This window comes from Sturnus vulgaris, chromosome 17 (assembly GCF_052056855.1).
Source record: "Sturnus vulgaris isolate bStuVul1 chromosome 17, bStuVul1.hap1, whole genome shotgun sequence".
Taxonomy (NCBI): domain Eukaryota; kingdom Metazoa; phylum Chordata; class Aves; order Passeriformes; family Sturnidae; genus Sturnus; species Sturnus vulgaris.
Window position 1 is genome coordinate 5906655 of NC_142259.1, and position 141008 is coordinate 6047662.

Below are 141008 nucleotides of genomic sequence, written 5' to 3' on the forward strand. Positions count from 1 at the left end.
AATTCGTATCGTATATTTAAAGGGAGCCTCTTACTTTATATAACTCAGGACACATTGTCTCTTCTCGGAGAGAACGGGGGTGAAATCCTACACATTACTTTAAAAAAAAAAAAAAAAAGAAAGAAAGAAAACACGTTTTAAAATTACATCCATGTCAGCTCTAAAGAAAATTATCGCTGATGTCTTTTTGAGCTTGGAAATATAACTGTAGGATTCAGCTTTCCCCTCCCCCTCTGCCCCTCCACCCCCTCCCTTCCTAACAAAAAAAAAAAAAAAAAAAAAAAAAGAAAAAAAAAAAAGAAAAAGCAACAGAATATATAAAGCTCCTCTGATTAACAGTTTAGGTGCAGAACCCTATTTATAGGGTACACGTTCTCCTGTGCCGCCTCGATCCTCCAGCCCGGAGCGGTGCATTATTGATGCAGCTGCAAGTGCTCAAAGCTTAAACAATATTTTTTCCGAAAGCCCCAGCAGCCCGCCCGGGAGGAAGGTGGGGACGGGCTGGCGATGGAGTCCTGAATGTTACTCCTCCAGTTTCAAGGACATCTTGCTGATGAGGATTTGGTTAATGGAGGAGAACTTATGTCCTAGCGGTGACGTCATTGGGTCCCAATGTAATCCTCTTGTGCTGAACCCAATCAGCAGATGTGCTGAGAGCCGGGATGCGGAGAAGAAGCTCTAATCCCTTAGACTGGATGAGATCAGCTGAAACAGCCAGGACTAGACCCCAAACCCCTCTGCTAGGAAGATCAAGAGAAAAGGGATAAATTGAGAGAGACGCCTCATAACCCCTTTAAAGAGCTTCGGAGAAGAGAAGAGAAAGATGGGTGGTGCACCAAGTTCATCTTGCTTTTAAAGCCTAGCGGGAGCCTGGTTTTCACTCTGATGAGGTCCTTCAGCATTGTTCCAGGGCAGGAGGAGAAAAGAGGAAAAAAAAGAGAGAGAGAGAGAGAGAGAGAAAAGGGGGAGAAAAAAAAAAGAGAGAAAAGAAAAGTCTGAAATTCAAAGATAATGAGAGACTAGGCGCCTTTCTTATTCATCTCCAGCTTGCCTACACAAAAACAAGCGTCCTGAGCCACGGGAGGGCGTTTGCACTGGATCTGAGCGAGGAGCGGAGTTTGTGCCGCCGGAGCCGCCGGGCGCCGCGTCCACGAGTGGGTAAATCCGCTACGAGCGGGGCTCCGGCTCTGAGCGCGGGGTGCGGGCGACAGTGGCGGGGAGCGACCGGCTCTATCGCTGACTTGGAACAGCAGCAGGATTTTTTTCCTCCCCTTGTGCAAGCGACCTTAATGGGCTTGTGATTTTTTTTTTTTTCTTTAATCTTTTTTTTTTTTTTTTTCTTTTTAATTTTTGGGTTTTTTTGCTTTTGGACAAAAAAGAGGGGAGGAAGGGGAGGGGGTGAGAATTTTTCGGATGCGATATCTAGAGAGAGAAATCGTCCTAAATTCATAAGGCGACTCTAAGTCTGACGGCGATCAACGAAACCGGTGTAATTGCTTTACCCCCTTTTCAATCCCTCTCAATTTTTATTTTTTTTTATTTCTTTTTTGCATTGCTATTAATTTTTTTAAAATGAAGCGATTATTGTGCCAACCGCGGCGGAGCGGAGAGATGGGAAACGCATATTTAACCTCCGCCGGTTTCCCTTCAAGAGGAGAGAAATCGGCTCCTTTGCCTGGCCAGCAAAGACAAACACACGAGCGGGATTTTCATTTCGCGCTGGGGAGGGAGCGGGGGTCTCCCGCATCCCCCGCATCCTCCGCATCCCCCGCATCCCCCGCCGGCTGCCCGGGGCTCGGACGGCGGCGGCCCGGCGTGGAGGGGAGAGCCGCTCCCGCAGCCCCGGGACCGGGGGGGCTGTGCAGCATCTCCGGGCGCTTTGCCGCCGCTCCTGCCTACGTGCCGGGAAGCCCCGCACGGCTCCGGCAGGCGGAGGCTTGATGCGAGATGTCCTCGGCGCTATCGGCTCTGTTGTTATTACTATTATTATTATTATTATCATCATCATCACCACCACCAGCCACATTTTTCTCGCTGGTCGGGCCGGAGCTCGGGATGTGTCCGTCTGTCCGCCCCTCTGCCCCCGGGGCTGCTCCGCGCCCGGCGCTCCGCACCTGCCCGGGTGCGCTGCAGCGGTGCGGCTGCGAGGCGGGTCCGGGGGACGCTGCCGACTCCGGCAGGGCGAGGAGCGGGGGGAAAAGGGACGGCAGCGGCTCCCGGCCGCAAGGCAGCCCCTCCTCGCCGCCCTCCTCCGCTCCCCGCCGCCCCCGGCCCCGCCGCAGCCCCGCGGCCGCCCCGGCGGAGGGGGGCCCCGGGCGGCGGGGAGGGCGGCCGGCGGTCCCGGCGGGGTGGACCCTGCACTGACAGCCTCTCTCTCTCTTTCTCTCCCCCCCCCCGCTCTCTCCCGCAAGCCCCGCTCGCCGCCTGCCCTGCTCCGAGCGGGGACAGCCCGAGCCCCTCTCTGCGTGTTCACAGCGGACCTTGATTTAATGTCCATACAATTAAGGCACGCGGTGAATGCCAAGAGAGGAGCCTCACAGCTTCATTTTCATGGAAATTGGGGACATAAACCCTCTAATTACACTTAACAACAGCCACGGAGCGATCTATGGAGCATCCTCGGCCTTTTGACAAATAGGAGTAACAATGCGCCAGCGCCCGGCGGGGCAGCTGTCTCCTCGCATTAACGGGGGCACGGGGGGAGGCGGGGGGAGGCCCCGCTCCGGCCCCGCCGGGGCTTGCGGGGGCTCCCGGCGTACAAAGGGCAGGAGGAGCGGCAGGACAATGCGGGCAGAGCCGGGGGGGCCGCGGGCAGGGAGCGCTCCGAGGAGCGGGGCGTGGGCGGGGGGTGACCAGCGGCCCCTCGTTGCAGAGCGAGGGACCCCCCTCCCCTGCAAAGGGACACCCCCCTTCTTCTCAGCCTCCACAATGCCGTTCAGAAGCTCCCTGAAAAAGCATCCCTCTGGGGGATTTTAGGAAGGAGGGCGCTTTTTGCTTCATTTTTTTCAGTAGCTCTTTTTTGGTTTTATTTTTGCCGTTGCCCCTGCAATGCTCCTCCCTCGCGTGGGGGCTCGGCCATGTGGCTCCCGCCGCTCTGCGGAGCCGCAAGACAAGTCCAGGGTCCTGTCCTGCCCCTCTGAGCCCCTCTGCAACTCAACTATTCACAGAACTAAACGATGAGCCTTTTTTTTTTTCCAAAAGCAGGGCTGGCAAGGTGAGGGGCTGCAGTACTGCAGCCTCCCCAGTGCCACCTCCGGCCCTGTCACCGCAGCCTGCAGGGTGGCACACATCCCCTTTCGCAGTCTCCAGCGAGACTGCAGTAGCCCACACCGGTTCTCAGGTTAGGCTTTAGACCTCAATAAATCTCTGTTGTAAGACTCGTGTATTCAACTTCCTAAAGACATAGAGATCCCTAAGTTTGAGCTTCCTGAGGACTGTGCTTAGGAAAGGGAGGATTTGATTATTTGGCAGCAAAAAGCCATAGAGCTGGATTGACGGCATACACCCAACTCTTTGTGCCCCCTCCCTGCTTCATCTCTGCTCCACTTTTGTCAGCATTGCGTCTGTCCAAGGAACCCAGGCCATGGCTCCATCCTCCATCCCTGCAGTGCTTGTGTGGGACACACGACCTTGTCTGCAGTGGAAATGCCAGTGGCAGAGCACTCGCCTTGCTTAGGAGGGAGGGAAGGAAAACCTTCCTTCTGTGGGATTACTTGACTTCAAGTTGGCCTGTGAAAAGCAGGGACTTTCAGGTAGGTCTCCTGGGGGAAGCAGGGCAAGGGAAGAAGCAGAGGACACGGGCTGTGGAGGACAGGAGAGTGGTGTTGAGGCTGTTCTGCTGCAGAGGCATTGCACAACGGAGCAGTTGTGGATGGGTCATGTCTCCAAACCTGTCAGGAGACAGCAATGAGGAAGCACCTGATGCCCATAGGTCTCCATCGAGCAGTGCAGCCACCCATCCCTCTCCTGGACCTGATCCTGAGCATTGCTCCAGCGAGGCCAGGTACCCTGTAACTGCAGCAGCTCATGGGGCAAGGGGCTGTGAGGTGCAGGATGGCCCAGCTTCATCAGGAGAGGTCTAGGGGCACAGAGATCCTTAAAAGAGGCTGGATTTTACCCTCCTCTCTTTCCCAACAGATCAGCACAGGTATTGGAGACCTGCTTGCTCTCACATCCATCATGTACTGCAATGTCACAGGACACATTTTGACCTCATTTGCCCCCACCCTAAGCCAGGCTGTGCGGTGACTGGATTCACTGCTGTGGGAGGGAAACACCCCTGAGCTCTCCCATGCGACCCTGGGGGGCAGAGCTGCAGCCACAGGGCAGCTCTGCTCTTGAACAAGTTCTTGGCGCTTTGCAAAGCTGGTAGGGAGGAATAAGAACCCAAGTGCAGGGAGACAAATTCTGATAAACCTGAAGTTGACATTGAGAGAAGGGAGCGAGCCACTCCAAGGTAATCTGCAGTGCAGCAGGAAAGCTGCTGGCTTCCTCCAGGGCCACCAAGAGGCCAAGGACAGCTCTGAAGGAATGCAGGTAACTGGTGAGGGCTGTGTGGAGCCCAGTGGATCAGACTGGGCCTGGCCCCCAGATTGGGATTGAGAATCAAGATCATTGTGTCAAGATGGTGCAAATCAGATGCTTATCCTGGACCAGATCTCTCTCCAGGTTTGCCAGGGAGGGAGTTGCACAGATTCCTCAGCAAACAGAACTGCCTCAATTCCCAAATGTTCTCCCTCAGGCTTCCTGTGTGCTCCTTTCTTAGACAAGAGGGGAATTATTAAATGTGATCACTTAGCTGTAACCTCTTCTTTCACACAACACCCGCTCCTATGCTGCCCACACCTATTGCTCCAGAGTGCCTGTAGCCATCCCCATCCCTGCTCTGTGCAGAGGCTGCAGCACGGCCTGGGGGAGCACACAAACCCCACCAAGCTCTGGGGCCAGCACGCTGCAAGGAGCCCTGGCTGTGTCACCGATGTGACACCCAGAGAGGCAGCAGGAGCCACGTCGGAGCAGAGGGAATGCTGGCAGTGCAGCTGGCTGTGGTTTCGTGTTGCACCTTCAATGCTCCTACACTGACCCCTCTCTAGGTAAGTCAAGGCTCAGTCACCTGGGAGCAGAGAGTTGCTGCACAGAGTTATTGCACATTTATTGTTCTGTGTGCCCACAAACTGCTCTGCCCGGCCTTCTCCATCGCCTTTGCTGCTCAGTGTGGATTCACAGGTCCCTCGAGGATACGGTGCCACTTTAGTGCCAGCTCCTCAGCCGTGGCTGCTGATGATCCTGCAGTGATTCCTGGCTCAGCTCTGCTGTGGTTCAGCTGGAGGCACCTCCTCCAGGAAGTCACACATCCCACAGGCTGCTCAGCTGAAAAAAAGCCCCCAGAGCAACACCGTTAGTCACACAGCAAGGACAGCACTGCCACCGTCACCTCCAGCCACAGGCACCACCTCCTTGACATTCAGAAGGAGGACTTGTCCAAGATCAGACACACTCCTGTGCCAGTAACAGCTTTAGTCCAGTTCGCTGGTGTTAAAGCCTTGGACCTGCAACAATGGGTCTGGATCAGGCCATTCTATGACTGAGTCACCACAGAGGAGAAATCGTCATCTTATTTCCCCTGTACAGTCCCCACACTCAAGAGTGACACAGTTTCCTCCCCACAGGGAAAAACACGGCTGGAGCCAAGTTGGGGTGAGAAGGAAGCATTACCTTCCACCCTCTAAGCACCTCTTCCTTGTAGATGTACACAAAGCACAACTCTCCACATCCACATCACAACTGCTCAGGGAATGGCTTTGCACATGACAGGCTCATCCTGTACAAGTCCTGACATCAGACACTAAGGATAGGTTAAAAAATAAGTGTCTTTTCTCCCAAATCACCACAGGGCAGATGGAGCTGCCTCCTCAGCCCACTGTGTGTGCCGGGGGGGCCTTGGATTTGAGCTACATTAAGAAATACAGGCACCACTTGCAAATAGGATAAGGAGAAACCCACCTGGGCAGAGGTCTGACTTTTGATGGCATGAGGGTAAACCTAAGAAAGAAAGAGGGCAAGAGTGAAGTGCATAAAAGGCTGCTGCAAGGAGGGGGAAACAGAAAATTTCCACGGCTGTGTAGGAACAGGCCCAACCTGCAGCAAGAATGATTCAGGTAGTAGGAAAAGAACCTTCTGGTGGAAAGGATAGAGAAGCACTGGAACAGCCTGAGGAGGAGAAATTCCTGCCCAGGGAAGATACTGAGGAAGCACCTAACAGGAGTCCCAAGGTGACACTGATCCCTCCAGCCTTAAAGTGCCACAAGCAGAAGGTGCCCCCACACATCTATTTCTCCTGAAAATACAGCAGAGCCCACAAACATTTTCATGTCTTTTCCTAAACCCAGAGGGTTCATCTGTGTCTCCACAGAGGCCATAAAGGTGCCACTGCTCAAGTGACAACAAAAGAGTGCAGTGCCTTGTTGTCCTCACACAAAAACAAAGTTGAGACATCACAACAGAAGTGGTCAAATTCAAACATCTTTTTTTTCTAAAAAGATAGAAATGGGATGTATCTTCATCAGTCCTACAGAAATAATCCTATTTGGGATTACTTCCTCACATGGTTTGTCCCAAGCCAGCTCAAAACCAATTGAGAGCATTACCAAGGTATAATACCCTCAGGTGACATCCCACAGGGATTGCCATTTTCTGTCACCTCCTAATAGCTCCCTTCCATTTGACTGCACACCTTCCTGGGTACATTTGCAGAAACAGAGGAAAACATCGATAATCTGATGTGTGCAGGATTATATATAAATTATACAAGTGCATCTGAAAATACATATTTATTATATATATATATATATATATATATATATATATATATATATATAATGCAGCTGTCTCTCTGTCCAGAGGACTTACAAAGTCAGACAGGGAAGGATTCAAAGCTCTCACTCAAGGACCTTGAACCATGCCCTACCCTCATGGGAAGGGACAGGTGATTTCTTTAGGATTTCTTTAGGCTGTCAGGACAATTCACCTCACCGGCAGCACAACTTTCCCAGCTTGGGCTGCCCGAGTTTTGGCAGCAGAAAGTGAGGGACCCTCAGCACAGCATCCTCCCCTCCCTGCAGAGCCTGCCTGTATTTTACAGCAGCGTTCCTGTGTTATTTGTGGAGCTTCTCTCGGTCGGGGAGAGCGCAGGGATCGCTTTCACAACCTCCTAAGTATCCGCACCGTCAGCTGCCGCCCTGCCTGAGCAGGCAGCACCTCTTTAAACTTTCATCACCTTTAGCACAAAGGGAGCAGCAGGCAGAGCAGTTCCTGCAGAGCAGAGAAGACAAAAGGCGCACAGAGGCAGCGTGCCCCCTGCCAAGGGCCAGGTGCCCGCAGGATGGCACCGCTGTCGCCTCTCCTCGGGGACAGCAGGGACACCGTGCCCGGCCCTCCCGAGCGGCGTTTGTGACACCGAACCGCCGATGAATGATTCAGTATCCTGCACCCACACACGCCCGGAGCCACGAATTTGGTTTCAAGGCTGTGGCTTGAGTTAAATTTCATTGTGAATGGAGGAGGCAGCTCTGCCTCCTCCTGCCCGTCCAGCCCCGCTTCCTGCGAGGCCGGAGCCGACCGTCTGCTCTGGCATTTACGGAGACAGCACAAAGGCATCTTCTACTCTATTAAAGGGATCTTCTTCTGCGTTCTTTCACCCTCAGCATTTCAACCCACCGGTCCCGCGTGGCTTTGGCGCTCGGCTCATCCCGGGAGCCGCTCTGGCTGGGAGCCCAGCCCGGTACCCCCGTGCCTGCCGGGGCTGCTGGACCCCCCGCAGGCTGGGGAAGGGACAGGGAGCCCTGCTGGGGCTGGGAGCCGTGGCTGCTGCTGGGCACACGGTGGCACTCGCTCTCCATCCCAGCACAGGCTGCGGGGAGCGGCGGCCGGCGCAGGATGCAAAGCACGCCTTGGATTGCTCTGTCAGAAAATGAGTGTTCTGCTCCTTCCCTGCATCCCCTGGCCCCTCTCGGGATCTTCCAGGCACGGCCGAGCTGCTCCTGCCCCGGTGCTTTCTCTCACACGCAGCAGTTCTGGATGCCAGGGTTGCCACTTGCACGGGATGCTGGCCAAGGGCTCGTGTCTCAAACGACAAGGCTGGGAGCATGCAAGGAGCAGAGCCTTTCCTGCTGCTCTGCAAATGAGCACTGTGATAAACCAGACCCTCTGAAGGCATAAGGATGGGAGAAGGTTACAGTCTTCACCTAAAACCCACAGCTCTCCCTCCTTTCCCTCATTTCCACAGGCCTCTCAGCTGAGATCTACATGAACATGCTCCTTCTCCATCCCCAGAGGCAACACAAGCCTCCTCTTCCCCAGCCTTACCCCTCACAAGTTAACAGCCTCCAGGGAGAATGGATGCTCCTCAGCACTTCACTGCACAGTGGTAACATCCAGCCTTCCCCCACCTCATTCCATAAAATCCTCTGTCCCTTCCCATATGGAAATGCCAGCTGATTCAGAGAGGTTCGTGTTTTGTGCAAAGCAGTGATCAAAGGCTTGCTTGCAGCTGCTGAGCTTGATTTGAGCTATTGCACAACACAAGAAGCTGCCTCCTAGCCCACCTTACCCTCAACAGCATCTCCAAACGAGGAGTGGTATTGAAATGAGACTTACAGAAATCACCTAATATGATGTGTCAAATCTCTTGCATTCAGATGGGGGGAAAAAAAAGGCAGAAGCAAGGGAGAGGAGGAGGCGGTATATGCACATGAGAGAATTTGTCAGGAACTTGTACATCAGCTCATAGAGAGAGGACTTTTATCCCATGCTTGGAAATGAGAAATTTCCATTTTAGAGGGGTTACTTGTAGGGTGGCACCCTCATAAAAGACATCCCACAGGGTCCTGCAGCAGGAGAGGCTGTGCAGTGCCCATGCCAAGGCACAAGGATGCAGATCCAGAGGCAGCCAAATTGTAGGCTTGGAGCAAAAGGCACAAGGAGCTGATACCCGAGTGTCTGCAAATAAATTAAAGCAGGGAGGTGGAACTGGGAGGGAGCAAAGCAGCACTGCAAACTGGCCAGTGAAAGCAGGACAACATGGGGGCTCTTTTCCTGGGCTGCCTGGCATTTTCTGCTCTAAACTCTCCTGGAACAAACCCTTCCCACCCAAGGCTCCCCCTTTTCCCAGTGCAAGTGGCAGCCAGCAAAGCCAGACTGTCAAATACTGATGCAAAGCCTTACCACTGGAAAGCTGTCATTCACTCAGGTGCAGGCCCTAGAGACAGAAAAGCTTTTGGCATCGTTACAGGAAAAGATCTGGAAGTGCTGTAGGAAGTTACATCCCAATTAGCTTCACGTAAAGGTGGGGTAAGCATTACAAAGCATTTAAAAGATCAAATGCAAAAGCACAGCTTGAGTAATAGGGACCAAGGTGATTTCAGCAAGGAACAGTTGTGGTTAATCTGGAGGAATTCTTTGAGGCTGGAACTGCTGCAGCAGCCAAAGGGGAGGGAACAGCACAGCACAATTAGGTTTGCAGCATGCAGTGGACAGGGCTTTGCAAAAGAAGCTAATGACTGAGATGTGGAGTCCCAGAATAAGTGGATGTGCTGTGGCTTAATGCTCTGGAAATTGCCCAGAAACAAAGATGCAAGCAGGAAGGTATTAATGGAAGCCTTCTGTGTCAGAAGGGAATGATTCCAGGGATGCAGCAGTGCAGCCAGCTTGTCTGGAGCAGAACAAAAGGCAGTGAGGGAGCACAGAGCTTCCTAGGGCAAGGGGCTGCATTTCAGTCCTGAACATCATACTCCATGACCTCCCATACCCCAAATAAAAAATTCACTTTTTTTTTTTTTTAAATTAACAGAGCTGCTGGAATTTCGCTTTTTAATATTTTTTTCCATATTTTTTCCTGCTCTATCAGTCTTTGGTTTTTTTGGATTTGGGTTTGTTTTTTGTTTGGTTGGGTTTTTTTGTTTGCTTATATTTTTGGATTTATTTTTTTTTTTTTTAAATCAGGAACTACTTTCAGAACAAACTGTGCCAGCAGCACCCATAGGCCCCATCAACGTGGGGATGGAACAGTTGCATGGCTGTGATCACATCCTATACTTGGAAGGCCAAGCATGAGCTATGCCAGATGGTGCCAACTGGGAGTTACATTCCCCATATCCTTCCCTGCATTCTGCAAATCTGCAGAGAAATGGGAATGGCAGGTGAGGAGCAGAAAAGCCTCATTTTGTACCCTTTAGCTTTGGTAAGAGCTTTGCAATGCAAAAATCTGACACACATGAAAACACAAATTCCAAGCAAGTGGCACCTAAGAAGCATCTTAACTCCCAGGACTCAGCAACCTGGGAGCAGGGACTTAAGAGAATACTCCAGCATTGACTGGAGCTGAGTTTTTAGCTCCAGTCCTTGAATTCACTGCTTGGTTGTAATTCTCACAAGCCAGGTTGACTCTCATCTCGAGCTACATCCCTGCAAAGACCCCAGTCTGAGGGGTTCTCACCTTGTGGGAGTCACATCTGGAAGTCAGAGCTAAGCATGGAATAAGCTCAGGAAAAAACAAACCAAAGAGTAAAATATTCTTGGCTCCCGAAGCACTCAGCCCACAGGGAACAGAAACCCAGCCTGACCTGAGAGCAGCAGAGCACCCACAGGTTAAGGAATGTGTTTGCCAGAGGAGGATGCAAAGCACTGAGGGGTCAGCACGCTCATACAATTGACCACACACCAGTTTATTTCCACTTCTCCACTCAACAGAACTCTGGGAACAATTTACCAACTACATCACAGGAGCCCAGTGATCCACAGACACCTATACATTTAAACTAATTCAAAGGCATCCTAAATATTCAGCTGGGCCTATGGAAAGAGCCAGCGCCCTGCCCAGCTCTCCTAGGCTCATCTAACTGAGCTCTGCTGAGGCCTCTGAAATGGCAACGCTGTTAACTACAGCAGCAGCACCTAATTAGCACCATGGAGATGATCAGGATCTCTGCAGTTGGCTTCTTGGCATGAAGTTTGCTATTACATTTCCTCCAGCTTTGCTAATTCTGATCCTTTACCCTCCACTACCTGTGCTAACTGTGCAGCCTGGGGTGTAGATACAATCACTGAAATAAGGTATTTTGGGTTTTATAGTTAGAGTTCAATTAAAAATCAAAATATGGGCAGGATGGTAATAGGGAGGGGAGCAGCCCTCTGTGACAGAGAGCCTGTGCTGTAAGCCAGTGTTGCCACTAGAGAAAAGGTAACACGGAATCAAATCCTTGTCTTACCAGCACTTTTACACTGTAAAAGAATTGTAGAGCTCCCCAAACCCATTGCTTTTTTATTTATTGGCAAGTTCTTTCAGGAAGGAGAACCCACCCTTGCAGAATCCCTTTGTTGGGCTGGAACCACCCAGCGTGGGATGTGCTTTTACAGCATGGGCAGCTGGGCAGGCATCACACCAGACCAACTGTCTGACAAAAGCTGTGAAAAAGGGGGTGCTTTCCCTGGTTTGCATCTCTGAGAACAGTCTCTGATGTATGCTGAGCCTTCCAGACCTCCTCCCTCCTCTGCTATTTCATTTCATTGTTAATCATCCCACTTTCCTCTTTGTTAGCATCATTAATACCTTTAATGCATTCTTATAAAAAGCACAATGAGATTGCCAGCTAGTGGAAATCAGCAGCATCTGGGGCTGTGCCAATTCCCTTCAGCTCAGACACAGTGATAGTTACCACCTTCCCATTTGTGTGAAGAAAAAGCCATCACTATTTGTCCGTGCACGTCTCCTCTTGGAAGCAAATGCATGTATGTGTGTACATAAATGCAATATACACACTGATATACATAAAGCTATCATTTAGCAGAAAAATCACAGTGTTTATTCCAGAGTGTGATTTATTTGAGAAACTAATGGCTTACATGCAGAATGTTCTTATTCTACTGAGGATGAAAAGTGCCTTGGAGAATGAAGTCTGAGAAAGCTGCACAAGTAACTGCATTGGAAAGGATGACATTAGATCACAAAGAAAATCCATTTTAACTGTCCAGGACTCTGAGCCTGTGTTTGTACATTTCCTGTGGGCAGAGGTGTCAGAGTGGTACTGCCTATAAACTTCCTTTTCTCTGTGCTCTGATGGCTCCTGTAACTAATCTTTCCAACAGACTGAACGCTTGCTGCAGTCACCAGGCTCGAGATGCTTTGTGCCTCTGGACAAACCTCACCAGACTGACTAATGGCACAGCTGGGATCCTGGGCATAATTCAAACACCACCTTTAGTGCTCCATGAGCCACAACTGAGGGATGCTGCAGCAGCCACAAGCCTCCCAGGAAAGCCCATGTGGGCTCCTCACTGCAGGTGTGCTGGGGAGGCTGATGACAGCACACGCTGTGCACCACTTGTTTTCCCTCCCCTCCTCCTGCCTTTCCATTTGTCTTTAACATAACCACACCCTCACACTTTAAAAAGCAACAAAAATTGCCTGCAGAAGGGTTGTTTTCACATTTGCCACCTTCCCCCTTCCCTCTGCTCAGGTTTTCTCTTCCCTGGTCCCCTCTGTGCCTCCCTGCAGAAGCGAGCAGAGCTCTCTCATGCTCCACGTGTAGCACAGGCTTCTCACTGCTAATGACCTCCATGCTCTGAGTATTTCTGAGCAAAAACCTGCATCTGTTCATTGATTGAAAAAAAAAAAAAGCTTCACAAACGCTTGGTATATTTTTACTCACCCCCTTCATCACCTCAGTGGGCCACTGACCTTGTGGAGCATCAGCCCATCGGGAGGGGGTGAGAGGGAAAGGGGCTGTCGGTTCTCTGGAGTCCCAACACAGCTCACAGTCCCCAGAGCAGGTGACAATTTTTAATGTTTCTGAAGATGGTTGTGCCTCACAACCCACTCTGATTTCACCAGGAGGCTTTTGGAATTCAACAAGAGCAACTTCTGTACAATTTGTGATCTGCAGGTTCACATCCTTGCTTGTGTTTATTATTTAAAATAAACTCTAATGGATAAATACTTTTTAAAAATCTGTCTAAAGATCACTCTATCTGCTGGTCTTTTATTAATACCCTCCTTTTCATCTTCTACTATCATGTTCTTTGAAATAACTGAATTAGCAACTTGCAGTGTTTTCCCATCCTCAGCAAGGTCAGTAAGTTCAGGAAAAATCTGAAATTATACCTGGCTCATAAAATTACTCCTCTTCCCCACCTACTATTTTACTCACAACGGGGAGATTACATTTCCCACGAGGGCTCATTAGTGCTGCTCTTTCCTCAGCATCAGGAAATCTTTCAGAGTTGTCTTTACTCCCAGTTGATAAAAATTGCTCTTTATTTCTTCTCCCAGCTCACTGACCACGACTCCCTTGTTCTGAAGTGGCATTTTTGGAAAGACAAAGATTTTAGACCAAAAAACCCCACCATGCTTCTAACCTCGATGCTGCTGTCGAGTTCTGCAAATCAAGCATTCAGCCAGGGCACACTGAAAGATTGTTTTTTAAGAGACTAACAGGTTAAAAACTAGGAATTCTTGTTCCTTGTCAGAGCAAACAAGGAATTACTGCAGTTACAATGTTTTAGTTGCAATTTCTCTTTTACAGAGGTCAAATATATAAAACTGGAGAACACAAAGCAATGTCTCTTGCTTTCATTTTTGAAATGCTGCACACCAGCGATACAACATGCAGCTACACCTCCATAATTGGTTCTTTTGTTCCAAATTTCTGGTAATTGATCTAGCATTAGTAAAAAAAGCATGGATCCCTGAACACTGTGAAATAGGCTAGCTCAGGAAAGCAGGTACTACATATGAAAACCAGGGCATAACAACACTGAATTTGGTGTGATTGAGTGTCTGACCATCCAACTGCTGCCAACAGCTCAATTTCAGTACACCACAATTGAGTATTTTGATTCAAAGGGAGATCTCAAAGTGACACAGCATGAGGACTGAAAAGGATAAAATATGAGAAAAATCTCAACAATTTGCCGGTGGCTTAAGAAATAAAACCTTCTTTGATACCTCAGAATCGAATACTGTCCCAGAAATGGGGTCCTAACCAGAACTGCTCCCTCCTGACACCTCATGCTCAGCCTTTCTGGCTCCAACCCCTGCTCTCTGCTCTACCTTACAGCACCTGTGGGAAAGTACAAAATATTTTCTTTAAGGATTAAACCTGCACTCTTTAAACAAATGGTTCAAAAATCCTCCTTGATGGCACAGTTTTGTTACAGTCTTATCCTGCACCCACCTTCCAGCCTTTGTCCTGCCCAAATCCTGAGCAGCAGAGCTGGGAAGGATCTCAGAGCACCTTTCAGAGAGGATTATCTTGAGTCAAAGATTGGAACAGAGGTCTAGAAACTTCACAGATAGTTGCATTTAATAAATGTGGATTTTTATGCCAGGTAACAAACGTCACCGATATATTTATGAAATACAGGCCAAAACATCAAAGCACCTTCTCTTTTCACCAAAGTGTTTTCAAGGGCTCTGGATAATCAGCTTTTTTACAAGTGGCCAAAAGCCTCTGCTGACAGTTTTTGATGCTACAAGCAGGAGCTTTTTGCAGACCTCTGAGGAGTTCTTCCCCCAACAAATCAGACTATTTGCACTCACATGAAAGTATACTGTCGATATTTTACAAATTTGTATGAAACAGATCTGTATTAGAAAAGGATTTTCATGCACACCAACAGACTAAGAAAGCTGAACAATCTCCATAAATCCCCAGACCTTCCAAAATTCATTATTTCCTGAATAGACTGATTATCCACAAAGGGGGTAAAGAAGAAGCCATTCTCCACCAGTAAGTTTAACTCTAACCTTAGTAAATCTGAGCCCACTGCAGTCTTGAATTAAGAAGTGACTCTCCCTCCAGGTGTAGACAATGATCTGCTTTGCTACTTCTGAGTCTAATGACTCCCAGCTCCCCAAAGTTTTATCAGAACTGACTAAATACTATTTCAGCAAAGTGCCTTCAGCTGCAAGAACCTGAACATTCCATTTCTCTGCCACCAAGTGCTTTCAGCTGCAATGTGTTGTCACAAGAGAGCAGCAGTAGCAGGAACAGTTCCTACTACATCAGTGGTCTCTAACTCAGGAAGGTTTGGAGAACACAACTTCCAGGGAAATGCTGAGCTATCCTAGAGCCTGAAATGTTATCAAGAATCAAATTGCTCAAGTTACAATTTGCAGACCCACAGAGCAAGGCATAGGAAACAAAGTAGATATAAATAATGAAAAAAGCCCCCTAATAATATCTGTATAAATCAATGTATTCTTTACTGATCAAAATTACTTTCTTCCTATTCTCACATCCAGATGGTGAGGGGGGAAAGATATTTAAGGAGGTTGTTAGCAATATGTATTACTGCCCAAGGCACTACATTAATAATCTAAAAATACCTGGAGAATGTATATTTGATAAAACAAGTATTTACTCCTCTTTCCCACTGTCTTCATTATTGAAACCATAGCAAAACACCAGATCCTACTGATCTAACAGCAGTTGGACGTTAGAAATGCATTTGGTGAAGACTTTACTGTCTGTCTGTTGTCATGGTAACATCCCAGGTAAAAATAATTTCTTGAATAACTTATAAACAGACAGATGGCATAAAACCTCCTACGCTCTCCAAGTTGAAGGATATTCAGTAAGACAGTGTTGATGCCAGTTCCATGAAGTCCTGCATGTTGAAGAAGGCACACCTCCAAGGTCTTGCTCATGCTGGCAGAAACTCACCTCAGAATGTGAACAAAAGGGAGATCAGGGATGCTACAGGAAGCAAAATGAGGAGACACAAGTCAAGTCAGCACTCCTGTGTGTAGCATTTCCCAAAGGATTACAAAGGTGCCCTGAAATGATGATCCTACATAAAACAAGGAAATTAATCCCACATTGTACCCGGGAACAAAAGCTGTTCTTGGAATTGCTGGAGCCCTGCCCTGCTCATGCTCTGACAGGGAAATGAGAAACATCCCTGACTGCCACCACACTGCACGTGCAAAGCAGTGCAACCTGAAAGCTTTTGTTAATCAGCACAAGCTTTCTGAAGACAGGAAAGCTTAATTGATAATGTTCATACCCAAGACATTTCCCTTCACCTTCACATTAGGTCAAAGCACCAAGAGATGTGAGCTGGGAAGCTCACAGTGGGAATGATGTCAGCTGTGGAACAGTCCATCGGGCTGAACCATGTTTCTTGTGAAATCCAAAATCTCCCCCTGCCAAGTCACACCCCAATTAAGTCATTTCAACATTCTGACTCAACTCCCTTAATTCTAAAAATAGGCTGATCAAGAGCTGTTCCTTCTCAAAGGAGCTGTGGACAAGGCAGGCTCCAGCCAAGGCAGCGATCACAGCCCCAGCTACACTCGCTCTGTTCTTGGGCAGGATCACAAATTCCAATTAAAAACCTGCACATTCCCAAAAATAGCGAACAGCTTTCTCCTGAAATGAGCAGATGCTGAGCACTGTTGTCAGCAAGAGCCAGAGCTTTTTCCAAGGGAAACAGATTGTTCAACATAAAGAATTCAAAGTAGCTGAGACACCAGGAAAAGGAGCATTACATCAAAACACACTTCCCTCCATCAGATGTTTGTGCTTAGTTTTGCATTTATCTGCTATTTTAACTAAATTTCCCTTACTCCTCTCAGCTTCTCTCAATTGGTGCAGAAACCAGAAAAGGGCAGTAACATTACATCAGTTAGTTTTCTTTTGATAGTTTTGCACTATCTCTGCCTACAAGTTTTTTATGGCTATATTTATTGGAATTTCCATCTTCTCTGGCCAAATAAAATCCCTCATTAGTAAAGAAAAGCAAACCACTTACCCATTGCTCTGTAGTGCACTGTGGCCAGTCTAATGCTTAGAAATAAATACTGCTCCCTTTTTCACTGAGATCTCACTAATACCCGTTGAGTAAATTCATAAACACCTTTAAGTTCTTCAAATAAATATATTTTGTGAAGAAACACATCTTTGAATATCAACAGCGGTGTAAAGGGTGAAATTAAAAAAAAAAAAAAGTAGAATTTAAAATTTTTCATCCTCTATTTCCATCTCCCAAAAATGAGAAGTAAAAAATGAGTCTGGCCTTATGAGCACAATGTGATATGGAAGACAATTTTGAATTTCTGCCTGCCTGTTTCTGCCCTCACATCTCAGTGTAGGTATAACTTCATTGTTTTCTCTACAAGCTCAAGTCACTCCCAGTGACAAACATAATCTCCATAAAGATTTAATTATTCAGTACTATTACTTTTGGTGTGACTACCTGCAAATAGGTTTTTTCCCCCCTCATGATGCATATTCAGTTTCAGAGCAGTGCAATGTGCTGCCATCACCAACCAGTAACTGAATCAGAGAAATAATTTAACTTTTTAATCAGCATTTGGTGCTACCAGCTCCATTTGGCTTAAAAGTGAAAGGCAGCAGCATTAGTGTCACACTCAAAAGCCAGAATCATCAAGCAAAGCAACTCATTTAGGGAATGAGTTTAAGGACCAAGTCCAAAAGCACACAGGAACATTCCTTTAGAACTATTACTTGGACTAAATAAAGAATAAGCAAGACTTGTGATATGAAGTTATTCTTCAAGAGACACTGGAAGAATGTTTCTTCCCCCTCACAGTGAAATGTGAACTCTGCGAAACACATAAAGTGAGTCATCCCTTGGAATTGCAGTGGCAGGGGATTGAAAATCAGGCCCAGCAGCCAGCACTGCAGTTATCCGAGCACCCAGTGTGCTTGTGATGAACAGGATTATTTTACCCACTGCTAAATCTTCTCCCACCTCTCACAGGGCTGTACAACACCGCAGTGTCAGTAACAAATCTCTCCCCACTGAAGCTGTTTTCTGTTGCCCACAGCGCCAGACAGCTGAAACACACCATCACTTCAATACAGTCAAACCAGTTTCAGCTGAAGGCTCCCAATTATTTATTTATTTATTTATTTATTTAAAACATTTACCTTAAGTCTATTGGTTTATCACAGTAAGGAGTGTTTAGATCTGAAAAAAAAAAGTACTGAAGTCGTGTAACTAACTTTTCTCTTGAGGGTCCAGATGTAGCAGTTCTTTTTGGCTCTAGAATCACCCATGGAAGTGTTCTGACATAACAACTGAAACTAACAGCAGGTGCTTTTACTGGATGGCAACATGTTTATAAAATGCAGAATTGCTTTCATAAGTCAGTTAAAAAAAAGATATCAAAGCAAATTACTACAGTTAGAGCCGGGAAAGAAACTGGTCAGAGCATTACTGAATTTGGGAATTCTTTTCTCACACTGGTGACCCAAGGCTGTGCTGCTGCCTCCTCAAAGATGCAGCACAACTTCCAGTGCTCTCCCCAGCTTCTCCACGTACAAGGAGAAAGGGAAGCACAAGTGACAGCCACTGCACATGGATGCAGGTCCTCCGAGGAATGGGAATAGTCAAAGCAGCTTAAACATCCTCTGCAGAGTCCTGAGAAACCATTCAACACCTGAGTTGCTCAATCAAATCACTTCTCAAGTCAGATTTAATTGAGGAGTCTGCATAAAGGGTGATTTGAACACAGGAAGACAACTGAATGTAGGGAAAAAATGAAAATGACATCAAGCTTGCTAAATATGTATTGTTTATTAAGGCTTGTATTCTCCTAGAGGAAAAAGTTAATCTGATGCTGTCCATTACTCCTTACAGGCAGTAACAGTCCAGAGACAGAGTTATACGTTCTAAATACAAGTCTAAATGATACAGATTAAACTTTATTTAAATTGGAGGTCCTTTTGGAGTAAATAGTATTCAGAAGATACTTGCTTTCTAATATAGTAAAAGATCCTCTACAATAAACACGTGCAGATTCAGTGTGCTAGAGCAGCGGACATGAGCACCATTTCCATGCTTAACTGGAACTCCAGTTGGTGACAGGTTCTCCGACGGTCCCCTCACTCCACAAAAACATGACAGCAAATTCAATTTCTTAAAACAGGTTTTTTTACTCATCCAACAGAAAAAAAAAATTAGACATACACACTGTCAATTTTAAACATCTGAGGCATAATCCATCATATTATCCGTACTATTAGTTCCTACGTTAAAGCTCAGCATTATTGGTATAAAAACTTTAAATGGCATTAGGATTTGGGGGGGTTGGGAGAGAGTAATGAAGGGAAGGATTAAAAATGATCTGCAATTAACTAATAACACCTGAAAGCTGAAACAGGTTTAAACACATTGTTTAAAACCCCAGCAATGTCGATAGCATCACATTATTATTTAATTAAGCTACAAAAACCGTAAAGCAGAATTATGGCTGAGAGAAAGCATCTCGCTCACCCCCGGCAGGATATGGAATAACAGATGCACACTGAAGCACTGGTTAACAGAATGTGAAAGGGAAATATTTTCCAGAGAAACAATTCCACTGACAATTTGATTTTCTACTAGACAGAAAAAACCAACATGGCGCATCAGCAGTTTTAAAAGAGTAATTGTACAGATAAATAAAGAGGCAGAGCAGCTGCACAAAGTGATCAGAAATTTAGGGGCTTTTTCATTTTAAAATTCTGAAGTGCAGTATCTTAGGAGGGTTTTTTTAAAATGACAAAAAAAAAATATCAATGCATGGTTTCTTACTTGTGCCATGAAAAAAAGGGACTTGGGGGGAGGATAAAGGAAGATTTGTCATGTATTCTCCATAATCTCTATATCTGGCTAGGAACATAATTCGTGCCAAAATAAAGTCTTTGGGAAGCACTGACACTTTAGTATGCTCATGTATAGGTCCACATTAGGTTAATATAACTGTTTACCAACTTAAAAAAATAAAAACAGACACACTTTTATTAATGATTTCTACAGAATTTTACATAGAAAAAAAGATACAAATTAATGCAGATCCACTTGGGCAAAAATAAACTACAATGTACTTAAAGATGCAACAACTTAATTTCCCCTGCACGAGAAGATATATTGGAGCTGAAAGCTTTAGTTTGTCCTGATGCCAGGATACAGCACCAGCTATACTTAATTTTGTTTCTCATAGTCGAATTTAATATCAGTTCTAGTATATATCAAACTGTATATGGTTATTCTTATTGTTTGTTTCGATTCTGACGTTCCTGCAAAGAGAAAAAAGTTAAGATTTTAGTCAAAGGAACAAGCAAAGAGTTCTTAGTAGTTTAACAGCTCTAATGTGATCCCAGATAATTATACACTTTAAACAATGCTGCTACATTTTATAAATACATTGTTCATACTCAACAAACCCAAGGACTTGATAACTTAATGTTTTTAAGTGCAGCCTGAAGTGGAACATCTGGATGCATACCTGCAGTCACTTCAAACCAAGGTCACAGAGAGAGAAAGGTATGAAATATCAACACTCCTAAGGAGAAATAGGATCTGCAATATTCTACTTTCTGGATTATTTTAGCTACTGCAGTAGCAGCACAACCAATACACGAGCAGAAAGCAGATGGCAGATTAGTGAACTCCACAGAACTGGTCTAATTTTGAAGCACTCAAATGACTTTGGAGTTTAGTCACATTCAGTAAGAGCAGGGATTTGAGCTGCCGAGAAATTCTGTCCCTAATTCTTCCTATCGGTTCAACTATTCTGGGAAGCACTGGGATATACTTGGGGGGTAAGAGATAGAAACAGTCTTAGGCAGAAGAAAAGTTTTGTACTTCTACCTAGTCTGATAAAACCCAGCACAGCTGGACTGAAGAACCCAAGGGTGTCCCAAAGTGCTCCAGCACAGCAGCTGGGAGGGTCTTTGAGGCTTTTTCCAAAATTTCTGCTAACCACAAATACTGAAGGCAGATAAAATCACCTAAGGGATACAGCTGGGGGCTGCCTGCAGGTGAGCTCCAGGTCAGTGAGCCTGTGCTCTGCCAGCAGCACAGGGCTGCCACAGAGCCCTGGGCAGTGCCCAGCAGAACAGGGCACTTCTTCACTCAGGCCTTCGGGAGCCCCACAAGTGCAGGACAGAAGCAGGCTGCTGTGCCTCAGCCCTGTGCATCCCCCAGCTCAGGCACCCTGCACACCGAACAGAAAGGGCTCAGCCTTCCACTCCTGCTGCTTACACTGCAGAACTGGCATGGAAAGACTCCACTCTGTACTTAAATGCATCAATCTGGCAGCAGATCCTATTCCAAAGGAAACTGTGAACTAGCCCAAGCACCTCCAACAGCCAACCCCTGAACTAACACCTTCAGATTTTGTTTTGTGGACTCATTCTGTATAAAGTTCAGCTCAGAACTGTTTCTGTTGTGATGTAAAGCTTATTTGCAAATATACCAACCATTGTAAATGTAAGACTGCATTTGTTGCTTCAGCTGGTCACAGCATAAAAATCAAAAGAGATTTTTAAAAACTGAATCTATGATTTCTGCCTCCAGGCAGAGTATTAATATTTCAATTTTCATAATAAAATTAAGTCAACAAAGTCCAAAATGAATTATTAATCTATACTTTAAGACAGAAGTAAGAGATAGCAAAGTTGTTTTACCAAACCAACAAAACAGGCTGTATAAAGTGGTAGAATTTATGATAACAATTTATATTCCTCCTGTCTTTTAAATCTTGACTATGATGAATTATCAGCAAAAGCCATTTCTTAATGGCAGAGTATCAGAACATTACATATTGTTCTTAACAAAAGGAGCTTATGTCTGCCTGGCACTTCAAACAAAAGGTGGTTGCAAAGTATTTAGAACTGAATCATAACTCCATTTTCAGGCTTCCAAAAAAAAAAAAGGAATTGTTTCATCCTGTTTCCAACTTCATTTCCAAGGTGGCACATCCCCTTTACAGCCCTACCAGGTTCATGAGCCCACTCTTTTCCATTGCCACCTCATGTAACTTACTTTTAGTTTTCTGTGTAGTCATCCACTGACCTCCCTAATTCCACTTTATTTAGAAATGGAAGCTTTCCATTCTCACGGGCTAGCCCCACGTAAAAAGAGACAGGCCAGCACCTGAGACCTCCACCTGAAGTGCCCATGGCATTCAGAAACTCAGCTCAGACTGTAATTCAGTAAAATGTGCTCTTTACTGAGCAAGTTCCCAAGCAGTTCCTCCTACCTTGCTTTTTGCTTTCTCCCTTGGGGGCTAATCTGAGTCTTCCTCTTTACAAATGTCTGAAACCACATAAACTGATGCAACAATTCTTCGTGCTCTTGAGCATGGCTGCTTTTTAGAAGCTCTAACTCTCAAATTCTCTTCCTTACTGCTACTTAGCACTACTGCAAGCAAGAACAAACAGTTTTGTGAGCAGCTAACAAAGCTGTGCTCGTTTTGGTTCTGAAGATCCGGAGCCTTCAGCTTCTCTTCTCCAGTGGAATACTCCTGATATGTCACAGGAGAGCTGCAGCTGCACACGTCTCCTTCAGGACACTAATCTGTATGCACAGTCTTCAGACACAGGGAAAATAGGTTTCCACAAAACTTGCAGAGATTTCCATCTTGGAGACACTCAGCCCTGTCAAACTTCTTTTCTCTTCACCTCAGGCTAAAGTAGCTTCAACTTTGCTACTAAACTTGGTAAAAGTCAGTGGGATCAAAGCATTCATCTTCAGACACAAAAATATAAATGTTTTCTTTATCTCAGGAACACATTATTAATCTTAAAATATGCTTTTTAATTAGAGCTTTGGAGGAAGGACAATATTCCATCCTTTTAAGTTCTGTGACTGTGTTCACAGAAAGCTCATCACTGAAAGGAATCACACAGCACTAGGAGAAAATGAGTATTTCCAGGTGCCAATATGCACCAGCCAACACTTTTCCGTATTTAATCACCTAAAGCAGAACTGGTAATCTTGGTGATTCAGGAGCTTTCTAAGACTCTGCAGCTCTGCCAAAACAAACCAAGGTGTAGAGCTGAGTGCCTTGTCCACGTCAGAGGTGACAGCACAGCAGCCCAGTACAGGAGCTGGGACCATCTGCTCTGGTGCAGATCTGGGAGCACGAGCTGCTGACAGCTCATCTGTCACTTGTAAAGTACCAAGATCGGCAACAAGTTTGTCTTTAAAAGCTTTTAAGCTTTAGAAGACAACTTTGTTAACGCCCTGATGGCATGCTTTTAGGGAATATTAATAATTAATGCCACATTATATTCTCTTTTTTTAAAAGCACCTCTATCACAAGTTTTCAGAGTTTCAGAGTTCAAGTTTTACAGTTTTCAGAGCATGAGCTTTGATGACAGAAGTAGCTCTTTGTGGGCACTGTAGCAGCTCTGGAACTGACTGAAAAAGGCTGTGAGGGTCAGGTGAGAATTCATGCCATACTCACTGTTTTGCTATTTCATTCCAGACCCCAATACCCTTCTATTACTCCCCTTCCAGGTTCTGTGTCACCAGACTGGGTTTAAGTATTTTGGTGTGGCAAATCAAAAGCTGGACTTAAATCCCAGCATGACCAAATCCTCTCGTAATTCAGGAAGGATACCTTCTTTCAGCAATGCTGCAAAGTGATGAATCTTTGGCACTTGAAAGAATTTCATCCAGCACTAAATCTGCCAAAGCCTCACTGGATGATTTGGCACTGACACTGAGGCTCCTGTATCAGTTAAACTCAGCAGCACAAGCTGGAGCTGGCTCTGCACACAGCAGCCATGGAAATGCTGGTTAGCAACAAACTGGAACCACCTAAAGAGCTGAAATGCCAGTGGCTTGCCCTGCATAGATGGCATTATTATTCTCTACTAAATATTTGTGTATAAATGAAATTGTATCATTTAAGCTCTCCATGTACAGCTTTTTAAGAACTGTGTCCCTTTGTAATCACAAGAGCAGTGAAATGGAAGCACAAAATTTCAATGACTTTACAGCTAAACAAGAGTATAATGAATTAAACCCAGCAATCTGAAAAATCAATTAAGATGGCACATATACAGACAACTATCTAAAAAATGTCAATTAGGTCGTAAGATACTTTAACTGGCAATAAGTTCCTTCAAAAATTAATGCCATAGGAAGATGAACTTTGTTAACTAGAAGGTATGAACTTCAACAGCACAAACTTCTTAACAATTAGAACTTTAGGTATGTGTGTATCTTGTAAAAAAACAAACTCCTCTAGTAATCAGCTGGACTTCTAAAATTCATTTTGTCAGTGAAGGGGGAAAATAGTGACTTTCCTTTCTTAAGTCTTATAGAATTAACCCGACAAGCAGCATCTTATTTTTCATTCCTTCATTGCTGCTCTGCTTTAGCTCTCTAGCACTATTACCTTCCTTGGTGTACTTTGGTGTCCCATTTTCTAAGCTATTCAGAGGAATCTAAGAAATATTAAATTAGACTTCACAGTTTATTTTATGAATGTGTAATATAAGCCAGAGCCTCTGTTGAAAATGAGGAAAGAAAACGCATTATTTTGAAGAACTGATCCTGTAATAAATAAAGCAGTGACCATTTTTGAGCAGATAGTGGGAATTCGTTATATTTATTAAATCAACCCAAAATGAGATCAGCTCAATAGTCAAACACCAGCCCCCTGAGATCCTACAAAGCACAGGCATTTTAGTGTTTGTGCCACCATTGGGACTTGCTCAGGCCAGGGAGTTATCTGTGCAAGAGCAGATCTGTTATCACCCTCCCTGTGCTCTCCCTTCAACACGCACAGCAGAGCACAGGACACGGAATGGAAAACCCAAAGCAATCACACTCTGCTACACCACAAACACCGGACAGAGGAACCCAGGCTGCCTCACTTTGTCAAGACCCTGTCCTACATAAGGGAACACCTCTCCAAGATACAGGCTGCATTAAATATTGAATTGCTAATTATCTACTGAAGGAATTAAATGTGCAAGTAAAGCCCTTCAGGTTTTACCTTGGGGAACCCCACAGGGAGTACACAAGAAAAACTTGCAATTTTAAGCTGTCCTCCCCTGCTGTGCTGAGGTCAGCTATGCACATCTATCATGGCCAGGAAAAGTTCAGCCACGAATTTTAAAGATACTGAACTTTTCTCACATAATTTAAGGGTACAATCTATGAAGACTGTTTAAAGCAATTTTATCTACACTTTTAAATGGCAATAAAAATTTTAAAATGGCAATTTTAAAATTTAAGCTGCAGAAACATGGATTAAGTCTTTGCTTTAAAAATATCTTAAAACAAGTGTGTGCTACCCTAAACTAAACCAGCCTGTCAAACAAATGCTGTATTTGCAATGCTATACAAAAAAAAAAATCAAGGAAACATTATCAACACCAAGCAAATTTTAAGTGTTACTTCAGTAGCAACTACACATCCTGACACCTATTAGCTGGTCAGGTCATTACTTCTAGACTGCCTAATTAGAGAAAGGCATTCTTGACACGGAGATCATGGGATGGAGAGGGACAGAGATGCCTTGTGACAGACTTAGGGCCATGAAAATGTATGCAAAGTTTTACTACACTCTCCCAGTTACTGCCCAGACTTCCCTCACTACATCTTCACTCAAAACTTCAAGAATTAGTAGACAGATTAAACCTGGGAACTGAAAACTTTTATTTATCCAAATAATACATGTGACTTCAGGAGCATAAATGTACTCTTTCTAGCACTATTCCAGCAATATTATGCAACTCTTTCTTTTCCAGAGAGATAAACTGAATAAACAAAATCAGGTTTCTTATTCTTAAAGGTGATGTACAAATTTCAAATACCAATGCAGGTATCAATTTTGATAGCCCAGTTCCAGTCAAACAGTTTTAAAACACCTCATATTTAAGGCAAAAAACTTAAGTGACAAACACTGGCAGAACCCAATTCTGAAACAGAAACTATTTTCTATTAACCGCTTTAAGATAAAAAAATAAATCAAACTCCAATAAACTGGACATAAAGTCCTTTACCCGTATTACTGCTTAGCTTTCTGCTTTGAAACTTATTGACTTGTGAACTGTCACAGAGAAATATGCATCAGATTTGTGTTGTCAAACACACAAGAAACCATTAAGTTGAGATGTATTAAAAACATTTTGAATTCCTACTTACATTTTTCCACCATAGCAGCCTTCACATTTCACTTTCCCCATATCTGTGTATAAAATAAATTTTTTAATAAGTTTACCTTCCGCACCACCTCCTCCTCTTCCTGGCGCTTTTCATAATGAGAAAAGTCATCAAAGATGGAGGTCGTGTGCTTGTAAGTAGCAATAATTTTAAGCACTTGTTTTGCTTTTTCTAAGGGCACCTCCTGTGTATCACGGGAGTTTGTAACAGGTTTGTTGTCATTGTTCTCCAGCCTGATGTGTCTCAGTTGGTTGTTGGGCACATCCTTCACAAAGATCCACTTGACATCAAATTTCCCCTTCCACTTGTCCTGAGACCAGACACCTGCACTGGTGCCATAGTCCACAGGTGATTTCATCTCTGCTACTCCACAGAAGTGTCCACTGCCATTGACACTGAACAGCAAGTACACGGGGCCCTTGCTGTTCATGGAGCGAAAAGCGCTGTCCAGGCGTTTGTTGCCGTGTTCCGTACTACACCAAATGGAATATTTAATGGAACGATGAATATCATCCTCGGAATAGCTCTTTATTATGAACACACGTCCATTTTTAAGGTTCCATTCGAAATCTTTAGGGTTATAGCTGTGAGCAGCTTTCAGTTTTTCAAGGACAGGATGGGACTCACTGCTGGGAACGGGGTTGGGCTGGGTGCTGCCAGCTGAGTTGGTGTCGTTCCCAGTTCCTCCACTTTGGCCAAAAGCTGCATTTCTGTTGCGAGGAGCTACCCAGCGGTTTTGGGGCGGCTGCTGAGGGGTCTGATACTGTGGCTGAGTCAATGGAGGAGGCTGAGCTGGAACAGGCTGAACAATTGGTTGCTGTGGCTGTGGAACAGACTGAGGAGAAGGTATCTGTTGGGGAGCAGGAACTTTTGCCACAGGACCCTTATTGTCCCAAGTACCTATGTCCATATTATGCTTTATAGGGGGAGGAGGCAATGCTCCCCCGATTACAGGTCCAGATTTTGTTTTCATTTTAGGCTGTGGTTTCGCAGGCTTGCTGGCAATAGCAGCCCAAGAGGTTGGTTTAGATACTGGCAAGTTTACATTAGATCCACCATTCCCAGAGAGGGCACCTGTCATCCCAGCACTGTTAACAACAGAACCTACTGTTTTCACCGCAGAAGTTGTAACATCTCCACCAATCTTAAGTCCAACCATTCCCTGCTCAATACTGTTCATTCCAGGAGCTTTATTTAATGTATCATTATGAAATCCTGTTTGTCCATCCACAATGGTACCCCCCAGGGAACTGGGTGGGTAGCTGTAACTGCTCCCATAAGCTGAGCTTTGTGTCTGCTGTCCTTGGGATCCGCTTGTTCCCCAAGCTGAGAAGGCAGGATTTTCAGGGAAAAAGTTAAACCGGTGTTGATAGATATTATTTCCCAGACCCCCAGGCTGTCCAAAAACGGCATCGTGCATAAAATGATGATCCCCATTACTGAGCTGTCCATAGGTGGTGAGATAAGGGATAGGAGGATCTCCTCCTGTAGACCATGGTGCTTCACTGAGAGAATAGGGGAACCCAATAGATGGTGGATAATAACTGGACAGATAAGGATCAGTCATTGATGGATAGCTACTGTTCTGTTAAAGAGAAAAAACAGTCACCAGATAAATAAACCCTTCGTTTATAAATAGCCACAACACCAAACAGAAAAGAACACCAGAGACAAGGTAATGTAATTTCTAATGACAGATCTTAGTTCACACTCCAAGAAGGATTCAGGTCTAAAATGAAGTATCTGAGCATTTACAATACTCCAGCACTAGGGGCTCACATTGAGGTTAGTATCTGAGATTTTGAAACCATGTAATCTTACTTACACTACTAAGGTTATTTAGTAGCCAACACGCCAAATTATTGCAAGGAACATACCTAACTATATTTTGTAGCTCACAGAACTAAGGATATTTAGCATTTCTAGATAGCTACATGGAAGAAGCTTTAGATTAAATTACCTCAATATGATAATACATACACGGTTACAATCCTCATTACAGAATTGTTTTGAGGGACCAACAGTCTCCAACAAAAAACCCACACCTCGAGCAGTAGAACATCCATAGGCTACTTCTGACACACGTGCCAAGTTTGCCACAGGTAAGAGATACAAACTGATACTACAGGGCCTGGTGCATCCCAGACAAATCCATGCCAAGATGGCACATGACACAGACCATCCCAGCTCTTGGAGAAAGGCCCTTTCCAGCCTTTTGCATAAGTCTTTTCCTCCCTCAGGAATAAAGTTACAACTGTGCAGGAGTGTTCCTGACTGTCCTTCCAAACAGGACATCTCTCCCACTCGTGAAATAAGAGACCAAACATTTATAATCCATCAGACTCCTTCTGAAGTTTCCTCCCCTTCAACTGTTTCTTAGACCAAGCTGAGAAGCTTTTCCTCTCACTAACACTTTGCTGGCACCTGATTTTGAAGCATTTAATTTGATTCTTATATTCAACAATGCAAAAGAACAAAGCCAGGATGTCCTAAAGTGGGTTTTACTCCTCTTCAAATCAACCTGAAGCACATATATTGGAGACCTTCCAAAATGACACTCCAACCATAATTACCAGAGAGGGGGTGGGAAGGTCAACATCTCCTGTTAATGAGTCAAACAGCAGCTCGCCTTTCCTTACTCACAAAGACTATTTTAAGAAGAGGAACTCTTCTTTCAAACTGCTAGGTTTCAAACTCGAAAAGAAAAATGTATCTGCAAAATTAGGAAAACTATACAAGAACTTCAGCCATTTGTCCAAAAATCTGATTATTTCTCAGCTTTCTAAAAAAAAAAAAAAAAAAAAAGAAAAAAAAAGAAAAAAAAAGAAAAATCCCCTCCTTGATGAGGATAAGCCTAATATCCAACTGATACAGAATCTTTTTTACTGCTCATTTTTCAATGACCTGTTTTCCATGACACCCCAAAGCCAAAGTAATTCAATATCCTTATGTTTCATATCCAGAATGATACCACAATATGCCTTCAAGACTTCCATACAATACTGCAAACACATCAGAGATTGAAACAGCCTAAATCCAGCGTTACTGATTCAAAATAAATTATCTCTGCCACTGTTCAAGCAGCCTTTATTCACACATCAATTCTATCACTAAGAAGAGGTACAGGAATCACCTCCCTATGATATGACCCTCTAAAACAGTTTTCTGAGCCTCCCAAGCTAAAGTAAACAATATTTAGCATTAAAAAACCATTTTTCTGAAAGGCTTGCACACTGCTGAGTGTTGTATTTTTAAATGTTAATTTAAGAAAAAATTAAAAACAAATGCAGATGAAAGGGAGGAGATATAAATAGATCTCTGAGATAATTATACTCATATATTCTACAAGTTTAGAATCTAAGAGCAAGAGAAATCTACAAGTTTAGAAGCTCAGCATGGAGAAAAGCAAGTGTTTTGTCTCAGAAATATTTAGGCTAAAGGATTTTAGACAATTCCTGCAGCTGTCATCTCTTCACACAGCTTGTAAAGTCTCCTCAAGGATTCTAACAAGATTAAAGGAAACTTTCAGCAGCCATCCTTACCAAACATTCAATCTATTTTGACTGGCTTTATGCCAGAGTGTGTAAAAGAAACCCTGACAGAAGTTCTTCCCTGCAACAGCAGAATGTTTATTTCAATAAACTTATCCTTGACCTTTCTGCACCCTTTTGTATCTTTTTTATTAAAAACCCCCAAACAAAACCAACTCAACCATTCTGTTAATTTGGAAAGAATCTCCTTTCCCCCAAGATATGCTACTTGCTGGTGATTCCCTGTTCCATAGGAATGATCTTTTGGTTCTGAATGACTTTACAGGAGGATGCTTTTCTTGCTGAGTGTAAATCTGTATATGCAGAGTCTACTTGACTCAGTTCCCTCTGCTCTTAAAAGTACTGTTAATACAGCAATACTAACCTACATTTGATTTTTGATGCCAAATGCATTATTGTGTCAGCTGGGACTTTAATTTCTAAAGTTTTTTTTTTTTTAATAACCAGTTGGTTTCAAATCTTTTTTTTTTAATTATCTGTACTTTACAGTAATTTTCAAGGGCTGAATAAATCTGACTGTATAACTGGATAATAAGGCTTTGTTCAGCATCATGGTTGTCTTCAGTACAAAATCTCACAGTCCTAATTAATGCCACTGTCACTTTCCACTTAAAATTGTAAGAGGACCTACACAATTGTTTCTTGTGCCATGCCAATTCTTCACTGCAGCATAAATAAATTGGTCAATGGAGCTACACTTTCATAAAGAAAACTTTTATTTTAATTATGGAAATTCTAATAGCTGTAGCAATTTTTCTATTTAATCCTAATAACTGGGCTTGTTGACAGCAAAGACAAATTTCCTAGAATAAAACTATAATAGATGGGTCTATTTTTTCTATATGAACATTCAGTATATTTCACAGTTTAAAGTAATTAAAAATTACATAAAAATGTGACAAAACACAATTTTAAAAAAAATCAGAGGGAGGTGAAAACCCCAATTTCTTTTATACTCAATTTTGCATTAAAAAATAAGATTTTACTTCCTTCTTCCCCATCAAAGGCTCTTCTACCTTCCACAGCCCATTAACTCCAAAAGAAGGAATTTCCTCCCATTAAATTACTGTAAGTCTGGAGAACATATCTATGCTACAAGCAAGCTCAGTGATGTCATCAATATTAACACTGGCATCTGACAGCTTCAGGCTGAATTATAAATTTCCTTTTTAAGATGTAACACTTAGTCTTCCCATCATATACCTCTGGTAAGTGTTTCTGAAATAGTTTTTTCATATTTGTGAATGAAAACTTTTTGCTTCTCCAGTTTCTATACATTTTGTTCCCCTTAAAGATTTGAATGTGAAGTCAAAAATTACTTCAGAGTATATTTTCAATTATAATGGTATTTCACTCATGGATGTTGATTTAATGTACATTATAATGAGAGTTTACATTACAGTTCCTTAATCTTAAGTAACACATCTTTAACTCTTAAAATATATCAGAGGACATGAAAGAACAGCATTTGCTGAAGTGAACTCTACAAAGTACCTAGAGAGCATCCAACCCAAATCTCAACGACATCAATTTCTAGGATTACATAAATAATAGAAATCCAAAGAGCCCGAAAACAGAATTTTCAGACTCCCACAAGCAAGTGGCCTATCAGAGAACTGTAAGATGAGTCTGGCACAGTCCAGCCACATCAATAACCTGCAAGGGAAGGAGGAATCAGCTCCAGCTCCTTGGAGCATTAACTTCATTCTCACTTGTGGCCATCTGGAGATGCAGAGTAATATTAGCTTTAAGAACACAAATGCTGGTTGTATCAACAAGTAACAAAATATGCTGTCATTTCTTTTTCCATTTCTATTTAAGGCATTTGCTCCCTCCACACAATCCTATGAATGGAGTGCCAACAGCATGCCTAAGGAAAAAAAAAAAAAAAAAAAAACTAAGTTAAAAATACACTAACCTGATTTGACTGCCCAGAAAGGTAAGGTTCAAAATCGTTGTCGTGAACTGTGTCCTTCTGATGTAATGAACCATTTTGTACTACAAAAAAAAGGGTTACAGCACATTATAACACCAGCAGCATTGCAGGAATGATGTTCCACACTATCCTACTTTTAGGAAAAGCCATATTTCTTCTGCAAACCAGGCAGACTCATAAAAAGACAAAGAGATGACATTTCCCACCCCCCCAGATAGTTTGTCTTTATATTACTGCTTATAAAACAAAGTTTGAGTAAATTAAAAAAAAATCAGCAATTAAAAATTCTACAGCTGAGAGTGAGTAAACAACTCTTGTGAATTAACTCCAAACAAAAAATCATTATTGAGAACAATTTTGTGAAAAAAGATTGGGAAACAACATCTATTGTTCTGGCCCATAATTAGAACACACAAACTCACAGTTCTCCCAGCGTGTGTTATTCACTGCTTAAGCTGGCTAAAATAAGATGAGGTGAAGTTACATTTAATTATGAAATGAAGACTGCTAAGTGCTTTGGTATCCTGATATTTTCAGGAAAACTTAAGTTTCAACATTCTCATCTGTAAAATAAAGATATCTGCCATAAAATCCTACTTCAGCACAAAAGAATGTCTGATAAGCATTCGAAACCCATTACTGAATGATATACAAACCCAAAATGGCCATTGGGCCCCTTCAAATGATTTCCTGTTTGCTTTAAATTTGAAAAAACAAGGTCAAATACACGGTGTGATAGCTGCTGTATCTACCTTTTTCACAGAACAGCTGACCTAAATATAATACTACACCAAATAAAGTGTTTAGCACAAACAAACTTGGGAATTTAGCAGAATACTTCTGCAAAGTTTGTCAAGGGGAGTAGAGGTAAAAGAGTGTTTATAAACACAGAGAATGTTTCTTCAACTAGAGCTTCTTCAGTGCAGTTTAGATGTATTAAAAAGCATTTATGAGCTAGCTATTATTACTTTCTAAGTCTTAACAGTTACATACCTGTTAGCAATCACAGTAGGAATGAAGGTATTTTTAGATGATTTGTAAGTTTAATTTCAAATGAAGCAGAAGAATTATAAAAACGCCTATTATCTCATCAGAAGTTAGCCATCTTTAAGTTCCCTAAATTACTGAGTTTATGGGCTTAAGTAAATATTTCAGCAGAGATATTTACAGCAGAGCAGCAACACAACTGCATGCACAGAGCATGCAAAAGTAGGTATAAATACATATATTGTATAGAGATATCCTTGTGACTTTATGTAGCAACCTGCTTCATCTTAAACGAGAATTATTTAGTATCAGCACAGTCCTTCCCACTGCAAATCCAGCAGCACTAGGTGGGATGCAGGCAGCTCGGATGAATGGCAGTCGATGTTATTTTTGAAACAAAGCACACATTCCCTCATTCCCAGATGTCTTCCAGAGTAACAGCGGTACATTTCTGCTCACCTACAGGTACCTGTGCAACTGATCTGTTACAGTAACAATTTAAGCGACGAGATCGCAGCATGATTTCTCACCTTTATTATCCTGTCCTTTCGGTCTCTGGGAAGCCACAGCACGTGATGATGAAAAAAAAAAGGGAAATAAAAAAGTTAATTTTAGGAAAACGCTTATATTGTCATAGGCACTGCAAATCCCGCAGCTTCTGAGGACGGGGAAGAGACTTATAAAAATGGCCAGCAGCATCTGAAGGTTTGTTTGGACCAGGGCTGGGGCAGCGTGCTCCACGTACCACTCACTCAGCACCGGCCTTCCTGAGAAATGGCCCCGGCGAGGAGGCGGGAACGTGCTGTGCCCACGGGGGAAGTTCAGGAGAACGATGGAAGTCTAAAGCAGCCGAGGGGGAGAAGAAAAGCCTCGCGGGGCCTGCCAGCCGCAGGCCCGGGAATCCCCCCGCCCACGGGCCGCCTCGCCACTCACTCACCTGAGGGTCAACGCTTGTGGCAGACATAATTCATGCACAGGGCCGCCGTGGTTCAGCAGAGAGCGCCGGGGGACGAGGCAGGGCCGCTCGGCGCGGCGCGGAGCTCCGGGGCCTGGCGGAGGGGCGGCGGCGGCGCCTCCTCTCCCCTCAGGCGGCGGCCGGGCGGGGAAGGGGCCGGGGCCGAGGGGGAGGGAAAGGGGCCGCCTGGCGCCTCCTCGGGGCGCCTCCTCAGGGGACGGCGGTGCAGGTGGCGGCGGCGGCGCGGCTCAGCCGTCGCGCTGCCGGTACCGGTGCCGGCCCGGTCTCTCACATGCCCGCGGGCCGGGCCTGGGGCCGCAGCGAGCGGGGCAGCGGCGGCCGCCGACTCCAATGGCGGCGGGCGCCGGGCTGCGGTGACGTCAGCGCCGAGCGCGCGCGGGGCGCGCCGGGAGCGCACGGGGCGGGGAGCGGGGAAAGGCGCGCGGGGCGGCGGCGCCTCGTGCGCGTGCGCGGGAGCGCTGAGGGGAGCGAGGGGAGAGCGGGGAATGAGGGGAGGAGTGAGGGGAATGAGGGGAGGAATGAGGGGTGCGAGGGGTATGAGGGACATGAGGGGCCGCATGGCGGACACGGCATCGCCCTGCGTCCCGCTGCGGGGCGCTCAGGCTGCTCGGCCTGCGGAACGGGAGCCTGAGGGCACGGCTCGTCGATGTGTGCGACTTTCTCGGGAGGAAAGAGTTTTTCGCCCAGAGGGTGATCGGGTACTAGAATGGAGTCCCCAGCGATGTGGTCACAGCACCGAGCCTGGCAGAGCTTAAGATGTGTTTGGACAACGATTCATGGTGGGATTCTTGGGTGTCCTGTGCAGCGCCAGGAGTTGGACTCGATAATCCTTGTGCGTATCTTCCAGCTTAGAATATTCTCTGTTTCTGTCCCTTTTGTGTTCCTCCCTCAGCCTTTGCGAGGACTCTTTGCCCACAGGCTCGGCCGTGCAAGTTCACAGGCTCACTGAATCACTGAGATAGAATCACTAAACTGAGGTGGAAGGGACCCAGGATCACCGAATCCATTAGGTTGGAAAGGACATCTGAGACCATCAAGTCCAACCTGTGACCCAGCAGCCCTGGTCAGCTACACCAGGGCACTGAGTGCCACGGCCAGTCCTTCCTTCAGCACCTCCAGTGACTCCACCCATTCCAATGTCTAATCACTCTTTCTGTTAAGGAATTCCTCTTAATGTCCAGCCTGAGCTTCCCAGGTGCAGCTTAAGACTGTTGTCTCCTATTGACAGCAAGGATCATCAAAGCCAACTCCTGTCCTGGCACAAGACACTTCCAACAATCCCATCTTGTGTCTGAGAGCATCATCTGAAACTCCTTGAGCTTCGCCAGGCTCGGTGCCATGATCACTTCCCTGGGGAGCCTGTTCTAGTTCACCCAAGTGCTTTGGGAGCCCCGCTTTCCCTCACACCACTTGGACACCCTGGCAGAGGATCACAGCCAGTCCGACCACTGGCAGCAGCCACCCTCAACATGGATTTTTATCAGATTAATTCTTTTTCCCCCCCTTCCAGCAGTTTTGCAGAACCTGGGTGGAGTTGTGGGCAGTTTAGCTCAGTTTTTGTTGATTTCAGCAGGGTCAAGGTATAAGTCCCACAAGTTACAAAGTCTTGTAACATTTCCATGCTTAATTTTGGGGGTAAAAGTGGCAAAATCCGGTCCGTGTGGAATACACTAAACAACAAATTATGCTTGGCTTTAGACACAGTTAAAACCAGAATCTTCTCTGTGTTTACATATTTGGAAACTGCTATTTGAGTTTGTACTTACCATTCTAATAAAATATCTGAAGTGAAGAGTCTACTTTTGTCCTTTTTCTCATCAGACATGCAGAGATAAAGAAGAAGGAGTGGTGCTTTAGTCCTCAACACCTGCACATGCTTTGGGTTCTCTGAATTAGGTAGCAAGTAATAATTGGTGTTTTCCTAGAATCCTAGAATGATTTGGGTTGGAAGACACCTCAGAGATCATCTTGTTCCAATCGCTGCTGTGGGCAGGGACACCTCCCACTAGACCAGGTTGCTCCAAGCTCTGTGCAGCCCAGCCTGTTCCAATTCTCTTTGCCTTTGGTGAAATTATGGAGCAAGCCAGTAAATCCCTGCTGTGGGCAGTCCCTGAGTGAGCTGGAAAGTCTGTCCAAAGAACAGAGCTTCAAAAAACAGGAGAAAACAGAAGTGATCAGCATGGCTGGAGAGAGGAAGGTGTGTGGAAGGAGAAGGGAAAGGCTGGATGCCTGGGTGATGGGCACTGCTCTGAAGTCCATGTGATTGTGTATGTTCACATCTCGATATAGAAACGATGTGACTATGAATCATCCTCGCCAGGAGAGCATGTGGGCAGAATGTTAGAGTTCTCTGTGCTTCAGCATCCCAACGTACAGGGGGCTGCTCTTAGGCTGTACCTGTTCTTTTAGACCCAAAGGCAGCATGTCACAGAGATACATGCATGGACACTTCTAAGTCTTTGTGGCAATCTTTTTTTTTCTGTTGCATTTGGAAAATCTGATTTTTTTTTTCTTCCTGGTAATGCTAAGAATGATCTTGTCTATCCATTGAGAAGTGCAGAAGTGCATAGTCTTTTAGAAATAAAACCAGTAAGATGAAGTCTCAGTTGAAAGATATGGATAAAGCAATATTCATATTTTTATATATAACTTAGGATATTCTCTGAGTGTAACATTGTAACCCAGGGGGAAACATGGGATTTTTTTTTTGTCTTAGTTAAATTAAATATGTTCTTCTAATTTAAGAAAAAGTCGTACTTATCTTTTTCTTCCTTTGCTAACACTCTGAAATCTCAGAAGAGTTCATGTGTGAGCTACAGCATACTTTTGTTGGTGTTTTTATTATTTGTTTTTAATTTAGGTTTTACAGGAATTTTATGCACCCTCTCTGTTATGAGCATGGAAGAAATTCAAATATTGCCATAATGGAATCATTTCCCTCCTGCACCCTACAGCACTGCAGAACGTTCCCAAACCAAGGATCCAGCATCCACTTCCATCATTTTAGGGTGAAAAATTAAAGCAGACACACAGAGAAATTGTATCTGTTATCTTCTCCTGTTTCTCATGTCACTGACACATTGTTTGTGAAAACATGAGGAGGGAAATCATATGCAGAGAGTGTGGCCTGTGAACAGATCCCATCTGACATCAGCATCACACATGCTGTTCCCTGCAAAACAACTTCCTTGGAAAGCTGTGGCAAGGAGCTCAACAGAGCAACGGCTGAGCACAGGCAATCTCCCCTGGCTCCTTCTTGATCTTCATCCTTGGCAGCTCCTTCTTGCTGCTGTCCTGGGCTTTCCAGTAAATTGTAAAAGGTCAGTCTGTCTTAGGTTACTTTGTCGTGCATTTTTCCCTTCAGCTCTTTGCAGTGACTTCAGGTTGCTCTGTTGTCTTTCTTCCTTGTCTTTCAATCTTGCTATTGATGATTGATACAGGGGCAAAATAAACTCATTTCAAGCCAATTTGCATGGAGAAAAGCAGATGATTGCAGTGTGAATACCTCAAGAATAGATCTTTCTGCCTGTTGCCCAAGCAATATTCAGGCAGCCAGGCACATTCTCTGCAATAAAAACACAGTCCAAACTATAGCAGATTTTAATTGGAAAATCAGATGTTCTAAGATTCTTGGTGTCTGATTTTTTGCCAATTATAAAGTAGGATGAGCTCCATTAGAATCACAACAATGCCTGACAAATCCTTATTTACAGGTAATTTAGTGGCTGAATGGTGGAACTGTGGCCACAAGTTAGTTGAGCTGTTAGTTTTACATGGGAATAATTTGGAGTTGCAGTGCCACTCAGTTTACATGAGGCTCCAGGTCTTCTGTTCCTGTACCTCCTGGCTTGGAGCAGGTAAAGGGAATAGAGCCCAAATGTGAGGTTCCTCCATGTCAGAATCAGAGGAATTGGGAAATTATCAGAGTCGGTCAGAGGGAGAGGAAGAAGCACAATTCATTTTTGGGGAAACCTACCAGATGCTACTTAGGAAGAAAAAAAGCAAGGGAATATAATTTATATTTTCCATACATACTGTAGGAATGTACTTAGCCCTACAGTTCTCTCCTCAAATTTTAATTTGTATTCCCAATCCCTGTGCTGCTGCTCAGGCCTCTGAGCACTCTGCATGCTCTTTGGATCATTGGATTGTTGATCTGCTGAAAACTGAAAATAGTTCATTCAGTTTGCAGCAGCAGTGAATTTTTACAGATTTTTTTCAAGTATTCAGAATCTTATGGCTAACAAAAAAAAAAAAAGACAAATAATGGATGGGGTTTGGGGTTGTTCATTATTTCCTTTTTTTTCCCCCTCACGATTATTGGGTTCACTAGCAAGGGCAAGAAGGGCTAGAAAACTGAATGAAGAGAAAAAATGATCCTTGAAAAAGAAACGCACATTTTTCATCTCCAAAATACATTTAAAAAAATAAGAGAGAGATATTTTCTACAAACACTTTCTTTTGAAAAGAAGTGAACAGTGGTCAACCCACTCCTCAAGAACAGAAATATTTTTTACAATAGGCTGGACACTGAAACCATAAAGTTTTTTAGATTTAAAGGCCAGTTCCTCTACTGATTTTTTGAGTATCTGCTGTGCTTTGCAAATTTTCCTTTTCATATGTACTGTGTTCTGTTCTGTGGGCTGGGATATTAATAGGATTTGATTTGAAGCACTTTCATGAATCACGTTGCAAGCTACATTTAGCTATTCCTAACTATTACAATACCTAAAGTACTGAGGCAATCAAATGCCATGGTAGTGGGGGCCAGGGGAAAGAGGGCAGGAGATGAAAAGATTTGAATCCTTAGGAAATCACTTCACAAAACAGGTATTTGTTACTCACCTGTGTGTTTGTTCCAGCAGTCTCTATGTATAGTTTGTGCACTTTTTACAAGAGCATGCAGTGATAGGATAAGGGACAATGGCTTTAAATTAAAAGAGAAGAGGTTTAGGTTTGATATTAAGAGGAAGTTCTTTACTCAGAGGATGGTGATGCCCTGGCACAGGGTGCCCAGAGAAGCTGTGGCTGCCCCTGGATCCCTGGCAGTGTTCAAGGCCAGCTTGGACAGGGCTTGGAGCAGCCTGGGACAGTGGAAGGTGTCCCTGCCCAAGGCAGGGATGGAATGAGATGAGCTTTAAGATCCCTTCCAACCCAAACCATTCTGAGATTCTACGATTTACTTCATAGCAACGTTTCCCAGGCTTCCTGAATGAATTATTGTTAATGTGTGGAGAAATAAACCACTTATTATTATAAATGTTTTAATTTTTTTTTCACTATTATTGAAAACTCCACTGAGAGAAGTGCAGTGAGGAAGCTGTTGATAGGCAGAGAAGATCCCTGTAGATGTATAGCAGAACTTATTATAGGAAAAGAAAAACTTGAGCTGCATGAAACAGCAAAGTGAGAGTTCTGAGCCTTGCCCTGCCCTGAGGAAATGGCTTTGTGTTTGTCCCAGGGGTGACCAGTCACTTTTCAGTGTGTCTTGTCACTATTCACTGAGTTGGATCCTGCTTCCTGTCCACAGTGGATTTGTTTTATGGATGCTGTGGAGCTCTGTGTCAACATCCAACAGTGTGCTTTGGTCCCTCAGGGCTGCCCTGGGAGGCAGCTGAGCAGATGGGCTCTCTCAGGGGTGTTCCTGTGGCAGGAGCTCCCCAGAGAGCAGCAGTGCAGGTGCTGTGCTGCAGCCCCAGACCAGCAGCCCTGCAGTGGGAACAAGGGGGAGGACAACACACAAGGAAGAGGCAGCCAGAAGAGGAAAAGAGAGGCCCTAAATGGAGAAACAGCAGCAGTTATCTGTGCCTGTGTCTAGGGCTTTAGGTGTAATGATTTTATCTACTCTGCTTCAGGCTGCAAAGCAGTTATATCACAGGGTCTGATTGTTTTATTCTGGAAAATGGATCACATCTTAATAGTGGCTAACATCTGAACAAGTGGGAATGGGAACTGCCATAGATTTGCTCGATACCCAGTCCCTTTACACATCACTTGCAGTGGCAATCTATGGTGTCTCCTTTTGTGTTCCAGCTGCTTCATTTCTTCACCAATGCCAACTGATACCTTTTTTTCCGCCTGCTAGAAAAGCCTCTTTCCTCAGTAAACTCTTAATTTATTGATGAAAGCACAATACTCTTCCTCGAGCTACGCCTCAGAGAACAGCTTCAGCCCTTGCAGCTGTGGAGCACCTCGAGGGTAGAGATGCTGAATTCTGCTGGAGTTTTTCCAGGGCTCCAGTCACTTCAGTGCTTTCAAGCTCTTCATTATGCTGTCTCCAGATATACTCTGGCCCTTGGATTTATTGATTGTTTTCCTTCTGAATCAGGTTGATAATAGCAAGCAGATTTTTGATTAATTATGTTTATATTACTTTCTTCATCGAGTGTTTCCAATCACTGTCTAGTGATGGCACTGTTGATCATTATCACTGATCTGTCCTGGACTCCTGATTGATGTTTACTGATTCTCAAATTTGTTTATCTCTTGCTCATGACACTCCTCATTTTAAGAAGCATTCAGAAGTTCAGCAGGACATCTTAATGCTCTGAAAAGGAAACTGAAAATGTATGACTTGCTAAAAAAGATCAGTATAAGTTGCATATAACAGATTACTGAATATGTTATTTGCTTTCCAAATTTTGGTGTGCTAAAATGAAACCCTATCATTTATACATGGTGACTTGTTTTTACTTCCTCTCAGCATCACACTTGGTGTCATTTCATCATCTTCTGCTGCAGTCTCACTGGTCCTCCTTGGGGTGAAATGTTCCCCCCAAAACCACATGAGTGTATCCCCACAGATAATCAACCTTAAACCTGTCCTGAAGTTTTTATGATGGAAGAATGTTATGTATACAAGAAAGAAAAAAAAAACCCGAAACAAATACCACTGCCAGAAACAGACCAACGTTGTTAATTAACTGAGAATCTGGCTTTGAGCTCCTCTGAGATTTATACAGCTTTTCCCTCTTTAATCAGGCTGGGGCTTCCCCTAAAACAGGTGGAACTGTGCACACCTTTGAGAAGCCAGGTGTTAGAAGCAGTAGAAGATTATGTCATTGCTTGTAAAATTCTTCATAAAATCAGAATTATCAATCACTCCTATTGATTAACAGATGATTTTCTACAACCCATTAGCAGACCCCAAACAGCCTCTGTAGGAGAGATTTTGTTAATTCTGTCCCTTGGATTTTTAGGATGCATTCTTCAAAAATCAGCATAGACTTAGGAAGGACAGGATCCATGGAGTGGAAGATAATGTGCAATTATCTTTATATATATTTTTATTACAGAGAAATTCACTAAGGAGAAAGCTCCCCAGCACATTCTCTTGTTACAGGATTCTGTAAAAGTCATATAAAAGCAGTGCCCTCTACTGCTCAGGGGCTTTCATTAACGAGTATTTAATTAGCAAAAACCCAACACTGGTCTTTTTAATGAGCGTGATTATATGGGCTTGCCTGTGATAAAAAGGACTCTGGATCTTTTTATTAAACAAAAAATGTTAATTTATCATTTCTAAGAAACATGAACCACCCATGTTCTTATGTTTACATGGAGAAGTGATATTTCATCAAGAGTTCAGAAGAAGCTTTATACATCTTCTCAGGCAGTGCAAAAGGAAAACACATTTTCAAGTAACTGCACGTTTCAAAACTATCCTTAAAACCTTCCATTTTATGGAATTGTGACCACAGGAAGGCAAAGGAATAGGAGGATTTCAAGTTGTGAAGATGCAATTGTAGAAAAAGACTTGATTCCCAAAGTAAAGGCAATGCAATCTGTTCAGCCTGTCTGGAGAAAATTCTTGTTGCTATTTATCCGCTAACTTTACAGTACATTTTCTTAAGAAATGTAAGATGAAAAACACATGTGGAAACAAGCTGAAAAAGATGCAGAAATAACGTTAACAGAGTCACAGCAAAATAGGGAGGTGACAGCCATTATATCATAGGAGTCAGGATGTCACACCTGGCACTAGACTGGGTTTTAACAAGACCTGATATGCCCTGGAGAAAATTTGAGCATAATTGCATACCTTTGCCTTGTGACTCCGTTTTATAAAGTTGAAATTTGGACTCGTTAGCCAATAGAGAACTTCAGCCCATCCCAACCAATTGGGGGCAACTAAGCATTATAAATGGCCTCTGAGTCAGGGGAGGTTCCTGATTCCTTAGCAGTGTTTCTCCTTTGGGAGAGAGGCTCAGGAGAGAAGATTTTGGTGTGAAGTTTGTGGTGTTGAGAGAGTTTTAAGTCATGGAAGCCTTCTGGGATTTAGTTAGCATGTTTCAGGTAAATTTGGTTTTCTTAAAAAAAAGATAGTTTTATTTTTGTTGTGCTAATCGTTGGTATGAGCTGTAATGTTGCTTTGGCTTTGTATTGCTATGTAAGTAATGAGTTGTGGTAGAATATTGGTTTTTAGTGGTGTTATAGCTGTTTAAAATTTTGATTTGTTTGGGGGACTCTCATTAGCAGATAGACCTTCTACAGAGTATATCAGTATGTAGGTAAACCATAATGGGCTTCTTAATAAGCAAAAGATAAATATATTTGTTCTCCTATGTTGCACCTCTTATTGAAAAAAGTCTTATGTGGAAGAAATAATTTTCTTTGTGAAGACACAAAACAAAAGCTGTGAAGCTTGCTCTCAAGTGCTTTCTGGGTGGAGGAAGGCTGAGATAACCTGGCCATCATCTCTGTAAAATCCAACATTTGTTGTTGTTTAGGAGTTACGGTTTCTGCTTTGTTAAGGCTGAAGATGAGAGCAGCACTGATTGTGGAGCTGTGCCTGATGAACAAGCTTCTGTGTTCTGGGAGCAAAATCTGCTGTGAGGGCAAACAATCTGACTCTCCTCACTTTGCTTAGCTTGCAAATCCTGCTGGGCATCAGTGACTAATGGCTTCAGAGCTTTCTTTCTCCATGGCCTTTTCCTTATGCCAGTAACATAGTTCTTGAGTAACTTCTTTATTGTGTTAAATAAAGCACTGCTTCTGAAAGACTTTCAGAGCCTTTTCTTCCAGCCCTGATTTCTGTCCCTGTCATTATAGAAGGAAATTATGGTTGGTAATGAGCTTTCTCTTCCTTGCTACTTTTTATTATGTGAGGCATGTGGTAGAGTAAGTTTGATTTTGCTTTTAAAATCTCATTAAATGTGTAATACCTATGGAGGACAATTGTGGGTTTTGTGGCTAAAATGGCCTGTAAGCTTTTTTTCCCTCCCTAAATGTGCTGCAGCTCTTAATTGAGAGGTGGCTCTCCAGAGATGCTACTGGCCTGAGTTTTTTAAGCCTCCTCAGAATCTGCTGCAGAGTAGCTGCTTTATCTATGGTCTTCACTTGTTTGTATTTTACTGTGCACTGCTGTAGTTACCTGTTATTTTAATGTGCTGTACTAGCCTTGAAAAACTGTAGCTTTTAAAGGTGTGTATTTATATCTTTTTTTCCCCCCCTTGATTTAACATTTTCCTGTGTGATGTTTTGGGGTCTGTGTTCTAATAATTCTTATCCCTGATAACCAGTAAATAGGAAGTTGCACTTCCTTGGGTTGAACTCACCTGTTGAGTGGGGTGAGAAAGGGATTTTGAGGGCCCTTAATTTAAAAAAGTGGGGTTGATTGCACCTTTCACTTAGTCACATTGTGTAGGGGCTTCACTCCAAAAGAATTAAAATGTTCCTGGTTCTCAGTTGTGTCATTGTAGGGCCTTTTGAAAGTGTCTTTGCGAGCCATAGGGAAAGTGTTGGAAGCCTGGCTGAATTGCAGTTTAGCTTAATTGCTCAGGGAAGGGCTGTTATCTTTAGCAGGATAAGAGTTTGGAGAATCAGGCACTGGGTAACTTCTTTAACTTCACTCTTCCTCTTGCACAGGCAGAATGACAAAAACTACAAAATCCTTGATTTAAGGTCACCACCTCATAGAAACTGTACCTAATTATTTTAAGCTGTGGCTTGGAAAAGTTCTTTTATAGAGCTGTTTCTAGAAAATCACTGCTTAATAATCATGACAATAAAGACGTGAGAAATGTGATGTTTTGTGTGGTGTTTGGCTGTAAATGGGAGATCGAGACATTATTTGTTTGGGTGTGGCTGTTCTCTGTTTTGTTATGACATGCTTGGTTTGGAGAATAAAAAGCAGAGCTTTTTAAATGCTAGTTTAAAGGCTGAGCAAAATGGCTGAGGATTTATCTTGCAGATCAGATGCCCAAAGGTTGGCTTGGTTCAGCTTGGGAGCCAGCACAGGTTTTTCCATCTTTCCTGTAAATTGGCAGAGGGCCTTGGAAAGTGCTGGGCTCTTCCCATCAGACACCAAGTGAGGGCTCAGCAAAAGTTCAACGGCAAAGTACAGAAACACCAGATCTGTGACTGGGCTGCCATTCCCAAACAAGCTGGGCTTTGTTGTGAGCAGGAGCTTTCCGGAATGTGCATGGGGACCAGGAATAATAAGGGGGGTGAGTGCTGCCTGGTGCTGGGATGCAGCTGACAGCTCTGGGCTCCCCATCCTCTCTTGCAGAGCACAGCCATGGGGGATGCAGCAGGGCAGCCTGAGCCCAGGGCTGCTCGCTGGCAGCTCTTTGATTGCAGCATGAGGAGTGCAGCCAGGAGGATGAGGACGTTCCAGCAGTGGCCCCGCACTGCCCCTGTGTCTGCCCGGGACCTGGTGGAGGCTGGATTCTTCTATGTGGGCCCCAGGGATGAAGTGCAGTGTTTCTGCTGCGGTGGTGTCCTGAAGGACTGGAGACCTGGTGATTGCCCCATCATGGAGCACCGCAGTTTCTTCCCTTTCTGTCGATACCTCTGCGGCGAGGGCGTTGGGAACCAGGAGATGCTGTCCCTGCAGAACATCTTTGACACTGTGGATGGGCAGTTCCTGAGTGTCTTGCCAGGGATAGTCAGTGAGGACACAGCCCTGCCCAACGAGCCAGAGTACCCTGAGATGGTGACAGACGAGATGAGACTGTCTACATTTGAGAACTGGCCACAGAATTCCAGCGTGCATCCAGAGCAACTGGCTAGAGCAGGGTTCTTTTACACGGGTAGGTACTCTGGGGATATATCCTTAACTCTTATTCAAGTTAACTTTTGAAAGTTTCACTGCTTTATTGCTCCTACAAATACCTGTGTGTACATGTCTTGTAGTTAAAAACCACATCCTTCCTTCTGCCTGTGCTGTTTCTCTTGCTGCTTGTGCAGAATTAATTTCAACATTGAATTTCTGTTTGGGTACTGAGGGGTCCACTAGTAAATTCCTCCTTGTTAGCAGGAGAGGAAAAGGTGATGTGTTTTAAAGAGATGTTTTACTGACAGAAAAGTGTCTGCTTTAAGATCCATTGAGTATATTTATTCCTTGCACTTCTAAAAGGACTTGAGGAGCTTGCTTGGTGTGGCATGTTTTGGATAGGCTGTGTCTTGCACTGAAGCCTTTCTTCTCAAAACCCGAAATCAGAGTGACAGCTGTATGGAGTCAGCCCGTCTGGATGTTGCTGTGGCTTGTTTCTCTAAGGACTCTTCATTTGAAATACAGAAATTAGATACTTTTTTTTTTGTTGTGGAAAATTGGCAATACTTCTTGTAATCACATGCATGTGAATAGCAATATAATACTATCCTTTCCCTTTGAGAATTCTTTGCTGGTTAGGTAACAGGTTTGAAGAAATACTCATCCCTAAATTGACCAGTCAGAGGAAATATTTGCACTGTGGCAGATTGTGGTTAGTGAGCAAAGTGTGTTCACAGATATAACTAATTCCAGCTCTGCTCTAAAGGCAGGCAGGGGCATTGGCTGGGGGGATGTGCAGGGATGCTCAGCTGCTCCCATAGATGCTGCCTGTTAGCTTGTGACCCCCTTCTGGAATCATCTCAACCAGCTGCAGCTCTGGGAGCTCAGACTGAGTTCCTGCCCCTGTACAATGTGCACTGTTGGTCAATTGTCATGTGTTCATCTCTTCTGTCCAGAGCCTGCCTTTTGTGCTGAGTCTCAGCCCAGGTTCTCACCCAGGGTTAGTGTAGGGCATGTCGTGTCTCAGGTATCAAATAACCCCTTGATCTCCCTTTCAGGACAAGGAGATATGGTGAGGTGTTTTTACTGTGATGGAGGCGTGAGGAGCTGGTCCTTTGGAGATGATCCTTGGAGGGAACATGCCAAATGGTACCCTGAGTAAGTCAGTCTGTTTAACCAATACCTCTCCTAGCAAGGCTGAAATATAGGTCATGCATTTCACACTGGTACTTTTCTTTCACAGGATAGAAATATTTATATCCTCTCACCTTTAAAAGCAAAATAAAATGTTCATGCTCAGGTGGAATGGCACAGTTCAGACCTGAGATTCTCTACTTTGACCTAGAGCTCACTATCTAAGAGTTCAATTAAAATAGCTTTCTTTGGCATCAAAGAAGAACTTTCATTACTCCCACTCTGAGGTACAAGAAGAAATGTATTGTTAGTCTTGGGTTTCTGCAGCAGTTCTTGTTTCTTTCCTGTGAACTGCTCTCTCATAGTTCCTGTGGTCTGTTCTAAAACATGTTATAACTGAGCTCATCTTGGGCCAAAATGAAGACTGAATTAAGGGGGAGGGATCGTGATCCCCTTACTGTCAGCCTTTGTGCAGGAGGTGGGCAGGTGAAACACCTGATACCTTGGTTTTAAGGGATATAGAGCAGTTTGCTCATTGCCCATAGCACCCTTTGCTACTTGGGAGATCCTGTATTAATCCATTTAAACTTTTCTGCTCATAGGTGTGAATTTTTGCTGCACTCAAGGGGGAGAGAATTTGTCAGCAACGTCCAGGCAACCTTTTCTACCACCCTGCTGGCTCCAGTGAGTCATGAATATTTTGTGTAGTGGATTAGGTTTGGTAGATTGAGAGAATTTTGAACACATGCTTCTCTTTTCGTATCATTTTCAGAGACATTCCTGGGATCAGACTGAGCAAGACTCCTCTCCTTCCCAAGGTCAGTGCTGTAATTCCATGGTGTTTTATTTCTGGTGAACGTGGTGTAGCCTGAGTTCCACCAGCCCAGCTCAGCTGCTCTGCCCTCTGCAGACATGGTGTTTGAAATGTTTTGATATTCTAGAAGCTGTTTCACTTTGGTTTTAGAAATGGTCTCTAGCTAAAGAAACAAAATTACTTGTTCTTGTGACACCTCTTAGTCTAAGGCTAGAGACATTTAGCTAGTCTGGATAATCATGTGAGTTTTGAGTGCTTACCTAACTTACCTCTGGCTTTTGCATGTTCTTGCTGTTGATGTCTGTCTGTAAAGCCCTTCACTACAACACTTTAAATGTGCTTGATAAGAGAACAGTAGAGGGTCTAGATGTTCATGAAAATGTTGATCCTGGGGTTTATTCCTACTTATCAGTTGCTTCCAGAAATGTAAGTTGGTGAAATTTGGCTGCTATAAGCTTAAGCAAGACTTGAGCCTTTGAAGAGACTGCCAGCTGAATTTCCTACTTGTGTTGTTACTGATGAATGGTTGAGGTAGGAGAGGCTTCAATTGGGATGTTCCACTTGATGCTCATGAAAGCAGTTCTGAGGCTTCTGTTCTGGGATGTGAAAACACAGATAAGGATTCTGGACTGAAGCCAAACACAGGAGACTGTTCACTGATAAAGTGAAATAAACCATTCAAAGTAAGTGTCTGGGCTTTTACAAAATTGGCTTTGACTAACCTTCTTGTGAATTATGATTTGAAGTAAAATATAAATGTGGAATTTAATTTAGCTATATGGATAGCTTGAGGAGTGTTTTAAGATGTATTAATGCTATTTTAGGTAGAACACCTTCAAGGAATGGCATGCTTTTCCCCCAAAGCTCTGCCTTCTTGATAAAGTATCTGTTCACTGCTTTACAGATCCTCTCAGGGACTGGAAATTGCGGGCTCATCCTTCCAAGGAACAGAGTCTTATAGTGCAGAATGTCCTGCAGATGGGCTTTGACCCCACCTGGGTGGCAAACCTGGTAGAGAATAAATTTGCACTGACTGGGAATTTCTACCTGTCTGAGTCCGAGATGGTTTCAGACCTGCTGCAGTCAGGCTGTGGGGCCAGCAGCAGTGCAGGAGGAAGCAGAGGTAGGCCTGACTCCCAGCTGGGCTGGGGGGTGTTTAACCTCTTCCTCACTGCCCCTGAGGGTCTGCCTTCACTCTGCCCGGGCTGGAATTGAGAGGGGTGATGCCCCCATGCCTGCCTTTCCTTGGGTGGCTGAGCAATGAGGTTCTGGTTTAAAGAAACCTGGAGAAGCTGTGGTTACTGGGATGTCAGTGGCCGTGTCTGCCTGCACTGGGCTGTGCTGGGGATATCCTTGGTGTTTCCTGCTGCCCTCAGACCTGCAGTAACTGGCAGCTCCATGATGTGCAGGCTTGTGTACAAACTCGCAGCTGTTTCAGACAGAGGCGGTTGTCTGAAGCAAAGCTCCTAGGATGGATGATCAGTCCAAGCCTATTTAAAACTGGATCAATAACTTGATCAGAAATAGCCATAGTTCTTGTCTAGATAATATATATTTTCCTTAACTTGTCTTGTGATAGCTGTTTTGTGAAGTCTGTTTGCCAAGTGAAGTTTACTTGAAGATACAGTTCCAAAGCTGCTGCCTCCACAGTATGGTCTGCCATTTCTGTAGCTAACATGGAAAAAAAAATTCCACAAAACTGAATTTTTTTTTTTTAAATAGTATCACAGGAGCTGGAATGACCAGCTGATGTAATAGGTAAACCAACTTTGAGGAGAGAATGTGATGTGGGCAGACAGGCATTGGCAAGGAGGTGAACTTGCATAGCTACTGAAGCACCACAGAGAACATCAGCCACACCAGACTGAGTTAAGAAATTTTTAACAAAATGCTTCTGAGGTCCCAGGTTATTGCATCTTTTCACACAGCACTGTCAGAGGGATAAAGGAGGTGCCATGGAATGCCTTTTTTTTTTTTTTTTTTTTTTTTGTTATACAGGTGCTGTTCAGAGAGAGACTGGAACATCAAGACAAGAAATGCCATCTGTACAGCAAAAGGAATCAGGTACTCTGGGCTGGCAGTGGTGGGGAATTGAGCTAAAGCATAATTGGGAGGAGTTCTGGAATAACAGTATCAGCAGCCATTATATTAATTTATTTTTTTCATTTTGAAGGGGACTGTGTGCTAGTTTGAGTGGTACCTGAGCACAGGAACCCTTATTCAGTGCTCCTGTGAAGCAGCTGCCACAAAAAAATCCGGTTTATGGGGATAATTATGTGCCACATTAAATGCTGTTGATCTGTGTCTCTGCTCAGTCCAGCATGTGTAGATAAGCTGAATCTTGTGTAAATAAGCCATTCTACAATATCTGTAATTTTTCAGCTTAAATGAAACTTGCCTGAGAGGCACTTTTGCCACTTTTACAGTCTCTGAACAAAACAATGGGCAAGTTGCAGTGTGATTTCCTAAGATCTGGCACTCTGGAGCTGTGACAACACTAACAGTTTGGGCTTTTTTTTTTTTTTCTTTTGATAAAGATGGGTCTCAGCTGAGCACAGAAGAACAGCTCCGCCGCCTGCAGCAGGAGAGGATGTGCAAAGTGTGCATGGACAAAGATGTGTCTGTGGTGTTTGTCCCCTGTGGCCACCTGGTAGCTTGTGCAGAATGTGCCCTCAATTTGAGGCTGTGTCCCATCTGCAGAGCTGCCATCCAGGGCAGTGTGAGAGCTTTCATGTCCTGAGCCATGATGCACTCAAGGGGAGGGAGAAGTCCATACAACTCATTCGTAACTCAGCAGAGGGAGAAAATAAGTAAATAGTTTGCTGGAGCAATCTTATTTGCAGGGTAACCTGGCATAAATGTAAAAATTCACCAAATATGTCTCTCATGCACAGTATTTCTAGGAAGAACTGCTGGTTTGATCTACTCTTGCTTTAAGACTGCTCCAGGAAGACTCTGGATTTTTTTGCCCTCCAAAATGAGGCTTTTATTGACAGAGATTCTACTTCTCCACGTGTTTGTGTTCTCAAGTGAATCTTTGCTCTCTGTATTGAAATCAAAGACTGTTTTCAGCAGACTCTCTGGTTCTTTCTCACTCACTTAGCAGAGCAATCTCTAGACAACTGCTGGGGATTCCTTCAGGAAGTTTGATTGAAAATGGGAGTATTTTTTGTACAAAATGCATTCCATTGAGACTAGAATACTCAGCAGCAATGTGCTGTGGGGGAAGGAGAATCTACCTTTTTTCCCTTTTTGCTTTTTTCTCCTCTTGTTGAATTTTCAATAACCGATGAAATGCCTCAGTAATATTCAAATTTGCGTAACTAAGTGGAAAATGCTGGCCTGACTGTCCAAGCTCTCTGCTCTCAGCTGACCTCCCCAGGTGGAAGGCTCTTTGCTCAGGGTCACTGGATGGTCTCCTGGAAGCTTCTTATGGGGCTCTTCTCTGGCTGTTGGGTATTATCCTACTAGGAAACAGCTCTGGAAACACACCTTTATAGAACATCTGTTTGCTGGTTAAACTGGTGATTCTTTATTTAAAATGGGATATTCTATCATGTAGCCTAAAGGAGTTAGTTTTATCCACACTATCACTTGTTAAGGGAAGGCATATGTTTTTAAAAATAAACAGTTCTTTTTCATGGAATAAATTTTTTTTCTTTGTTTAACTTAGAGGTCTGAGTATCTGATTCTAGTAGAATTCCCCACTGGGGGAGGGGTGTGGTGGTGTCCTAAGATGTTGGAGTGACATCAGATTGTAAATCACATCTGTCCTTCAGTGCTACACGGGCAGGAGTAAGAAAAGCAACTGCTCTTACTATCCATTAGTTTCATTTGGAATTTACTAGACAGCACAGGGCTTGTAGAACCTTAGAATGGTTTGGTTGGAAGGGACTTTAAAGTTTGTCACATTCCATGCCCCATCCATGGGCAGGGACACCTTCCACTGTCCCAAGGTGCTCCAAGCCCTGTCCAACCTGGCCTTGGACACTGCCAGGGATCCAGGGTCAGCCACAGCTGCTCGGGGCACCCTGTGCCAGGGGCTCCCCACCTTCAGAGGGAGGAATTTGGCCCCTCAAGATCCTCTTAAACTGCAAAAGAAGGGGCAAGGAAGAAGGAGAATAAAGATCTGATACATGAAACTTCACAAATGCAGAATAATTCTGATCTGAACTCTGCAGAGTTTTGGTAAGTGGCTCTTCAGTGTATTTGTGGCTCTGGAATTGTTTCTGTTTGGTTCCAGCTCTTGTTACTCTAAACAGCTTAAGGGCTTGTCTAGGAGTAACTTTAGTGTGTTAATTGTGGATCCCATGGGAGGGCAGCTCTCTTCATCCCTGCCTTCAGAAGGGAATATTAGCACAGTGCTTGGCAAAGACGATAGAAATCACAACTTGAGTGGTTTAAACTCTGCAGCTCTTGGAGGAATTGGTTGTCTCTGCCAGGCAGCAGCTTTCCTAGGGAACAGAACCACCGTGCCAAATTAGCTGTTGTCTGGCTTCATGGTATCATTAGCTTTGTTTTGCCTCTATAAATACAGCAAAAACTTACAGTTTTAACAGATGTGCTAATGTGAGAAGGGAAAACACCAGCTCAGTGCTGGAACAGTGTTATTTCCTCTTAAACTCATCTCAGCGTGACTGGAACCTAAGCGAGGCTGGAAATGCACCAATTATTTCTAGGGCTTCTCCTATGGAACAGTGTGAAAAATGTGGTTTTTCCACACCAGGAAAAAGGAGGAGCTGGTTTTTTTTCCTGTGGGGGAATGTCCCTTGAGGAAGGGGTACCACGTTGTTCTGTGGTGAGGAGCATCTCCAGCGATGCCTGTCCCCAACAGAGGGCACTCCGAAACTGGAGAAGAGGGAAGGCACCACCTTCAGCTGCTCCTGGATCACCCTGGGGATGGGGTGGGGTGGAAGGGACGGGCAGTCCCTGCCCTCCCTGCAGGGTCACTGTGCCACCCTGTGGTGCTCAGAGTGGGTCTAGCACAAGCAGACCATGAGAGACTCAGGGCAGGAGGAGGAATGGCTCTGCTAATAAAACCTGGAGGAGATAATTACGTGTGTCATATGACCCTTGGTAGCTTTGTTTCTTCTCAGACTATTTTTTTTTTTCATTATGATTAATGGTAGCTCTTTATACTGCATATTGTAGACTTACCTGAATATGGGCTTGGTGTTTATTTTACTTCTATCAATTGGTGCTTTATGCTACAATGAACACAGGCAATTGAGTGGTAGTTCTGAAGTGACTCAGTCAATCACACTTTTATTTAATTGATCTTTACCAGTGTGTATTAAAGGCAAAGGGCAATGCTGTTAAGTGAATAGTTTGATGCCTTATCTCTTTAGAGTATTTGGTGTAAGTGGTTTTGATCAGTTTTATTGGTGAAAGTGGCATCAGAGCTTGGTCAGTTGGAGACGTGTAGTGTTAAAAACATGCAGACCTCAATTCCAAAACTTTCCTTCCTCTTACCATCTAGAGGAACTGCTTCCTGAAACTACCAGGGAAATGTTTCAGGTATTCAGAGCTGAATCTGTGCTTTTTCCATCATCTGTGCTGAATTTTGGTTGCTCCTAAACAAGGCTGACAAAGACTGCTGGTATCTGATTGATAATACTCTCTCTGAGGAAAAGAAATCATATTAAACCCAAAACGTGTGAAGTCAGTGCTTATTGAGAAAAGGAAAGATTAATTTTAAAAGCCACAAACAAATGAGATCTTTCATGGGAAAATCTCGTTGAATAGAGGATGTGCATTCTTCTTCTCCTTTTCGTTTTTCTGCCTCTCTGGGGAACATCAGGTGGGCAGACAGGAATGAGTGTGATCCAGAAAGAAAGTGAATAAAGGAGAGGTGGAGAAAGTGTTAACAGTGTGCACACTGCTGTGTGTGATCTCAAAATGGAGAGTAGCTTGTGTTTCACTGGCATTTTTTAACTTGGTAGTGACCAATATTACTAATAAGGGAGTGAGTTGTGTTTTGTCATGCAGAGCTGTCAGGGTTGAGCTCTTGTCTTTGAAGTATTAAACTAGGCTGAACCTAGTTGTCTGTTTTGCTCAGTCAGAAGCTGTGGCTTTTGGTGGCTAAAAGAAGGGAAAAAACACCCAACAGAAAACAACATTTTTACTTGCAGCTGCACCAGAGCAGAACTCGGGATGTTTGGGTATCTGGAATAGAAGTTGCACAGAAGCAAAAAATATTCTCTCAGTGCTTACACATTTGAGTTTATAAAAGAGGATTTTGCTTCCTGGGCCCTTTGGAATGAGACATAAAAAAGCTGTATCATTCTATCTTTGATTTAGCACATAATATTTTTATTTTTAATTCTTCCCTCACACTTCTCCCTAGCATGGCTTTGAGCTTGACCCTTCTGCAAAGCATTTCTCAAAAAATGCTAAGTAATCCCAAACAAATTAAGCAAGACAATAATGAATTACAACAGCACTTGAAGTACCAGCCCAAAAATGCCAGTGCTGGCTGACAACTGCTCCTCCTCTGCTTTTGACACTCAACATGCTGGGAGACACAGCTAATAAAACTGACTTGGTTTTGTTCTTTTTAATTAATTGCTGCAGCTCATTAATGCAACTTAATTACACTCACATTCCCCCTTCAGCCCTTTCCCTCCCCTCAAAAAGCCTGTCACATACAAAACTCTTCCATCAGGCAGTTACCATGGAATAGGTGTGGCTCCAGGTGAAGAAGGCAGGTGCAGCCCCACCTGTGATCCCTGAGCTGAGCCTTTTCCAGTGGCCTGCAGCAGGATTCAGCTACACCAGGGTTAATTCAATGGAGCTGGGCAGAGCCAGAGTAAGCTACAGCTGCTCCAAGAATGGCTTGGCTGGTTGGAACGGGGTGAAGCTGCATGCTGAGTGAAGTGGCTGGGCTAGATTTCAGCTGTTCAGCATTACAGGAGTTGGGGCACAGAGCACTGAACTCCAGGACAAATGCCTACTGCCATGGCTACAGAGAACGAGCAAGGGGGTGAAGAAGGGAAAAGTTCTTGTCTATAACTTAGAACCCAACAATGCCTAAGTAATTCAGGTGTAAAGAGCCCCCACCTCATTTTATGCAGGCAGGGAGGAGATGAAGTTGTGTTAGGGGATTTAGGCTCTGCTCAGAAAAAGGGGAGGAAACTAACTACAGAACACATGAAATGTCCCAGGGTGTTACACAGTGCTTCCTTCTTTCTGGATCCATGGTGCAAGGAAGCAGCTCCAACTTCACCTTGTAGCTCTTGAGAGAGGTGAACTTGTTCTGCCAGAGCTCTTTAGGCCTGTGCCATCTCTGGGCCAGTACCAGCAGACTGTGGTAGGAAAGGTTCATCAGGGCACTTGGAGAATTAAAAACCAACTGTGTGGCCATTCTTTGATGTACATTCATTGTGTTTGAAAAGGAGACAAGGAACAAAACAATGGAATGGAGTTCACCATCCTGCATTTCCTCTGCCAAAGATCCAGGCCCCAGGGGACTGTTTCCTGCAGCACCTTTGGTGGAGTGCAAGGCTTATCCATCCTCTGGCTCCTCTTCACTTACGCAGGCCTGGAAAAGGGGAAAAAGGTAAAGGCAGGGTGTGAGTGTAGAGCAAGTATTCAGTTGCTTTCTTTATGTAACAGAAATGGTGTGGAAATAGTGAGGAAAATTGTTTGTTTCCTCTTCTGGACTTTTAAATAAGATTGACTACAGATGAGGAATAGGATTGAGAAGTAATGTGGTTAAATAGTCTTCAAGCCTGGAAAGAATGCAATGCATATGTCAGACCTGAATATGCTGCAGTTAGGCTCAAGTGTTAGATCTATGGATCCTCAGCGTTTGGAGCTGCATAAAATTTGGTTAGGAACTTAAAAAGCTAAGGGTCATCTCTAGGATAAAGGAGCTGCTTGAAATTGCAGTGATGTGCTTTTTGTGTAGGTGCAGCAGGATAAGCAGATCTACTTTTGGAGCCAGCAGTAAAGGTGAGTGAATGCTTTTGGCTGAAACATCACCTCGTACACATGCAGCTTCAGGATGATCAAAAGAGTGCAAAATCATGGTGTTTGTTTGGGAAAAAGTCTACCTAGAAAGAGAAGCAGAAGTATTTTGTTTTGTGTTTTTTCTCTCCTAAGAACAAAGAGGGTTTTTTTACCTGTTTAAGTTTCCTTTGTAAATTATTCTGGTTGTCAAAGTTCAGAGACGATAGGTCAGAAAACAATTCTAAAGGAATTTTCATTCCCTTTCTCCTTACTCCAGCGTTTCAGGCTTGGATTCTGACTTTTTGACTTGATATTATTTGTGTGCTTGAACATATTGGTGTATTGAAGAACCCAATTGAAGCCAGTAAGGGATGATGGTTGTATGGGGACAAGTCCTTTAATGCTCACAGCTGCTTCGTGCCTGTGGCCAGCAGACAGTGCCCCACAAAAGATTGATCAGGGACCATTAAAGTGAGCAATTGCCAACTGGAGCCTCGGATCCCTCAATTTACCAATACCTCCTGTTGCTGCCCTGTCAATACTGAGGTCTCCATCTGATAAAAGTCACACCCTGTGTTAACACAGGGCCCTTTCCACTGATAGATCTGAGGAAAGTCCATAAAATCTGGCTTCACAACTCAAATTAAAGCTCTGAAGCCCCTATAATGTGATGAGGTGTGACCAGTGTTAGGGGCTGGAGCCTGACAAAGCTGCAGTTTACTGCTTGGTCTTACAAACACAGTCTTAAAAGGCAGGAAAACCTGGTGCTTGTCCTTGTACCTTTTAAATAAACAGAGGCACCTCCTGTCATCCAGCAGCTTCTTGATTTAGCACTACCCTGTGTACAAACTCACACTTTGAGGCTATTCTATAATTGAGATTGCACAGTGCTGCTTTCCTAAACAAATTTTGGGAGTGATGTCAGGAAACTGAAAGGATTCAGCAGGCAGGAGGTGCTGACAAATGCTCAGGATGCTCTGGGTACTTGGCAGGTGGTGCAGGGGCTTGGAGAGAACAGCTTGAGTGAGAAATGTCAAGGCTGGCTTGGCCAGCACTTCCACAATTACTGGTGCAAAAATGCTTTTTTGCCTCAAGTGATGAGAATTCTGTTAATACAAATGAACAAACAAGAAGAAAAGCAACCCAGAGCTGAGGTCCTGTGCTGTGCAGCACAAGGGGAGACTGGTGCCAGCAGGCACAACCTGAACTTGTGCTTCAGTTGAGGGAGGAGAAACAGTTCAAGCCTTTCTTCCCAAAAACTCACTGGAAATATTCTTTTAGCCTCGGGTGAGCAACTTTGTCTTTCCAGAAGTGATTTATTATCCTTTGGATAAGTGCTTTGACACAGAAACTTGGGAACTGAAGACTTAAACATGTCTTCTATCAAGAGTGCTAATATAGCATTGTTAAATAATTAGTGTGGTGCCTTGATTGGTTATCAGCAGTGAAATTAAGGGCAATTCTTTTGCTCAGTAAAACTTCCAGAACAATTTTTTTCATGATAATTTGAGCCTCTTTTACTTAAGGCTGTGACTTCAAACAGTAACTATCACAACCAAACTCCCCTGTAGCCAATGGAATGTGGAGCAAAAGCACTTGTGGAACCTGAAGCAGAAATAACTTTTATTTTTAGAATACCATTGTTACTGTGTGAGTATTCAAGGTGTGAATTTAGATGAGCACTCTTAAATCTTGCCTTGGTAAACAACAGTACAAAATGGTGGTTGATTGTTTTGCTGGCTTTTTTTTTTAAAGAGAAAAATAACACCTGACTTGAAAAATTTGTGAGGTTTTCCACTAACTGAAGGCTTGCAGCTGAGGCCAGGGAGATCATTATGATAAAGCTGGGACATAACTGGATTATGGTGTGGAAGTATCTATTATCAGTGACAGTCTGGGGAGGTGTTTCTTCCTCCTAGCAGGAGACAAAAGTATTTAAGAGCTTCTTCCAGGGCTGTGGCTGGAAGCTGAAGGCCAGAACTGGGGTGCACAGTTTGAATACTGAATTTAGTACCTCATGTCATTGTTCTGTGGGGGTCTCTAAAAACTCATAAATTCAGAGATATGAAGAAGAGAGACTAGAGAAAAATGCAGGTAAGGGCACAGTGGGAGGAAAGTGTGATCTCATCAGGGAAGGGTGGGTAAAACTGGAGGAATAGGGTAATTCCATTAGGGAATGAGGGAAAGTGATCCTGTTAAAGAAGTGTGGCAGCCCGGAAAATGCATCTGGCTGCAGCTAAGGAGGTGATGCCATCCTAAAATGGAAGTTCCTACTTGCAGTCAGCTCCAAGTGATCAGTTTTAGAATAAATTTGGTTTCATTCAGCACTTCTATCAACAAAAAGGAGTTCAAACTGGAAAGCCCATGTTCCTGATCCTTAGCTCTTCTGTAAACTTAAACTTCAAATAAATTGGGTATATTTGTTGTTTTGCATCTTCTTGAAGAGGATATATTAAAAAAAAATGCCTTCAAGTCCTCACTTCATGATTTTCACAGCAGGACAAGAGCATCTGGCAGTCAGTGCCCCAGCCTGCAACACTCCATGGCACCATAACCTGGGAATCAATTATCCCTTCCTCCCCTCACTCCCATTCACACACATGGAAAAAAGGCAACACGCTGAAATAAATAAACAAAAATTGCTATTTGGTGGCTGCTGAAATTTAGAGAGGGTCACATTATCTACAGCTCAGCAGCTGTTTTCACCTCCTGTTAGCCTGAAAGAAAGATTTTGTGCTGGCAGAAAATATCAACAGAGAGGTGATGGGCTAAAGAATGGGAGGGAGAAACAACAAAATTATCTCTGGGCTTGAGCAGTAGCTTCCCCTCTTACTGAGGCCCTGGAAGAAAGTTTCACATTGCTAACTTCTCTTCATACTACAGTCTCCCCATCCAGGAATCTTCACTTAGAAGTGATAGCTTCTTTCACAAGCAGAACTGGTCATTTTAAGAAAAAGCAGCAGCCCAAACCCTGTACTGTAAAAATTTGATGCTTCTTCAGCATGCTGCTGCATGCAGCCAGTAAATCAGGGAGCTGCTTAGAGCTGCACAGCTTCTGCAGACTATGAAAAATTCTACCCCACTGTGACAAAAAGAGAGAGAAATCAATATTTAATCTCCTGTAGTATCCCTTGTAATGACACTATAGAACCTCCAAAGTTACAGGGAATTCAGTGGCTTTGCAAAAATTACTTGTATTCCTGATCTTGTGCTGCAGTGACAAAGTGGGCAGTAAGTCCTTACGAAATTTAGAGGGACACATCTACCAATCTACCTCAGGGAAGTTTTTCTTCCCTCAGCCCCACTCTTTTCCGCCATCCTCACATCCTTCTTTTTGGCAGGACTCTGGTAACATTGCTCCTGAAAAACAGCCTCCCTCAGCAGCTGCTGTAAAAAACTTCCATGTGTTGAGCTGCCTCTTGCAGATCAATTTAAAGAATATAAAATCAGATCTCACTGGTGTTTGAAACAGACAGAACTGGCCTTTGTGTTTGAGAATCTCATCAAGAACCAGCTTTTAAGTGGACAGAGTGAAATTGTGATCTTGTGCCTTAGGGGTCAGAAATGGGAATTCAACAGTGGCCCTTCATTATTGCTATGAGAGAAGCTGCTGTGGACAACTCCCCTTTCTGCTCTCAGCTGAACTTTTGGGCTTCCCCACACGTGGAAGGCTCAGTTCTTGAAGGCAACGGAATTTTAAGTTATTCTGGAGCTGAGAAAGGGCAGTTTCACCCCTTCTGGTGTCCACTTGTTCATTATTTGCATGTCTGAAAAGCCTGTTGGAGAAATCAACTGGCAAGGAGGAAAAAACCCCAGAGCTGTGGTACCCTCGAGCCATGAAACCAAGAAGCACGTGGAGTCCCTTAGCACAGATGATACTTACAGGTATGTCTGCTTGAACAAAAGGTTGGTGGGTTTTTCATTGACATGGTAGAGAGGAAATGGATCAAATCCACCAATGAAATCAACTGAAAAAAAATCGAAACTCAAATAAACAAACAAACATGGCCAGAAAGTTGAAAGGAAATGAAAGAAAGGCTTGGTGCATGTCATGGCATAAACACAAAAAGCAGTGACAGAACAGAAAAGTGATTTTTTTCAGGGATGGATTTCTGGGATCTCCTGGGATGAGCAAGCATGCCAAAGAGGAGATTTCAGCTAACACAAAACTTAAAGCAGAGCTAACAAAAGGCTCTAGAAAAGCCTCCTTGGGTCTTGGCCTCCATGCTGTGACTGCACATGAGAGGAGCAGACAAAGCCAGAGGCGAGGGGAGGAAGCTGAGCCAATGCCAGGGCCGAGCTGGCAGCACAGCACTCCCTGTGAAGGTTACACAGCAAAGTGGGAATTTTCTTGCCCCACTTGTCTTTCCTGCAAGACGACAGCAGCTCTGGAAAACTGCAACCACCTCATTATCTCCAGCTCTGGTATTTTTTGCGTCCCCTCTGCCAACTCCATTTCTTTTAATTGTGCACGAATAGAACAATGCCTCCCTTCTCCAGGGTAACCCTGCAGGGAGAGCTCCAAGTGACAATTCCCTTAGTAACCAGGGAAGAGTTTTCCAAGGCTGTCTCTGTTCCCTGGACTTTAGGCCAAGCCTGCAGCACAGAGCTGGCCAGCACAGTCAGGGGTGTGAGGTGCTCTGATTTGTGACTGACCTTGCAGGCTTTGCAAAACCCTTTAAAACAGACCCAGTCTGGGTCATTTTTTGGTGCCAAGTAAGTACATTTTATATGGAAGTGTGAAAACCATCCTGTCCAACTGCCATTTCAAAATAACTGGAGAGTTTTATTAACTATTTCAGTGCCTATTTATTTTTCTTTCCTGAAGGTGGCACTATTATTTTAAATTTAAACTGAAGAGGTTTGAGGTTTTTTTTACTGATCAAATAATAGAAAAAATATTTACTAATATATTGAACGTAAAATAACCCAAACTTCTTAAAACATATTTAGAAACCTAAGGACAACAGATTCTGACAAATTCCATCTTGAGGGAGAGCTTCATGCTGATACTGCAATTTTGGGACAAATGACAGGTAATGGGTGAAATCTGTAGAGGTTCTAAAATTAATTGTGGGGATAATTCCCAAATAGTTTCAATGAAACTTTACCTTTTATCAGCCATTTTTGAAAGTGTTTGAGTATTCTAAGATCAAAACAGGCTGCCATTAAAAAAAACCAAAACAACAAGATATTAACTTTATTAGCTCAGTTGTGGAATGCCTAAACTGGGAAACTTTAAAGAACTGCAATGTTCACTAACTATTGAGTACTTGAACAAAAACAAGTCTTATCATCTGAACACGCAAGCATGAGGGCACTCAAAATCCAAGACACTTAAAAAAAAAATCTTAAGTGTGGTTCCTTGTGATTCAATACATTGCATTAGCACATCTAAAATATTCTTGCCCACAATTCAGCATTAGCAGGGCCCTACTGCTGTGTTTTCTCATGAAAATCACGTTAGCATGAGCTTCCTGATTAATGTGCCTCAGCACTTATAATTACTTCATGCTGCATATCAAAGCAACATTTAAAGGAAACCACAAATGGAAGAGAAAATTAAAACGCAGCTCAAATTTATTCAGGTCACTGGAAGGATCTACCCCTGTGAGTGTGAAATATTGATGGTTTGTCATTGTTAATTATTCAAGCTGGCATTTTAACTCCAAGCTGGGAAACTGGGAGGGAAAGTGAATTTGTTAGTGGGAAAAAAAATACATATCCTGAAATTACCAGCTCTGTGTTTCCTAGATAAAGCTTCCTTCTATGTTGTTGCCTCTCCTAACAGATCCCTACTATAAAAATGAGTTCTGTCAAGTTATTGCTTTACAATATTCAGCAGGGGCTCAGAACTGGAGCTATTTAGCTAATAGAAGAGCTACAGCCTAATTTAAAAAATATGACTATAATGTAGCACCTTCTCTAAGTGCACTGCCAAGCTCTAAAGAAATGATCAATAAAGCCAGGAGAATGAGTTCAGCAAGGAAGGAAGGAAGAAAAAAAACATAAGGACAAGGGAGATAAGTAATGCATCTCTCGCTCCTCTGAAAACACATTCTTCACATACTTTCAAATATTCAGTTCAAAGCTGTTGTTTTCCAGCTCTTCTCCGTGCCAGCTGCTCTTTAAAACAACAAAGCTACAAAGTCTAATCGATGCCTTAAAAGAATTGATATTTGGATGTAAAACCTTTGGATGAGATCCTTTGCTGGAGTAAACTGGCCTAGACCCAACACATTGCCAAACAAATCTAACTTTGCGTTTACTTTAACCCCATGCATCCATTTTTCTGTCTGTAAAATTATTGGTCTCAAAAGGTGTTTTAGAGGGACAAAGCAATCCAGGACCAGCTGGATACCTGCACAGGTCCCACCCAGCTGTGAGTCTTTACCCTGACACGTGTCTCAGTGACTGACTGTCACAGAAGAGATTTGTGTGCCCAACACGAGGGAGCTGGCTCCTTCCTCCTCGTAATTCAAACACAGCACTTCCTCTGCTCTTAAATTAAGTGGTCAGATTGGTTCTTGGCAAGAACTCTCATGATCTGCTTCATCCCCAGCTTGTGGCACATGAGACTCAGCAGGTCTCCCACTTGAGCCCTGGGCTGAAAGCTTTGTTGTAGGTGCTTTTAATCGCAGCAGTAATATTTCAGAACCATTATTGTCAGGCTATATGAGCTTGAGAACAGAAGCAGCTGCCCAGTTTCTCTAAGGCTTAGTCCAGCTGAGAAGCCAAAACCAAGCTCTTTTTGTGCTCTAAGTGTAGCAGAATTACAGCATTTAACACAGAGTGACACGGGGGAAAAACACTCTCACAGTAAAAACAGCTGATCCTTGAAGGGTAGTTAGTGCCATAACACAGAGATGGAAAGAAGTCTGATGGCAGCTCAGTCCTGACAGACAAACATCTGAGAGAGAAATAAAATTTACTAAAACCTTTGCCAAGGGATCTGTTGATAAATACTTACAGCTGTCTTCTTCTTCTGTAAAAACACTAACCACGTAACAGGCGTACACAAAGCCCACCAGCTGGAAAAGAGAGAGAATAAATCATTTTAGCATCAGCCAGTGTGAGCCTGGTCAGAACCCACTGGGCACAACTTCAACAGGCACTATTTAAACGCAGCTTGGCAGCATTTCTGTAACTGTGGAGCCAAGTCATATTTGCTGTAGGAGGGGGGGCAGGTGTGGGTGTCAGGGAAGGCACTGATGGAGCACACCCAAAGCTCCAGAAGGAAAACTTGTAAGACCATCCTCACCTTCAGAGTAGCACCTTCAGTTGCTTGAATGATTGGCAGGAACTTGTGCTGGCTTTGTTGAAACTGAAACCACTGTGCTAAGTCAACTCTCTGTAAGAAGTGATGGGGATACAGGAAAGGGCCTTGTGGCACAGACAAGAATGTACAGGACACACAGGTTTCAATGACAAGAACTCATCAGCTCAGCATTGCTGTCATTTGGGGTAAATTACCAATTAGAGGTGAGTAGCTTTTATGCAGGTGAAATAGAAAATTAGTTAACCATAAGAATGGTGCTGTATGGCAGAAATGTTCAGAGACACCAAAATCTTTAGTAACTTGGTAGTTCTAGAAGCTCTAAAGCATCAGAGCTGCCTCCTTCAGGCTCACTGTCAAGGTATCCCTCAGCCTAAAGAGAGAAACAAACTCCTGGTACTATGGGAGTTAAGCATTCCAGATGCAGCAGGGTCTTATTTTGCTTTGCCTTCTTCCTGTTAATCAAATATCCTCTCCATCCTTCATTTTACATCTTTACATAGCACCCCACTTAGCGAGATCTTGGTTGACAGTAACTCTGTTAGTAAAGCTATTGTGAGGCATAATTGTTTTCCACTGTGAACTCAATTCCTGGGAACAAGAGGCAGCCTGTAACACAGAGTGACTCACTCCAAGCAGAGACAGAATGATGCATGGGAGGGCTTGAAAAGTAGAGTCCATTCATTTTTAATATGACAGAAAAATACATCACACCCTAAAACAAAAGGCAAGATAATGAGATTTCTGCTGGGGAGTTTTACAACATTTGTGGTTTCTCCAGCTACCCCTGACAAAACACGCCTTGTTGGGAGGAAATGGAATGTTTTTGTAGCATCACTAAACCCTGCTTTTCCTTGGACATTTTTCTATAATCATCTGAAAGAGAAGGCAACTCGCTCCTTTCCTCTTGGGTGGGCCTTATGGGAGCACATCCCAGAACCTCAGTGGAGGAAGGACAGCTCTGGGGACCCCCTCATTCCTCTGCTGGGCTTTGCTGAAACCAAGGCTGCTCCCTGTGAGCTACAGGGAAACATAAATCCTCTGGCCACATGCAGTGGCAAATCTGATTGTACCTACAGTCTTTTAGAATTGTCTCAGAATAGAACTATTACTGTTTAAGGCAGACAAATCAAAACCAGAGTATTAAAGATTTTTCTTCTCTCCTATTGCTTGTACTGTAATACAATAAAATTTGGAAATGGTTGTGTTTTTTTCCTGAAGTTTGTGGCAGTTTTTGGGCAGGTCAGGGCAGCAAAGCCAGGGAGGGGGTCTGGAGCACAAGTTTGATGAGGAATGGCTGAGAGGGCTCTGGAGAAAAGGAGGCTGAGGAAGGACCTGAACGCTCCCTGTGACTCCCTGGAAGGAAGTTGTAGCCAGGTAAGAGTCGTTCTCTTCTCCCAAGAAACAAGCAGACAACAGGAAATGGCCAGGGAAGATTTAGATTGGATATTGGGGAATATTTCATCATTCAAAGGGTTATCCAGCCATGGCACAGGCTGCCCGGGGCAGTGGTGGAGTCACCATCCCCGGAGGGATTTAAAAGACGAGCAGATGTGGCACTTGGGGCCAGGTTTAGTGGTGGGCTTGGCGGTGCTGGGGGGCTCCATGGTCTCGTCCAGCTCCTCTCCCAAGCCAAGCCAAGCCAAGCCAAGGCACTGCGGGGCTCCGGGCCCGGGCTCTGGCCGTGGTGCTGAAGCCCCGGGGCTCATCCCGGCGCTGCGGGACCTGACCCAGATGCTCTCGGAAACACGAGAGTGCTTCCTGCACGTCCCAGCACTCCACGAGATGTCCAGCCACCCTTCTGCACGCCCTGATCTCCAGCATGAAGGCATTCGGACCCAAGTAACGAATTCAGTGTCCTCACACACATCCTCTGTACCTGCTGGAGCTTTTTCGTAGGTGTAAGATCCAGCCTCCTACATCAGGTCAAATCACACAACTTACACAAATACACAAATATCCAGGCAGGAAAGGTGTATCCTGAATACATATCCTGACTCCAAGGGAACTCTAGGATGGTTTTCTCCCTCCCCAGATTTGCCATCAGCTCTCACAGCAGGAACTTTGGGTTAACAGCCATGCAAAGTGGCAGCCCTAAATCCACTCACTGTTATTATACTCTATAAAACATGGACACAAATCTTATGTGGTACCTGTGTCAGGAAACTCCTGATAGAATTAACAATGAAAATGATTTACCTGCCCAGTTTATGAGCAGAGTCAGGAGCGATTATCAGCTGTACTGTCACAGCAAACCTGATAAAGCTCTGGACATTTTTCACGGTTCAGAACCACCAAGCAATGTGATTCACCTGGGAAGTTTGTTTTGCAGAGAAATTAATGCCCCATAACCCTCAACCATCATTCTGCTCACCCCATACATTTTTCACTTTATGACTAAGGTGACTTTTTCCATTCAGAAAAACAAACCAACCAATCAAAAACTAGTGAATTAAGTGAACTTCCCTAAATCTCTAATTCCAGCTCCATTAGAGTGGAGGGCTTTCTTTTTTGATTCCTTCCATCTCCTGGCTTTGTTTCAAAATCATCTGCTTAGTGTTTAAAATTTACTTTTTATTGACTTTATAATCCATTCCTTCTTTAGAAGAGTTTCAGAAATAAAAAACCTTGTTTATATAACTTCTTATTCAAAGGAGCTTTGTCTTATGATCTGGCCAAAAGAGGAGAGTTTCAATGGCAAAGGGGGAAGAGACGTACAACATAAATAGGAATTCCAATTTTTTTTTTGTGCTGACCTAAACTGTAATTAATACTCTAAAGGATTCACCCGTAATTAAATAACCTCAAATTAAATAATCTCAAGGATTAACTGAACTCAGGGGAATCCCCATGTCTCACCTTTGGAATAAATTATGAATGAAATGCAGCTAAGGAGGAGAAATGCTCATATTGTCCAGTCTTTCCACTGGAAGAGTCTGCAGGAGTGTGGAATGAGCAGAGTCCAAGAAACACCCGAAATTCCCTTCTGACTGCACCTTTAATAACGATGTGTTGAGCCCCCAGACATCACCCAGTTTATCAGCAATTAACACAGAACAGGAAGCCTCACAGAAAGCAACAATTTGGAATAATTTCACCCTTGCTCCATGTGTGCCATCCTGGCTGCTGATTTCAATACAAAGGAGGGGTTTAAGCTCTGTATCCCAGGGAAATACCAATAATTCTTGGATTTTTGCATCGGGGGAGGTGGAAGAGGAGGGAAAACGTCAGCGATGTAAAATGACACTAAGCCACTGCTCTAATTCCCCAAGGAATGTTCTAGGGCTTTAGCCTCTGCTGCTGTTTCTCTGCTTGTTCTGCATGTGCAGTACCAGCTTTCTCCAAGCTGCAGAAGGATCCGATTAAGCTTTTTATTGGGAACACATGTTGAGGGCAGGTGTGTTCTGTCAGCCTGGGAATGCACACGCTGCCCCACAAGAGAGGATGGAGCTGGGCTGCCCCAAGCACTCTGCAGGCAAACAGAGTGGGAAAGACAGGAAGAGACAAGTGTGCCCCAAGGGAATGGGGGAAACATATGTCTGAGCATCCCCCTGCCTCTCAGTGCTCTGAAGTTAACTTTTTAATAGAGAGGTGAAAACTGTTCATAAACAGCAGTGTTGAATGAAGGCAGTGGAGACAGGCAGAGTAAATTAGAGAAAAACCTGCAGAAAGGGACCAGCTGGCTGAAAGTGGGCAAAATACCAAAGCATGGGAAGGCAAATTTCAGGAGGTGTTACTGTTACTTGTGTAAGATCTTAGCTTCAGTCTACCTCTGTCCTACGGAAGATTCTCCAACTCTTCTGTCAATAGACAAACTTCCCACTGCTTTTCCACCACACAGAATAGGTGCAAAGTCTCTTCCTTCAGGGCAGATACGTTCTAGGTTTCACTTCTAATCAGAGCTAATGAATGGTGCACGCTGACATCAGTGCAAGAGGGGCAAATAAAGGGAAGTCAGTTATGAGAAAGCAAAAATTCAGCTTGTGAAAGAGCTATCGTCACCAGATAGCTAAAGAGAGACAATCAAAATCCTTTAATTCCTTGACCTTCTTTACTCTTTGGATGCAATTACAACCACTGAAAATCTACCTTCTGCCAAGAGCAAGGCATCTCTTGTGCACTGGTTCTCACATAACATCTGCTGTCAAGGCTTGCCTTGCTGCCTCCCTGGGAACCTTCCAACCTGTCAGTCTGAGTGAAAACAACAGACAGGCAGGCACTGAGTTCTGGCGGCTGGGAAGACATTTCCAATTTCTGCCCCATTCAGTGGAGCTTCAGGAAAAGCCCAACCCTCCCTACTCCCAGAAGTACCATATGGACAGCCCAGAGCTATGCCAGGTATTTCAGAACTGGGAATCACTCCTCTCCCTGCTGGCTGGCGAGTTGGGGACATGCAAGATGAATCCTTGCTAAGGCAAAAGCAAAGCAGATTCTTATCTTGACAAAGTAGTTGCTGCTGCATTTCCTACCTGGGCTGGTGGGATTATCTTTACAGTTCGTTTCTATACCAGGACAGACTTTTAGATGTTGCCACAATGAGCTTTTACCTCTGATGTGTTTTGTGCATTGAGAAAGATTTTCATACTGGGCCCTACAGCAACTTGTATCACGTGTGGTGACTAATATGCCCAAGTCTGATTGCATTCCAGATTAAAGGAATTGCTTTTGCCTTCAAGGAGTACAGACAAGCTCTGAGCAAAAGCAGACTGAGACCTTATGTATCCTCAAATGTATGCCCAGGAGCAGGATGATATAATCAGCAGGAGTCAAGCTGACAGCCAACACTGTGCTCACCATATGGATCCAGGTTTGCTTTCCATCTCCTTTGGCATGCAAGACTGAATTCAAGGAGCCTTGCCCCGAGTACACAACACTGCAGTACAGTCCTTCAGTGGTTTCAAAGAATTGGAACTTCCAAAAAAAAAAAAATAAAGTGCTCATAGTTGGGCACTGCATATTCAAACAGTGTGGATTTCACAGTGCTGTATCTGAGGTGAAAACCAAACCAAGCAGAACACACCCCCCATCCCACAACTTCTAAAAAACATTAGACAAAGCAAAACCAAACTACTTATAGCATATTTTTTCCTGTCCCTTGCCCTTCCTAACAGGGAACTGACTCTTCTGGTCTCAGACAAGGAGGGAACTAGGTCATGTCTCTTGCTGCATCCCCTGAGCCTTCAAGTTGCTGTTGTGTTTTTGTGCTATTGATCTGTGTCCCTGCCTGTCTGCAGCACTGTACCTGCCAGCACTCTGGGGACAGCTGCCCGTAATAAAACCTGCCTCAAAGCGAGATAAAGGGAACAGAAAAAGATACTGGCAGGGATCAAAGAGTTTGACCCTCAGAGAGTTAGAAGGGAGAGGACTGGCTGACTGCTTTCAGGCAAGGTCTGAGGGAGAAAGAAGATTTGCTTTTTGCCTGACCTCAAGGAAGAGGGGAAAAGCTCCATTCCTCTCACTACATGACAAAATTTCATGAGCATTTCAGAGCCAGCAGCAGTTACAGACCTGGGGCTTCAATACTCTGCTTTTATTACAGGACAAGTAGAAATTTAGTTCACTGCATAGCTCAGCCCAGATGGGTTTCTTGCCTGCAAGTATTTTAACCCCATTTTAGGTTTAGGAAAAAATTAATTGCACCTTAAATCTCAGGGAGAAAGAGAGAGAGAAAGTATTTACCTAAATCCTATTTTGTCTTATATTTCCTGCCTCTCTCCCCATCTGGCCCTTAGTGGTGTTTTGCAGATGCACAGAGATTATTGTCATATGCCTTTGGGGAAGAAGCAAAGGAAAAGCCACTGCCAGAGACAGAGTCCTATATATCAGGGTGATCACTTAGCCCAGGGCCACATGCCTAAGTCAGTAAGCTGCCAAAAAAAGATCTACTCCAAACAAACTCAGGACCATTTGCTGGCTCAACCTCTAGCCCAGGGCATAGTGGCTGTGCCAGCTCAGGAGTTCAGGAAGGATGCTAAGAGTGAGAAACCTCTGTGCTGTAAAAAGGGATATTATGACTGCAAAGTCTGCCCTTGTTTCACCCAGCTCAGGTACAGCACCTGTGAAATCCCTCTCTAAAAGACACCAGGCTGTATTCTCCTGGACACACAGGTTTGCCTTTCTCACACACAGGCATGGAAGCAGCTCACAGACAGATTCATGCAGATCATTTGCCTCAAAGGAGAACTGAGGGAGCATTAACAGCCAGCACACGTGCCAGGGAGCCCTTCCAGCTCAGGAAACAGGAGCTTCTGCCTCTGCCTCTTCTCTGTGACATGGCAAGAAAGGGGCCTGAGCCTTCCCCCTCCCTGCAGTTCACACAGACTATCCCAGCTAATAGGAAATGCAGGAGCAGCACAGTAGAAAGCTGTACCAAAAACGTGCAGAGAAGTACTTGGCACTCCAGAAACTTGAAAAATCTCTGTTATCCTTCAGCATTTAAACAGGGCAAGTCACCTTTCGTTTTTTAGCCAAAACTGAAAGCCAAAAAGTGAATGGTTCCCCAGTTCACGTTTGTAACTAAAGCTATTAACCCCAAAGTAACAACCCAAAGCAGATTAGAGATGTGGGCTGCAAAATGCAAGAGCACCACCCAAGTGAGTGGTACAATGGACATTTTGTTTCAGCTAATTTCACAGAAAAGTGAAAAACAATTAACAGTAAACATAAAGGACACTGCATTTTTGCAGAGTACTTTCAAAGGCCTGAAGAAGACTATGATGAGGAAAGAGTGGATGAAAACATTTAGTGAATATATCTTGGGTATCAGCAGAAGGAATATATGCTGCTTACTGCCTCCTAAAAGTTGATTTCATTTTGTGGAGATCCTTCACAACAAATGTGCAGGTATGTGCTCCACCACTCACCACTGAGCCATGGGGAGTAAGAGCAATTCTTCACAGAAACATGGAATTAAGGGTGGAAGAAGCCTTTTAAGATCAAGTCAATCATCAACCCAGCATCACCACCACGTTCATCACTAAACCATGTCCTCAAGTGCTATATCCACACATTGCCAGAACACTTCCACATATGGTGGCTCCACCACCTCCCTGAGCAGTCTTTCCCAGTGCATTACAACCCTTTCTGTGCAGAAATTGTCCATAGTATCCAAACTAAACCTCCCTGGTGTAATTTGATGCCATTTCCTCTAGTCCTGTCAAAACCTTTTCTTTGGACCCTCCTCCAGAAGGGTCTCTGTCCTTGTCAAAACATGAATTCCCACACCCCAACAGGAATTCAGAACCCTGGATGCACAGATGCATTACTTCAGGCATCAGGCTGCTGATACCCATTTCCAACTGTTTCAAGCTGCATTTTTTTGTAAAAGACAGAACAGGAGAACAATCAAACAAAACACACTTACAGAGGCTTCTGCAATCAAGCAATGCAAAAAAGTGGTGGAAAATACAGGCCAACCTCTATGCCTGGGGGAAAAAAAAACCAACCAAAACCAAAGAGCACGTGCAGAGGAATTGCTCCCCCTGAGCGAGGCACTCACCGCGATGAGGATCTGGAAGGAGCTGTGCATGACCTCGATGTAGCGATACTCCAGGGCACAGCCAATGACTGAGATGTAGGAATGGTTATCCAGCCCCTTGATGCCAGACATTGAGGCCTCCTTCCTCACACAGCCAGGGCCATTTTCACTCCACCAGGATTGGTGCCGGGAGATGTTGAATGTCAGGAGTTCGCTGTCCTAAAGGGAAAAGTTGAGAGATCTTTTTATCCCGAGAGTGTCAGACATGCTGTCAGATGGAGGCTGCATTAAATCGATGGAAAATTGAGTTCCTGAGATCCCCATTCCCCAGAAATGCTAGCACAGATCAAAGCACATTGGCTTGATAACCCTTCACAGAATCATGGAATGGTTTGGTTTGGAAGGGATTTTAAAGAACCTTCCACTATCCAAGCCCCTCCAGCCTGGCCTTGAACACCTCCAGGGATGGGGCAGCTTCTCTGGGCAACCTGTGCCAGGCCTCACCACCTCACAGGGAAGAATTTCCTCCTATTATCTATTTAATGTAAGCATATTCCCCAGGCAGGCTGCTGTGGTGATAACCATTCCTGAGGCAGCCCTGCAACAAATCTATTTTACCATCCTGTAGCACAGTTTGGATGCAGGCTGCAGACCCAGGAACATTTTGCTAGTGGTTTCTTCAGCCAGAAAAGAACCTTCAAGTTTTGGGTTTGGGAGATGAACCCTGTAACTCTAGAGGAAAAAGGTAAACAAGGCAGCACTAAGTGTCCTGCCAGGCTCTTCCCAGCATGGGAATCAACACAAGCAACTGAAAAATATGAACTTCATAACCCCAAAGTGAGTTTCAAAATCCAACAGATCTTCCTCTCTTCCTAGCTTTTAACACATCTGACAAGATCCTCTACAATTTTTACCTGTTTTCCTTCCACACTCTTCCCATCTGGTGCTTCTGCATCTCCTGTCAGCCCCAGGTCAGCCTACCCAGCTGAGCTGACCTCACAGTGCTGACTGCAGCTTCTTGTAAACACCTCCCCTGCCTCCCCTCACCTGAATTTCTTACGAACTTTACCTCGAGAGGCTTTTTGTTTTGCTCCCTTGTCTTTGCTAGGTAAATACTTTAAACCAGTTGAGGGCATTACAGAGTGAAATGCACACAAGGAGTGCAGGGCTTTGGTGTGCAGCCAGGTGCTTATTTTAAAATGACCACACTTTCCTCACACTTGGGAAAAGCGTGGTATTTATAGGAATATTCAGAAGAGTTTTGGGATTTTGAGCTTGCAGGACATGGCAAAGCCCTCCTGCAGGTAAAAGATAAACTCAGGAGTGGCTGAACAGCTGCAACCCTTCATGGATGGGTGCCAAGTGCTGGCTGCCCCTGAAGCCCTCTCAGGTCACTTTGATGCAGAACCAACCAATCCCTTTTGACCACAAAACAAGGCAAGGGGTTGGAAGTTTTATTGTGAAGAACAGATTAAAAGATTTGAAGGCAGAGAATCTGTATCTCTACAGAGAGGGATGAATGCTGGATCTACACATGTTGCCTACTCATTACTAAAGGTTTTAGCACCTATCAATTAACTATTCCACACTGCTCGTGTCAGGCTCCTACACAGCCCCAGGAGGAAAGCCATGGCTCCCAGAACAGCAGCAGAGTTTGGGGTATTCACACTTCCCAACATGGAAAACCTCACATGGCAGCTCCTTTGTGTCAGCTCCCTGTAGAGTCAAAAGGAAAAACAGATTCAGAGCAGCTTATCCAAGCTCCTGCTCCAAAATCACCCTCTGGAGAGAGGGCCTGTCTCCACAGCCAACACAGGAGCCAAGCCAGGCAGTCCTGCAGAAATAAAACATGGACACTGAAAAGCACATCCAGGGCCAAACTCGAGTCACAGGGCAGGAACCTGAACGCCAGCCAGAGAACCAGTGAACAGTCCCCAACTGCCCCACTTGTGTGGGGACCCTCCTTGCAGCCCAGACACCCCAAACCAGCCTGCAGAGCCCTTATTCAAATCTGCTGCAGGAAGCATGTGTTGAGAAATGTGGACAATTAAGTGAGAAGACAGCTGCCAAGCTCCTGACATAATCACCACAGCAGATGGCAAGTGCTTTACAGAGATGGAGGAGGGCACAGAGATGGAGCATGGCACCGGGGCAAAAACAGCCAGAACAGCACAGACAATGGGAAAAACTCCATTCACAGTTGGGAGTTTAGCCCTCTCCTGGGCTTCACCCCTCAGTGGCCCACATATAGCTCAGAAAGTCACCAAATCACAGCTTTTCTGCAAAGCTTGTTCTTTTCCCCCCAGGTTTGTGTGCTCTGAGGCTCATGGCTTTTCCCCAGCCAAAGCCAGGCCTCCAGTGCCTGAGCTCTTCTCCCTCTCACTGCTTTGGTTGGGGAGAGAAGCAATTATCTTTCTCAAAAAACAAAACAAACCCGAACAAAATGAAACCTCCAAAACAACCAAACCCCCCCACACCCCCTTCTGAAGTGAATTCCTGTTTCTTTGCCTGAGGCTCCCCCCCATTAGCACTGAACCAAAGCTGCTCCCCAGGGCACCACAGGATCTATTCTCAGCCTCAGTCTCCAGGGCTTCCCTCTCCCAGCTCACAGATGGTGCCTTCCCAAACCTTCTGCCTCACTGATGCAGACACACCCCTCAGTGTCCTCTCTGCTCCTTACAGAGGCACCAGTGTGCGTTTGGCAGAGTAAGAAACAGGCTGCTTTCCTTCTAGAATCTCCCTTTTTTCAGCCTTCAGAGATTTGGCTCTGGCTTAACTTTGCTGCAGAAGCTGAACTTGCTTGTGAATTCAGCCTGAAAAAGCAGAACAGGTGTGGCTGGAGGTGGGCAGGTGGAGGAACAGGAGGTCCTAACCAGCGCTCACTGCTTTTTGCCAACAATCACACTCCAGCTCTGAGCAAAAAAGAAAAAAAAATTAAAAAGTTATACATCAGTGAAGAGCAGATTGGAAAAACTGAGCACATTTGGATTCTAGAATTGCCACAATGCCTTGAACTCATGAGCCATCAATCTCACAGATGTAAAGTGAATAATGATTGCACACTGGGATCAGGGAATGTCTCTGTGTTAGCCACCCTCCTGAACCAGCACCTGCCTGGAGCACAAGGGCAGCACGACAAGAGGGTCTCAACTTGCAAAGCAGAGCTGTTCCTTTGCTGTGTCCCTGGACACCTGTGTGATGGGGCACAACAAGAAGAGCACTCAAGAAAATCCCTTAATTGACCTCCCGTTGCTCAGAGCTTGCTGAGAGACTACAAAAACAACTCCAGGATGTCTCCTGTGGTTTGCCAGCTTCGTTTGTGAGAATACACTTGGAGAGAAGTGAAACCATGAATTAGAACAGCACACAAAAATCAGGAGAAAAGAGCCAGTTTTAAGAAGGTTTAGGGAACAGCTGTTTCCCAAAAGCTTTCTGCAATGCATTTGAAATCTAAACACACTGAAATGCTCCCAGAAGTGGAATGTGGGTTGGGAGATGTGAATCGGCCCTGCTGCAGGGAGAGGGGTCTGTGTGTGCCTGGCCAGGGCTATCACTGCCTCTTCCACCTCCAGCCTGGAGCTCCTTGAAGGCCAGCCAAAAGAATCACAGCTCCCTCTGAAGTGCTGTAGCACCTGGCTGCCACCCGTTTGCCGCCAGGGTGAGAGGGAAGACAGAGCTCAAACTGCACACCTACATTTCCCAGAGCCTGCTCTCCCCAGCGTGTCCCACGGGAAACTCACACCTACCTCCAACACCCACGGAGCCAGCTGTGATCCTTTGCTAAAATAGCTTCCTGAAAGCTGCTCTCAAATTATTTTCTAAGGGACACTATCAGAGATGGTTTTATATCTTGTTGTTAACAGCCTTCTGAACTGCCTCCCCCAAATTTCCTTAATTATCAGGCAAAACCACACTAGGACAGCTCTGCAACAAACTGAACCTCGTTTGGGAGCTGCCAGAGCTTGACAGCAGAATCATTTTAAATCTTTTTAGATGGAAACATTGCTTAATAAAATAGGAAATATAATGTTCATCTTTCAGTCCTGCATCACCTTGAGACACAGAGAAACACTCTCAGTGTCTCTCCGTGGGCGTGCTGACAATGCCACAGCATTTAAAAGCCAAATCCCAGGCTTCCAAGTTCTAAATTTAGAAGGAGTTGAGGGACAGTTTTACATACTCATGAATTTATCCATCCTCCTGGTACTTTAACCAGGTACAAAGTCCTCCCAAGATGCCATCCAGATTCTCTGAAATACAAATAACCCCCATTTGACTCACAAGGGCTGCTTCCATTTCAACAAGAGATTTAGGCCACCATGGCTCTGGATTCAGATCAAAGCAGTGCATAAACAAGAGAGAATATAAAGGAAGGATAAAAAAAAAAAATTAGAAATCACCATTCAAGAAGAATAATTCCAGAGGGAAAAGACAAAGGAATAGATTGAAATACAGGATACCAGTTCCTCAAACCTCTCTGAACATTTCTCAAGTACATGATGAAGAGTCAGTCAGCATGGCAGCTGGACAGACATATGCTCATATGTCTTAGCAGCAGGATTTTAATAATTGACTCAGACTGAGGGGTTGCAGGAGGGATGCATTTCATGCTCGAGTAGACAGGGAGAAGCTTAACATATTATTGCAAACACAGCCTGGAAACTTCAGAGCTAGCTCCCAGCAATTCACCTACCCAAATGGCCAGATGGAGGGAAAAGAGGGAGATAGGACAGGAGGAGGAACAGCAACCTGGAAATTCGGCTGTGAGCCCCACCACAGAGCAGTGGCACAGCACTTGGAGCTGCAAGTGTGCTCAGGAGTACGAGCAGAGCAAGTCAGCAAAGCAATGCTGCCAAAAGCTGCTCAGAGACACATCAGCACCTCCCTGCCAGGGCTGAGAGGCAGCCCTGCAAATGCAGCTTGCTCCAGCACTCGCCTGCTCACTGGCAGAGCACTTCCAGGAAAGCTGGCATGGGCTGTGTGCTTGGGAGGGGCCCTTCCAGCAGCAAGGGAAATGCTTCCTTAGACACCTGTGCTGATCCACCTGTGTCTGGCCACCCAAGGAAGTTCTGCTGGGCCATATTTCACACTCTTACTCCTGCTAAGAAAAGATTCCAAGATCAAATATCCTGGCAGGATAGAAAGACAGAAATCAAGTCAGTTTAGCTCTTCCAAGAAGTAGGGAATAGATTCAGTGATCAGTAAATGTATTTTCCTTCCCCATAAAAAATTCAGTGTAACTAGTGATTGGTAGCTGGTTAGTAATTAGTTACAATTCTCCTGAGCAGGGCTGACCAGAACAGCATCCTCAGCCATTCCATGGCCAGGAATGGACATGCTGGAATAAGCTGGAGGATAAAGGAGCACTTCAAGAAATGTGAAAGACAGGAGGAAAGAGAGGGCGAGAAGTGGTGGCAAACAATGGAATGGAGGAAAGACACAGAGAACAATTCATTGGTAAGGGAAAGCAAACAGCCAAATTGCACCTACCAGCCCTTATTCCACTAATGAGCTAAAGTTTATAATTGAGAGATTGTCTCAACCCCTTTGCCAAATCACTCATGAGCTGACGTGGGACTGTGGGGTCCCTGGTTTCTGTTCATTAAATCAGCCAAGCACCCAAAGCCAGGGGGGCACACGAGCAACGCTCCTGTTCTTGTGAACAGCCTTCCCTGCTCCCATCCTGTATTCCTTCACCACTATGAAACCAGATCTAGGCAGCAGAGCACAAAGAATTGTTTGCAATGACTGCACATAACTGTTTCCTCATCTTTTCACTTCCCTGGGCTTTTCTTAAATCTGTTACATGGAAACACTTGAATCCTTTTTCTCCTTTCTCACCCCACCTGAATTATCACCTGTCTCAGTTGCACTGGGCTGTCATTACCAGGCACCAAGTTAACAAACTCCATTCTCTCGAGTTCCTTGCCCTTTCTGCATGCTCTCCCTGTAAATGAGCTGCTGACAGAGCCTGCCCTGGCAGGCTGCCCTTGTCAGAACACAGCAGGGTCAGTGCAGGGCTGGCAGCAATGCCACTCTCCCACTCCCCCAGGCTCACCAGGAATCACAGAGGAAACAACACCCTGAAGACCTGCAGAGCTCTCAGCCCCTTAAGGGACTTGCACAGGAGCACAGCCCTGTCCAAGCACTCCCCAGTGTGTTCCTGCTTAGCCTAGCAGTTAATGAGTTAGTGCTCATCAGAGCAGCTCCATCAGCCTCCCTCCACCAAAGCTCTTCTTCCAATATTTGCCATTTCCCTGCCTACTGCCAGGCTCATGATGAGCTTTGACATTGACTTCTCATCAGGACTAGAGGGCAGCCCCCTCCCCAGGGCCCTGGGGCACACAGAGGTATCTGCAGCCCTGCTGCCATCCACTCCTGGCTGACACTGCCCTGCCCTTGCCCAACACTTGCACAGCCAAGCCCAGATGTCCTTGTGGGGTCTGATCCCACGACTGAGATCAATAAACACCAGCTGGCTTTGGTCAGGTTTCCAGAGGTGCAGCAGGAAAGCCCAGCCTGTGAAGTGCCCTACAGAAACCTCAGCTCCAGCTTCAGGTACATCTTTTGGAAGCAAAGATTTGTTTTGCCACTACAAAGACACAAATTACTTCAGTGAAAGTGGAGGAGGATAGAAAGCAGCATCATTAGTTTTCCTTACAAAACAGCTTTTTAAAGTGAGAATACCTCATTAAGAACAGAGGCAAGGCTGTCAACTACTTTACAGCCAAACAAGCACAAACTCTCTCTTGGTTTTGCTGGTTGCCATTAAATGAACTAATTTCTCATCGCAGCCCAAGAGGAAAGTCCACCGAGTCAGTAACAGCTTACACTGCAGCCCAATTCTATAAAAAATCGCCCCAGTCACAAGTGTCACCCTGTAGGCTAAATAAAGCCACTCTGTGTGCTGGCTTGGCTAAAATGAGCCCCATCACAGAGCAAGGTTACCAGGTGAAGCTCCTCTGTGGCACAAAAAAAGGAATTTGTGGTGCTGTTTGAATCGCAGAACAGCAACCTGACGTGTTGCAGTGCAGGTTGGGATTAGCAAACACAAGTATCCAGCTGGCTGGAAGCAAACACTGGCTCTGAGAAGCTCCCAGAGCAGTTTATCAAGCCAACATTTTCTCTGCAGAAGGGAGCATTTAAACAGTTACATAAAATTCTTTTTTTTAAGTTGGTCGCAGGCAACATCGAGATCATCTCAGGCTGAGATTTCAGACTATGAATAATCACTGTTTTGGGCAAAAACTCCCTCAAAGTTTATGGAGATAATTGAGAGGGGAAATGAAGATGAATTGAGACATTAAGAAGTTAACATTTTCTTATCTGCAAAGGATTTAGGCTGCCACTCCTGACTTGCTGTAGGCCTGATAAAACCACAGGGCAATTCTAATTATGACTGCAACTCCAATGCATGACCTGGGAATTTAGGCCAGATGTGGAGTTGTCTGAAATGAACCTGCATCCCACAATCTCTCTGAGTCTGCTGTGCTACAGCAACACTCATAATTCATTGCTTGCAGCCCGGGCTTAATTTAGGGTCTGCCTCCCATTTTTATTATTTCTGACTCATCCCTCATTAGGCAGACAGCAATACTCAGCTAATCTAGTCTTCAAAGAGCTTTTCATATTAACTCACAACACCCTGGCCAGCAGCCATGAGTAACTACTACTGTACTTAAGAAGGAAGAATTAAGGCAGGGAAGCCACATCCCGAGGAGATGAGCCAGATCCCTCTGGGGAGGGATGTTCTCTGCTCAGCAGACAGGGGAGCCTCTCCCCAAAGTTACAGCAGGAAATATTTTGCCTGGTGTGGTAACAACCAGGTATTTATCCCTGCTGCTAAAGTGCAGCAAGTCTTCAGCAGGACTGGGAGGCACACAAATATCAAGAGCTGGTCAGGTGTAGAGTTCAGCCAAGTCTTGGGTTCAGGTCAACCCAGGCAGACCCTTCTGCAGCCCTTCCCTGGGACAGGCTGGCAGAAAAGCCACACTCAGGTGCTGCACAAAGGCCCTCCCCTCCATCACACACCTGCTTGCCAAGGTGGTCTCAGAGCCCAAGAGGATCAGCTGCAATCTGATCATCTCCTATCCCTCCTCAGCCTCCTCAGCATCACAGCTGGGATTGGCCCTCAAACCCCCTCTCCCCTCAGGATGGCTCTGCTGCCAGGCCTGCTCTCACCTCTGGAAATCAAATGCACTCTACCTGCTGGGAAGGCAGGGTTTATTCCAGCCACCACCTGCACCAACCAACCAAGAGCTCCAGAAATCAACAGTGGCTCCTCAGTTTCCCATAGAAGCAGCAGTATTCCCCATCCCTGATACAGCAGCCCTCTGCACAGGCAGGAGGGCAGGACCTGCTCCCACCCCTCACCTCCCCCGTGTCACCCTCCCCTCCCCACCCAGCTCCATCCCCTCTGCTGCAAAGCCTGGGCACTCACCTTTGAGAGCCCTCCCACTTCTAAGTAAAAGCAGATGATGAAGATGTTCCAGGTGACCCAGACTGCAGTCCAGATGGCATACTGGGAAGGAATGGGGTTGGGGAGAGAGAAGCAATAAACATTAGGAAGTCACTGGAATTACTGTGTATATATATTTATATTTATATTGATGTATGCATGCTCTAGCTGGGGGCAGTGGAATGCCCTGAGTCAGCACTGAAATCCTTTTGCTCTTCCTCTGTTTTCCATATTCAGATGCTCTCTCGCCTGATAAGACACACAGGGGCAGGAGGCTGGAGGGATGTCAGAGTTTCTGTGCTGCATTTGTCCAGTCCCTCACCCTCCCTCTCTGCTGGGCAGCATTTGGGCAGGGCTGCCTTAGCACCACTAGGAATGACCTGAAACCTTCCTAGCTTGGCACAAGCACGGCTGAACAGTGGATTCCTGCTAGAACAGCGTGCAGGGCTCGTGCCTGACCTCCCAGGGGCTTTGCTCTGTCCCTCAGCAGTGCCACATGCCCTGAGCACAGGCTGGGCCGGGCTCTGGGTGCTGGCAGCCCAAGGTGTCACTCACCACCACGATGTAGCGAGGTCTGTACTGGATGGTGCCGAAGAGCCCCAGGATGACGATGATGATGTGCAGGAAGTTGGCGAGGATAGGAGCCCACTGGTAGCCCAGGAAGTCGAACACTTGCCTCTCTAATGCAGCAAGCTGGAAGGGAGGAGGACAAGGAGAGTTACAGCTTCTGCACCCGCAGTGTTTGTTCTCAGGGTTCTGACACGCTCCCTGAGCAAATCCCTGTGGCAGCTGAAGGTGGGACTCCGTTCCCAAAGCAATTTGCTGCCTGTGAACCAGGTCAGTAGGACACAAGGCTTGTTTACACATTCCCCTTCCCCTCTGCTCCCATCCCAGCTCCTCTGCTGGCAGAGCTCCAGGGCTGTGTGGGGCATTCCCCTGTGGCGAGCACTTCGGGGCTGTGGCAGAGGACAGAGGGGAGCAGAGGGATGGTAACGTCTTAAATGCTGAACGTGAAATACATTCACAAAGAAGCCAGTGTAACTTTCTGGAGCTCATTTGTCAGAGCCTTCAGCATCACTCCATCACTCCTGACACCTCCTATGTTTCTGCTCTCCAGCACACATCCATCAAAGTGAGGGAGAGAAGGAAACTCTCTCCACCTTCGCCCCTCAGAAAATGCTGCCACCAGTAAGGAAATTCTGCCAGCACATCAGTTTTCCAGGACAGGCTGTGCTCCTCTCCAGCACTAATAACACGGTTCAAGGCTAGCACTGTGTTCTAGACATAAAACTCCATTCCTGTTGGAGTGCTGGGGTTGATTTTCAAACCGTATCTGCATAAAGATATGCTTTTTACTTGTAGCCATCATCTGAGTATCAGAGAACATCTGGTCCCCTGGCCCTGAGTCTCTGTGCAGCTGAAAGAGCACAGTGGGCAGGCAACTGCCTGCTGGTCTTTGCACGCCCATAGCCTTTAAATGATCTATCTATAGGAGAAATCATAGGTGTAGGGGGCAAAGCTGTTAATGCAGGTTTTTCTCCTGTGCCCAGCCTTGTATAGAGAAATTTTCTCTTTTTTTGTTTTTATTAACACAGCAAACCCCTCCACGGATCTGTGTCTTCCCTGTCAGTAGAAGACTTGAAAGTATGTTTAATTATCACAGTAGGCCACTGGGATTGCATTATGACATTTCTTATTTATTTCTGGATAAAGAAATCATTACAGTTTACTATCGACAGTCAACATTAATTTAACTCCTAATCAGGCATTAACCATGGGTAATCCTGGTCTGCTGTGTGTAATCAGCTATGTGACACCTTTTCCTGGCTGGGATCTAAGCACCAAGGCTTCTGTGATGGCTTAAAGCCTTTAAGGATGTGAGTGGCTGCAGGTTCCTCTCAAGCCCCATGATGAGAGGAGCCACATCTATTACATGGTCATTATTCCTCCTTCTTCCTGGCTCAGTGGGGAAATTGCCTTCACACCTCTCTTGGGCTAGGAAGGTATTGCAATTCCCACACTACTTTGAAAGTTCAAAAAAAAAAAATCTGTATTTCAAAGAAATCTGTGGTTAAGGGCAATCAGGCAGGGAGGGGGTAGGCAGCTTTCCCTCTACAGTATTTTATTCCCAAGTAAAGAGGGACAGAGAATGGGGGAGGAATGGAGGAAGACACCAAATCTCTCTCTTCTGCCAAATAACCTTCCCTTTGAAGCATCACCCTCCAGAAGCACCTGGGAGATGCTGTGGCCACCCAGGGGGCTGTGGGGCGAGTGCTGCTCCCCCCAGCACAGCAGGTTTGCTGCTCTCCTCAGAAACACCAGCCACAGGTTAAACGCTTAATCCCTCAGGAGGGGATTAACACACATACCTTAACGATATTGGGACATCGGGATCCTGACTGGCTGGCAATGAGCCACTTGACTGCGGCTGCTTCATCCAATCAGGCTTTTAATTGGCTTTGTGTGTGCCCTGAGAGCCTCACCCAGCCCGGGGACACAATGGGGTGCTGGCTGAGGTATCACCCTGCCCTCAGGCTCTGAAAATCAGGATAAACGCAGATTTCCCCCTACCCACGCCTTCTGCCATGAGTTCTCCACTCCAGAATCAAGGCAATCCATGTCTGGAGGAGCGCTTTCTTCTCCACTCTACTCCACGAGTATCTGTCATTAGGGCTGTATAAAAAGGGGAAAGCTGGTCCTTCCACAGCCAGTGATGTTTCCTGGTTTGTTTGCACGAGGGAAGAGATTGGGCTGTGAAGTGACAGATAAACGACCACCCTGGAAATGGACCTGCCAATCTACACAACTTCAGATTTGGGCACAGCTCCTTGAGAAGCCTCTGGATTTTTCCCCATAATCCCGAAAATTCTCTTCACACCGTACTTCCTCCTTCCTCACCTCCTTTGTCTCCGGGTTCTATCCATCCTGATTTACTTTCCTTTGCCACTTTCCCAGCATTATTAACTGCTTTTGTACCTGGGAGGTGCAGGCACGACTCAGCTGGTGCAGAAATGGGCTGAGCCCATCTGCTGGCTCAGGGGAGGAGAGGGGGTGTGGGATGTGTGAGCTCACACAAGCTGTTTCCTCATTTATAAAAATAAAATTACGATTTTCTGTAAAACATGTTGGTGACAAGCAAATGCTACTGATGAAACTCCAGCACGGCATTAGTGACAGGCAGGGAGTGAGTCTGTGCTGCAATCCAGCCATTGGAAATGCAGCTTGAAGTTATCCTGGGCTTCCCCCTGTTCCCTCAGGAACTTACCATAATTAAGGAAGTATTTGCTGCAAACAAATTGATAAACAACCATTTCAGTCATTACACTGCAGGTCTGTGTGCACAGCTTACCCACAAAATGCTGCTGAGATCTGCAGGTAAACAGGGCTGATGTTGGGGCTAAGCTGGCCTTGATTTGGGGTTGGGATGTGAAGAATTCCACAGTGCCCTTCAGCCCTGGTGCCTCAGTCCTGCTCAGGGATGGCAGGGTCAGGGTTTGCCCTGGTCTATCTGTCCCCTCGTATGAAGCTCTCTGGGTGCCTTTTGCTGAGCAGGGAAATGCCATCTTTCTCTTGTGCTGCCAGGTCTGTGCAGAGCAATGTCCTCGCTGTGGTGCTCCTTGCAATGATTCACACTGTCCTACTGAGAAAGCTTATTATATTCCACAGATACTGGCTGTAAAGAGAAATGTCACAGATTGTGGCACAGGTTTCTACCTACTCAAAGCTGACAGGACCTTACCATCAGGGAGGACAAATTTTTCTTCTTTATGACTGCTCTTATTAAAACCAGGATTCCTCCTTCTGCTCCTTTTGCTTCTGTAACCCATAGTATACTTTTACCTTTCATTCTTTAAATTAAATGATTTATTGCAGCACTAAAATCAGAAGAGTTGTGGCAGAATTTTCTCTCCTGAAATAAACCACATTTCTGCTGATCTGAGTGAAACTGGAGTAGCAAATAACCACGTGAAGCAATTGTTAGCCAGGAAAACAACACAAGCCAAAGCTCTCTCCTGGGCCATCATTCATTTATACAGCTGGGGAAGAGATGAAAGGCAGAGGGATGTTCTGCAGCTTATGGAGCCCATCCCAAGCCCACACACAGGGAGCACAGAGAGCCCTGGACATGCTCAGGGGTTCACACCATAAAACTTCTCCAGAGAGGGCAGCTGTACCTGAGCCGAAAAGATGCCCACAGCAAGACAGGAAATGAGCCCTAGAAAACATCTCAAAACACGGGCCAGCTTCTCATTGGGGTCCAAACCACTCCAGTTGCTTTTCCAATGGCTCTGGCAGGACAGTGTCACTGGCAGGTGTCACTGCCAGCAGGACACTCCGAGCTGGTTCAGCATGGGCTGGGGGTGCTTGTTTAAATTCTAGTCCCTCAAATCTTTTCTATCCCCTCAACTTTGTCTTCTGTTGCTCCTCTCCTGCTGATAAGCTGGAGAGTCCAACCTGTTCCCCTGTGTCCCACACTGCTGAGGAGGAAGGGATGCTGCTGAACAGTCAGCTACCTGTAATTCCTTAACTCCCTGTCCTTTATAGCCTACTATCAAAGCCACGTTATCAGCTAGATGTGCTCTTCTTAATTTATTAAGCTTTTAAAGCCTTTAATCTTATTTGGTTTGTATCTGTGTCTTTCACTGCATTTCTGAAATCAATTGGGACACAAAAGAAAAATGTCTCAAGACATGCTGACGTGACTCATACAGACACAGGAAAGGTGCTCAGAAAACCCCACAAAAGGTACAGTCACACATCCATTTGTATCTGTTTCTGTAAGCAAACCTGCTTTAACCTTTCCAAGTTAAGTTTTAATAAGAGATTTATTTTCAAAATGCAATGTTAGAAATAAATATCCAAGCATGCAACAAAGGGAACAAATGGGAAAGGCTGATCCTATTGCTGAAAAAAAAAAAAACACCAAAAAAAAAGAGAAAAAAAAAATGTTTTACCCAGAAACCCAGGCAATTTTCCACTTGACCTAGAAGAAAACAATCTGAAAACTCTTTTGCTACTCCTTGTCTCTAAGTGCTGTGAGGACACAGCCTCACAGACTCCTCCAGCTCTTGCTCCTCCTCCAGCTTCAACTGGGACTAAATTTGCCACTTAACCCCTTGTCTGTCCAGCCTGAACCCAGCAAGAGCCTCAGCTGCAGCCCTGGGTCCCCACTGCAGTGCTGGGATGATGTTCTGGGCTCCTGGCTGATCCCAGTGCCCTGATCCAGGGTTTGATTTCCTGCCAAGTGGCTTCGCTTTTTAAGAAGATGCTGTTTCTTTGTGTGCTGTGCAAACACCATCAGAGCTTTCACTGGGGAAGGTCACAGGCCTTTTCTTGAATAAAATCCTGCACTGGTTTCCTGAAGTATTTTGGCCATGAGATGTGATGGCTTGAGCTCATGGCAAAGTCTCAGTGCTACTGCCCCTATGAGGCATCATACAAGGATGGAAATTTACATCCTGCCACCTGAAACAGCAGGAATAAAAGAAAAAGTCTCAGATTGTATAATTTAAAAAATATATCTATTTAGTTTTTGAACACAAACATCTTTTTTTTGGTTCTCCCACATGGTTTAAGTTTGGCAATACTAAACCTGTCTGCTGCTTATTATTATTAATATATTGGTACTATTATGATACAAAGTTTAATTCTACACAGCTTTCTACATAATTCCTTTGACTTTGTAAATGCTGGGACAACGCTAGAACTAAAGAATCCTAAACCCAAGCTGCTGTGTGCTGAAACTGCCAGAAGTGAGCAAAAAAAATTCCCTTCTGTTCCAATGCTTATTCAAAGTGGAGAAGATTCTGTGAGTAGAAAAACAATTAAACAATGTCTGCTTTTACCACAGTGGCCGCATTTCTAAATAAATATGAATGGTTGCAATAGCTCTTTAATTAAGTTTATCTGCAAAAGCAGCTCAGTGAGCCATTAATTCCCATCCCCAAACAGAGGGGCTCGTTCTGTGAGGTGCCACGTCCTTGTCTCTCCCAGAGTCAGCCTCTCACGTGCTCACACCCGCTGCATTCATGAAATCTCATTTTTCTTCAGTAAGTGTTGTCAAGGAAACCTTCCTTGGGGCCTTGTGATCCACAGCTCCTTTCCCAGCATCCCTCTCCCCAGCACAGAGGTCAAGAGACTAATTGCACAGGAGGTCTGTGTTTGCCACTTGGTCTCTCGGGCATCTTTGGTCACTGGCCACTGTGTACAGCGTGCCCCATCCTCTGCTCCTCTGGTCTGTTTTCTCCCCAGGAGCTGCTGAACCCTCTTCTATTCACACAGACATTAGAGAGGTCTCCAACAGCAGGGCTGATACCTTGAAGTCATTTATATTTCAGAAGAAAACTGGTGACTGTGCTGGCCCTGCCAAAGGGTCCCACGGGGCAGCAGGGAAGTCCCCATCGTGGTCCCACACCAGGTCACTCCCTGCAGCAGGGCCTGGCTGCTCCTGGGCATCACACTCCAGCAAACACAACTTTTAGGCTGCCTTGTGCCACATGCATGGTCAGGACTTCTCCCAGCCCAGAACCATCCTGTGCAGAGCCTGGGCAGGTGTAACACCCTCCCTGTGCTCATCACAACTTCTCTGCTGAAGCCTGGAGCATCCTGCTCTTAAACATCCCAGTGCTGAGCCCTCACCTCCTCATTCCCCCTGGCCTGGCACCTCCGAGTTCTCCCCTCCCAGCATCATTTTGTGTGTGGGCAGTGATGCTGTGCCACTGCTGTGACCTTGAGTCCCGAGCTTTCTGCTGCCAAAGCCTCCCAGAAACATCTGAGCTGCAAAGATATGTCATTATTCAGTCCCACATGTCCAAATGCTGCTTAGCATTCCAGGGAAGGCACAATCCTGCTGAACATAAGGCATGAGGCTGGCACTGAGCAGTGCAGAAGGCTGTTGGTGTCTGGAGCTGAGGCTCTGGCTTCAGGAGGACTGAGGTTTCCTAAGCACATCTGAGAGCCACCAGCTCTGCTCAGCAATTCACAGAATCATGGAATCCTTTAGGTTGGAAAAGCCTTCCAAGATCACTGAGCCCAACCATTCCCCCAGCACTGCCAAGCCCAGCACTAACCCATGTCCCCAAGTGCCACATTTGAATGTCTTTTAAATCCCCCCACAAACAGTGACTCTAACTCCCTGGGCAGCCTGTTCCAATGCTTTACAACCCTTTGGGTGAAGAAATTGTTCCTCATATTCACACTAAACCTCCCCTGGAACAATTTGAGGCACATATCCAAGCAAACCTCTTAAGCCTTTTTACTCCAAGTGCTGGATTGTGCCACGGAACTGGCGAAACATCAGGAGCTGGCAGTACTTTTTCTAGCAGGACACCCCAGCCCGTGGTCCCTGCCACATGGCACATCCCCAGGTGCTCTCTCCTGATCCACAACCTTCTCAGCAGGGGGGTCAGCAGGACAGTGAAGTAGCTGAGGTTCTGAATGGTGCTCAGAATCCAGCTCCTGGGAAAAAGACTGCTTCCTAGGAGGAATGCTTATGAAAATTACTGCTCTGGATTGTCTAAACTTCTCCCAAATCAGTCAGCCACATGTGTGATGAGGTTTGTGCTCTGCACCCCTGACAGCCTCTGGTCTGTTTGGTTTTATGGACCCCATCTCCCCTTGGGGCTCAGAGCCCAGGGATGCAGGCAGCACTGGATATGGAGGTGCTGTGTTCCCTGTGCTCCTGTCTCCTGATGGCACCTCAGCTCTGCACACTGCTGTGATTGCTGATTGCTGAGAGCACAATCAGGCTAAATTAATGAGCAGGTGCCTTTGTGATCCAGGCAGAAAAGCACTGTGGCAGGAATGACAAACTTGTTTTATTTGCAACCCACGTCAACACTCCAGCCTAAGTTCCCCAAACATAATTAAATTGATCTATTGTGCCCACAATGTTCTTCTCTCTAAGGCCCCCACCAATGTTTTTATCCTCCCTCAGTTTCAGGGCTCAGCTTTGGGACAGAGAGGGGAGGCACTGGGGTGAAGGGGATGTGACTGCATTTACAACAGACATAAAACCCAGTGAGTTTCTTCAACAAGTGCCTGACATTTTTGTCACCCAGATGCCCAGGCTCAGGCTCCACACTCCTGGCTTTCCCTCACCTGTTGAAGAACTTGCTGAGCTATCTTATCCCACCTCATGCTGCTGGTCCTGGGCAAACATCCCAGCTTCTCCCCCAGACAGCATCCTGGTGTGGCTGAGAGCTTCAGCTCTGGGGGAAACTTCTCCCACCAGGAGCACAAATTTTCCCATTGCATGAAATAATATATATTAAATGTGTGCCATTAACTCAGCAGCCATTTCCCTCTGGAGATCTGCTACCAGTTATGAACCCATCTAAACTCTCCAAAGGCTGTGAGGCAGAGCAGTGCTGGAGATCAGCAGGAATTTAATTTTCTAATAGAGAGATTTATTCCCTACCAACAGGGCTGTATATTGTGTGATCCCTGCCTCTGCTCAGCCATGAAGGCTATCTGAAATTTGGGTTTGTTCCCATGAAAACGGATTGCAGGGAAAAAAGCGAAAATACTTGACAATTAGCCAAGGGGTTGTTGTGTTTAGGGAATACAACCTATTTCCTTTTGACCTGCAATCCTAGGCATCATCTGCTTTGCTAACAGAGAAGGGAAACCATTGACAGGGGTGACACAGAAGGCACAAGGCTGCCCTGAAGCACTGCTTGGGCCAGCACTGCCCAGCCTGTCTTCTCCTGGTGAAGCCTTCTGGAGTCTCCTGGGTGTGAGAGCAGCAGAGTTCGGAGAGCTCAGAGATCCCATGAACTCTCAAGTGTACTAGAAAGAATTTAAATTATTCAGGGGTCTGACCAAAACTCTCAGTGTGTATAAAGCCCATGAGACACTAGCTGGATTCACCCAGTTTAGAAAAAAACTCCGTCTTTCTTTGCTGTTTTATAGGCACTTACTGCAAACTGCAATTTTATTTGGCTGCTGTTTACCCCAAAGCTGAATTGTGGCTGAAAATATACCACTAGCAGTTTCCCCAAGGGAGCAGTAACTCTTGCTGCAAGCTCGAAAAGCCAGGCTCAGTTTTCCCTCTGTCCTGTCCACACACAGCCTAAGAAAGACTCTCTGTGACCAAGTGACACTGAGACCACCCCTTGCTTTTGGTTTTATGAACAAAAATGTTCACTGGTGTCCCCTGCCAATCTAACTCACGGCTGGCACCTGCAGCATCTCCTCTTCAGGAAGGGTCAGCTGTGGCCTGAGTGACAAAAATGCCTCTCTGAAGGCAAAACACCTGCAGAAAGTCACCTGCAGCCCTTTTTCCATCCGGCAGAAGATGAGGGTGGCAGTCTTTTGGTGGCCATGGAGCACAGCCAGCAAAGCCCCACCTCACACAGGTCAGTGCCACAGCAGCTCCACAGGATGCTCCCAGCACATGGGGTCCCTGTGCTGCTGGACTTTTGTAGGAACCCTGCAGGGCCTTGTGAGCCAAAGGTCCCTGCTCTGTCCCCATCCCTGCACCCACAGCTCCCACCCTGCTCAGCTCAGCGCCCGCTCTCCCCCAGCTCCTTCCTGCACATGGCACTGGGAGCTCCAGCAGCTGATCCCCTTAATTAGGTCACTAATGGATCACGTGTAAAACACTTGCACCAGCCAGATCCTCTGCAGGAAAAGCACGCAAGCCCTGCAACTGGGGGAAAAGCTTGGGAGAGGAAAGATGCCAAAGCTGAAATAACTCTTCAAAACTTTGTCTGTAGGAGCCTTGCTTCAGTTTCTGCTCGACAGCTGGGCCCCTGCTCCCTGACACTGGAGCTAAGTGGTAGCACTGCTTTAATTTCCTCTTGCTTCTGCTGCAATGCCAGATTGCTTGGATATTCGTAAACAGAAGGAATTTAATGAAAATTATAATTAGAGCCCTGCGGTGCTCTTGCAGGTCGCCTTTACACTGGGCTGCCTATTTACATTACAAATCAGGCTGGTGTCACTGCAGAGTCTACAGCAAGAGAGGAGAATTCATTAAAAGGGAAGCACAGGGTGGGTGAGAAATAGGGGAGAGAAAATGATATTGTTATTATTAATAATCTAGGAAATTGGGATCTGCCACGGTCGTGCTGCAGCTTTGCTCCTTGAAGGAAAGCTCATCCTAATCAGCCTGAAGCAGGAGGGGACACAGCACAGTCACCCAGAGACTTCCTTGGCAATTACTGTACAAATGGACCCTTTCTTCATACAGTGAGGCTTTCTCACCCCACCAGGACACAGAGAAGTGCTCTTAGCACCTAGCTGTCAATTTGGGGGTGAGAGGAAGAGACTACGTAAGGCCAAAGGGATGCAGTTCCCATTATTTTTCAGCTTTCCCTTTTCACCTGCCAGCAGATCCATGTGATGCTTTTTGCTCCCTGTAATGCCACGGGCAGCAGCTCCTGCTCCTGCTCCTTCCACCAAGCCTCCAGCACAGCTAGGGACTCTCTGTCTTCCCATCCATGCAGTGAATTAGGAATAACAACCTTGTTTCCCACAGAGGATTGCTGGAGACTTGGGTCCCGCTTGTAAAAGCCTCTGTAACATTCCACAGCAATAATCCTGCCTCAGCACTAAGAGCATCTTCACTGCCACTGTGGGGTTATGGAACTTCCCATAATGACAGCAGCACCAAGCCCAGCCTCTCACCTTTCCCATCACTGCCACACTCTCAGCACAGAGAGGTGAACTCCCCCTATTCCCATGCCTGCATCCCCCAGATGAGAAGCTGGAAGTATTTTAGGAGCTGGGCTGCAAAAAGACCAAATGGCTTGTTTGCATTTCATCCACACTGTCATCATATAAAGTGACCTATACTGTGACAGCTGGGTTTTAATCATCCAAAAAAAACCCCAACCAAAACACAAAAATATGTTTATATCAGTTAAAAAAAAAAAAAGGACAAAATGAAAAATTATAGTTGAAAAAACATGTAGCCATTCTGTCAGCTGAAAAATAGATACCAGTGAAGAAATACCGACCAATCCTCCTCTAATGAATGTACCAGCAAATTTCCAGGCCTGTCATCAGAGCACAAAATGAAAAAGAACTGGGAAGAAAATAGTATTTTGGACAAGAAAAACATTTAGCAGTTCAGCCTCTGGTTCCAGTAAAATGCTTCTGACAGGAAGAGTTTTAAATTGGAACAAACAGGAAAACGATGATTTTGTTCAAAACAGGGACTGTCAGAGGCTTTCGGGGTATTGCAGGAATTTTCCAATAACCACAATCCCCACAAAGAACTTCCCTCTAAGAAGTGGATGGAAAATGAATCAATCACTATTGATTTTCATCATCTGATTGCTTCTCTGGAAGAAAATCAGTCCTATTTAAGCAATTGATTAGTTACCTTAGCAATCACAGGTAAAAACCCTGGCTTTCCTTGCTTCCCTCAAGGCATGCAAAATAGGGATATTCCAGTTTTCCAGCTGTCTCAGGAGGTAGAGCCAATTTTATGTGATCAAAGATGAGTTCTGAGCTGTCACCCACATCTCAGGAGCCACCAGCACCCTCAGCATGGTCCCTCAGAGGTGAGGAAGGCTGAGCCCCTCCTGGGAGTCTTCCTCAGCTGTACCTCCCCACGAGCAGTGCAGGCTGCAGAGCAGAACCCCAGCTCTATTTTCCTCAAATAAAAGCAAGAAAACAGAGACACACAAAGTGCTCAAACAGATTAATCAATAAATATCTGAAGAGGGAGCTGGCAGAAAGTCTAGGCACGATTTGAGCCTGAGATGTGCCTCCCTCTTTCAGGGGAACTGCAATCTGCTCTGGGCAGTCACGGAAGGCTGAGAGCACAGCTCTGCTGTGAAACATTCTGAGTGCTGGGAATCAGGGCTCCAGGGTGGATTTTCTGGGATTCACAGCGTGAGAGTGGCTGTGGGGGAAGTCACTGTGGTTTTCTCGTGCCCACTGTCCCCTGCACCACTGTGGCTCCTGCTACACTTGAGAGGAGCTCAGCAAAACCAAAGATTCTCATCGGGGATTTACCAGCAATACAGAATCATGCTGAAAACCCACTAAGGTTCACCAGATTCTCCCACTGGCACTGATAGCACTGACCACCCCACTTTTGGTGCTGCATGCTCTTTGTTTTTGCTCCTCAGCCCAAGGGGATGATGAAATGAGAGCCATGACGTTCACTTTGATGGAGGCGAGCTGCTGGCTTTCCAACAGGGTAAATAGGGATTCAGTGTCTTTTAAAAAGCATTATTTTTAAAGGAAAGCCCTTTTGAGTGAGGGCTAGAATGGGGTTATTTTCCACATGACCAAGCACCAAAAGGAAAGCAGCAGCCCAGTCCATGCTCTTATCACCCTCCCTGAGTCACCCACTGGATAGATTTGTCACAAGGTGAAATAAGAGCAAGTCCTCAATTTATTATCATTTTCTACTTGTCCTCCTTAATGCAGTTCCTGCCAGGATGAGTTTGCTGTGGGAAAGTGGAATGAAACCAGGCCTTTCAGTTTGCTGCTAAATGGGACTGGGGGGAGGAGGCTTCCAGGGGGGAGGGAAAACCTTCCTCATTAGAAGGGGAAAATGTGCAACGCAGAGTTTTCATCGGATGCTGCCCAGCCTCCCAATTAGGGTGGCTGGGACCAACAGTGGTGTTATTATATGTAACTGTTTATCCAGTGTCACTCAGCCATTGTTTATTTTATGAGCATAATTTATCTCCTCCGTTGTGCTACCCAATTTGTTTGCATTTTCAGTCCACTCGAGTGTCTCTCTTTTATTGTATACATCTTTTGGCCTCCCACCAACCAACTCTCCAAGTTTCCAGGAGTGTCACACAATGGCCAGGCCCCTCCTGCGCTTCATTTTTCGCATGACATTTTTGTCCCCTCATTTCTGTGCTGCCCCTGCCCCTCCCCTGCTGCAGCTCCTCAATGGCTCATGGTTTATTCAACAGCAAAGCTGAATTTCTCTTTTCCTTCTCTTTTTCCACTTTCCCCTCCTTTTGGAAATAGAGGCTGGTCAATGGATGCCTCTCTGGCAGCTCTGGAGAACAAAGTTCACTTGCAGCAAATCTTTGTGATCGTGTCTCCATAGGGCAAGAGTTTGGTGACCCTGCAGGGGCTGAGTCCCAACCAGCAGCTCACCCATGGGGCCCCCACAGACTCTTGTGCCTCCTTCAGCCATAGAAAGGGACAAAGACTTGTCCTCTGTTAGCTTGTGACAGCAAAGCTTCATCCACACCTCTCCTTGGAGGTGTGAGATGATTCCTCCTCCCTGGAACAGTGGCATCTGTGCTTTGCTCCTACTCCAAACTTCCTGGCCATTTTTTCCCCCAAGTCCTCTGATCTTCTTACTTGTGGGTCTGACTGCAAGGATTAGCTAAAATAGAAAAGTGCTAATCCACATAATGGAAATTCAAATCCTTGCAGCTACATTAAGTAATTTCAAGGAAGTTGAATCTGGCAGGACTCAGAGGTGACTCCAGACAGTGACAACATCTGTGCCTCACCTCTTCCTCCAGCCTGGTGACACTGCAGCAGGAGCATGCAGCATTTTCCTCCTTATTGTAGAAGGACCCTATTTCTGATGGGTTCTGATGAGCTCTCAGCTCTGGCCTATAGCTGAACCTGGGGTTCACTGCTTCATTCCCACTGAGTGTGCCAGGATTGGGATTCTGGGATTTCTGATGGAAAAATCTGGACAGTGTCTCAGCGGCAAACCCTGGAGCTCCATCTGAAATGCCCTTTGTTTAGAGGTTAGTGGCCAAAACTGGGAGTGAGGAAGTTGACATGGCCAAGGGAGGCCTCAGGAGGGAAAAAAGTTGGCAGCCATGAAACCTGGGATACATCTCATGCAAGGAAAGCATCCTACAGGATACTGCCCCACCAGCTCCTGTCACTGTGAGCTGCTCCAGAAATTCATTCTACTTGAAATGATTCACTCAAGTATCCATTCACTCTCAGTTCATGGATTGCAGAGCCTTTATTGCACACCCATATATTTAGCACTGGGATAGTTCTCAGCAGTTCTAACAGCCCTGTCATCTAAGGAATAAAACAAAGAGCCATTATTCATCACAAGGGAGACACAGTCTTTATTGTCTGAAGCCATGGTAGAGTTCTTCTATCACCCTATCTATTCTTTCTCATGTCACACAACTCAGCTTTAAGCTGTCTCAGTGGCAGCCCTGGAGGCCCAAATGTTTTGTAACTTCTCCCAGTGAAGTGCCCAGCTAATGCTGTGTTGGACTGACCACAGGACTGACCCCGAGCTTGCAGGAGCAGGAAGGGAAACCTTTCCAGAAAAGCTGAAAGTGGACATTCATCTCTGCTAAGTGAGGAATAAAAGCCAGGCAGGGTTATTTAAAGATATGGGGAAGCACAGCTACAGGGAGAGATGGATGGAACTGAGTTTTGGACACTGATTATACCCAGAAAATCTGGGGTTTGGCCCTGACCTGATGGCAGAGCTCTGTTGGCTTGGGACACACCAAGCTGTGCAGATCACCTGTCCCAGCCTCCCTGCAGCCCTCCCTCAGGGTTTCCTTGGTGGATCTATGTCCAGCTGGAGGAGCCAGCCTGGTTCTCTGCATCTGGATATGTGGGGATTAACCACATGAACCACCCTCCATCCTGCTTAGCATCTGCCTGACTTGCTCTGTGCCTTTGGGAAAAGGCCAGGTTTGGGGCCACAAGACCCCTCAGGCCACGTTTGGGGCCACAAGACCCCTCAGTGGTGCAGATGAGCCTATTAAATACAAATAAAGCAGCACCATTCCGATAACCAACTACATCTTGGCTTCCTGAGGCTTCAGGAACATTTGAAGCTGTGCCTGTGTCAGCACAAGGAGTAGGACAGATCCCTCTGAGAAGGTGCTGTGCAGGGGCTCTCACCAGTTGTTTGCAGTAAGGCAAATTCATCCTTCCCTTGGATATCTCTGCTCAAAATAATGAGATGGGAAACTTGGAGACCCACAATCCTAAAAAGTGTCAGACATCTGAAAAAAATATTGCACTTTCCCAGCTTTTTAATTTGTTTTAAGGTTGGCAATCACATCTCCAAGCATCCAAGCTCACTTTTCTCCACATGCTCAGACAGCAAAGGGCACAAAACAGCCTGTGAACTCCCATCACACTTCTCCCAGCACCCGCTCTGCTCCCTGCTGAACAGCCAGCAATCTCCCAGGCTAATTAGCCAAACGGTATTCTGCACATATTTAGCATTTCTGAGTAATTAGGATAATCAGATTTCTCCCCTAATTCTGTACATCCACAATGTAAGCAGGTGTATTGCCTTTCCCACAATGATATCACAAGAAGAGTGATGTCTGCCAGAGCCAGGGCTGCCAGCAGCCTGCCAGAGCCCATTCCCATCTCCCACATGGAAATTTGCTAACACATTACCAGCAGCCATGGGGAATTGGGAACTGGGTTCATGTTGGCTAAGCAAGCAGTAGTTCAGATATTCATGCAAGTTATCTAAATGCACAGTCCTCAAATCTGGCCAGAGATGTGGATGTTCCCTTCATCATCCTCCAGGGATCAGCTGCAGGAGCTGCTCTGTGCTGCAGTTGAACAGCAGGTGTTTGGCCCAGAACCTCAGAGGTGTTTTGGGTTCTGGGGAGGTTCTGGGAGTCTGCTCAAGACTCAGGACTCAGGATCTTGGTCATTCTCCACGAGGTTCATCAGCCCATGGGCCTGGTCCTTATCTCTGTGAACCTGTGGGCTGCCAACCACTTATCTGTGGTCTGTGCCACTTCCAAGTTCTCTTGAAGCAAATGACCTTAAATGAAGGTCCAAGACAGTCAGGCCAGGCCAGCTCTTTCTTGTCCTGCTGAGATGGGTCTTGGATTCAAGAGGAGTTTTTTCCTCTAGCCAGCTTCACTCAGTAATTCCTTTAATTCCTTCTCAGGCAAGCAGAAAAAAATTTTTTTTGTTTTGTTTTAAGTGCCCATGAGTACATCCTGGTTCAAGATGCATTTTGATGTGGTGCTTCCACCAAAGTGGGAGTTCTTAAAGGAGTATCAGTGATCCAGCATCTCTCAAAGAAGGAAACGTTGCTCCCAAGCCCCAGAGCACGGAGTTACACTCTCCCAAATATCTGGACCATAGCAGTAATATTAAGCAAAGATCTTACCCCATTCCCTCCACAAAAACACCATCCATCTGCTGAGCTTCAGCTGGAGGAGAAGTTTGCTTGGAGACCTGAGAGTAGAACCCAGTGTACTCTCAACTCAAAGAAGCCATTTCTAACATGCAGGACAATGCTCTTGTTGTAGTACTGTAGCCTAACATCCAAACTTCCTAAATATGAACAAACCTGAGTAAAGCCAGGACTAAAGATTCCTCCTGATCTCCAAGTAGGTCAACCATGCTGGTACTGAGATTGAGCTCTGGTTACTACAGAGGTAATGTTCAGGTGGAGCAGAAGATAGACAGTGACAAGCTGTTAATTGTGGGGAGCCTGTTTATCCATGATGGATGACCACAGCACTCAGAACACGCCATGCAAGGCTACACTCAATATTTTATGAGTTGTGTGTGGGTAATAAAATGCTCCATCCCCTTCTTTAGTGTCCTCTATCTCACCTTCCTGTTCATATGAAACAGTGCTCACAGATGAACTATCCCCAGGGAACAGCACTTGGAAAATATAAATCAGCACCAAATGCTTTAATGGGTCCCAGGCTGTTGTCAGGGTCACCACAGACACAAGGCAGGTCCCTGGTCCCCTGAGAGGTGTCACAGGAGGCATCTTCCCAGGTTTTGTTTATTTGCTGTAACTGTGTATTCATTTGAGCACCTGGATCAATTTTTATAAGGTCTCAGGACTTCAGGAGAAATGAAACTGAACTCAGTACTGTTCAATTCTTGTTCTTTCCTCTTAGCCCAGGTGCCCAGTTGGCCAAATGCTCACCAAGGAAGGGCAGAGTGTGTCCTGTATCATTCTCACCTCAGGTCAGTGATGTCCCAGCTCACAGGGATGGCACAAGGACAGAGCACAGCACATCCAGCCCTCCCAGCCCAGCACTGGGCACTGGGATGGCTCTGCTGCTGAAACGGGGGGCAACCTGTGCTCCCACAGTCCTGAACATCAGGGCTGGGCACACATCTGTGTGCTTGCTCCACTGGTTAAAAACAACACGTTGGGGATTCTGGCTTTCTTAATTTTTGAGCACTGGAGGACAAAAATGGAGGGTCAAAAAAAAAAAAAGGGAAAAGGGAAGAAAGCAGGTATTTTACTGGCCAGAGAGAGCCCGGGGAGCAGGTGGGAAGCTGCCTGCAGGGCTGGCCAGTGACTGAGAGGTGGCAAAGGAAGCTGGCACAGCAAGTCCTGACGTCTGCCCACCTCGAGCAGGTGATGAAGACAAGCTGTTGCCCCAATTCCCACAGTATATTTTCATTAGGCCCACACAGATGGCAGCTGAGGTCACCACTTCCACACCATCATCCTTTCAGCCCAACGGTGTCAGGGAATCTGACATCTCAATTACTAAACCTGGAATCACCCAAGCAGCACCTGATGGACGATGGGGGAAAGGAGATCAGAAAAGCTGTGCTCCTGATTTCCATGAATTCTCACCTTTGAGAGAAAATCTGGGACGTGTGCTTCCCTGATAAACAACATATTTGTGTCCAACGTTCTGACACAAAAGCAGCTGTGCTAAGAATGAGCCACAGACACCACAAAAATGGCAATTTAGTCCTTGTGGAAAATAGACCAAAAAGCACCCCTTGGAAAAGATATTTGATGTTAATGAGCTACAGCAAAGTCAAGGGAGGACATATTGATCTTGCCCCAGCAGAGATCTGCTGCTCGCTCCTCCATAGTCTGTGCAGCCTCAGAACACAGAGCAAAATAAAATTTCTGCCCTTCACAAGGACTCTCAGATGTGGGGCCAGGGCTTGGCTAAGGCAGGAGGAGCCAGAGTAACACCACCATTGACTTTCCTGTGCTCAAGGTGAGGCACAATTCTGACATGCTGGTGAGAAGCAGCAACTCTGCTGAAACATCATCTCAGAGAATTCTGCCAGATATTTCAATAATTTCAGTTTTTCTCCTCCCTATTATTACCACCTACTCTTCTACTATCACTTTACTACTACTGATTCTCAACTTTCTACTCCTGTTAATCCATACTCTTGTAATCCCTACTATTATCCCTAGCAAGAAGAAGGTGAATTAAGATTCTGACTCTTACCAAAGTTCAATAAACAAATAAAGCAGAAGTTGTTTATTCTTAGTCTGAAATCTCATGAACTTTAAGGTAATATTATGACTCTGGAACGATTATGAAACATCTCAGATTCCAATTTCCACAGGGCGTTTATTCATTGAGCTTCCTTCTGCAACAAAAATACCCCAAACCTCTGTGAACAGATGAGTCACTGCAGCAAAGCACCACCCTGAGCAACACCCAAACCTGTGCTTTCCCTTTGAGGACTTTTCTACTTAAATCCCACCATGAGCTGGGTTTGGGGGAGCCATGATAATGTCAGAGATATTTGAAAGGTGAGAACATCCAGGGTACACAACCCCAATGAAAAAAACAACAACAACAACAAACCAACTTCTTTTTGGGGAGACTTTTTTCAGAAGTGTTTTCAAGCTTCTGTAAAAGTTCAGAATATTTGGGGTTTGGCACAATAAACACCCCCATCGTTTTCAGCAAACTACCAAATGCCAGGGTATTTTCTTCCTTTTTTTGCCCAGAAATGTAATTTTTCCCTCCACACGTTCTTTAGACAGGGACGGGGTGAAGAATGTGCTGCTTTTGAGACAAAAGTTTCCACTTGCTTGAAAACTCTCTTTCTACCAAACTGAAACATAGACACAACCTGTGCAGTTGGGTGTGCTCATCACATCTACTACAGGAGGAATGGGGACAAAGGGAATATTAAATCACAAATTATCCCTGGTTTTAGGGGGGGGTTAACAAGCAAGAAAAGGTTCAGTTCTACTGACCTCAAACCCAACGTTTTGTTAATGGGATAGGCAATGCTACAGCTGGGGCACTTGCTGCTCACTGGATAATAAGCATTTTTTAAAGTGCTCAAAAAGCAATGGGCTAGTCCAGGGTTTTCCTGGAGGAAAAGAGATCACAATCTGGCCTTTGTTATCCAGTTTGTTCTCCAAGAGTTCATACTTGAGGGCCCCTGGAGCGGATTCTTGGAAGAGCTCCACTTTGCACCCCAGCCAAAATGATCCGAGTTTCCATATATTATTAACACACAATGGAGCAACGTCAGCTCCCTTAACCCCACACCAGCCAGAGGGAGAGGGTCCCCATCAGGGAAAACTTCTCCTTCTCTTCTTCTGCTGAGAGGAAAAGGGGAAGCCAAAGGAGCAGAGAGTGACCAGGAAAAATCAGAGTGGTCAACAAAGACACTGTGTCAGCTGAAATAAAACCCCAGTTAACTTCAACACCACCCTCTGCCCTCAGCTGCTTTTTTGGCTTGGCTTTGGCCAAATTTCATTCCTGGTCTGAGTGGGTTTGGTTAGAGGACACAGTTCCTGTGAGTCATCTGCAATGTCCAGCACCACCATAGGAAAGGCGGATGTGGGGAGCCAGGAGACCTGGGCACGTCAGAAACACAGACCCCAAACTGCTCCTCCCTTCTTCTTCCCTTGTGCTGCAGGGTACTGACTCCAGCTGCTCAGGAGAAAACGGGGGAAGAAAAGAAAAATCTCATACAAAAATGTAACTTTTGTAAGGAAAGCTCCACCACTCCAAAATTAAAAATGTTTGCCAGCACAGCAAACATTTGCCAGCACATTTTTGACTTTTTGCCAAGATATTCTGGCTAAAACTTAGGAGAAAAAGTCAGGATTGTCTATGGAAAGCAGATACTTCTCATGAAAATATTCATTTAGTCAAATCCCCAGGTTTCTACTGAAAGTCAGCTTCAGTGGAAAATGCTGACGAGCTCTATTATTGGCACAGCTTTAATTTTCCTTTGTCTCCAGACATGGAGAAGACAGCATCTGTCAAACGTAGCCTTTAGTCTTACATTATTATTTAGCCTGGAGTATTGTTCAAGGACTTCAGGATAGGTTTGAGCCATCACAGAGCTGGGTGCTGTGCACATCCACCAAAGATGGCCCTTTCCCTGGAGGGGTTAGAATTTGAGCATAAGCCATGGAGAAGATAAACAGCTGGGGAGAGCACAAGGTAATTTTGGAGGGGTCCTGAGCAGTGTGATGAGCAAAGGGACGCTGTGCTTGCCCTTGCACCTGCTCTTCCCCCCAAGGCTTTGTGCTCAGCCACACGGCAGCTGTGCAGGCTCACAGCTCCCTCAGGGCAGCCTGACTCTGCCCTGGCTCCAGAGGCAGCTGCAGACGAGGGGAGAGACAAGCCCTGCTCCCCTCTCCCAACCTCCAGCCCAAGTCATTTCCACTGCCCCCGGACACTGCAATCCTGTCTCCTCCTCTCCCTGGAGAGGGACGTGCTCTGCCACCCTCCCCTGCAGCCCACGGGTGCTGATGGATCAAGTGACAGAGTCAGGATCACAGGATGGTTTGGGTTGGAAGGGACCTTAAAGCCCATCTCATTCCAACCTCCTGCCATGGGCAGGGACACCTTCCCCTGTCCCAGGCTGTTCGAAGCTCTATCCAACCTGGCCTTGGACACTTCCAGGGATGCAGGGGCAGCCACAGCTTCTCAGGGCCTCACCACCCTCACAGAGGGTGAATTGGGAGAATTTCTTCCCAAAATTCAATCCAAACGTACTCTCTTTCAATTTAAAACTATTTCCTCTTGTCCTATCACTACATGTCCTTGTAAAAAATCCCTCTTCATTTTTGCCCAGATCCGGCCTTTCCATGGCATCCCACTGCCAGTCTGCCACACTCCCCTTCTGCCCTCGCTCCTCAAGTGCCCTGCATCATTTTATGCCTTGATCAAACCAATACAACCACTTCAAGAGAGTACTTAGAGAAGGATCTGTGCTGGTTTCAAATAGCTTCCAGAACTGGTCACCCTCTTCTGTAAGAGATTAAAAAGAAATCACTAAGAAAGGAGCAAGGCAGAAAGAGAGCACGAGGAAATAAATAAATAAATGTATATAGTTACTTTTGGTTAGTCTCGATGTGCAGTCCCGTCCCAGGGCGCCTTGTTCTGTGCTCATTTGAAGTATTAGTCACTTTTTCCATTAGAAGCTGTTATTCTAGGGGGATTTATAATGTATCTGTAAAATTGTCTCCAGGCTTTGCTCAGCATCTGAGCTCTCAATCCATGGACAGAATGTAAAGAAACTACAGTTGTTTGATTTATAGGGACAGGGCATGGGGAGTGAGGGAATTTTTCCATGCTCAGTGGAAATAAATTCACATAGTGCCTCCGGTGCACAGGCACTTAGTGCTCCAGAAAATTCACCAGTTGGGTGCAATCTCACACTGGCCGAGAGGAAAGCAGCAAATCAATGATTATTTAATATCTACCCTGCCTGAGACCCAGCCCTGGTCTGTGGCTCCTCACCAGGAGCCACCCAGCCCACTGGTGGGTGTGACAGCCTCATTCCACTGGGGTTCAGAAATCCTGCCCTTGGCAAACCTTTTGCAGTTCCAATTCCTACAAGGGGCATTTCTTAACCCACTACAGAAGGTCCCTGACAGAGAACCTCATGATTTTTTCCTGGGGAGGCATATGGCTCATTTAAACTTTGCTCTTGTTTCTTAATGTGCACCTGCCCAAAGGTTGGGAGGGATGAGGAAGGGCAGGTGGTTTGCTGTAGGTGACAACAGCTCCTGGATGGCAGAGTTGTTTGGGCAAAGCAAGAATGGAGAGGTGACAACCCCTTTGGGAATCACAAACCCTGGAAAAACACCCCACCACCTTGCTGATAATCCTCCTCCACGCCATCCATGGCTGAGGATAAGCCCTTTTGCAGAGTAGCCCTGACCTGGGCCAACTTTCACCCAAACTGCTGCTGGAGGTAGGGCTGGACTGGGAAAAAGGGAAGGATTAGGGACAAGGATGCACACCAGGACAGAGGGAGGGAGAGCCAGAACCTTCTTGCAGCTTCCCCGCAGCACCGCTCAGCAAAGCACCGAGCCTAACGTGGACGCTTCAAGGAAACAATAATCTAAAATTGGAACACGGCAAATTATTTATTCAAACTACAGCCTTCCCTTCCCCCTTGATTAGCAAACCGCTGGGGAGTCAGCCCTGATTTGCTTCAGACAGATGCGAACTGCTCTCCTCCTCTCCCTGTGCCACGAGGCTCAGCCCGTGGGGGGCTCCGGAGCTCGTTGGTATTCGCTTTGTGTAGCAGCTCCTTCAATTCACACGTTGTTCTGCTCTCCGGCTGGAGCACAAACTTTTTCTTTGGGAGCACACACTGCAAATGATGAATTTGTTTGTTTTCTGCCTTTTTTTTTTTTTTTCCCAGGGAAACATTTAGACTGCAGTGTGCAAACACTTCCCCACACGCTCACTCAACTCCTTGCACCTAATAATAAAACAATCTATATATGAAGCATTGCAGCTCAGATCCCTGATTCGAGTTTTTTTTGAGGGTTGTTCACGTTTCCATTCATCATTTATATAAAAAGCCCTGTGAAGCTTTGAGGAACAGACACAAGAACATGTAACAGATCTCAGAGGTGTGCTGCAGAACTGATGTGGGAGATCCCAGCACCGAAATCCTCTCCCCACTTAAGTCAGAGGCAAAACGTCCACACAAGACAAGAATTTCACCCCTGGGACTTCAGCAGTGGGAGACACAGAGCTTGGAAACAAACAGGGAAGGCTGTGAAGGGTTCAAAGTATCAAATGAAGCTGAGCAGAGAGACATGAGAGGAACAAAGGAAGTTCACGTCATTATAATTTATTGATGATCTTGGCCTGATTGCTTCAGTGTTTTGTCTTAGCAGAGCCCACCCTGGGCAGCAGCGAGTCCTGCACGTCACAGCCGTGTGGATGTGGAAGTGGTGTGATGATTTACAGACAAAGTTCGCTTAATTAAATAATAAAGTAAATAAAAAAGCACCATGCTGGATCTCACTCTCACCCAAGCTTTGCTGGGAACTGGCCAGAATCTCCTGACCTCACCCCCACTGGAGTGCAGCTCCAGAAATTCCCTCACCATAGTTCACATTTTTCCAGCTCTACCAATTCACCCAGCAAGTGCCATGGGAAATTGCTATGGCTGAGGCATCCAAACTTGCTTAAGAATGAGCCAAACTGATTCTTTTCTTCAAGGAGGAGGGTCTTAAGGAAAATAAAATGCTGGGGGTTCTTTGTCCCTGTATCTTGGATACAAGAAAACTCCCACGCTTGTCAGAAATCAGAACAGCACCAGCAGCTCATGGCTTTTTCTTTTTCTCATTCCCCTCCTTTTTTTTTTTTACCCCAGTGTGTGAGTGTGTGCTTAGACCAGGATGACATAGTGATGGGTTTAAGAGACAGTGAGTGCTGAGACGCCAATTTCTAACGTAATACAGGGTGCAGCCTCTTTCTTGTGTGATCACGGGTGAAAAATCAAAAGAAATAATCCAGGAGACTAAATACACTCCCCAGCCATTCAACTCACTCATAAATATGCTGAGCAAGACGCTTTGTGCAAGAAAACCCCATCACTTCTATTCTGCATTTTGTTTAACGATGAGTCAAATCCTCCACACTCATCTTCCGACTGTGCTAGTCTGGTTCACAGGGGTGCATTCCCACCGTCTTCCCTTTCAATTTTAGGCTGATGGGTGTCATTTCAAAACTAGCAGGTTCCCAGTTTTCCTCTCCCACCTTCAGTCCTGTGCCTGTTCCCTGACTCTTTGCAGAAAAAGAAACGTTGCCACAGCACCCAACTCCAAAACAAAGAATTTTAACTAAACTCACCCCTTGGCACCAGTAAACTATTCAAAAGAACTTTGCAGGAAGCCTGCCCTTTCCTGCGCACTGCTAAAGCTCCAAAATAAAGCAAATTGGGGAGAAGTCAATGAAATTAAAACACTAGATGCTGTCATTTCCTTTTTAAGGCTGGAGGAGCCCTGGAGCCCATTAGCTATTGACAAGAAGGGGACCCTCCAGATCCAGCCTGGATGCGCAGACACTCAGGGAACAACCAGACCTTTGTTTATCATCTGTGCAGATGTCATAAGGACCAGGAACCCGCACCCGCCAAGGACCGACCCGTGCCCACCAGGGACCGCTCTCTGTGCACACTGGGGAGTTTATTTCTACATAAATACATGCGTATTAATAGGCACATTCTAAGCACTTCATCCCGAGGAGGTCTGAAACAATTCCTTCCAAGCCAGCACAAACCCCAGCAGGGTGGGATGCTGGTGGCCAGGGTGGGATGTGGGTGGACGTTTCCATACAACAGGCTGAAGGTACCGGTGGGTTTTGGCACGTATGAAGTTTGGTTTGGTTTGCAACATCGCCACCGAGCCGCCGGGACTCCTCTCACGGAGTAATTTCCTTCTTTTTTTTCAGTTGTGTTTTATAAGTTTTATTTTTATTTTATAATTTATAAGTTTTATTTTTATTTTATAACTTAATAATTGAAAACTACTTCTGTCGTTTTGGTTGTTTTGGGGATTTTCCCCCCTTTTTCTCTTTTCTGAGTTTTAAGTATCGGTAAATCCCCCCCGGCGCAGCACGGCGTTCCCGGAGCGCAGCCCGACATCCTTCCACCTTCGCTGCTGCTCCTCCAAGTTGCGGAGGAGCGCAGCCCTGCCCGGGGCAGCGCTTTTGTTCCCGGCCCCGTCCCGCCGAGCCGAACCCGCAGGTCCCCGCGACCCCGAGCGCCTCCACTCACCAGCTGCAAAGTGCAGAGGAAGATGAGGGTGCAGCGGCCGGTGCAGCATCCCATGGTCCCCGAGCAGCGGGGGCAGGGCAGGGGCAGCCCGGTGGCCGCGGCCCCGCCGCCGCGCTGGGGCTCCGCGCTGCCCGCTCTCCTCCGCGCCTCGGAGGTCGCTCCGAGTGTCGCTCGCTCGGTGCCGGCTGCCGGAGCCCCTCCGGGAGCCGGGGAGGAGGAGAGTGGGGCCACAGCTTAAAAGGGCAACGCTCCGGCAGCGCTGCCGTCCCGCAGGCTGGGCGGGCAGGCGGGGCGGGGGCTGCCGCCAACGCCGGGATGCGCCCCCCGGGCCCCCGCAGGCGCGCTGGGATGCTCCGGCCCCGGCCCCGGCCCCGGCCCTCCCCCGGGAGGCGGGGGCAGCTCTGGTTCTCCGGACAGGGCTGCCCCTCGTTTTTTGCCTTGGCCGGACGCGGGAGGGATCGGTCCGTGCTGGGACAGAGGGCTGTGCTGGCCAGGTGTGTGTGTGCAGGGCACGCCGTCTGTGGAGATCCTCGCCTTTTTCCACAATGCTTCCCCGTGCAGGTGCTGGCGTGTTCACCCCGACTGTTATGAAGCCCCAAAATAACCTAAAACGTAATGATTTTTTCCCATAGAATTTGTCAGAGAGGGTGCACATGGAAGAAAAGCTCCTAAAGGGCGGTAAGACATAGGATTCTTTAAAATGCACGTTTGGGGGTATTTTAAAATATACCGAGACTTGAGAAAGGAACCCCAGCTAAGTGGGAGCGGAGGGAAGTAGGAGAGCATCGCTCTACTTCCGAAAAGTGCTTCTATCTGAGCACCATGTAGGCATCACTCGCTGTACCCTGCACCTGTAGAAAAGCAAGTCAGTCGGCTTTAATTGTGAACAGCAGAGCAAACCCACAAGCACACAGCCATCTCCTTTACATGCCCGAGTCGCTCCCATCGAAGGAGCAGCAGGATCCAGAGGGCACCAGCTCATGGCCAGCGTCCCCTGTGCTCACGCTGGCCGGCCTGAGGAGCAGGTCACACACCCACTCCGTGACTGGGACAGACTCGCTGCTAAGCTCAGCACAACAGGATAAGAAGCTTTGAGAGCCTCATCTGGTGACAAGGTCGTCTCTTTGCAATCTCCGGTGGCTCCAGCGTCTGCACAACAGTTTGTTCTGTCGCCTCTGGCTGTCCCTTCTTCCTCTGAAGCAAGTCAGGGTTTCATTTCTGCCTCCAAAGCAGGGTGTGACTCCCCCCCAGCAGTGATCAGCTCCACTCTCATTTTGAATAGGCACAGCCCGCTGCTCCTTGCAGTGGGGTGAGAAGGAGGCAGCTGAAATCGTAGCAGCTCTATCATTTCACTCGAGGAAAACACTGCCTGCCTGTATCCTAAGGAAGCAGGATTGGTCCTCAAGCGCTAGGAATGTTTAAAACCTTGTATTAACAACGTTATTGTTATTCACATCAGCCACGGGGAGAAACAGAACAAACAAACAAACAAAGTCTGAATACCTGAGATTAGAAGGCAGACTCTGAATTGATCACAAATCCTTCTGGTTTTAAATGGTAAAATATATTGATTACCTGACCTGTGCACTGTGCATAACCAAGGCATCAATTAATGTAGTCAGGTACAATAAAACACATTTTATTATAGGTGAAAGGAAAACACCCAGAGAAGAAACATCTAGAGAAGAAATCAATTTATTTCACCCAGAAAACTGTGGACTGAGGAAGTTTTGGCAGTATTCATATTCCTCAGAAGGTGGATTTTGAGTGGAAAAGGCAATGGAGCAAAGATCAATTTATTTTTTCATGAATGCAGATAAAACATTCCTTGCAAACAGCACAGGGAAGTCTCACTCTGCACTGTAGGGTCAAGGAACTGACATCAGAATTAGAACAGGAGCTCAAGTCAGCCAAAAGCAGCCTGGGGTTAGGCTGGACTTGTTACATCCTCTGGAAACTGCTGGGAACAGCAGGGGAAAGCTGGGATACAGCCATACAGGTTAGAACCTGGCTTTTGTGCCTGTTCTTAAGGTTTTCTGCATCTCTTGTTCCACCTCCTGCTTCTAAAAACCTCCTGTAGGCATTGCTATTTTCCAGCTCAGTTATACTGCAAAGGAGACACAGTGTGAAACAGCAAAAGGTATTGCTGCTGAAAGGCTAAGTTTGACAGAAATAGGATTTTTTCCACCTGCACTTTTATCTTGATAAGCTGTGCAGAAAGCAAGCATGCCTTGGCTAGGACTCCACATGCATGTGAAGGAAAACACAGACTATCCTGAGCTTTTTAATAAGGGTGAGGCCACAGGAATAACACAACCTGCATTTCAAATAAGAGACTTAAAACTCCCAGAGCCTGATATTATAATCTTCATTCATATGATTTCTTATCTGTGTACCTCACCATCTGAATTCCTGCACAAGTGCTGCAGGACCACACATCTACCTTGAAAGTTTAATTCATAAAACCAACTACAACTTTTATTTAGTAAAAAAAAAAAGAAAGAAAACCAAAATTGGTCAGTATCCTGAATATTTTATTTCTTGAAGTATAAACTCACCCTCGCCTTTTGATGGATGAAATGTTGCTTCAAGAGTCCAGTCTGAATGTTAAGAAGGATTTCTTCTGATGAAGGGGTTCTGGATGGGGTCTGAGGCATTCTTAGCAGGGATTTTGGTGCACAGGGATACGTGTACACAGAGCAAGGCAGTCACAGGCAGCTGCATCTCTCACCACCAGGAGAGGACCAAGGACAAAGAACTGGTCAAGCAATTATTACTGCAGCCCTCTCCAAATGCCAGGCCACAGGGATGTTTAAGAGATCCTGGTTGTTTCTTTTATCCTCCTTTAATTCCTGAGGATGTGCCTGTATTTTAAGATTCTGGTGCACATCCTGACTTCATGGAGGAAATGGAATCCCTTAATGGGATGGGAAATATCCTCAAGTTCAAATGATGCTCCAAAGATTGAATGTCCCTGTTCTTAGACAGTGTTTGAATCAGGAACCTCTTCCCATGCAAATGTATTGTTGCATGGATCCAGCTGCATTGCCAGAGGTGATTAACCTCAGACAGTGGGACTTGTTGTGATTACATCCACATTTCTGGGAGAAACCACAGGTTTACCTTAGAAGAAATGAAGAAACAAAGTTAGCACACTTGAAACAATGCAGCAGTACCTTACTACAGCTTGTTATCTCTAATACCTGCAGCTTCCTCACTCTGACAGATCAAGAGGAGCAGCAGAGGCCAAAAGTATTAGCTGGGGACGTGTCTCTTCACAGCCAAACCCTGTAATTGTCACAGCTGCTGAAGGCTGGAGATGGTCTTACATCCCACGGTACCATGGGGTGCATTATTCCACTCACTTCATTTTCATCCACCTCCTCTCCATTTTAATAACATCAGCTGGGTCCTGGTGTCTGTGCAGATGTCTGATCAAACACAGTGGTGTCAGAGTGTTCCAACCTTTCCATCCACACCCCAAAGGCAAAGTGTGCCTGTCCCACTGCTCCGGGAGTTAATCAGCCAGCCTGCTCCCCTGCTCCAGGGCAAACAGCAGCCTTCCCAAGGTGGCATGTCACATCCTATTTCTGTGTCACAATTACAAGTAAGCCCCACTGCCTGTAGCCTGAGTGATGGCAGCTCAGCACTACACACAGCAGGATTTCCTGCACACACATCCAAAATGAAAACTGGGAAGTCTTCACATGCAAGGTGGGTGAGCTGTGAAGCTTCCTGCCACAGGACACTGTGGAAGTTTAAAATATACAATTGAATTAGGATAAATCATCCTCCTGCATGGGAGGAGGAAAGGACTCTCTCCTGTCTCCTCAAGACTAACGTTGGATGCAGGGAGAGGATCTAACTGCTGGTGACCCAAGTTTGCCTCCAGTCCCCTTGGGCAGCCAGCCCTGGCTGTAAAAACTGGACTCTGTGATGTGTCCCATGTGTCTTGTTGAAGACTTTCAACCTAGAGAAAGATTACTGAACCAGCTAGAAAGAGAGTATGAAAAAAAGGACAAGAACTCTTGACCTTCTAATTTTAAACTTATAATTTTTTAAACCTTCCATTACCCTGAGCTAATAACTGCTGCTCTGGGACTGAAGCCAGCTGAAGTCAAGACTATCATGGTAGAAGACCCAAGAGAGGTGGCAACAGCCTAGATATGTCCTTCTTCTCTCCAGAGGGACCAGAGAGGCAGAGAAGCCCAAAGTGAGCAGCATGACAGTGGCACACCCTCAGCAGGTCACGGCCAGAGGAGCTGCACACTGATATTCCCGTCCTTTTGCAGCCTGGTAAATTAATTGCTGAGGAAAACAGCCTGGTGACAGCAAAGCACAATGTTTCAGAAATTGTTCTCATCACTGCACAAGAAAGGAAAAATTCTCAATGACTTTTACGCTTTGAAATGGTTTCCCAGCAGCTTAGGGCGATCTGTAAAATTCATCAGAACTGCTGTGTGAAATCTGTCATTTTCTCTCTGATCCCTATGAAGTCTCCAATGTTGGGGGGAGGCAGCTCCTAATCAGGGCTTTTCGGCATTTTTACACCACCATCAAATGCATTTCACATTTGTAATTCTCTAATATTAACTTGCTGAGCTGCACAACAAATTCCCATCACTCTTTGATGAGCAGGTGGAGGATGGCAGGGGTGGAAGGCAGATTCCCCAAGTTCTCTGGCACGTCAGAGTAACAGCAAGGTGAACAGTTTGTCCATATCTGGCTGATGCAGCTGCCTTGTTTGTGCGATCAAGGCCTGTATGAAGGAAACCTGACTGGCATCGTTCCTCCCCTGGATCAAACACATCAGCAGCGTCCATTTACCTCTACACTGGAGTTAAGGTTCAAATTCACACCTTTACAGCTTTGCTAATGTGGTAATTCTGCCATTACATCCCACAAACAACCTCTTACAATCCTCTTTTTTCTATATCTCCATAGCTATAAAGGAAAAACACTGAGACAGACACACCCTGGAAGCTGCCAGCATTTTTTTTAGTCTGAGGGGGCACAGACCACCTCAACCGAGCAGCAGCACTGAAAATCTTCCTTCATCCACTGAAATTCCCCACCTATCTTATTGGTCTGGAGACCAAAAACATGTAACAACTACTGAACTTGAGAAAGGCTGCTCAAACAAGTGCCATAGTAGCTCTGGGGATGGCATGTGCAGGGATAGGACCCAGGGAACGGCATGGAGTTGTGTCAGGAGAGATTTAGGTTGGATATTTGAAACAGGTTCTGCCGCCAGAGGATGGTTGGGCATTGGAAAAGCTCCCCAGGGAAGTGGTCTTGCCTCCAAAACTGGCAGAGCTCACAGAGTGTTTGGACAATGCTCTGAGGCACTTGAAGGGATTGTTCTGTGCAGGACCAGGAGCTTGATGGATCCTTGTACCTTCCAAACTAGGATATTCTATGATTCTGTGTCAGCATTCCTGACAAAGCAGGCACAGCCTGGAGCAGAGAGGAGGCAGTGCCCGAAGGGTTAACCCCCGCAGGAGCAGCACAGCTGACACCCCAGCACCTCAGCCATGCAATCCGAGTAGCTGGCATGATTGCAGCCACATTTCCAGCCGCAGTTTCACTAGGCACTGTGACCAAGGAGTAATTCAATGCAGCTGCCAAGGTCCCTGGGTATTGATACCAAGTGATTATTCAAGGTTTCCATGCAACAGTTGCATTTCTCAAATGATATGACAAAAAAGAGAGCCTGGAGGGTGAGAGCAGTCTCCAGTTTCGGGCACTGGCTTAGGGTGCTCTCATTTAGACGAGCTGCTTCCCCATTTGCTTAGGAATCATTCTTTCCCCTCAAATAATTACAAACTTCCCCGAGCCAATTTAACAAGTCTCAAGTGATGTGATGGAGAAGAAATCAATAAAGAGTTTCTTTTAGCATGTCTTTTGAAGGACATTAGCAGCAGTGTGGGTGTGTGGTGTCAGGAGCCGGCGTTTGTGTGTCCTGACCCGAGGAGGGGATGGAACATGCAGTCCAAAGGTATTCCAACACATACACACACAAACCCAGCTATTTTTCTGCTGGTTTTTTCAGTCATATTTTCTCCAATCCCAGCCAGGGCGGGCTAATGCGTATTAAGAAGTCAGCAGTGTCAGGTGCCACCAGGCTGAGGGAGCATTTTTTACACACATTTACTTAAGAAAGACTTAATTGCCTTGGAAATAAGCCACTTGAACCAGCCTCCCAGAGTTCATTCTGCATATCCACAGAGTAGATTCAAGCAGCACTTGCAGGCTTTTCCCTCTCCTGGACCAGGCTGGCCACTTTGACAGCTTTGATTGACAGTGCTACAAACTGTGATGTGACACAAATGGACCTGACATAAAAACGAAGTTAAAGCTGCGTGGAGTAACAGCTGCTTTTAAAATTAAAGGTTTTGCTTTTCTGTTTGCTGTTCTAATATCAGAGTAAAGCTTCCTGTGGTCTCATATAAAAGCTTTCCAAATTTTGTTCAATTTTTGATGTGAAAAAAATGTGCACAGGGAGAAAGACTGATGGGGTTTTATAAATACAAAACTTACAATACAATTTATCTGCTTAAGTTTTTTTTCAGCTCTAGCTCTGAGGTAGAAAAATATAATGAAAGAATGTCTGAGTGACATGTTGGGTAGTAGAAATACATGCATTAAAATGTCCTCCCAGCTGTGTGGGGGAGTGGGCACAGGGAGCTCAATCAGAAGTGAATGCCCTATAAATATGCAGAGGAAGGATGGGGGCTGATTACTGATCTTGTCTATGCTTTGAAGAGCTGGACATGAAATTCAATGCTGGAGCCTGTGGTGTGTGGCCATGGCATAGGCAGGACTCTGTGATTTACCTGTAGGACTAAACCCCTGCATAAACTCTGGCTTCTGGTGCCTGACCACCAGCAGGGCTGTGCTGGTCATTAGATGCAGTTACTCATTTGTGTCAGTGTCAAGTAAACTGAGGAAATGTATCAGAAAACATGGGTTTCTCAGCTGAAAAGGAAGGAAAAAAGTATTGTTCCCTTGTACAAGGAAAGGGAAGAGACTGTTTTATTAAGTGCATGTGACATTTCTGTAGCTTAATGGCAATATTCATTGTAGCTGGCTAGGTTTGCTAGACTGTGGCTGCCAAATGCAATGAGTTTCAATATCCCTGAGTGCTATGATTAATAAAAATAAGTCTTATTCATTCAGCATAATAAATAATAATATAAAATAAACATTTAATAACAACTGGTGTTTCATCCTGTGGCAGAAAATATTTCACATATTATTTTTTTATGTAACATAACGTTAGTAGGAATCTTCTGATGGTATTTACGAAGCTAAGACCTTCCCCAAAGTCACTCTGAACTCTCAAGCCTGTGAAGTTGAAAATGAGGTGAAGCCTTTGGTGGCTCAGGTGACAATCTGCAGTTCCCAGGGTGCTACTCAGAGCATGCAACACACAGAAGTACCAAAAAACCCTGCAGGAAAAGGGTGTTACCACAGTCCCATCAATTAACCTGGACTTCTGCTGGTGCTAGAAGGGCTGAGTTTGGGGTTGCATTATTACTCACACAGTTACAGACATAGCTGTGAGTTACAGACACAGTTCTGTGCTACATTCACAGTTGTACTTTATTCACACAGTTACATAAGTCACACGCAGTGACAACGCACAACTCCAGTGGTGGCATTTATCATGCAAACAGGTCCATTCCTCGCTCCTTGCTCCTCAGATTTATTAAGTAGATTTATCTAAGAAGGGATCTGCATTTCTTCTTGTTCCCCCTCAATTTAAGTGTTGTGACATCCTGATATAGTGGCTCATCTCATGTGTGTTGGGAGGGAAAAAGGCAATAAAAATTCACAGTTTCTCAGTCCATGACAAGTGCTGCTACTAGTGAGGGTTGTAATTCAGCCCACATAGGCATCAGTAAACAAGTCCAAAGAAGGTTTTGTGGTACCTCTTTTGCCTTTAATATTTGAAGCTCAGGCTGTCAGCTGTTCTAGAAGAGAATTTTTTAGGTATTTTTGTGTGATTTAAACCGAGTGAATAATGCTGCTTCATTTATGTTAGGAACTGCAATATTTAATAACCAAAATCTAGTCTTATTAATAGATTAGAAAGAGCTTAGTAAACCTGTAAAACAGGAAAAAAGTAAAAATGAGTGCTCTTTTGTTTAAATCCTATTCCAGAGATGTTTTTTCCCCTAAGTTTTAAAACCATCATACAAAATCATTAATTTATAGGCAAAATTGCACACTAGGTAGCTTATCTTAGTAAGTTTCCACTTGCTATTAGTCTTCTTCTCTGCAATTATGGTGAACTTATTCATGAAATCTCTGCAGAATTTGGCTCTAGCTGTTTTCTGTGCTCTCAAATCAGACTGACCTTTATATGCTTGCATATTGTCCTTTTGAAGCCAAGCAAAATTATTTCTATCTGGAAAATCTCAACATGGAAAACAGCTCAAGGATACTGTGCCTGCCTTGTATTATTTTATGTTGTAATTTGTTCCTTATCATCATGTTTCATATGTTCTTGACATTGGGCATAACAATTATAACAATGGCAATTGTGCTAAAAATATTTGTCATTTAGTTTCAGGCTAGAAACAGTTCATAAGCAGATAAAAGGAACAAGTAGAGGAGGCAGTGCTGGCTGCCTTTGCAAATGTTTCTTCTTGGCATTATCTATTATCTCAGAATAGACATTTGCCACACATTGCAGAGATGGGGAGAGAGCTATGCACCCATCCCAAATTCCAGGAACGGTGCAAACTGGACTTGCCAGGGAATGGCACACATTTATTTGCTTGCTGAGAAAGACAAATGTTTGTGGCATTCCTTCATTCCTACTGCACACCAGACAGCCCCATCCTGCACCCCTCACGTAGGTGATTCTTTTCTGCTCACTGTGTGTCTGGGCTTGAGGATGACTCCTGGCTCAGGCTGTGAACACACATATTCACTGAGTGGTTCACTCAGAACCACTGCAGAGCCAACACATATCCCTGGATTATCTACCAATTATATGGAAAAACAAAGATTAATATGCTCATTAGACCCTGTAACACAGCATTTGTGTAATGGGAACCTCATTACCTGTTGGTTCACGTTTACCAGAAAATGATGGTGCTTATGAGAAGAGATTACTTTCTTCTTAACTGGAAAAGCAAATTATTTAAGCCGAGTTTGCTTTATATTTCATACCCCTTCCTCTGTCGGCCTTACACACGCACACTTAAGGGCCCATTATCTTCTCATTGACGTGAGGGCATTATCTGTGTAGCCACCATTAATGGTAATGAAAATGGCTCCTGTTAATCTCCCGTGCGCTGATAGTCAGATAATAGCCTACTTATTAAGTACAGAGGCCAGACTAGGAGTTGCACTGAAATGAGCAGCGTATTGTCTCTGTGGGATTCAGACGTAAACACTAAATCATTGTCCTGTGCCTACAGCTGATGATTAAAAAGAAGTTAGCGACAGCATAAATGTGCTCGCCTGGTCTGTGCTTCCAAACACACAAAGCAACTCTGGGTGCTCTTTCCATCTGATCCACCCTCACCTTTGGGAGGATCTCTGGAGACAAAATCCTGAGCTGGCAGGGACACACAAGGATCATCGAATCCAACTCGGACTTTATGGTTTCCTGCACAGGAAACCCCAAAATCTCACTCTGTGCATCCTTGAAAGCGCTGTCCAGAAGCTCCTCGAGCTCTGGCAGCCTTGAGGCCATGACCATTCCCCTGGGAAGCCTGTTCAGTGCCCAACCACCCTCTGGGGGAAGAACCTCTTCGTCATATCCAACCTAAACCTCCCCTGCCCCAGTTTCAGCCATTCCTTTGTGTCCTGTCAGTGGTCACCAGAGAGCAGAGATGGGAGCTGCTCCTCATGAGGAAGCACAGACCTCAACGATGTCTCCTCTCAGTCTCCCTTCTTCAGGCTGAACAACCCACGGACCCTCAGCTGCTCCTCTAATGGCTTTCCCTAGACTCTTCCTCATCCTTGTGGCCTCCTTTGGATGCTCTTTAGTAGCCTTAGCTCCTCCATGTATTGATTGGGGTGCCCCAGGCCATCCCAGTGCTCCAGGAGTGGCCACAGCAGCACAGCCAGAGCTGGACATGAAGCTGGGGGAGGCCTGGGGGTCCAACCAGCCCCTCCACCTGCTATTCCCAACCTGGGAGCACCACGGGGCATCAGCTGAAAACCCCCACATCAATAAATGTCTGAGGAAAAACCGCGTAATTTCATAGAATTCACCCCCACGGGCAGCCTCCCCTCAGCCATAAACCCCCGGGGTCGTTTTTGCAGCCTGGAGCCGCACCGAGAGCAACGCGTGCGCCAGGTTCGCTTCAGAGCTTTATTTCAGCTTTTCCCGTTTTAACAAATCCCTCAAACTCCTCTCTGGAGCACGGGGAGCTCGATACAATCCGATGTGTTCGGAATTCCTCGCCCGGCCCGGCCCGGCCCGGCCCGCAGCGGGTTAAGCCGCGCACCCACAATGCCTCGCGCCCTGCAACGTCGGCGGCGCCGGGCGGGACCGGGCCGCGGCCGGGACCGGGATTGGGATCGGCATCGGGATTAGGACCGGACCGGGATCAGGACCGGACCGGGATCAGGACTGGGACTGGGACTGGGACAGCGGTGTTGCTCAGGGTCGTGGTGCGTCCCCGTCCCCGCGGCTCCCCGGGCCGGGGCTGGCTGTGCCCGTGCCCCGCAGCCCAGCCCAGCGCTGAGGTGGCGGCGCTCGGGCCCGGCCCCCGCGCTGTCACACAGGACGGTCCCGAGGGCGGGCGAGCTGCGGGGGCCAGGCTGGCGTGGTGGGCAGGAGGCGGCTGCCTGCTCGCTGTTTCAGTATTTCTGCGTTTTTTCTTGCCTAGAAAGCAGAGGCCGGAGGGCTCGGCGGAACCCGGCCATGTTCTGAGGGAGGCTGCAGGACGCCGCTGGGATCCGGGTAGCGCAGGTGTGCCCGAAGGAATCGCCCTTCTGTCGGCCCTGCCAGGCGCTGGGTGAGGCGGGTGAGTGTGAAACTGCGCCGCTTTAAAACTATGCACCGGTCTTTGATGTATTTGTGAAGGAGAGCCGTGCCAGCTCCATGGAGATGGGCGCAGTGTGTGATTCCAGAGGTTTCTTCAGCCTCTGTGGCCTTTTTGCACTGGTGGGAATCACAGGGAGCCTTCAGGACCGTGAAGTCGCCAGGCCACGTCACCCGCTGTCTCCTCGTGTGCTGAATTGCAAAGCCCTTTGCAGGTTGGCTGTGTATTTGCTGCTGAATCAGAGGAGCAAAGTCCTATTATGTATTATTTCCACTTCTAGTCCACTTCTGCCTTTTTGCTTGTTTAGCGAACTAAGGATTTCATAACCAGAAAACTTATATGGTTTTTGCTCTGGGAGAAGATTGGGAAATAAGAGTGTGAGATTGATCTGTGTGAATCTGTCTCTTTCCACTTTGGAACCCTTGTAAAAAATATTTATGTTCTTCAGTGGAAGCTTACTCCAAAACTAAACATTTTCTTCACTGCTTATGTCCGTTTATATTAGATCAAAACAATGTATATTTCTTTAAGGTGGCTTCTTTCTTCAGTATTTAGTCATGAAACTTAAACAGCTCAGTGGTTGTATGTCCAGTCAGCTACCAGGGCTCAGCTTTTTGGTGGTAATCAATGATAATTTGCACCCTTAAAACTTTGTGGGCAAATAATTGGAAGTAAACTAGGCACCTCTAAAGACATTACCTATTAGAAAGGTTAGAACATGACATTTTTACTTTGTCCTTTATTTCCAAATGCTTCGGTGGAGGAGGACAAGGTGAAAAGCTGGTGCCTTTAGTTACCTCCTTTTTTCTTGGATGTGGATGAAGCTCTGCTTTCCCACCCCACAGACGTGGTGGATCGAGCAGGGAACTTGGTGCATGTGGAATGAGTGTGTGTTCAGACTGCAGTTGGCCAAGGTCTTTCAGTTTTTGTTTAGAAAAAAGGTAGTTATGGCAGAACCAAAAGCAATTGCTTCCTTTGGAGCTGGAGATCTGAGACTCGTGTATAAACACTGGAGGGGGCTGGATATTGGCTCTTGGGGGATGGATGGAACTTTCTGCTTTGCAGACAATTCCTGGCACGTGCACAGTTGGAGGGGGAAGAGGCTTTCCTGGCACAGCTCCAGCAGTGCTCCTCTGCCATGGAGGCCTCTGCAGGTAGACTGCCTCTGTTGGTTATTCTGATTGAAAAGCTGTGGAAAAGGAGGCAAAAATGGTAAAGGAAGGGTAGGGGTAAGAGGATTGAACATCTAGCCAAAGAGAGGAGCCTTGGAAGCTGTCAGTAATGTACAGGAAGATGTTGGGGAAATTCATTCCTGGGGGAGAGGTGTTGACATGCAAAGATAAAGCAGCAACAATGGCAGAGAGGAGGGCCCAGAGGGTGCACTGTTGTCTGTCTGGCTGTTCCTGCTGAGTTATTTACTTAATTTCTGTACTGCAGAGGAAGAATTCTCTATTATCTCACCAGGGACAAAGAGCAGAATTGAAGACATGGACTGGGAGTCATGTAAATGTGTTTATGGTTGTTATTTAGGACAAGCAAATGCTTGTAGTGCTATCTCCCTGCTCATGTGCACATGAGTAAGTTAAGGAAGATTAAATGTTATTGAAATGCTATTGGGAAAGGTGTGTTTCATTATATGAGGGGTTGTTTGCCACATTTTCATTCTTCTCTTCTGAAAGTTACACAATTCTTACTGGATGATTGATAAAAAATAACTGTGTTGAAGAAAATAACTTTATTTTAATGCAGGAGGACAGGAAGATTTTATTTACCACTACTTGCAGTAACCTTTTGAGTCTAAAACACTTTTATCACAATTACCTGGTTTTGCCTAATAAAAAATAATTAAGGCTGAAAAGGTGGCACATTCTAAACATCAGTGAAAACACTGCCCCTTAAATTCCACAGAATTAAGTATTTGTCAACAAGATGTTTACAGAGGAATAGGTGCTCTAGATGAAAGGCAGTGAGTTCTGTGACAAACACTTCTGCTTTTAGCAGTGGCAACACACAGGTACAAAACTGAGCTTTTTCCTTTCTGAGTCATGTTATCATAGCTGCTGATGCACAGAAGTATTTATTGTACTGCTCTGCTTTAGAGATTTTTAAGAAGCTGATGTCAGTCATACAAATGCAATGTTTCCTTACTTGTAGCATTTTAGCTTCTTAAACACCCTTCCTTTATTAAAGATACATCCTCTCTCCATCCCCTAGGGCTGTGGCAGTTGTATGTAACATTTAATCGTTTACCTTCTAAAATGATTGTGAGATTGTTGATTTCATTGATGTTGTAAGGACTTTTGATTATTTAGTCAAATAGCATGGTGAACCAGTGTCAGAGAGTTGCATAAAGCCATTTTTGCCTCTCAACCAGTATTTGGTGAAAATATCAACCAGCTGTTCTATGCTTTTTGTCTTGACTGGCCAGTAAGCTTGACATTTAGTAGTTGGTGCTGTTTCTAGTCAGCTTGGTGACTTCTGTATTTTATTACATCTTAGAAGTTTGTTTTCTGGAGTAGAAATGATAAGATGGAGAGGAAGTAAAAAAGGAGAGCAGATGATATTTATTTAAAGTTAATTTAAATATGATGCTATTAGTTGGTAATAGGAATTTATTTTTTATCTAAATTGCAGCCTTATGCTGCACCCTACACTATAGTTCTTCAAATCATGAGTGCTTTGTGTATTTTGAGTTTTCCAGGCTGTGTACTGTGTGAAAATCACATTTTTTGTCTTAATGTGAATTTTATCCATAGCTTGACTGCTCCCTGCTGTTTCCTGCGTCATAAAAATTAGAGTGAGATGATGTGGTCTGCCAGTGAGACATGCCTGTTGAATTACAATTCTATTTTGTGTAAAAGGTCCCAATAATTGCCTTAATTTCTTTAGAATTCGGTTGACAAACAAACTCAATATTTCTGGAAAATTACAAGTTCTTGTGTCCTCTCATAAGGGCCTCCTTTAGCAACGTGTTCTGCACTCTGAAGTGTAAGAGTTCCTGCTATTTTTTGCGTAGGTCTGATGAGCTGTGTGCATGTGATCCTGTAAAATCATGGATATTATGATTTCAGGAAGGGTAGTGGATGGGTCTGGGACAGGAACCAGTGGAGTCTGTTTTGATACCACTTGTGACACAGAAGAATTCCCGTGTTTATCACCCCACGCCCACTTTTCAGCCATGACTGAATTGCACCTTTTCACTGATGGAGTTAAGATGAATAAATCCCCCCAAAAGTGCAAATTAAATGGAAGAATAAGGTTGTGGTGTTCTGTTTTTCCTCTGCAGCTGGTTGTGAGTCAGTGGTTTAGATTCCAGGCTCTTTGTCACAGAGCTGTGCTTGTGAGGTACTGAGCATCCCACCAGAATCAAATCTGTGATCATGACTTAGTTTTCTTTTCTTTTTCTCCTTTTGCAGAATCATGGCAAGTCCAAGAACAAGGAAAGTCCTCAAGGAAGTCAGAGCACAAGATGAGAACAATGTGAGAAAATTATGATCTTTAGATCAGTTTTGTACAATTGAATTTGCTACTCCAAATGAACACTGGGGTCTGCTACAGCTGCCATTGTCTTCGTGCTGTGGCTCACTAATGCTAACATAGAAATTTGGATATCTCATGTATGCATTACAATACATTGCTGCATATTTGGCACAATATTTCAGTTCTAGTAATGCTGGAACCCCTGGGGTCTTTTCAACAAGTGGTGTCTGGGGCACAACTTAAATTAAAATGATCCATTTCAAGTAGCTTGATTAGACCTTGAATGTGATAGTCCATAGAAAGATTCAGCTTTATTTATATCAATGCAGTAAATCTCAAGTGGTGAATCTGATCATAAAGTTGTTGCACTGGATGAGCAATAAAGCTATTTCTAAAGAGAAAATTCTGTTTAGATCTGCTGCCATTTACTGCCAAACTGTAGTGTGACTGAAAAAATGTTCCAAACTTTAAATATTGAATTTTTATTTTGCCAAGGAAACCTCAAGAATTCAGTTTGGTTACTTTCTTTCAAGGCGATGAAAATGAAATCAAAATGAGTTCTTTGCATAGTAATTTCCGTTTGCTTGTCTGTATTTTCTCACTGGTTTTTGGTAGTTGGTGCAGTAATTTTTATAATCCAAGCAGCATAAATAAATACCTGAAAGAAGTTTATGATGTCAAGGAAGGTGTTTCCAAACATGAAGAACCCTTCCTTCTGCAATTATTTTTGGTGTGTGATGCTTTCATGATTTGTCTTTTTGAGCTGTGAAAACTTCCCATGGACAGTGATGGCAGACTGCAGAGATACTGTTTCTCTCTCACAGGTCTGTTTTGAATGTGGTGCATTTAACCCCCAGTGGGTGAGTGTGACCTATGGAATTTGGATCTGTCTGGAGTGCTCAGGAAAACACCGAGGCTTGGGAGTTCACCTCAGGTCAGCCTTTGCAACAGACCTTGGGCTCAGGGTTCATTATGGCTGTGAACAGCATGTGTTGCTTTGGAATGTATAGAATGTCTCAAATTCAGTTTTGCTTCGTGCTCCTCTCCAAAGTGGGCTTTGCTCTCTGTGCCTTGTCTTTAACTAATTGGATCTAAAAAACCACCTTCATTCTGTTCAGGAGATTCCTTTTTTCTTTGTAATTAAACGATAGTTTTTGTTGTTTTTCCACAGCCATGCTCTACTGAGATGGGAGTCTGTGGAATAAGAACTGTTTGGGGTTCTGGAGACTCACAGTGTGTGTGTAATAGGGCCAAAGCAGGGAACAGTTACTCAAATGAGCAAAGGAGAGAAAGTCCAGGAGGGAAATCACCAAAGCAAGGAGGCCATTCAGGAGTACATTCTTTGTTTTTCCAGGGATGATTTGGAGCTCGTTAGTGAGTAGAAGTTGCATAGGAAAGGAGCATTTGGAACTGTTTGTGGCATGGAAGACAAGATGAAAATTCTTAGAATAGAATCATAGAATTGCCAAGGTTGGAAAAGACCTCTAAGATCATCGAGTCCAACCATCAAAATGCACGATAACAGACAAAAATAAAATTGCAGAGTGAAGTATGGGAAAAGTTTCTGTTACATAGTGGGCTAGATTAACTTCTGGACTTTGAAGGAAGCTGCTTTTTCAGTCACTTGCCTTCTGTTGACTGTCTCCTTTAAATGCCAATAAATGACATGATTTTGGCTTATTTCAGTGAGGATCTGCCCACCTTCTTATCATGATCTGTCTTTCTGTACTTGGAGAGTGTTCTCTAACATGTTTATACTCTCAACTTTTGAAATAGGTTGTAATAAGCTTCTTTTTGTCACTGTTGATACAGCAGGAAATTATAACAAGCTGTGATCTAAATTTTTTTTTAAACCTGCTTTTCAGTTTTGTGCGTTCTGTAACCATGGACAAGTGGAAGGATATTGAGCTGGAGAAAATGAAGGCTGGAGGTAACAGCAAATTCAGACAGTTCTTGGAATCTCAAGATGATTATGATCCATGCTGGACAATGCAAGAGAAGTACAACAGCAAAGCTGCAGCTCTGTTTAGAGACCAGGTAAGCTCAGTTTTAGGTGTGTCCTCGGCTCTGTGATCTGAAAATATCAAAAGTGCTTTGTAAGCATTTGGTTTTGAAAGGAAGGAAAGCTGCAATCTTTTAACCTTTGTAGTGGTTCCTGAAAAGATAAATGTGAGAGAGTGAAATCCTAGAAGAGTTAATGTAAACCTGAATGAGTTCATGGCTCAAGTATTCAGCAGAAGAGAAAAGGAATGTTGTCCTGCCAGAGAGATAAGGTGGGGTTAGAAAAGAGTGTCTTGGGCAAGCAGGAGCTTTTCTGGACTAACTTCCTTATTTTGGAACTCTCTCTTTTAACTTTCTCTAATTTAGCCCAAGGGTATCCCAATGGTCTGGTACCTTAGAGTTGACAGTCCAGGACTGCCCTCTTGGGACCCTAAAGGTCTTAGAGTGCCTCTTTCCTAGTCTTGTAAGAGTTCTCTATTGAAGTTCTCATTTCTGCATTTAGCTGAGGTAGTTCTGATTTTTAGTGCTGCAGTTTGTTACAGCTGTTTAGTCAGTGGAGCTCAGTCTTCAGTTCACTGCAGTTCACAGCTGTAGAGCTCTATCCAAAGTAAGTTTTGATAAATCTTCAGTGTATGTAGTAACATACAACAATAATGTAGTTCTGTTCCTCTGTTACTCTGTGATTAGTACTTACATCTCTTCATTAATCCAGTCTTTCCTTTTCAAAGCAAACCTGCCTCTTTGAGGAAATTGTCTCGTTTTCTATTTCAGTTGCCTGAAATAAAACCAGTGTTCAATTCAGCATCACAGTCTGGGAGTCAGAAAAAGAATTGGTTTCTTGTGGAAAAAAGTTAATTGATCCAGCAGCAGATTGGAAAAATGACTGTTACAGAACCAGTTTATAATTTGTATGAAATCTCTGACTTGGCATTCTTGACTATTCTGGCTCTTGTAGGTAGCTACAGTAGCTGAAGGCAAGGAGTGGTCCATTGAAACTTCTCCTGCCAGGAACTGGACCCCACCTCAGCCTAAAATGTCTCTGTCTTCTGCTCACCGGTACGTGCCCTGCTTACCCAGTGTTGGTACAGATACAGCATCAGATACAGACACAGCCTCAAAACCTGATGGTTTCATGTCTGCTGGGTTTACCCTCTTGGTGCTGGTGTCTGAACAAGCTGAAGTTATGCAGTGTTGAGGTAACAGGACTTTGTTTTTGTAATAATTACCACTCCCTGCACCTGAGCCTTAAACCATGGCAGAGAGAAGTGAGAGCAGGGCATAAGCCATACTTATTTTATCCTGACTTGTAATGCACCTGAAATTACACATTTGTGTCATTCACAGGTGGTGTGTGACATCCTCACCTTAACTGTGGTGCTGTGCCAGTTGGGATTGCATGCCAGGGAAAAAGAAACAGACTTTTCCCTTCTGGTGCTAATTACCAGGGGAGCATCAAAGCTCTGTACCACAGCAATTCCGTTGTTCTGCTTTTGTATGTAGTGTTTGTTACTCTCTGCACTAAAGATCCAAATTAACTGCAAAAGCAGTTGTAAATCAAAGGAACAAGAGCTTCAATGCAGCCTTTTAGTGGTTGCATTAGAGTTCCCTTCTTGATAGATGAAATAAATAATCAATTTTTAACCTTTATTATGGTGTATACATCTCAAGCTGCACTGCTGAGCTAGTGGATTTACTTAACATGGCTTTGATTATTCAATGTTTTATTTCAGTTCTGCTGGACAATCTCAGACTGCAACTGCCTCTTCTGACAAGGCTTTTGAAGACTGGTTAAATGATGATGTCAGCTCCTACCAAGGGTAATGCAATATTTACTGACTTTCTGAGTGCCCCCTCTCTCTAGCATAACAAAACGTTTGAAGCATTGAAGAAAAAGATTGTAATTCCAAATATTGTTGTGGTGGGTTCCAAACGAGGGAATTCTGATTGTATGTTGTACCTTACAGTGATTTGAGTTAAACAGAGGCATTTATAAAGCTTCTTTCATTCCTTTTCTCATTTTCATGTATCACTTTATTAGGATTTACTCAGCTTTCTGATGTCAGTGATCTGTTAAACCTGGAGAATAATTAAGACCACATTAGCTTGCCCAGAGGAAATTGTATTGTGCTAGGATTCCTCAGTGGATCCTTGGTGTTTTTATGAAGTGAGTAGTTTTGTGTTTTGGGTGCTGGGTGCTATAGTATTTTCTTTTCCAGGTGCAAAAACAATTGTCATTCTTGCAGGCTTTTCAGTTCTTGTTTAATGTTTTTTAATGGCTGCATGCTGATACAGGTACTGTTTATTCCTTTTCCTGTGGCAGTGGCCAAGAGAATCGCTACGTGGGGTTTGGGAACACAGTAAACCCTCCCAAAAAAGAGGATGACTTTCTCAATAATGCCATGTCCTCGTTGTACTCGGTAAGGAATTGCTTGGAGCTTTCTGAATTACTATTTTTCTTCTGGTTTAGCCCCTGTAATGGGAGAATATGAATAGAGAGGAGAAACTAAAGACTGCAGGTGGATAGGGAGAAATGCAGAGTTTTGGTTGTATTAAAGAGTGGAGAAGATACTAGTGGACTTCAAAAGGCAAAATGGAGAAACTTGAGCAGAACTTAAGAATTATGTCTGGTATCAGTTCATAGAAATAAGTGAGGATATAACAATAGATTAAAAAGTAATAATCAAGAGGGCTGAAGGGAAAAAATGTAATTACCTGTAGGGAATAGCTCTAAGTCTGTTAAGCATATTAGGAATGTTCAGAGGAAAACAACTGAAATGTGTGTGTATGTGGGTGCCAGAAGCCCTGAGCAGTGATGAAAACATTTGAAATACTTGTGACAGGGTGTGAAGAGATAACAGCATATGGCTGAACAGTTGTCATGATTCAAGTAGAGATAGTGAAAGATGCATTGTTGAAATAAAATGAGAGTAAAGTCAGAGGCAGTCAGGGCCATACTGGTGCTTTGATAGGCTGCCAAGTCACAGTGCTGAACAATATTTGGGGTTTGGAGTCATTTGGAAATACAGTAAGGTTAGTGGCCAGCAGCTCTCTGTAGAGCCTCACTGGCCTAAATACTCACACCAGGTTCCACTGTTTCTTTAAAAATAAATAAATAATTTCACTGGAACTCACCAGAGGAAAGTAATGTCTGAGCCTTTGAACAGGTTGATCACCATATTCCAGGTGATTCCACAGGCTGCTTGGTATAGATCAGCTAAATATTTTCGAGGTATCTCACAGCTTTTAGGCCAGAGAGTTCAGATTAGAAAGCACATCTGCAGTGTATTGCAGGTGAGCTAAGACAGCCAAGGAGAAGCAACACTTCCTGTTCCTGTGAGCCATTCTTTGAGTCCAGGATCTGCCTGAATGTCCTGGCTGGAATGCCCTCGTGTGAGCACAGACACACACTGCAGTGTGCTCTGAAATCCTGTATTTCTGCAAGGCTGAGCTCCTTGCATGGGTGTTCATCTGCTGAGGAAAACAATTTGCCTTCCTCTGCATAGGTTGATTTTTCCCCACACTCATAGCCATTTTTAGCAGAGTAACATCTGAAACACCCTGGCTTGTTCAAATTCACACAAATACTGGAAGTTCATCACTATATGTCAGTTAAATGAGAGGCTCTATTTTTTCTCTCAGTAACAGGTAGTTCAGCTGTATTAGAGCATTTTGACTTAAGCTAATCTGTTTTAATGAAAACTTGGTTATTTGCTATTATTATTCACATGTAGTTCATTACTTTCTTGCTTTCTTTAAAGGGATGGAGCAGTTTTACAACTGGAGCAAGCAAAATTGCCTCAGCTGCTAAAGAGGGTGTAAGTAAATAAAATGTGGTTTAGTTAACAGTGGAATGCCAGAGATGGTGATATGGGTGTTCTCTTTTCACTGTGAAGTTCTGCCAGATTACCTTGGAGAGGATCATGCAGCATTTCTAAATGTATGCCTTTAAAAATCAAAGAGTTTATTCCAGGTAAACCTGCATATATTTGCTTCTCTTCACAGGCTACCAGATTTGGATCTCAAGCAAGTCAAAAGGTGATTATAGATTTAGCTCTTACTCATCTAATTATCTTTAAGTGCCATGTGTTTGCCTGCACCAATTGACTTAGATTTGATCATCAGCAGACCAGTGTACTTTTCCTTCAATGGTGCACAGTAGTGTTTAGTTCTGGCTTTGAATTCCATGGGATTTGCAATCAGCTGCAGTGATCAAATTAAGCTAGAGATGAACAGGGATACTCTGCTGTTTGTTCCTGTTGGGTGTATTGGAGAGGCTGCAGAGCTTGCAAATTTAACATACTCCTGTTTTACTTCTGTGAATCTTAAATGTAGTCTAGCTTGAAGTAGATACAATACAATGCAAGCCATCTTCCCATGGCTAAAGCCTGATAAGATGTTACAAATGTGAACTGCTCAATGTTATTAATAAATCAACTTGCTTGGGTGTGGTTTTTAAAAGTAGCAATGACAAAAGGATTTCATGTATCAAACTGGGGTTAAAACAGAGACATTCAGACCTGATTGCACAGAGCTCTGACATAAGCAAGATTTGTCTGCAAGGAAAGGTTTCAAATGTAAAAATGTATAAAAGAGTGGGATTCTTAATTTGTTTGGTTCTGAGTGAGGTGCAAATATTTATAGATGGTTCAGGAGTTTTAAATGAACAATACCTTGTGTATTTGCAGCATTAGCCTGCTTTGGTTTCTGATAGGCATAGAAAGTATTGCTGAAACCAGTGTGCAGGTGCTGGTGTTCAGACAGGTCTGTGCACTGGGATATTAATGCTTCAAATAGCCAAACGTAGGCATGTTTGCAACAAAAATGTCTTGTTAAAGCACCCTAAGTTTCTACTTCAAACCTTTAATGTATTTACTGCTTGGCTTAATAAAAACGAGGTTTTCTACACGTCTTCCTCTTCAATCCCTCTGGCAGTTTTCCTTTTAGAAGCTGCTCTTTCTTTAGTATTATTAATAAATATAATATTAAATGTAAAAGCTCATCATGTCTACTGACAAGAACCACAGCAACATGGTGCTCTAGAGTCTAAACTGTGTTACTGAAGGTTAAATTTTGTTCCTGAAACTTATGACTTTTTGCAGAACATATTTAGCATATTTTATATGCAGTAGATTGGTTAAAAGTATATTTGGGGCCCAGTGACCAAACACATTTCAGTTTGTCTTGTCAGTAGACGTTAAAAGTTGGAAAAGGTTCATGCTACTTAACTTGCCTGAAAAAATGCTGCCAATTTTTTGCTAAAAGCTGCTTCTACCTTCCTTGCTCTTTTCTCTTTTGCTCTCTGGGTAAAGTTTTGGGGCTACAAGCAGCAGCCAGAGCCGGTAACACCCTCACATCTGTTCTTGTGCATGGACTCCTTGTCTGTTCGTGCTGGATATGTGCATTTGCTCCTGAGCTGTCTTTTCTTTTTCTGCCTTACATCAAACCTGTTTAGAATAATGTTGTGTGTTTTGTATGGCAACCTTTCTTCAAACCTACTAAAATCTGTGAAGTTATATAGAGATACCCAAGCTGTGCACTGTCTGAAAATCGACTGTGCTGCTGTCCACACTCTGATTTCAGGATTTCTGTTTGCATGTCTGCTTCAGGAATGTGCCAACAGCTGGGTGTTGCTGGAAGACAGACATTGAATGAAGTGTTTGTAATGGTGGTTATAGTGCTGTCCTAAATTCAGCAATAGGAAGGAAAGATGATTTACATGAAAATACAGTTGTGCCCAAACCTTTCCATTCCACATTTACAAAATTATGTAGTTGAGTAAGAGGGATCAGATAAGAATTCTTCCTCATTCTAGGAGTGACTCCACTTGGACACTTGAAATGTTAGTCTGGGTGTGTTACACTTTTATTATAAAACATAAACAGTTTGCTGGGTTCAGTAGACTCCAGAGGGTTTTGCACAGGTGAGAAGACCCCTTTCTTGGTTTTCTTAAACACTTTGTAGCCTCACTTCCAAAGGTAACAAGCCCTTTGTGATTTACATCATGTTTCTCACTAGGTGAAAGTGGGATTTCCTTTTGCCTTGGCTTCTCAAAGAATTTTTATCCTGTAAGGAGTAGAAGTAGTGGAGATAATGGCTGGGAAAAGAGGAGATCCTGGGAATGCTGTGGCTGAGGGAAAGGCTTTTTAGACACCTGGAAGTCTGTGGAGGAAAGATGTTTAAGGTGTTCCATTTCCAGTAAGAACATGAGTGAAGGCTCACACCCTGACCAATGGTAGTAATCAAATATGAACCCTTAGGAAATTAAGAAACTTAATTGCCCTTTTGGCCCTTTTGGATTAACCAGGGTAATTCTGGAAGCACTCAGTATGATATGGCAGTTCTGAAGAAAGTTTAAATCTGTCAAAGGCTTCTTAGGGTAGTAGGGCAGAGAATGATTTCAAACTCTTCTAAACCTGCTGTCCTTGTTAGCATTGCCTTAGGAATGTAATTGTGTGATTTAGACTGTGGGCTTACATTTTTGTAAACTGCCTCTGAAGTACAATATCCTTGTGCAACTTGTTCTGGATTGAAACAGATTTTTGAAATTCATTGTTTTTTCTCCCTGCAAACCTAGAGTTTTAAAGAAATTAATGAAAGTCTTCTGTCGCAGCATTGGCTCTTGTGTATTGCTCAGAAACACTTGGGCTCTTAGTAACAGATGATAATTGGAGCACTACAAGACAGAGAAATTGGGGGAAAATCAGGCAAAAAGATCTAATTCTATGAATAATTTAATTAGTGTGGAAAAATAGGGGGGGATGAGGACAGTTCTTCCAAATATGCAGCTGCAGGCATTAGCAAGGGGCCCATCCTCAAAACTTGCTGGTTGCACCATTGCTTCTGCTTCCAGTGCAAGGTCAGACTTTGCTTGAGCTCTGGGCATCTGTTGCCATGTGTATCTGATTTTAATTTATTGTCTCTTAATGTCTCCTGCAGCACTTTGCTGTGTGTGCTTTTCAGCTCATTCTGCTTGTATGAATCAAAGCTAAAGGCTTCTTGTGTTTTTGGAGATACTGCTGAGAAATGAGCCTGCAGAAGATGTTGGCTGTGGGTTTTTATTGAGTTTTTTTAAAAAGAAAATATAACTGACTTTGTTTTTGTTTTGCTTTTAAATAGGCATCAGAGTTAGGTCAGACATTAAATGAAAATGTTCTCAAACCTGCACAGGAAAAGGTAATTTTGGAACTAGTAAATGACTTGCAGAAAAATGCTCACTTAGGGAATGGTTGATTCCTCCTGCCACAGCTGCCCAGGGTCTCAGGGGGTCTTTTGCAAAGGGGAAACATCAAACAACTCAGAGTTAGGCTGTTATCAGAGAAATGTTAATAAGGGTAAATTCCCTCCACCTACCTTTCTCATGTCCACCAGAGTCTGTCACATTCTTTCTTGTTAGATACCATTTTATAGATTTCATGCTTTCAATAATGGACAGTGGAACAAGGGGAAAATGCACCCTAAATGGATATAAAATCTGTTGTTTAAAAATATATATATTTATAACTATTAGTAGTTGTATCTTGAAATGTTAAGTTCCGAGTGTTTTACCTACCTGCCAATTTTATTTTAATTCAGTCAAATATCTTTGAGCCATTTGAAGAGAATGTTTTAATTATATTGCAAACTAATTTCTCTTCCATTTCCTTTATTAATTCACCATTCTTTACATGGCATTTCAAACCACAGGAGAAGACTCTAATTGGTTTTCTATTCCCCAGAATTATCCACAGCTTATTTTAGAAGGCTTAGATGCATTATTTTCAGGGTTGTTTTTAGGGTGCATTTCCTTGAGCTGATTTTTCTTTTTGTAGGACAATTTAATGAGAAATTATACATTCTGTGTTTAAAAAAAAGAGATCAATTTCCCTTAGGATGTTGTGCTGTTATTTCTAAATAAGTGTTACTTTCTGAAATAAGTATTCTCTGTATGGTTCTACAAAGTCACTTGCTTTGGAACAACTGCCTTTTATTGAGTGGTGAAAGGTACCTCTTGTGTTCCACCAAAATTCAAAGCCCTTTTAATATTTAAATAAGCATCTCTAAAAGATAGAGAATAAAAGGGATCTGCTAAGTTTCCAAACACAATCTTTATATGCAGTAGACTGTATTGATAAAGCTTCATGTTTGCAGATGTTTTTTGTACTGGTGTTTTTATACTCAGCAGTAGTGTAATGATATCTGAACTGTGTTTAAATGATATTTTCCTCAAACTGGGTGTGATACCTTCCTCAAACTGGGTTTTTAGCCACAGAAAATTCCCACAGACTCAAAGAACTGAGCTTCACTCCACTATAGATCAACAGAGGTTATATATAATTTTCTTAACTTTGTTTTGACTTAAATATATTTTGATTCAGTTTGGGGTTGGGTTTTTTTTTTTTGACATTTTAGCTGTTAAGCACAAATGAGCTTGTCTGAATACTTTGTTTTCTGACTAATTACCAATGCTTTGGTCCACATAGGTGAAGGAGGGGAAAATATTTGAGGAGGTCACCACGGGGGTATCGCAGTTGGCCAGCAAGGTATGAGGTGGCCTGCCTGGCTTTCAGGAGGCCAAACCAGTCAAGCCAGTCTCCATATTCTTATGAAAAATAATACAAAACCCTACTGCAGCTTTGGTGTGCTTGTGTTGAATAGAGGAATTTGGAAAACGAAATTTTCGGCAGGCAGCGCTTCTGTTGGGGTGTGTAAAGCTGCACAGGCATGATGGTGTCCTCTTAGCAATTTGAGTGAGGACATGGGGTGCTTATAAACAACAAAGAAAACACGTGAGGGAATATGGAGACAGCTTGTGTTGCCCTGGTACAGTAAAACCTGCTAATGCTCTGCACCTTTCTCCTTTGCCTTCCGCTGCTCTCGGTGCCTGGGGACGTGGTAAGTGCTGTGTGAGGCTGCCAAGCACAGAAATCCTGCACAAACTCACAGCTGATGGGATAACTTGCATGGTGTTAGCCAGGAATGTGTGTTCTTCTAGCACTGGAAAAGTCAGCACTGTAAGCTCTCCCATAGACCAGCTCAGTGTCTTAGGTTTTGGTACTATTTGAATAAAATAAAAAAATTATGTTACCTGTTCTGTTGAGAGCCTGGCAACTCTCAGGCTGAATTCTGGGATTCATCCCTGTCTCTAACTCAGAATAGTACCTTCCCTGGTGTCACTTAGAAGTTGTATTTCTAATCCAATTCTGGGATTCAACTTCTGGCCTGTTTTACGTGGGTATTTCACTGTTTGACATGGGTAGTGCAATAATGCTGAAACAGTGAAAGCAGCTGTGTGGAACAGTTGAAATATAAATACAGGTTACATTAATCATAAAACATCAGTGCTTTCATTAAGTTTAATTTTAAGTGAGGGCTAATTCCAGGTTTTTTGTCAAGGAAATCTTGGAGGGATTTCAAAGATGTTAAAACAATGGGTGAAAAAGCTAAACCTGACCTACTTCCCACCTCTTCCAGCAGCACAGTGCTGTCAGATGTGTTCTTTACATCCACCACATAACTGCCCATCAAAACCATGAATGAGCTGCGGGTTAAACCTCTTTGATTTATGGGAACATGTGGAGGAATTCGTTCTGGCTTTTGCTGTTGGACTTGGCAGAAGTGTTGGTTCAGTCTAAATGAATGGAGTGTCTTTTTTTTCTTTCTCTAGGTTCAGGGAGTTGGGAGTAAGGGATGGAGAGATGTCACCACTTTCTTTTCAGGCAAACCAGATGATAATTCTGACAGGTAATTTCTTGTTCTTACTTCGTATCTCTGAACAAACAATGTTATTTCTTGTACATTCTCTGCAGTACAGTAGTGAAAGGTAATTTTTCAATATTAAGAATTTACTCTGTCTTTGCTGATAGTCCTCCTATATGTAATAGAGAGGAATTCAGTGTAACTTTGTTTATAACTGTTTTTAAGATGAGAACAAAGCAGTGCACATATTGTGGTTTAAAACTTACTCTAAATGCACATTCTCTTTCCCTGGACCTGTTAAATTTCTTAACAAAATCTGTTTTTAGACAACAAGCTTATGTCATTTGGAGCAATATTTAGTTCTTCCTTTATCATCAAGGAAAAAACTTAAAAAAGCTTTTTTTTTAAGCAAAGAGCAGTAGAATTACGGTTTTCTTCGGAGTAATTTATTTTTACTGTTATGTTTGGCATAACTAATTTATTTCTATCTTCCTTTCCCCCCACCCCCCAAAAGACCAGCTGAGGGAGACAGCTACCAGAACAGTGGAGGGGAGGGCTACCAGAACAATGCTGTAGATCAAAGCTTCTGGGAGACCTTTGGCAACTCAGATCCACCAAAAGCTCACAAATCTCCAAGCAGTGAGAGCTGGACCTATGTGGACAATTCCACAGAGAAGAAGAGCTCGGATAGCTGGGACGTGTGGGGCTCAGGAACAGTCTCCAACAAGAACAGTAACAGTGACAGCTGGGAAAACTGGGAGACCAACTGGGAGAGCACAGGAGGGGAGAGCAAGACCAGAAAACCTCCTAAGGCAACAAAAAATGCGTGGGATGACTTTTAGAACTCTGCTCTGCACAGCTGGGAAAGGGAGGCTGTGCTGGCTGATGGAGGGGAGGAAGTTTTACACACACCTGGAGTATCATGGCTGACCTTTCTGATCTGTTTGTGCTTCCCATTCATTCTCCTTCCTTCTACCCTGGTATAGGGAAAAAAAAAGTAGCATCTGAATCTTCTCTTACATAAAGGTGGCTCTCCCTTTTTTAAGGATAGTGATAAGTGTATTCTCCTTGCACTATTGGAGCTGGCTACAGCAACTTTCTTAACACGAATGTTAAAGGAAAGAAATCAGTGCAAGGACACTTCCATGGCACAACCTTGCATGTATAGGTTAATAGGTGTTCATCCAGTCCTCATCTAATTTGAGATTTGGGGTGTTGAATGCAAACAAAGGACAGGGTGTGACTTGGAAAGATTAGCCATTAATTGGGCAAGCTGCAGTTGGATACATCAAGTTCCAATGCCTTATGGATTGCTCTGACTACAGGAGGTCTGGCAATTCAAGATGGTCTTTTACGTATTTTTTATTGGAGTGTTGTTTTTAAACATTGTGACATTATTTTTCTTAGTAGTTGAGAACTTATTTTTCCCATTTAGAATTCAGAAGAAATCTAGAGCTAGATAATTATTTGTGTAAACTTACAGGTTTGACCTGAGCTTTCAAGGGATATCCAGAATCTACTTGCCCACCTTACTCCATGGATTGAGTTTGCACTGTGCAGCTCTGCTACATGGAAAAGCAAAGCTGTGGTGTTTTCCTTCCTCACCTGTGCCCTTGCCCCAGTTTGAGTATTTTATCTTTCTTTTTTATCTTTCTTCCTTCCTTCTACCTGTGTAGTATTTTATTAATGCTGTTAAAAATGAAGTTTTTCTGCTGCTTATGTCCTTCTGGACATCTGTTTGGTAGCCTGGCAGTGAAAACATAAATTACAAAGAAAATTCCAGCAAGAAAAAAAGGGTGGAAAATACAAGAACATCGAGGAAAGACCCTGGCAGCAAGCCCCTTTCAAGATGAGTAGATGTCTGGATTTAATAGTAAAATTTAATTTAAGCAGATGCTTTCCAAACGATTCTTTAGTGTGTTGAGCTGTGTCTCTGTTCTCTGTTTCTGTCATATTTCTCCACATTTTCTTCCTGTATCTTGTTAAAGAAACACTATTTTGGAAACTTGAGAAACTCTTTGTCAGCATTAAGGACTGGAACAGGAGATGGAGTTATGTGTCAGTTTTGACCCAACAAATCACTTTGCATGACACAAGCCATGACTTCTAGAGAAGAATTGTGACTTTTAACATCAAAGGTATCATAGGTATCCCATTTTATTTTGGGAGATGGGTTGTGAATGTACCCTCAGCACGAAAACAATCAGCTTGAAAACTCAAATCATGTTCTCTGTGATTTGCTTTTCCAGCATGGAGTTCTTTCTGTGAACCCTGTAGATCCTGTTACTTACCTAGAAAGCCTTTCTTTTAAAAACTGGTTAATTTGTTCAGCAACCAATCAGAGGTGTCAAAGTTAACTTAAATAGCACTCCACTTCTTTTACTCCTCACAGAGGTTTTTGAGCAGATAGTAATATCAACAGTTTAAAAAGGAAAGAAAATGAATTTCCTCATAAGTAGCCCATTTTAAAGGCTTAAGTCTGAGTGGAAATAGCTCTGTTTACAGCCTGAATCTGTATTTCTATGACTAGGATCTTTCAGGTGCTGAACACAGTATTTTTCCAGTCTTCTCTGATCCTGTTCTGCAAGAGTTGGGATTTCTTTTTTTCCCCTTACCTCTCCTGAGAGCGTGGTCTGAAGCTCGTGGTCTCTGAGCCTCTGCAGCAGGACCCAGAGATGCTCAGACCCAGGTGCTGCTCCAGGCTGAGCCATTCCCAAGGTGACCCTCTGCAAGTGCCAAAGGCACAAGAGCTCTCAGTTTGCAGTGCTGCTCATGGTACCATTGGCAGCAGTTCACAGCCTGACTAAAACAAGGATTTTTTTTCTGCTTTTTCTCCAGTTCCAAGTATAACTTTGTCATAGCTTAGCTGCATGTCAAACATAACTTTGGTTTTTTTTATGCTTACACCTCTGTTGCCTCCTTGTCAATGTGGCTGCTGCCCTGGCTGAAGCTGATTCAGCCTCTGTACAAGTTTATTCCAGGTCCTCTTTCATCAACCTCCTGAAATGACTCATGGCAGGAGAATCTTTATTTCAGTCCCACTCCATCAGTGGTGTTGTGATGTGTGTGCATGTTCTCCTCAGTTGTGAGCTTTGCCTGGGACAAAAGTTATTTATGTATCACTTGCAGCCACGATTGGCATGAGCCATTTGTTTGTTCTTCTAATTTGATTTTTGTAGCTTTTGAAACTTTTATGTTCTAAATCAAACAGCCAGAGCCTGCTCAAGCAGAAGCTTTGGGTAATGATTTTTCCTCCAGTTGAGGAAACAGGGACAGAACAGTTGTCTCTCTGCAGTGTTGTAGGAAGCAACAAAACGCTACAACTGACAGAAAGATGTTACTGGAAGCTCCAAATAAACCAATATAATGGCAGAAGGTGTAACTGCAGACACAAAAACAATGTGCCAGCTGGTCAGTTTGATGGCCAAATGGGCATTTTTTAATGACTTGTCTGAGCCTGGATGTGTGATCATGCCTTCCAGAGGAGAGGACAAAACAAGGGCATTTTCTTTTTTTGCACACCCAGTGTTTTTTGAATTTTACTTTTTTTCAGAGTAGGTGGCTGCGAGGTTTCTGCACTCTGCAGAAATGCATCTCCCATCAAGTTGCATGTGCAGAGCAAGTGTTTATGAATCAGCCTGTTTTTATTTTTTAATTTCTCCTCCTCTTCCCCAAATCCCTTTTGGCCTGATGAGGAGCAGAGGCATTGAGTGCAGGCTGCTGGAGCTGAGGGAGGATCCAGCCATGAATGTGAGCCTGTGCTTTGGCAGGGCTGTGGTGACACCGTGGGCTCTGCTCCCCTTCCTTCCACTCCCTGGAATCACAGTTTGAAGTCATACAAGCAGACTGCCAGGAGATGTGCAGTATGTGAAATTGCTGCACCAATTGGACATTGCAGTGGCTGCTTCAACTCCCCTGGTGACCCAAGCTTTTATTTTCTTTGGAAAATACAGGGCAGCTGGATTCCTGCAGGTAGTCTGATACAAGAAAAATGTCAAATCAAACTAAGTGCCACTTGTAAAAGAGTGAAAATCTTGGAGAATGCTCCCAAATATAATCCTGGGAGTCAGGGATTATTTTAGAGTGTTTCATTTGTGTCTTGAAACCTATTAATAGTTAGTACAATTCAAGAAGTGCTTGGCCAGCTCTCCCTCATGGTGGAGACCTCAAGGATAATGCTGCTTTTATTTTCCAGGCCAGACTGTAACATTCCATGGGTTCATAATGTACTTGTCAGTGTAATGGTCTGTGCAATAATTTAACAAGTGTAGATAAAACCTTTGTTTAATCCAGGATACATTTAAAGATACAGTGGTCCTCTTGGAGAGAAGCAGTCTACACAAGTATTTCAGTTCTTAGCTTATTTTGGCTGAAATACTACATTTCAGTGACCCAGGTATAGGTGTAATCAGTGATTGAAGCAGAAATTAAGATACATTTCCATGGCCATTATTAAGAATTGGATCCTAATGGCTGAGTAACCTCTAGCTGCAGAACCCTGTTTCATTTCCATGCCAGCAGAAACTTGGTCAGTCTGGAGTACTGTATCTTTAATTTTCCTGCTGTGTTCTTTTGTGAAGTTCACAGGAATGGCAATTTCAGTGAACACTATTCATTGTTCTGTAGAGTGGTTCTGGACTTGAACTGCAGTGTCATCTTTTAAAAAGTATTATAATAAAGCAAAAGATATGGAACAGAACAGTGGTCAGCTCTTTTTCAGGAGCCTTCAGTTAATTTTCAACCCAGGTGCTGGTGTCAGGCATATTCCTCCCTGACAGTAACAAAGGAGAAAGGAAGCTGCCAACATTCATAGAGCCAAAAACGTCTTTATATTTCATTGGAGTTTCACAGTCTAACTTCAGATCTTACTTAGAAGTGAAGGAGAACATTGTTTGCCTCCTTATTTAAGGAGAACTATAAATAGAAATTAAAGTGAAGATAAATTTATGTGCTCTTGAGATTTTTATTGACTTTTCTACAGAGGCACTTATTACAGCAGAAAAAGGTAACTTTTAAAGCAGTTTTCCTGCAAGAAGTCCTCTGGCAAATCCTTTGGCTGTATTGGTGCTCCACATTCAGATTCGTTTCCTTCATGAGCCAAACAGCCATGTGAGTACTCCAGATGACTGCACTTGGCTTTGTGCAAATTTTAAATATCTTCCATTATGTTCTTGGTCAGCAGGAGTGAATCCTACTTGCTCTGTAGAGGTAATTTTACTGATTTTTATACAAAAAAAAATAATGGACATTTGTGTTTGGCAACCTCACTGGTATTATTCCACAGCCAGGCTGTGTCCATTCTTCCTGTAAGGGCTGCTGTGTGGGGTGGGAAGTTTTCACATGAGATTACTGGGAGTAAACAGGGCATGCTGGTTCTGGAGAGAGGATTTGGGCCCTTTATTCTGACAACGTCCACATTAATGACCTAAAAATAAAACGCCATGGAAACAGTGATGAGTATTCTGGATTTCAGACTGAGCTGATAGAAAAAGTGGAGTCTAGACCAGAAAACACAAATCTTGGACTTGAGGGAGGACAGGTCACAGCTGCATTGCTCATGTCCCACTCTGTGCTCAGATCCCAGTGCCAGCAGCAAGTCCAGCTGGAGCTTCCTGCCATTACTGATCTGTGCAGGTGCCCTCCAAGGCAGATGCAGGCTCAGAAGGTGACTCTGGGCTTCAGAGCTCACTCACTTCACACTCGTGCCCTCTGAGGGGTGCAGACAGGCACTGGGCACGTGTCCTGGTTTCCCTCCTGAGGCTCTTCACCTGTTCCAGAAGGTTTCTCCACAGGAACCATTTGCAGCAGGCTTTGGGCTCAGGAGCATCACCATCACCCCTCCAAACTCCACAGGCTCAGCCCAGTACACAGGAACCCCCCTGAGGCTCTGCACCTCCCCACTGCATTGGCAGAGGTTTGAAGGATGCAGCCATGGGGTGAAAAACTGAAAATCTCACGAGGAAAACGAGCTGGAGCTGTTTCGTCCTGTTGGGAAGCTGTAAACCCTGAAGTTCTGACAGACCTGATCATTCCTAGGCTGTTCAGTCACTGATTTGCAGGAGGCCAAGAGAGGCTGCCTGGCTGTGTCAGCTCCAGACATTTGTGCTCTGTCAGCAAGAGGCTGAATCTCCTCAGGAAGGCAAGAAAAGAAAGGTCAGCTCCTCCTCTGAGCAAGGCGCTGACGTTTGCTTTAGGTGAGATGAAACCATCCTGGTTTTTTATCCTCAAATGCTGCTGTGCCTCCAATCTGAATTTCACCAACACTGCCCTGATGGCAATGTTTGAACTGGCTAAAAAAAGAAGAGATGAAAGAAATACTGAAAAGATCTCCTAGGAGAAGCCTCGTTGTATTTGCAGGTGCTGAGAATGAGTGGGAGAGGCTGAGTCTCTGGCAGGGCTGGCTGCAAGGACTGCCAAGAACAGTCGTGTTGTACCTCACCAAGATTGTGACCACTGCTCAAGCAGGAATATCCAGTGCTATCAGCTCTGCACACTTTGGAAACCAGTTCTCATCTTTCCCTCTAAGCCCTGCCAAATTGTGCTCCCTCAGAGAGGCTGCTCAGCATTGCTGAGGCTGGTGAATTTTACAATACATAAATCAGCTTCTGCCAGTAAAGGCAGAAAGGCTGGAGTGTGTCTTTTATGAAAAAACGTCACCATTTCTAATTGAGAAGTGCTGCTGCTTGGTATCAGCAGTTCTGCACTGGATTGCTCATCTTGTCTTCAATGGAATGGTGTTTTACTACCTAGGGCAAAAGCCACTTGTATATACATTTTTTCCCTACTCTGCTGACACAGATGGTTAATATATGTAAATTGATGTGCCAGCCTATATAAAGGCTGCTGTGATCAAGGTCAAACTAGGATTTTTCTTCCTTACAGAACATCTTCTGTGTATTGTTGTTGCATTGAAGCTTGATACCATTCAAGAGGGAATTACTATTTTAATTGTGTGTTCACAAATTGCCTATTGACTCCAGCCATCAGCTGTCACGTTTGGGGAGCAGCTCAATGCACTGGACTTGAATTACAAATCTTGTCTGCCCAGTCAAGTCAAGCTGCCCACTGTGACTGCAGGGCTGGCAAGAAGAGATAGAATCTGAAGCTGAGGCTGCTGCAACTCTCTTAAACTTGCCCACACTAAGGTGTGTCTCAGCTGGTCCCAGACCTTGGGAGGGAGCACAAAGCATATCAGAGAAGTGGAATAAATACTCCTTGTGGAACCTAGGCTGCTGGTGAGATCCCAGCTTGTCAAATTAAACCTCCGCAGAACAGGCTCGCCCATTCCCATGTCTGTTAAATGCCTGTCCTCTCTCTGATGGTGGTTGTGAAAGTTTTGTACCATCTGCTAAACGCCACCCAAACCCTCTCTTGCACTGGGCTTGAGGAAGGACTGGGGCAGCACCAGCTCATACAGAGGATGCTGATCTAGTGAAGGTGTCCCTGCCCACGAGCAGGGGGTGGAACTAGAGGACCTTGAAGGTCCTTTCCACCCCAAAGTGATGGTAGGATTCTGTGAAGATGCTCCTTTCAGAGCTGATGGCAGATCTTCACTTGTCACTTCACCTTCCTTCCTCTAGAGGGGATTGTGTCCCTGGGCATGGATGGCTCTGAGAGGATTTACCTGAGCTTTGAATAGCTGCATGCAGGGCTGGAAATGTGTTCTGCTCATGGATCTGCTTATCCACAGTCCCAGCCTGTCAACTGCCTGGGACTTTCTTGCCATATCGAGCCAACACAGGGAAAATTCCTGTCCTGGAACCACACACAGGTACTCCTTTGATTTTATGTACTGCCTTGGCATTCTAGCTCTCTCATCTCTCTGCCAGAGTGCACCAGGCTGGATGGAGGCAGTTTAAAGCTCAGGCTGTAACAAATACCAAATATCAAGGCTTTGTTTTATCCCTATTATCTTGTTTTATCCCTGGCCCTTGCTGCTAAACCAGTGTAAGAGCCCTTTCTTTATGACAAGGAAGAGCAGACTCGTGGTGCAGAGCTGGGACAGGCTGTCTCTCACTGCTCTTAATACAGATTGGCACAGCAATAGCCAACAGCTCTTTTTGATGGATCACAGATCACGATTTTTATGGATAAATGGATCATGATAGGATTACACTTCCTCTGCCAAGAGTGGTTCCTTTGGCTGTGTTCAGTCCAGGCTAATTGTAACATAATTAGCACATTCCCATCACAGCAGGAGACTGGAGACTTTCCCACCTCTGAAGCCTGAGCATTCCTTCTCTGAGAAATGTGGGTCCAGATTTGGCCATGGCATGGCCCTGACCCAGGTCAGACCATGCTGAGCTCTGAGTGCTGCTCTGCAGGCTGCTCCTCCCTGAACCACAGAATCATTAGGACTGGAAAACACCTCCAAGATCCTGCAGTCCTGAGAGGTTTCTGTGGAGCTGGGGCAGCAGAGATTCCTCTCAGGGATGTCCCAGAGCAGGGGCAAGGAAGTCTCTGTGTCCCTGTCCCAGTGGTCTGCAACACCTGATGGATCTTTAAAAAACACCCTGAAGAGCCTCACCCTGAGGGTGAACAGAGGGAATTAAACTCCTCTGCCCAGCTTTGAAGTTTCACACCCACACACTGGTATGGGAGCTAACAGTGAAGGACTATTGACTTTGAAATGTTTCTTCTGATGTTGAGGAATGGGGAAGTGGAGGTGACAAAGGTTCTGTGTCTTGTTGTGTAATAGCATTTCTGTTGTTGTCATTTGTTCTTTGTCGGTTTTCCTTTTTCCCAATGAAAACTTTTATTAGTTCATAAAGAAGGTGAGTACTTGGTGATGTTTTCATTAAAGCTGCAGGTAGGTCCTGAAGCAATGCAACCATAGGAGAATTTAATTTTTCAGTGGTTTGTTTGTTGTTTTTCTGGTGGTTGTTTGGTTTTTTGGGTTTTTTTTTGTTGTTGTTGTTATTGGTTTTTTTGTTTGTTTGTTTTGTTTTGTTTTTTTTTCCCAAGCTAAAGTTCTATTCCTTGTAGTTCTGAAGAACCAGGACTGAGCTATATTTGTTTACAATTTTAAGGGCAACAAAGATCCCTCTATTTGTTACTTTGAAGCCAACCAAAATTTTTTTTTCTTGCATTTGATTGCTTGGGGTTAACAGCCTCTCTTTTCTGTGGAAAGAAACAACATGTCGCTCAAACAGCCAAATTTTCTGGAACAAAATGAAGGGCACTCAATGACAGGAGAGCTCCAGCTCAGATTTATAACTGGATAATGAGAAATTGCTGAATAACGTGTTCATTTTCTGCCACTAGATGGTAATAAATCTTCCCACTGCTGTCCACTCCCAGCTTCAGCCCAGCAGTGGAGGATGCTCCAGGGTGCAATGTACATCCCTGGTGCACAGCAACATCCAGGCTGGCGTTAATGACCTCAGGACCTTTCTCTGGCTGCTCTGGAGGAAGGACTTCCATGCAAGATGCCCCAGAATTGCTGATGTGCTGCTGCAAGTGGAGGGGGTTGATGTGAGGTGGCCCCCAGCGTTTGCACTGACACCAATGAGTGAAGCACAAATAGTCCCAGGAGTAGCCTGTGACCTTTACTGCAGGATAGGAACAACTTTTCCCAAAGCAGCAGGGAGGGGCTGGCTCCCAAACAATGCTGGGCTCCAGCCCAGGTGAGCACACCTTGCTGGGGACAAGGACTTGTCCCCAGGGAAATGCTCTCTGGCAAGGACAGCACTCTGCCAGCTGGCCTGGGGAAGGCAGAGGAACACAGGCCCTGCAAATCAGGGATTTTATTGTGTTGATGTTGGCAGTGAAATCCTTTTAAAAATTTTTATGGATTTTTTTGCTTAAGCTAAATCAAATTTGGTGTGTGGGGTGAGCAGTGCTGGCTGGCTGCCAGCTGCAGCCTGCTGGCATCAGGTGTGCCAGCTCAGAGCAGGAACAATCTGAATCTGTCTCTTGCCAGACTCTGCTCCCCTGCATGGGATCTCTCTCGAGCTCTCTGCTTGAAATGCAGAGCCTGAATTGCCACAGAGAGGATAAAATTTAGGCAAAGGACTAAGGCAAACTTCACAGCCAGGGACAAGGACGGCTGTGACAGCTCCTGGTGTCCTCTGTGCTCACTCCTGGCAAGATTTGCAAACAGTTTTTTAATCTTTTATACAGCTTTTCAAAACAAACTCATCTGGTTTCTTCCTGTCTTTTGCTCAACCTTGCAAGGGAAAAAGAAGGAAACAAAAAAATCAAAGGGTGCTGAACCTTCAATTTGATGTAATGAAGTTGGGAGCTAAAAACAGGTATTTGGCTGTACCCAGAGGTGCTTCTATCTTTTCTGAACACTTAATGAGTCAAAATGCTTCCTAATCTATTGAAACAGAAAATTCAGACACTTCAGTTCCTCTGGAGAGGAGATCTAGGTGAAGGGACTCTGCACATTCATTGTAGATTGGACTCTGAAGCCATGCTATGGAAAGCACTTTTCATCTGTGGATCGAACTGATAACTAATTCAATCTAATTAATCCCTGCATGGATGGGGAGCGAGGGAGACATATTTAGGGATTGTTTCTTCCAACCCTGAAATTCTGTCACCTCCAGGAGCAGCTTTCTGGGTGTATTCCCTGTATTCCCTTCAAAAAAGGGAACAAAATGCTTTGGGGGAAAGCTGTCAGATCTCCAAGGACACTGCTGAGGTTAAATAAGAGCTCGGTGCTGTGAGCACAGGCCTTTGGTTTAACATCCCTTTTCTCCTGGATTGGTGAGATGCTCTTCCCACTAAATGTCAGTGTAAAAAGCCCTGAGGTTGTGACATTCAGTCTTGAGCTGATGGAGAGCAGAAGTTTTTCCAGGCCTGGATCCTTGCTCAGGTGTGGACCAGTAGCAGAAATCAGGGAAAGAGGAGAAGCAATTGTGAATGAATTCTCCACTAATGTATTCTTGCAGCTTCCATCACTGAAAACAGAAGGAATCATCTGAATTTCCATGTTCAATACCAAGACCTGTCCTGCATTAATTTACCTAATTCCTTTTTATAATTAATTTAGATTTTGAAGCTTAGCATCTAGTATTGATAATTTGCACAGTTTAATTTTATGCAGCTGAAGGGGAAAAACTCTCCTCTCAAGGAGTTTGTCTCAAGGCTGCTGACTCATTTCATGAGCTTGGTCCTGGTCCTTGCTGGGAAAACAGCCACTCCAGTCACCTCCTCTGTGACAGCTGCAGGTTTACAGTGGTGCTCTGTCCTCTCAGGAGAAGTTTTAGTCCATCTCCCAGCCCATCATCCTCACAGGCAGCTTCTCAAGCACAGCTCCATCCTCAGCAGCCCCAAATATCCCTGGCTGCTGTGCCCTCACTCTGCTCCTTGACTGTTTCCCAGGCTTGAGATGGGGAGATAATATATTTTTAGTAGCTATTCTTCCCTTTTTGTGTGTCTTAAGTAGAAACATTAATGTCTAACTTAAAGGGCACATTTTGCAAGGTTATTTATGGGAGAAATAAGCTTTTTTCCTCCTGTGTTTTTCATGGAGGAAGCTGGCAAGAGCTGAAATCCTTTACCTTGTTACTGTCGAACACTCTCAGGATTGGAGCTATTTTTTTTTTTTAAAGGAAGATAGTTATTACCCAATGATTGAAGATTGTTATTATCCAAAGATTAAACCAGCAGCAGTTTCCCCAGAGCTGAAGCAGCACAGTGACAATGGGATGGGCCGGTTTGGGGAGCTCTCCCCACCGTGTTCATGGGAGGAATGATGCTGCAGCAGGGCAGGGACAAGCCCAGCCTGGGAGCACCTCAGAGGTGCTTTAGGCTTTAGCTGAGCCTGGCACAGACACCCCGGGGCACAAGGGGAGCCTGTTCTGCCTTTATGGACAGAGGGACACGGGGCAGAGCTGGCAGCACAGCCCGCACAGAGGAGCCTTGTTGGCACAGCCCAGCCCGCTGCTCCCGGCTGTTTGCCTTGGACGGGAGCACCGGCAGCGAGGTTTGTCCAGCCCCTGCTTTACCTCTGCTGCTCCTCCACCAGCACAGAGCCAGGAGAAAAGCCCGCCTCCAGCTGCAGTGCTGCCTTTACCCCGTGTCTCCTGTTCCTTCTGGCCCTGGCCACTCCATGCTGCTCTTCCCGAATCCCCAGCACAGGGGGTTGGATTTAGCAGCATTTATGGGATGAGGGAATGCAAGCCTGGAAGTCTGTGCTAATGCAGACAACGGAAAACTCAGTCTGCTGATGAATTACTGCTACAGAGGAGCTAATTAAAGGCAGAATTTAGTTTATTGATGCCTTATTAGGCTTTTAATTGAAGCAGAACTTCCTTAGCTGATAAAATTTCCTTCCCTGCCCTCACATCCATCTTCTCCACACTCCTTTTGGGAGGTTTCTTTTATATTTCTAAAGTTTGTTCCCCTGTGCCAGGCAGTATTTTTCACTCCTGATTTAACTGATGGAAGTGTGATTGCACAGGAATCTGACAGTAGTGATGGATGTAATTAACCCTCTCCACACCCCAGTTCCTCTGCCTTTTACTTTGTTGGTCACTGCCACTTTTCGGTCAGCTCTGGCCTTGCAGAAAGTTCCTCAAATAATGGGAATAACGAGTGGTAGCTGAGGCAGGTGCCAATGCCTGGAGGCAGATTTTAGAGGTGCTATCAGTGTCAGCTTGGCAC

The 141008-nt window shown here is 44.7% G+C and overlaps 4 protein-coding genes and 2 long non-coding RNA genes across 16 annotated transcripts; 3 read left to right on the forward strand and 3 right to left on the reverse strand.

The window, feature by feature from the left end:
• The first annotated feature begins 311 nt into the window (after positions 1-311).
• Positions 312-13002, forward strand: LOC148221799 (uncharacterized). Its single transcript, XR_015807323.1, has 2 exons — positions 312-1154; positions 10000-13002. It is a non-coding gene; the product is annotated as an uncharacterized LOC148221799 (long non-coding RNA).
• On the reverse strand, positions 5128-8983 carry LOC148221800 (uncharacterized). Its single transcript, XR_015807322.1, has 2 exons — positions 8365-8983; positions 5128-5370 (listed from the first exon to the last, which is right to left on the reverse strand). It is a non-coding gene; the product is annotated as an uncharacterized LOC148221800 (long non-coding RNA).
• A 5579-nt stretch (positions 13003-18581) lies between the features above and the next one.
• On the reverse strand, positions 18582-33779 carry YTHDF1 (YTH N6-methyladenosine RNA binding protein F1). 2 transcript variants are annotated; one of them, XM_014873885.2, is made up of 5 exons: positions 33386-33779; positions 32979-33003; positions 31444-31523; positions 26033-27559; positions 18582-20084 (listed from the first exon to the last, which is right to left on the reverse strand). In XM_014873885.2, the coding sequence occupies exons 1-5, from the start codon at positions 33410-33412 to the stop codon at positions 20058-20060; spliced, it is 1686 nt and encodes a 561-aa protein (XP_014729371.1). In that variant the 5' UTR covers positions 33413-33779; the 3' UTR covers positions 18582-20057. The 2 variants fall into 2 exon arrangements, with proteins under 2 accessions (XP_014729371.1, XP_014729370.1); XM_014873884.2 differs by lacking the exon at positions 18582-20084 and having other exon boundaries at positions 25848-27559.
• A 10159-nt stretch (positions 33780-43938) lies between these two features.
• Positions 43939-50018, forward strand: BIRC7 (baculoviral IAP repeat containing 7). Of its 2 annotated transcripts, XM_014873814.2 has the most exons (7): positions 43941-44457; positions 45479-45578; positions 46157-46238; positions 46327-46372; positions 47273-47491; positions 48367-48432; positions 48906-50018. In XM_014873814.2, the coding sequence occupies exons 1-7, from the start codon at positions 43944-43946 to the stop codon at positions 49106-49108; spliced, it is 1230 nt and encodes a 409-aa protein (XP_014729300.2). In that variant the 5' UTR covers positions 43941-43943; the 3' UTR covers positions 49109-50018. The 2 variants fall into 2 exon arrangements, with proteins under 2 accessions (XP_088030908.1, XP_014729300.2); XM_088174782.1 differs by lacking the exon at positions 47273-47491 and having other exon boundaries at positions 43939-44457.
• Positions 50019-52473: 2455 nt separating this feature from the next.
• NKAIN4 (sodium/potassium transporting ATPase interacting 4) lies at positions 52474-102605 on the reverse strand. 4 transcript variants are annotated; one of them, XR_001402918.2, is made up of 8 exons: positions 102226-102605; positions 78085-78222; positions 77512-77592; positions 69093-69290; positions 61289-61349; positions 58202-58286; positions 54352-54422; positions 52474-53908 (listed from the first exon to the last, which is right to left on the reverse strand). XR_001402918.2 is itself a non-coding variant. In XM_088174783.1 (8 exons), exons 1-7 carry the CDS (start codon positions 102277-102279, stop codon positions 54394-54396), a joined length of 642 nt encoding a protein of 213 aa, XP_088030909.1. In that variant the 5' UTR covers positions 102280-102564; the 3' UTR covers positions 52474-53908; positions 54352-54393. The 4 variants fall into 4 exon arrangements, 3 of the variants coding, with proteins under 3 accessions (XP_088030909.1, XP_014729413.1, XP_088030910.1); XM_088174783.1 differs by having other exon boundaries at positions 54352-54418; positions 102226-102564; XM_014873927.2 differs by lacking the exon at positions 54352-54422 and having other exon boundaries at positions 102226-102564.
• A 10097-nt stretch (positions 102606-112702) lies between these two features.
• Positions 112703-133092, forward strand: ARFGAP1 (ARF GTPase activating protein 1). Of its 6 annotated transcripts, XM_088174785.1 has the most exons (15): positions 112722-112863; positions 113082-113219; positions 116654-116717; positions 117542-117651; positions 118583-118754; positions 119674-119774; positions 120449-120535; positions 121039-121135; positions 122477-122533; positions 122721-122753; positions 124028-124057; positions 125835-125891; positions 127178-127237; positions 128362-128438; positions 128908-130614. In XM_088174785.1, the coding sequence occupies exons 3-15, from the start codon at positions 116658-116660 to the stop codon at positions 129233-129235; spliced, it is 1269 nt and encodes a 422-aa protein (XP_088030911.1). In that variant the 5' UTR covers positions 112722-112863; positions 113082-113219; positions 116654-116657; the 3' UTR covers positions 129236-130614. The 6 variants fall into 6 exon arrangements, with proteins under 6 accessions (XP_014729353.1, XP_088030911.1, XP_088030912.1 ...); XM_088174786.1 differs by lacking the exon at positions 127178-127237 and having other exon boundaries at positions 128368-128438; positions 128908-133092; XM_014873866.2 differs by lacking the exon at positions 124028-124057.
• The last annotated feature ends 7916 nt before the right edge of the window (positions 133093-141008 follow it).

Bases quoted from the DNA above. Each gene is read 5' to 3' on its own strand.
- BIRC7 (XM_014873814.2), top strand. From the start codon at position 43,944: ATGGGGGATGCAGCAGGGCAGCCTGAGCCCAGGGCTGCTCGCTGGCAG. The intron at 44,458-45,478 runs GTAGGTACTCTG...TCTCCCTTTCAG, and splicing joins AGCAGGGTTCTTTTACACGG to GACAAGGAGATATGGTGAGG. The intron at 48,433-48,905 runs GTACTCTGGGCT...CTTTTGATAAAG, and splicing joins TGTACAGCAAAAGGAATCAG to ATGGGTCTCAGCTGAGCACA.
- NKAIN4 (XM_088174783.1), bottom strand. From the start codon at position 102,279: ATGGGATGCTGCACCGGCCGCTGCACCCTCATCTTCCTCTGCACTTTG. The intron at 61,350-69,092 runs GTGAGTGCCTCG...TCTCTTTTCCAG, and splicing joins CCTTCCAGATCCTCATCGCG to CTGGTGGGCTTTGTGTACGC. The intron at 58,287-61,288 runs GTAAGTATTTAT...ATTTTTTTTCAG, and splicing joins TACAGAAGAAGAAGACAGCT to TTGATTTCATTGGTGGATTT.
- YTHDF1 (XM_014873884.2), bottom strand. From the start codon at position 33,412: ATGTCTGCCACAAGCGTTGACCCTCAG. The intron at 31,524-32,978 runs GTGAGAAATCAT...TTTTTTTTGTAG, and splicing joins GAAAGGACAGGATAATAAAG to TACAAAATGGTTCATTACAT. The intron at 27,560-31,443 runs GTTAGTGTATTT...TCTCTTTAACAG, and splicing joins TTTCTGGGCAGTCAAATCAG to AACAGTAGCTATCCATCAAT.
- ARFGAP1 (XM_088174785.1), top strand. From the start codon at position 116,658: ATGGCAAGTCCAAGAACAAGGAAAGTCCTCAAGGAAGTCAGAGCACAA. The intron at 117,652-118,582 runs GTCAGCCTTTGC...CCTGCTTTTCAG, and splicing joins GGCTTGGGAGTTCACCTCAG to TTTTGTGCGTTCTGTAACCA. The intron at 122,534-122,720 runs GTAAGTAAATAA...TTCTCTTCACAG, and splicing joins CCTCAGCTGCTAAAGAGGGT to GCTACCAGATTTGGATCTCA.